We start from the raw sequence: 144179 nt of genomic DNA on the forward strand, positions 1-144179 counted from the left end.
ATTACCAATCATCCTTAAGACACCATTGATGAACTAAGTGACCATGTCCCAATGACTTTATTTAATTATGAGTATATCTTGATCAAGGCTTTGTGGTATATAGTTTCCATAATTTCTATCCCTTCTTAGCAAATTTGAGCCCTCAACCCAAGCCAAAGCAAGGTTAGCACTTCATAACTTGGGTGTTCTTTGTGAATCAAGTAAGCATTTGCTACTGTCTTTGCTAGTTCATAATAAGGGGGTGGAAGCAATACAACCCCTAGGGTGGTTTTATTTCATACCCTCACTCATAGACAAGGCCTATATAGCATTTATCATTACTCGTGTATAAGACAATACTTTCATAATAAGTATTCAAGTATGTGCAGACAACTATAACTTGTCTCACTTGCTTGATGGTGGATGAAGGGAATATTGTACATAATAACTACAAAAAGGCATCATAATAATAATAAAATTATCATGTATTATACATTTGCATCATTATTTAGAAAGAAAATTATGACTACTTTGAAAAGAGGTAATGCCCAAAACAGATGCACAATGACTAACTATTAGTATGAGCTTAACTCTAATTTATTTGTTTTAGTACTGAATATCCAATCTCAATAGTAGGATAATTTACCAGAAGTAATAGGCTAGATCCCAACTTGTATCATCTTTAAGCATTAAAAATCTACCTTAATATAGAATCAATCATGTGAGATAGTTTGATAAGTATCATGAAAAATCAAACTAGAGAAAGTGTTTCATAAGAAGCTATCATATATATCTCTATATCGAATCTTGTTTTGGTTGGAATAATAGTGCCATCTCAACTTCATGGGATTATTAAATGATATAGCCATGTATCATATTGTTTTGTATCATCAAAACAGTCACTAAAAATCAAAAACTAAATTATGCATGGAAAGAAGGAGGTAAAGTACACACGAAAAAAGTAACACAATGATTACACTACAAAAGATATAAGGACATGTAATTTTCGTTAATGAAAGGGATCCTTCTTATGTAGTACAATAGTTTATGTTTCAACCACATCCATTGGGGTGTTTAAGAATTGTTATACATTATTAATGTCAATTAATTCACATCTACGGTGATATCTATACCATTTGACATAGATTTGATGTGTCATATCATGATTATTGCCAAATTTATCATAGACCATTGGAATGTTATGACGATTGAGGAATGAGAAAAATTATTGCAAATTATAGAAGAAACTCTTTTAATAGTTTGTTTTCTCAAATATGAGTGAGTTCAATCGGCATGACTTTATGATTGATTAGTACTAAGTTTGAAAGACTTGTCATTTAGGTACTCAAATTAAGTGATACAATCAAGAAATCATGTCACATTTGAAGCCTTGTGTCACATTTTGCATAGAGTGTGCATCTCTTTAAAGGCATTATGTGCCCAACCCATTCCATGGTAGCACCTTTTTTAGTGTCTTTTTATTTTTTGAAAGAGCAACATTTAGGCTATGATATTTTAAGGTAGTTCAGTGTGAAGAGCTTTCTTATTCACCATGTAAGATGGTTTATGCCCAAATAACCTTTGCGTAATAAAAATTCCATAAGGTGGTATTCATGCTCTTTTTTTTACATGGGATGAGACCATTTATAATGTGTATATACTTCTAGTTATGTATGACAATAGTGATTAGTGCTAGATATAATGGTAAAAGTGGGCATGGGGAGTATAGTGCTCAAGTTCTACTCTACAAACACTAGTTTGAATCCTCCTCTCTCACACACACATGCATGCAATCACGCACGCACGCACACACACACACACACACACACACACACACACACACACACACAAACAAACACCATAAGGTGTGCTATTAAAAAAAGGAATGAACCTCTTTGGGGAAAAGAAAGAGTACAACGATAAAAGTGATAAAGTATTATGTTGACGGATTGTATATCATCAAGATGACATCACAAGGTGGTTCACCCTTAAGGTAGATTCATTCATACTTTTTGAATTACATTATAATGCAATGGGGAAACACATCCACATGCTCACATAGCCCCATGGTATTTAATGCATGCGAAAGTTGCAAGGTCATAGATGTTCTATGATGGAGTATCATAGAGTAGTTTATAAGAAAACAAAAATCCTATCTTTAAACAAAGAAACTTGGTAAGAAAGTATTGAGTCCAGTGTGTACCCATTGGACGGCAATGACTAAGTGCTAGTAGGGTTCCAAAGAGAGACAAACAAAAGGAAAGTTGAAAGTTGGATCAAAGTTTTGCAAAAAGTGAGCATGTGATCCATCCTTGAGGCTGCAAAGATTCTTTGCAATTATATGGTGGGGGGAAGTTTTGCAAAATGGGGAGATCGAGGTAACAATGTTGACTCAAAAAAAGCATAGCTTTCCTCTTCAATGATCCGTGTAGGCTTAGTAATATTAATGTCTTTCCAATACATATGGATGGCATATGCTACGGCGTCAAAGGCTTTATTAAGGGCATTGATTAGGATAAGAAAGAGATAATGATACGGAAGATATTCTACCACTTCAAAGGCTAATAAGGGCCTTGATGAGGATAAGGAAGAGATAATGATTGGATGACGTCGAGGGATTATGGACTATATAATAATTAAAAAAAAGTAGGGGTTGAAATTGAGCCAAGAATGGGCTAGGGGGTGGTGAGTGATGATGTGGTTAGGAAAAGAAAGGCCAAAGGCGTACAAATGTGGAAAAGTATGGAATGGATGGGCGAAAAGAAGATTGAAAAATGTGAGGGGGAAAAAAAAAATCATGAGAGAGAGAGAAAGATTGCTTAATGAATACTCCCTCCGTATGAGGGATTGCTCATGGCGTCATTGCCCACGCATTGTGTTATCACACCAAAATCTATTCAAGGGGGGGATTGCATCAGCCGAGCTCAGCGTGCTGGCTAGCTTCATGTGGAGAGAGAGGAAATGCCGCCTGTTGGGGGTGGGGTGAACAATGAAAAAGGCCCAACAAGACAAAACAAAAAGAGGAAAAGAAAATAAAAAAAAAAGAAGGCCCCCAAAAAAAATAAAAAAAAATCAATCATGGTGGGAATGAGGAGCGTGGAATCTCTCCCGCACCTCTGTTTACTATCAAAGAAAGACACACAAATCCGCCAACCTGAGAGAGGATCCCACGATGGGCCCACAAAAAAAAAACACACACACACACATTGCATCACCCTTACGTGTTGATAAACACCCCTATCGTCTTGCTTTCACAACACTCCCCTCCTAACAAGTTTGAACATAAAAGTTAGGCCCTTGTCTCCTTCAAAGCTTCACCACTTTTTTGTCAAAAATCAGAGATAATTTCTTTTCCTCTTTTTTCCTAAAGCTCTTTTTTTTTTTTCGCCTTTCAATAGACCAAAAATGAGTTACGTTCCATTTCAGCAAACCTCTCCATTATTCGGCGCCACGTCAGCAGAGGGGGGTAACCGAACTAGGACATGGAGGCGTGTCAGCTTTGGGTCATTGTGTGTGGTACACCGTGTAGTGGGCATTTGACGTGCAAACCAAGGTGAAGTCTTTGCATATAGCTTTAAGCACGAGGTATCTATTTCTCCAAAAAGCTATAGTATTATCAAACAAAATGTCTAATCAGGACCAGGTGGAGCATTTGACTCAGCCTTTCGTCTTTTGCTTTTAAAGACGTCCATTATCAAGACATCTCACAAGCACATGCTAGCTCTTCGTTGGAAAAGGTACGTTGCTAACATCATGATCAACATCTCCCCGTCTCTCTCTCTCTCTCTCTCTCTCTCTCTTTCTCAAAAGGTTCGTTGCTAGCATCACAACACACACAGTCTCTCTCTTAACATCCCCCCCTCTATATCTCTCTTTAACACCCCTCCCCCCCCTCTATATCTCTCTCTCTTAATACCCCCTCCCTCTAGATCGTCGTGATCAACACAACACACGTACCCCTCTCTCTCTCTCTTAGCACCCTCCCCCTCTCTCTTAACCCCCACACCCACCCAGCCACACACACACACACCCCCCCCTCTCTCTCTCTCAACCTCCTCTCTCTCTCTCTCTCTTTCCCCCCTCTCTCTTAGGTGATCACCGTATAATGTGCCCACCGAATACTAATCTTTTATCTTTTATATATCATTGTAGCAAAAATTAGCAACACACATTTTCGCCACATGTAGAGAGAGAGAGAGAGAGAGAGAGAGAGACGGATACGTTTCGAGCCCCGCATTGTAGCAAAAATTAGCAACACACATTTTCGCCACATGTAGAGAGAGAGAGAGAGAGAGAGAGAGAGACGGATACGTTTCGAGCCCCGACCTACCCTTTTGTGTGACCTCACACCCACCTAAGCACAGGATCCGACAGCCACACGTCTCCTTTGCCGTCCAAACAGGGAAATGTTAGGTGTGGAACCTTCAATATCCACCTCACCCTTTTTTGATCACAACGGTGTTGCCATCTTCAAAAGCATGGGCGCAAGCTCGTGCTTTGGCCATACGTCCCACCACGTCATGCATGACGAGGCTGATTCGTCTTGTTTTGCAGCATTGCTTTTTCAACCAGTTTAAGACCCCCCCTTCATGTCCCACTTGGACTATAGCAAACTGTACGTTCTGTGTACCACCCCACCCGGAAGGTCAATGAATGCACCCTTTCTTTACTCAAATGATGAAGTCCCGGGAAAGCCATTATTTATTTATTCACAAAACATACTTCATCTTCAGAGTGTCGGTTCTTTCCACTTGGCTTTCCTATTTGTTTTGGTGTTGTATTGAAATCCTAAAGATCCATTTAAACATTCCAACGGGAGAGATGATGAATTTTGAAGACAGAGGCAATAAGCTTAATTAAGACATGGTTTCCATGAAGTCTCTTGCTTTACAAAACAAGCTGCCTGTCCATCAAATATTTTTTCTAAATGGGGTGTGTCTGTGTGTGAGAGAGAGAAAAGAGAGAATGGCTTAGGCGATCGTAGGGGACGTTATATCTATACAACTTATTAGTCAATGGCTCAAAGCCACCTACCTACATTTGAAGCTCTTGCTATGTGAGTGTCATGTCATTTGTGGAGACCATGTAGCATAATTCTTGAAGTGCCATGTGGTGCCACATCATGAACCCCATTCTCTCCCTTTCATTTCTATACCTCATCCCTCTACAAAATGCTCTATAAGAAAAAACATGTATTTTTCCCAACCTAATGCCTTTGCCCTCCACACATTCCCATGCCAACTCTCTCTCTCTCTCTCTCTCTCTCTCTCTCTCACACACACACACACACACACACACACACACACACATGGAACTCTCTATCCTATAAGACTGACTTAGCAAAGCTAGAGGGCAAACCCATAGATTTAGCCTCAGTCGACTCCAAAAAGACATCCAAGTCTAGATGAAGAAAATGAAACAAAGCTATACATGAGGAACGGCTTAAGGACGAATACCAAGAAGTTAGTTATGAAGATATTGGCCAAGAAGAGGACTAGACACAAGTATCTTCATATTTCAAGAACTACAAGATTGAAAACAAGGTGTGTATAGCAACACCAAAAAGAGAGAGAGACCAAAAGAAACAAGGGGATAGACCTAAAGATGCCAAACAAATTGCAAGTCCCTCTTGAAGTCTACCAGCACACAATTCCACTGGTGGATGATGCAAGGCCAATCAAACAAAAGTCTTATACTTATAATGAAACCTATTCCATAACCATTAAGGAAGAAGTCACGAGAGACCTATTTCAGTAGAGCAGGTTTTATATATGAAATCGAGCACACTAATTGCATATCACCACTGGTGGATGATGCAAGGCCAATCAAACAAAAGTCTTACACTTATAATGAAACCTATTCCATAACCATTAAGGAAGAAGTCACGAGAGACCTATTTCAGTAGAGCAGGTTTTATATATGAAATCGAGCACACTAATTGCATATCACCAGTGTCATAGTACCAAAGAAGAAGAACAAGATCCATGTATGCATAAACTTAGAAAAGATAAAGGCAACCATGGTGAGAGACCGTTCTGTTGCCTTATACTGAACATGTACTTGAAAGGGTAGCATATAAAGAGGCTTAGATGGATTTTCAGTACATGATTCCATTGGTGGATGGTGCAAGGCCAATCAAACAAAAACCTTACACTTACAATGAAAACTATTCCATAACCATTAAGGAAGAACTCAAACTTGGCAGACTTATTTCAATAAGTTTCATATATGAAATTGAGCACATTGATTGGGTAGCACCAATGGTCGTAGTATCAAAGAAGAACAGAAAAATCTACGTATACATGAACTTAAAAAATGTAAATGTAGCTATGGTGAGGGATCATTACCCATTATCTTATACTGAACATGTGCTTGAAAGGGTAGCAAAAAAAGAGGCTTATAGCTTCTTAGATGGAATTTTAGGATACAACTAATTATCCATGATCTCAAAGACCAACATAAAATTGCATTCGCCCATAGGGGATGAGACATTCACATACAAAGTGATGCCATTTGAACTTACAAACATGCCAGCTATGTTTCAACGCATAATCTCCATCTCTTACAAGGATTTGATGCATAAATTCTTAGAGGTCTTCATGGATGACCTCTGTGTGAAATCAAAGTTAAGACCAAAGTATACTCTCATGCAGAACGTGTTCGAGAAGTGCCCGTACTATAGGCTTTGCCTAAAAGTATAAATTGATGGTTACACATGGTAGAATTATAGGTCATGTGGTGTCCAAAATGGGGATCACAATTGTCAAAGGAAACATCCAAGTTAGGGACTTAGAAATGCAAAAGTTGTCCAAAGGTTTATGGGGCACATAGGATATTATAGAAGATTCGTATTTATATATGCAGAAATTACTAGACCTCTATATGCCATGTTGGTATGTTTCATGTGGACGGATGAATGTGAGGAAGCATTCCACAAGCTAAAATAAGCTTAGATCTTAGATTCAATTTTGAGAGAACCAAGATGGAATATTATATTCCATGTGCACATTGACGCATCGGCTTATGCCATAGGATGCATATTAACTCAACTAGGAGAAAAGAACATGGATTTTTTAGTCTACTACCCAATAGACATTTGAATGGGCTAGGGAAGAACCATACGACCATAGAGAGAGAAGAATTTTCAATGGTTTATGCTTTGAAGAAGCTTTTCCATTAACAATTTGTATTTTATATTAACCATCAAGCCTTCCTCTATCTGGTGATGAACAAACCGTACACCACAAGGTAGATCATAAGGTGACTATTTCTTCTTCTCATGTTTGATTTTACCATCATCTTAGTGAGAAAAGATCAGCACATGTAAGGGTTGACCATATGTTGACAATCTTGAGTGGAGAACCACTAATGGGAGTTGAGGACGATCTTCTAGATGCTCCTTTATTTCAAATCACCCTAGTGGCAAGATGAAGCTATAACATTACTCAATTTTTGAGCCACAGATTCCCAAAGGAGGAATGTCCTTAAAAAGGAAGAGACAACTTGTGAAGGCATCAACACCTTTAACACTCATTTTGGGGCAGCTTTGTAAAAAGGAAAGAGATGATATCTTAAGACTGTACGTGTGTGAAGATGAGTACATTAATATTCTTCAACAAGCTCACACAGGTAAGTCACAAGAGGCCACTTTGGGAAGCAAAATCACTAGTTGAAATTTCCTCTATGCCAGGTTGTGGTGGTAGAAATTCTTGGAGATGCCCTAAAATATGTCAAAAGATGTGACGAGTGCCAAAGCTTTACAACACCCCAATAAAGAGAAACGATGCCTTTACAACCAATCATGTATTAGCTAAATTGTTGAGATATCGAGCTCGTCTAGTGAGGCGGTGGCCACTGATGACCCGCCTGGGGGATAGGCCCCACACTTACACCACTGGCATGGTTGGTGAGATCATGGGAGATATGCGGCCAGTGGGATGACAGGCTGTGTGACAGCCATTCTAGAGACTGGCATAGTTATAGCGCCAGCTCATTTAGTCGGGTTCACATTATAGAGAACCCGTGTATGTATTTGGTTGAGTACCTTTCATATTGTGTGTACTCTTATCTTGTATATGGTGTGTTGAGTGTTGAGTAGAGAAGAAGAAGATTTTCAGCCTCTCACCTTGTGTGTTCTCTATTAGGGTTTTGTAAGTGTGTGTGTGTGTGCTTGCAAGAGCTCAAGCTCTCTTCCCCCTTGCATCTTTTCATGGTATCAGAGCCTGGTTTGTGCTAAGGGCTGAGCTGCAAGCAAGAGAACCACTGGAAGCGAAAACGCATTTCGGGCTGAGATTTTCGGGCCGAAAACGCGTTTCGGGCGCGTCTGGACCTCCGTTTTTCAGAAAGCAGGCGATTTCGAGCACTACGGGTAAGTCATCGATTCTCTGCAGAACTCTGTTTTAAGAACTGCAGGAAGACAGATTGACTGTGCAGACACTGTGGGTGCTGCAAAGAGGTCTACATTTGCCATTAGGTGTATGTATGCACATTAAAGTCACTGGTTGTGACATTTGAGAGTACTACAGTACCGCTGTGCAGAAAATACAGCAGTTTGTGCAGAAAAACCAGAGTGCAGTTTCTGGTAAAATTGTGTGTTTGGCAAGATGTCTAATGATGGCATAACACAGATTGTGGCTGAGAAGCTGGATAAGAATAACTTCCATGCTTGGAGGTTCAGGTTAACGAATTTCCTGATGGGAAAAGGCTATTGGGACTACATAGAAGGTGAGCATGAAGAGGCACCGGAGATACCGGATATACATCCGACTACTGCAGATGTGAAAGAGTTTAAAGACTGGAACCAAGGAGCCAGGAAAGTAATGTATTGGCTTTCCATTAGTATACAGGACACCATGATTGGGCACATTCAGGATGCCAAGTCCCCCAATGAGGCGTGGGACACCTTGGTAAAGCTTTATGAAACAAATACCAAGGCACGTAAGATACAGTTGAAGAATGAACTTCATACTATGGAGAAAAAGAGCATGTCTGTGAATGACTATGCATTGAAGATAAAGGGTATTGTGGAATCCCTTGCATCTTTTGGTGTGTCAGTAGATGATGATGACAAGGTGGAAGTCTGTCTACGTGGTCTCGGGCCACAATACAAGGCATTTAAGACGTCTATTCAGACTCGGGAAAACATTCCCAACTTTACAGATTTGGTGTCTATGCTGGTTATCGAAGAGAAGAACTTGGGTGAAGACCAACAGTCTTCACAAAGCAAAAACAGTTCAGAGCAACAGGCCTTCTACACGAGTTCAGGAAGAGGACGAGGTAGAGGAGGCCGTGGACGTGGTCAAGGAGGTGGCCGAACAGGTAATCAAAATTATGGCCAGCAGCAGCAACAACAACAACAGTCCCAGAATCAACAACAACAACAACACGCAGGTGGAAGAGGCAAATTCAGAGGCAGGGGGAGTCAAAGAGGCCGTGGAAATTGGCAAAGGCAATATAATGATGCACGTGAATGTTATTATTGTGGTAAGCCTGGACATGTGCAGTCAGAATGTTATAAGAAGCAGGCTGACATGCAAAATGGGAAAGTACAGTAAAACAACTATGCATCCTCAAGCAGAAATAATGAGGATAATGAAAGGTTGTTTGTTATGCAGCATGTTGTGAATGCCATGTCTGAAAATGTTGATGCAGCACAAAAAGATAATGTATGGTATGTGGATTCAGGCGCTTCGAACCACATGACGAGTCATGGGGAGTGGTTCAAGGAGATGAAAAACCCAGAAAGACCAGGTTTTGTGGAAACAGGGGATGACACTGCTCATCCAATTGCCCACGTTGGAGATGTGCCATTGTCTATGCAGGATGGCAAAGTGAAGTACCTTGCAGATGTACTTCATGTACCAAACATAACAAAGAATCTGGTTTCAGTTGGCCAGATGATTGAGCAGGGTTTGCAGGTTCGGTTTAACCCTGATGGATGTTATGTTGAAGATTTTAAAGACAAGTGCAGGTTGGTTGCAAAAGGCAACAGAGTGGGCAGAATGTTTACGTTGGATGTAGACATGCCTGAGATGAGTGCTGCGATGTTTACAAATGGTTCAGGAATTGTTGCAGACACAGACATATGGCATAAAAGAATTGGACATGTGAATGTGCAGAGATTGAAGTCTATGCAGACAAAAGGAATTGTGACAGGGCTGCCAAAATTTAAAGTGGAAGGTATGCATAAAATCTGTGAAGCATGCCAATTTGGGAAGCAAACAAAGCATGTGTTTCCACGTAACAGATATGTGAGCAGAAATGCACTAGATGTTGTGCATTCAGATGTATGGGGTCCTACGAAGACCATATCTATGGGAGGCTGCAGGTATTATGTGACTTTCATTGATGACCACACAAGGAAATTGTGGGTATATTTCATGAAGGAGAAGAGTGAGGTGTTCACTCACTTTCAGAATTTCAGAGTTTTGGTTGAAAAGCAAACAAGGAAATATGTAAAGTGCCTAAGGTCAGATGGAGGGGGAGAGTACTTCTCCAATGAGTTCTCTGAATTTTTGACGAAGAATGGTATTCGGAGACAGTTTACATGCAGATACACTCCGCAGCAAAATGGAGTTGCTGAGCGGAAAAACAGGCACATTGCTGAGATTGCGCAAGCATTGATGGAAGAGAAGAATATGCCGCATTGCTATTGGGCTGAGGCTGTTTCTACAGCAGTATACATCATGAACAGGACTCCAACTGTAGCCATACATGATGTAACTCCAGAGGAGAGGTTTACTGGAGGGAAAACCAGATTTGTCTCATCTGAAAGTCTTTGGATGCATTGCATATGTGCATGTGCCAGATGAGTGAGAACCAAGCTAGATCCGAAAGCTGAAAAATGTGTGTTTATTGGATATTCCCTTGAGCAAAAGGGATACAGGTGCTATAACCCTGCTACACGTGAGTTGAGGGTAAGCAGGGATATTGTCTTTGATGAGATGAGCAGCTGGTATGCCGCTAAAAAAGAAGTTGTTGGGGCTGATGTGAGTGGAAGTGTGGTTGCACAGAATGCAGGTCAGCAATCACAGTCTTTGAGTGGACCAGGAGAGTCCTCATCTAGTGGGTCTATTGATAGACCATGGAGTGGCAGGCTGCGTCATAATACCAGTCGTGCAAATGTGATTAGTACATCACGTAAAGGAAAAGAGAAAGTGGTTGAGCCCCTTGGTATGCCTGACATTTCTGCAGGGCATTCTCATGTTGATGGAGAGTCTAGTGGCTCTCAGATATGAGCCTTGATGAGGAGCTTGGGATCCCAGCTATGAGAACACCTGGTGTAAAGAAGGCTATGGGAGCCATGAATGAAAAGCTGTGAAGATCAGGGAGAGTGAAGAACCCTGTGCAGAGATTTACATATGATGTTTATGTGGCACATCACTATGCATATATGGCAAAGGTTGTGCAGGTTGTAGAGCCCACATGCATTGATGAGGCTGTTGGAAATGTGTGTTGGGAGAAAGCTATGGATGAGGAGATGGATGCATTATATGGAAATGAAACGTGGGACTTAGTGCAATTGCCTAAAGGCAAGAAAGCCATTGGATGCAAGTGGGTGTACAAAGTTAAACATAACAGTGATGGAAGCATAAACAGGTACAAGGCTAGATTGGTAGCCAAAGGATATGCGCAGACATATGGGATTGATTATGAGGAAACTTTCAGTCCAGTTGCCAAGATGGCAACGGTGAGAGTTGTGATAGCAGTGGCTGCGTCAAAGCAATGGTCTTTACATCAGATGGATGTAAAGAATGCATTCTTGCATGGGGATTTGCAAGAAGAGGTGTATATGTTGCAGCCACCTGGATATGAGGATGTGGGTCACCCCGAGCATGTTTGCAGGTTGAAGAAAGCCTTGTATGGCTTAAAGCAAGCACCAAGAGCATGGTCTGACAAGATTTCTGAATATCTTGTCACTATTGGCTTTCATGTAGCCAATGCAGATTTCTCATTGTATGTGAGACATGGTGATAGAGGAGTTGTGCTTGTTGTCATCTATGTAGATGACTTGATCATTACGGGGGACCATGATGCAGAGATTTTTGGTGTAAAGATCCTGCTTAGACAGAAGTTCGAGATGAAGGATCTAGGGGAGCTCAGATATTTCTTGGGCATTGAGGTAATTAGGTCACCACATGGTATTGGATTACTGCAGAGACAGTATGGCTTGGACATGTTGTCCAAGTATGGTATGACAGGCTGTAAGCCTATTTCTGTGCCATTGGATCAGAATGGCAAGTTGAGTGCAGATTCAGGAGAGATCTTGGAGGATCCTACTATGTACAGACGCATAGTAGGAAGTTTGATCTACATGACGATCACCAGACCAGATTTGAGCGATGTTGTTGGGTTGGTGAGTCAGTTTATGAAGGTTCCACGGAAACCGCATTTGGATGCAGTGAGACGCATACTTAGGTATGTGAAGTCTACTTTGCATTGTGGACTATTCTATGAGACTGGGACAGAGATATGTGTACATGGGTACACAGATGTTGATTGGGCTGGTAGTATCTCAGATAGAAGATCTACCAGTGGATTCATGTTTTCTTTGGGGAGTGCTGCTGTGACTTGGAGCAGCAAGAAGCAGCCTACGGTTGCTCTATCGAGTACAGAGGCCGAGTACAGAGGAGCTGCTATGGCAGCATGTGAGGTAGCTTGGTTGAGAAAGCTACTTGCAGATTTGGGTCTATCAGTGGATAGACAAGTTGTCATTTTCTGTGACAACATTAGCAGTATACAGTTGGCCAGGAACCCAGTCTTTCATGCTCGTACGAAGCACATAGAGGTCCACTACCACTTCGTCAGAGAGAAGGTCTTGGCAGGAGACCTTGACCTTGTTTATGTCAGCACCACAGAGGATCAGGTAGCTGACATCTTCACCAAAGCATTGGGTACAGAGAAGCTCTGCAGATTCAGGGCTTTGCTTGGTGTACATGAGATGGAGTTGAGCTCGAGGGGGAGTGTTGAGATATCGAGCTCGTCTAGTGAGGCGGTGGCCATTGATGACCCGCCTGGGGGATAGGCCCCACACTTACACCACTGGCATGGTTGGTGAGATCATGGGAGATATGCGGCCAGTGGGATGACAGGCTGTGTGACAGCCATTCTAGAGACTGGCATAGTTATAGCGCCAGCTCATTTAGTCGGGTTCACATTATAGAGAACCCGTGCATGTATTTGGTTGAGTACCTTTCATATTGTGTGTACTCTTATCTTGTATATGCTGTGTTGAGTGTTGAGTAGAGAAGAAGAAGATTTTCAGCCTCTCACCTTGTGTGTTCTCTATTAGGGTTTTGTGAGTGTGTGTGTGTGCTTGCAAGAGCTCAAGCTAGCTCTCTTCCCCCCTGCATCTTTTCATAAATGGATTTCCTAAATGGGAAATGAATTTTATTGGAACTTTTAGTCCTATAAACTAAAAGCACACAAGTACAATATATTACCGTGGCTATGGATTTTGTAACAAAATGGGTCTTCGAAGGCAAAGGCCACAGTCAAGGCTACCACTAGGAGGGCTGCCAAATTCCTCTATGAGAATGTCCCAATGACATCACAAGGTTTAGATGTTCCCTTCTTGAACTCTTAAGTGACCAAGAGACTCATTTCTTAAATAACGTGGTGGAGATTTTGGAAGAATTTATGGTTATCCATCGTAAGTCTTCCCCATATTATACGTCAACAAATGGACAAGATAAGAGAACAAACAAGATTTTATGTGTTGTACTCTTGAAATCAGTTGAAGTGTTACGACCCTTACATGTGGGACCTACACGTGGAAACACATGGGACACCTACCCACTAAAACGCAGGATTTGCACGCCAATAATGTGCAGACATGGAGCATTGTGTGGGAAAACCAATGACAGCATTGTGTGGGAAAACCAATGACAGCATATTATTACACAATATTATTACACATCGCTGCTTATAATAATAAATGTGAAACGGGTAATGTTCGTGGGTGACGGTTGTAGGCCAAAGACCCAATGATGTGTAGTATGGGGGTAACAATAGCAGGGACACACAAGGTGCCTGAGTATGGCGTTGGGTGGTTAGTGACGTGTAACATTGGGGTACTAGCGGGGACACATGTTTAAACACCCAACCATTATATATACCGGTGTCCCCGGCATCTATTGTGTACCTTACCAACCATACACCATACTCATGCGTCCCCTGTGTCCCCACTGGTACCCCCATGCTACACGTCACTGGGTATTTGGTCTACAACCCATGAACATTACCTGTTCACACTTATTATTATAAGCAGCGATGATGTGCAATAGTATGCAGCCATTAGTTTTCCCACAACCCCTGCATGTCCAATGCATTACTGGCATGTAAATCCAATGGGTACGCGTCCCACGTGTTGCCACATGTAAGGGTCGTAACATGAAGCTTCTAAAACAGACTGGGAACAGAAACTTTCATCAACTTTATGGGTATATCAAACAACCATTTCACAAGACATCAATAGGAACTATGCCTTATAATTTGATCTTCGGACTAGGTGCAGTTTTCTTGGTGGAATTCATGATCCGAACATTGAGAGTATCCAAACAAGGGAGTGGACATACCTTGAGTTATCTAAGCAACTCATTGAACTTGAAAAAATGGACGAGGCTAGGTTACACTCTTAGGTGGGCATGCAGTAGACTTAAAAGAGGAGGAAAAGATGGATTGATTTGACATCAAAACCAAGAGGTTCAAGGTAGGGTACTTGGTCTTTCTCTATAACCTCAAGAAAAATAAAAGATAACTCAAACTAAGAGGAATGGGTTCTTTTAGGTTCTATGAAATGACAATGGGAGGAGAAGCCTACTTAGAAACACTGGATGGAGTCGAAATGGAAGAATCCTCACCGAGAGTAAACTCAAAAAGTTTTATGCACCTCTCTCCTATGAGGAGCAACTCAAAGCCATCCACCTAGCTAAGGAGGAAACAAGAAAGAGGAAGTCAAAAGGAAAAAACAAGCTCGATGAGAAGCCAAGACTAACGAGGAAAAAGCTAAACAATGGATGGGCATCCTACCTATCCACATGGATATAATAGACAATAATGATGGAGAACATGAAGTAAAGCCTGTAAGGTTTTCTTACTTCCTAACAAGTGAAAAAAACTATAACCAAACTTGGTCTGCTATAGATATAAAAGCGAGAAGAAACTTAATGTTTTATGAGACTTGGATCTCATTAGACAAACCAGTCCTTGAGCCTATAAAGGCATTAGTGTAAACTATTTTAGGACTGTATAATGAATGTGAAGGTGTTGTAAAGCTTGGTTTCCACATAAACTCTTATCTCATGGAAGGTAGTTTCTTTATCTTGACTATAGAAACTATGCCAGAAGAAATCATCCTTAGACGAGGGTGGATTGCCAAACATGATTGCAATGTTGACTCGAGAACAAGTGTTGAAAATGTGGTTCCAAACGTGGTGCTGAATATGTTAACATGTAGGTGTCAATGTATGGGAGTGTGTGAGCTTCAGGGAAACATTATCGAAGGTTAGAATGATGTGTGAAGTGTACATGGTGAAGAAGATTCTAGAAGCAAGTCAAAAAAGGTGAAATCTTGATGATGTAAGGGGTGATAAATGTCGTGGATGATGGAAATTGGAGGATATCTATCAAGTGGCTGAAATTGGTTGTATGAAGATCATATTAATCATAATACAAGTTGTGAGTTTATGATTAGTGCTAATTAGAATCATTAATCTTATAATTAGTGTGCTCCACATGCTCTAGTTATGCCTTTCTTCATTTTCAATCCACCATAGCTTCCCCTTGTAAGCTTCACACACCTCATAGCCCTCGTTCAAATTTCTTATTAAATATCAAAGCTAGGCACCACAACTTATGACCAGTGTTCAACATTAGGGATTTTATGCATCAGTAGTAGCAATTAAGTAGCTTATTAGTCTAATATCTGAACCTTATCAACTCAACAGAACTAGTGGTCTCTATTGAAGCAGAGAGATCTCCACATTGGCTTAAGAATATGTTAATACCTCTTAGGGGGATGTGAAAAACCTTAGGGAAGCCCATCACCTACGAGGAACCAAGCAAACTCGTGGTAAATTGGGAAAAATCATCGCTACAATCGGAGCACCAAAAATTCATTTGTCACACCTGCACTTCTTCATGACCATTCGAGCTAGTCTCGGGTTTTCGAGCATGTTGAACACGCCGGTGAGGTTGCTTTCCTAAATGGAAACCCACATAGAGATATCCATTCCTGTGTCTCTTCTTTCACGAGGCTTTTATTAAGGTTTCACATTAAGGGTGGTGGCCTAATTTTATCTTCATTTGCTGTTATTTCACTCTCCAAAACCAATTGGTTCAATTGTAGGTATAGCTATCTCAATTGTTTTTGGTGAAGAGAGATCAGTGGGCTTAATCATCATTGGCACATCAAATGTTGGCCAAATCACATCTCAAATATTTGTATGGGAGTAGACACTGCTAAGATACATTAATAAATCTTAGTAAGATCCTCCATTAGCCATGACAAGCCAAGTTCTAGTTGAAAAGTCTAACGAGAAAGCCTTTTACACATGGCAACATGTACTTGTTACTGCAAAAGGAGTTGTGGAGAGTTGTGAATGGTCATGAACCAATGGAAGGGAGTGATGCTGAGATAAAACTTTATGTTAAGAAGGATATAAAAACCATATCCACTATGTTGAGTCTAGGTGACAATATCATTTATCACATTAGCAACAAAAAGCATGCCAAAGAAGCCTGCTAAGAATTCAAAAATAAATCTTAAAATTCAATTCTATGAGCTTTATGTAGAGTTCAAGGACTTATTTGTGAAGCATGTAGGTAATATGAAGAGGATTATGATGCAGCTTGTAGGTATCAAGAAGACACTCGTGAATGAGAGGGATGCAATAGAGGAGTTAATCAAAAGCATGCCTCAAGAGTTCTCTTTGATGGTAACAACTCTTACTAATCTTTAACAAGTACAATATCAAATGTAACCATTGTGGAAGGATGGGACATTGAATGGCCCAATGTCCTCATCGAAACAAGCTATATGTGATGCATGTGGCAAGGTACGTCACCTTGGGAAGAATTGTTGGTCAAGGAGAAGCAATAATCAAATGTAATGGTGAAAGTGACTCTTGATGATACTAAAAAAGACTCTAGATATGATGATGTCTATGATTACGTTCTACATCTATGTTCATGTTATGTCTCATGTCATGTTGATGTAATCACCTCTGGCCACCGATGATGTAGGCAAAGTGATGTATATGTGTCTCCGTGAAAGAGGGGGGAGGTAATGTCATGTGATGTTATGTATTTACATTATTATCTTGGGATAAGATCCATTTGGGCACCAAGGGAGGGTGTTGAAAATGTGGTGGCAAACGTGGTGCCAGATATATTATCATGCATGTGTCAATGTATGGGAGTGTGCGAACCTTAGAGAAAAGGTTGTCAAAGGTTAGAATGATGTGTGAAGTGTAATTGGTGAAGAAGAGTCTAGAAGCATATCAAAAAAGGTAGAATGCTGATGATGTACGGGGCGATATATGTCATGTGGATGATATCTAACAAGTGGCTACAAATGGTTGTATGAAGCTAATTTTCATCAATGCAAGTCGTGAGTTTATGATTAGCATCATTAATCTTATAATTAGTGTGCTCTACATGCTCTAATTATGCCTTGCTTCATCTTCAATCCATAATATCTTCCTCTTATAACCTTCACACACTTTATAGCCGTCTCAAAATCCTTAAAATTTCTTACTACAAGGACCGCGACCATCAAAATTGAGTAACAAACCATGAATGTTCTTCTTACTGAAGGAGAACCAGGACAACTCTCCGTAGATATCCAAAAACTACTCACCTTATTACATGTCTGATAGAGCCAGTAAGTTCAATTGTCCAGAAACTCCAAGCTTCATTAAAACAACCATAACCCTTCCCAACTCTATCTAAGACAGGGGCCTACGAGCCAAATTCTGAACCTAAAGAGGTGAAGCCTAAACCAAAACTGAGGAACAACAAAAGAAACATTAAAAAAATCCGAGGACACTCCAATCCTTGCTACCTCCACTTCACCACCAATACCCAAAGGTAAATTTTGATAAGTATGGATACCAAAAGTCTCACTTATACTAACTACTATACCCTATACTTCTCCTAAAACCAACGTCAAGAGAACAAAATAGGTGTGGTTCCCAAAAGCCAGTATACTAAGCCTACAAACAACGAACCACATGTGACAAACTTGTATGGATCCCGAAGAAGAGACAAAAACACGGAAGTGAAGAATGATCTAAACACCCAAGGATGGATAACTATAGAAGGCTCCTTAAAAGCCCAAGGATACCACCAAGGACTTCATTTGGTTATGCCAAGGATAAAGCCAACACAAGTTTTCCAGCAACAACAAAGCACGGGAACTAGAGTACATTAAAAATAATCATCATACTGTGTCTAGTCGATGCCCTCCCCCAAATCTACAGAGAAGCTCACCTCGTGTGGAGAACCCAAAGTAGGTGTAGGCAAACCTATCCCTCCAAATGCGATGGTAGGGGTAGCTGTAGGGCTGGCGGTGTTCACCATGGTAGTAGGAGTGTCAGATTGGAATCCTCTTGGCCCCCGATGGAATTGGAGAAGTGGGGGGATTGTTGTGGGTGGCTGGCGAGGTGGAGTGATGGATGAAACGTGCCATTATCAATGACGGGGGCAAGGTGGAGGGGGGGAATACTGCTGCTCTTGAGGATGGGGTGCAACCGAATGACGCCACACCGCTGAGTGGAAGAAGGTGGAACGACAAGGGTAACAGAAGGCGCAGTGCGTTGATGAGATGAGGCAGGAAGATCCCTTTGTACCCGAGGTCGGATGCGGGATACCGGTGTGGCCGACTAATGAGGTTGGCAGGGTGGTGGAGAGGTAGGAGGCAGTTGGTAGAAGATAGGTGAGAAAGCATGCAAAGGGCCAAGTGCAGGAGGCGATTTCAGGCTTATTAAGCTGAGTCTGAAATAGACGACCACGGAGGTGGATAGATTCCTAAACGAGCTAATGGAAAGGAAATGGGCGGCCTATTCAAAAAAAGTGGAATGCCTCCATATAATGGATGGAGACAAAAGGTTGTGCGCAACAAAGTAAGTGGGCAATGGGTGTCCTACTAAAACCAAGTGGGTGACTGAGGCTGGTTGGAATGTGAAGTTGAATAAAGTGGATGCTCGTTGCTTGGGGCAATCCCAGGTATAGTGATCCTTAGATTTTGGTCAGTGCTTGCAAAGGGCAGTGCACCTTCAGGAAGGGAGCAGAGGACGGGGCCATTATGGGATTGGGGGGACCGAGTAGGATGGTTTATGGGGGTGGTTGCCATAGTGGCTGGTGCAAGAGGATTAGGAATGAGTGGTGGAAAGTAGGTTAGCAAAGGGGAAGTGTAGTAGTGTGGAAGGTTGGTGGAATGTAAATGGAGGCTGTGGCATAATGGGCCAGGTTGGGGGCTGTCAAGGTATAGGGTGAGGGGCTTGTTTTATGAAGTTGACAGAACCCCTTCAGATAGTCACAGCCTTTGCCTTCAGGTTCTCCCTTCTATTGAGTTATAGGGTGCGGGGCTTGTTGTTGATGAAGTTGATGGAACCCCTTGAGATAGTCACAGTCTTTGCCTTCATGTTCTCCCTTTTGGCAGAAGGAACAGTACCTCCTCTTGTTGGTCATGACCACTCCCGGCTAGTTTAGGTGTGAACATAGCTTACTCACGGGCACTTTTTCCTTGTGATTGAACATAGTTTTTTTCCCGTGTGAACAAACTTATGTGTGTTGGGAACTTTTCCCTAGGCTACTTCATGTACTCACATTGTACTTTCATATTTATTTCGAGTACATCTTTTCCAACACTCTTGAGCTTCACTCGTTTTCTCTCTTATTACAGCTGCGTGTGTGTGTGCCTGTGTGCAGGCTTCTCCCCCCATACCCAACATTGGTATTAGAGCATGTAAATTAGGGTTAGGGTTATGGTTAGGTTTTCCCCTCCTACCCTATGCTCCTTGCCTAGAGCTCGCCTGAAGCCACTGCCCATACAGGTCACTATCGTACTGTGCTGCCTTGTGTACATGCCCGTACTGCACCACCGACTACTGTTGCCCCGTACATTGTGCGTTGCGCCGACTGTACTTGCCCAACTGCCTTACACGTCGCCTCCTTACACGTGTATTGTTGTACCTGCCCACCGTCGCCGACTGTACTACTGTACTTGCTATCCTACGCATCTGCTATGCGGCACCCACAGAGCTCAAATGGGATGCCAAGGATGCTCAGCTGAGGCACATGCTTTGATTTCCCTTTCATGCAAAAGGCAGGTTATATCGCACATTCGTTCATGCACTTTTGCTAAGGGTGCATGGGATGTACTTGCTTCTTTGCATCAGGTTCACAATAAGGCTCGTGTTGCCTATCTTCACAAGAAGATTGAGTCTAAGCATATGGATGAGGGTGATTCAATGGACAAGTTCCTTACCCGCATCAAGGATTTGCGAGAGCAGCTCATCAACATTGATGAGGTCATTCCAGATGGTTCACTTGTATCTACAATGCTTCAGGGTTTGCCAGAATCCTATTAGGGTTCTGCTACTACTCTTCGTCTACTCATTGAGGGTAATCCAAACTTGTATACCTTGGATGAGTTGGTGACTCTCTTATTGTAGGAGGAGAAGTCTCGTTCTAATAGGATGCTTTCTGCTGATCAGGCATTTGGTGCCTTTGATCGAAACAAAGGTAAATCTGAGACTACATCTAAGGGTAAGCCTAAGGGAAAACCACATGCCCATTCAGTTTCTACCTCGTCTAAAGAGGGTGACACCAAGAAAAAGAAGAGATGCAACTATTGCAAAAAACCTTGCCATCTTATTGAGGAATGTGGAAAGCGCATTGAGAGTGAAAAGAAAAAGAGCAGCTGCTTCTGTGGACACTAAAGAAGAGGCTAACTTTCCTCATGAGGGTTAAGTAATAGTGGTTACATGCAGTTTGCCTGCTTCTTGTATGTCTATCTCAGCTAGAGATTGGTACTTTGATAGTCGTGCTTCTAAGCACATCACTTCTTGCAGATATCTATTTGCCAATTTGCAAGATTCACCTCTAGGTGGCATATTTATGTGCCAATGATTCCTCTTACTCCATCAAAGGCATTGGCAATGTGGAGCTAATAGCATGTAATGGGGATAGTTTTACTCTTTGTGACACTTATGTACTAGGCATTAAGAAGAATCTCATTTCTGTTTCAACCCTTGCATTATCTGGGTTTAAGGTTCGGTTGTCTGACCATTGTTGCTTAGTGTATGACAACAGAGATTCAGCTTCTCTTATGCTTTCTGGGACATTATGTAATGGCTTGTATACGCTTGACATGTATGACAGGAGTACTTATTCTCATGATACTATGCTTGCATCCACCTCCCATGTGTTGAGTGACACTAACTTATGGCATGCTCGGTTTGGTCACTTGAATTTCCCATCTCTTTTACGCTTGCAAAAGCAAGGTATTGTGCATGAGCTTCCTCCTGTGCAGGTTCCCTTCAAGCATGTATGTGAGGGATGCATCTTTGGAAAGATGCATAGGAATTCCTTTCCTACGATGGTGCTATGAGGACTGTCCATACATTACAGCTCATTCATAGTGATCTTTGTGGTCCCATGAGGAATCTATCTTTTGGAGGACACTTGTACCTCATCACGTTCATTGATGACTACACTCGGTTTTGTTGGGTGTATGGTTTAAAAATGAAGTCAGGTGCCTTTCCAGCTTTCAGAGACTTCTGTCCCATGGCTGAAAATGCTTGTGGACACAAGCTTGTCACATTGCATAGAGATCGAGAGGGGAATATTTATCAAATGAGTTCACAGCTTACATGCAGTTACATGGTATTTCCCATCAGTGTACTACCCTCTATACTCCTCAGCAAAATGGAGTTACAGAGAGATGTAATCGTACACTTATGGAGATGGCACGTTGCATGCTCAAGAGCAAGGATCTGCCCAGTAAATTTTAGCGTGAGGCGGTTATGTGTGGCAATTATGTGCTTAACTGTTGCCCCATTAAAGCCTTGAAATCTATGACTGCATATGAGACATGGAATGGCACGATTCCAGTGGTGACTCATATGTAAGTCTTTGGGTGTTTGACATATATGCATGTGCCCACACAACAAAGACATAAGCTTGATGCAAAGGCAACCAAGTGCATTTTCATTGGTTATAGTACTGAGAATAAGGGATACAAACTCTATGTGCCTAATACAGGCAATATCATTGTGTCAAGAGATGTTATCTTTGATGAATATGCATCTCAACCACTTGTCTCATGTACCTGACAGCCGTCTATTGGGCCGGAAGATGTGTTTGATACTTTGTTGCCTTTATTCAATTCCAATGTGGATAATGTAGAGCCAATTTTAGCTCATTTACAACCACCTATGCCTGCTGAAAAACAACAAAATCAGCACAGCTGAACTTGCCCCAAATTGATCCTGAAATGCCTCAAATTTTAGCTCATTTAGCTACCTATGCCTGCATTGAAGGATGACAATTGGGTGGCAACCATGTGTTCGGAGTTAGACTCCATTGACAAAAATGGTACTTGGGAGTTATGTGACTTGCCTCCAAGCAAGCATGCTATTGGCACAAAATGGGTTTTCAAGCTTAAGCATAAGCCTGATGGTTCAGTTGATCGAAATAAGGCTCGCTTGGTCACCAAGGGGTATGCCCAATGTGAGGGCATTGACTATGAGGAGACCTTTGCTTCCACTTCACGTATGACTACCATACGTACTGTTATTACATTGGCTGCCCACAACCAATGGCATGCACATCAGTTGGATGTCAAAACTGCCTTCTTGAATGGTGATTTGTAGAAGGAAGTTTATGTATCTCAGCCTCTTGGCTTTGTTCAAAAAGGTGCAGAAAGAAAAGTATGCCGTTTACATAAAGCACTATATGGTCTCAAACAGGCTCCTCGTGCTTGGTACCACAAAATTCGTACATAACTGCCAAAGGGTTTCAGAATAGTTCACCTGAAAGTCCACTTTATGTTCGCCACATTGAGAACAATATTCTCATCCTCATTCTTTATGTGGATGACATGCTCGTCACTCACACAGGCCCAGAAGAGGGTGATATTTCAGCTTTTAAGGCTGATTTGCAGCATGCATTTGATGTCACAGACTTCGGGCATTTACATTACTATTTGGGCATACAGTTTATACCTTTTGAGGGGGGTATCATGTTGTCTAAGTGCAGATATGTTGAACAACTCCTTGAGTGTTTTCACATGACAAATTGTAAACCTGTTTCTACTCCTATGGAACCAGGTTTAAAACTGTCACTTGAGCATGTTGGTGAGCCTTTTGATGTTGCCACCTATCAACAAGCTATGCGATGCCTTATCTATTTATGCTCTACTCATTTGGACATACAGTATGATGTTTCTCAATTGAGCAGATTCATGAATTGTTCGAGCACTATGCATTGGCAAGCGTGTAAGCGTGTCTTTCGCTATCTTAAAGGCACTGCCAACTTTGCCTTGATTTATGATAGTTCTTCTACACTAAGCTTGCTTGCATTTACAAACAATGATTGGGCAGGTTGCTATGACACAGGAGTGTCAACCAGTGGTAACTGTTTTCTTCTTGGTGACTCATGCATCTCATGGCTCAATAAGAAGCAGCCTATAGTGGCCACTTCTAGCTGTGAAGCTGAATACAGGGCAGCCTTTACAGCTATTGTGGAATGTGTTTGGCTACGACGTCTTTTAGCCGATCTTGGTCTTGGACAACGGTCCCCTACCACCATTTACACTGACAATCAAAGTGCTTTGGCACATACACAAAACCCGGTATTTCATGCCCACACAAAGCATATTGAAGGTTCACTATCATTATGTCAGGGAAAGGCTCCATGCAAGAGAGATTGACTTGGCTTATGTATCTACACATGCCAATATAGCAGATGGGTTTACAAAGCCTCTTTCGAGGGAAAAGTTTGAAGCTTTCTGCAAAGCTTTGAGCTTACAGCCTCTACCAAGGTAGTATGCTACATCCTGACTCCGTTCACACCATTCACTTGAGGGGGGTTTGTTGGCCATGCCCACTCCCGGCTAGTTCAGGTGTGAATACAACTTACTCATGAGCACTTTTTTCCTGTGACTAGACACAGGTTTTTTTCTCGTGTGAACACACTTATGTGTGTTGGGCACTTTGCCCTAGGCTACTTCATGTGCTCACATTGTAATTTCATATTTTTTATCGAGCACATCTTTTCCAGCACTCATGAGCTTCACTCGTTTTCTCCTCTTGCAACTGTGTGTGTGTGTCGCTATGCAGGCTTCTCCCTCCATACCCAACACCTCTTCGGGCATCCGTGGACGGTGTGTCCCAGTGACTAGCGTGTGACACACCACAACCCCTTCTTGGCTTCTTGTTGTGGCTTCTTGTTGTGTCTTCAGTTCCTCAATCTCCTTCCTGAGTTGAAGCAAGATACTTTCCTCACTTTAAGATTTTTGGCTCACTTCGAGTGCCTTCAGCTCCCACGTCAATGGTGTCGCGGTAGATGTACATAGCCCACATCATGCTCAAACATGAGTCGTGCATTTTCTAGATGGAATGCTACCTCCTAGAATTCTAACAAGGTAGTTGGTGGGGACCGACACTCCCAAATCTTCTACTGGTGGGTGGTCCTGGGCAAGGCCTATGTCACCCACACAAATGCACCATGAAGACGCCAGGGTAAGTCAGTAGGCGGGCCTCCAACAATGGTCCATGTCATAAGTTTTAGCACACTCTTCCTTGGTAACAGTTGCACCTTGCCTAGATGGTGGACAAGACGCTCACAGTTACCAAAACGGAAGGTGCAGAGGAAGTTCTTCAAGATGGCCTAGTCCTCAAAGTGATCAGTTGGAAACTAGCTGAACCACTTGTCTCCAGAGCCTTCTAGTTGAACCAAGAAGGCCTTAACTTTTGTACATAGGGATGAACCACCGAATGTGCTCATCTACATCTTAAGAGATAGATCCTCTGAAGGTAGGAAGCTTGACATTGCCTCGACCCAACAACGTGGAAAGGGGTTGGCTAGATCAGGAGGGTTGGATGTAAAGCTGCAAAAGATCATTCCTAAAACTATGTTTCATTTTTGTGTGTGGTCAGCACGATCATAGAATTATGCATTATTATGGTTGGGCATTAGATGGCTAGAATCTTTGGAGTTGCACAATTGTGTAGAGAGTTGAGTGAGCGAGCGATAAGGCAAGCAAGCTTTAGAAGGAACCCTCAACATTGGATCACACTTTCACACTAAGAGACATCAATTAGAAAGTGAAGCACACCCAGTTACATACATTCAAAGGGTTCATCCTATACCAGAGAAATTAAGAGGATAGAAAAAGGCTACCATTGTTGGCCTTATCTTCCTTTATGCAATTAGCTATACCTGTCGTGACACGGAGTGCCAATATACATGGACCACATGTTGGATGACATCTCATGAACTATCTATGGATCAGTTGCTACCCTTCTGCTACACATAATCACAAGTTGGTCCATTGAGTTCTTTGCTGTATGAATACAGGTAGTAATGTTGGTGGTTCATGATTTTCAAAATCCATAGCAAACAGCCTCATTGGATAGCTTTGCCAAGATAGCTACCAAAGGCATGCAACCATGAGAAAAAAGCTTGGGCTGAAGCTCTTCATGGTCCCTGGCTCTTCCATTTTTCAGATTGTGGATGGCTTTGGCCATGTCTTCAATGAAAAACAAAGATAAACCAGTGGTGTGATCATCTTATGTATATGCTATAATGTGGGCTTTTCTTAGTTCATCGGGTCTCTATATGCTACATCCTAGAAAACTTGACCAGAAACAAAGCTATCTAATATTCTACAAAATTCATGCAAATTAACTTCTAGTAGCATGTACTTGCGCAGGAGGTTTGTTGATGGATGAGACAGTATAAAGAATGGATTGCTAAGCAAACTCGTGAAGAGATTGGAAGAGGTGGTGAGATTTAGTATTCACGATTGGAAGTTTTTACATAGGCAGCATGAGGCAAAGAAACAAATGTGCTCTCTCAATGCTGCCAAATATCATGCATGAAATAGTTTCATTTGTATTAAAAAATGTGCCCTCAAAAGAGAGGTGTTTATTTGTATTTTCTGTCTTTTCGATCCCCAAAGCACACGGAGATTAGAAGGCAAATCACCTCCATGTTCTTCGTATCGGTACATTTTGTTATGATTATGCAGCGATGCTTCATATTTTGGCGATGCAGTTATGTGCGTAAGGACTAGGAAAAGGACATGGGAAATTTTTCCTCCAGAAGGGGGCTCCCCATTTTCTTGAGGATGAAAACATTCCACTTATCCTTTCCCAATCATCATGGTCTTGGGGAGCTAGCGATTGACTTGTGGGCTGCTCCACCTTTGACACACCATCTTAGGGGAAAGGATTCCAACTATGATGTGACTTGTGAGCTAGTCCAGCTTTGACACATCGGCTTGGGGGAAGAGTCTCCATCAGTGCTGAGTTGTTAACATCTCATAAAAATTCTGAAAAAGGACTCCTGATTTGATATCTCAGATTCTTTCTCTCAAGACCCAAGACCACGATTTGAGAGTTCAAATGACCTTTTGCAGAAGCTTGTATATACAGCATCATATCTCGATGCTTCTTGATATCCACAATGGCTTTTCTCACTCTGTTGATTGGCATGAAGATGGCAGTGTCAAAGAAGAAGCCTTTGATGAAAGATGGAGTGAAGAATTGTGTGATGGCCGAGCTGCTGGAAGAGGAAGGGGAGTTGTGCCAGTGGATGGCATCCCTGGAGAAGCCCGACCACTCCAGTTCCCAATGGTTCTTCCCACGCAACCACATCAAAAGTTCATCCCTTTCTTGCCACAATGGCATTGACAAAACCATGGCTCTCCTAACTAATGAAGTCCAGCGGTAATAACGTGTAATTTAAATTGCAAGCTAACCATGGGTATTTTATGGTATACACCAAGGAATGGAAAGGAAGGGTACTTTTCCATGAAAGAGACCAACAAGAACCCTTCCTGGAAAGGGGTCCTCCATTGTACATTCCTGGCCATCAAGGTGTACATTCTGGAGTTGACCACTTGAAGTTGCAAGGGGTTCCATGGCAGTAGCAGCACTCCTTGAGAACCTTGCCAGCACATTTTAGGCAGGACACGGGTTACAAAAAGAAAAATTCCATTCTTAAAATCGTATATAAAAGTTCCAAAAAAAACAAATCCCATATGCTCAGTAATAAAGTGCTCAAATCAAAGTTCTAAAAACATATTTCAAATGCTCAGTACTTTAGTGCTGAATCAAATTTTTATCCCTAGATTCCAAGGGCACGTTCCTTCGCTCTTGAATTTTCCGCAGAGAAATGTGCCAACTCTCCACCCATATCAAATTTTGGTTTTAATACTTGTATAATATTATTCAAGACCCATTCCTAGAATCATATATCAAAGTTCCAAAAACACATCTCATATGCTTAATACCAAAATGCTCCAATCAGAGTTCCAAAAATATATCTCATATGCTCAGTACCAAAGTACTCCAATCAAATTCCTATTTCTAAAATTATATATCACAGCACCAAACACAGATTGCATATATTCTTCCAATTTCAACACTATCAAGATCCCCCCCCCCCACCACATATGGGTAGAATCTAGGTCGTGGCTAAAGTGCTAATGGTAATTGGGAGCGGTGGTGGTAAAGAATGACGGTTTATGTATAAGGATAAAGAGTGATTGGCTCGAAGTCAGTGAGGATTTGGTAGGGACCACAAATTGCCACCATCTAGGTATTTGATTGAATACAAACAAGCCTTGGGTTATTCCCATCTAAGAGGTTATTTTATTGTCTTGGAAGAGATTATATTATCATCTTTTCAGGCTGAGTACAAGCATACAAGACCCAATCACGCAAGTGCATGTCTACACAAAAAAAAAAAAAAAGAAGAAAATAAAAAGGTGTTCAAGTCAAACATGATATGGGGCACGATGACTCGGGATAAATCACTCCTGCAAAGAGGTGGAGAAGAGGCGGAAGGCTACCTATGAGAAGAGCATCTTACCAACAAGTCGTGAATGTAAATAAGGCTCTACCGGAAGTCTCAAAACATGCTCCTAGCCTGTAAACTTGGACAGAAGTAGAATGGGATGAGCCTACATGTATGATCTGGAACCCAAAAACCTAGAGGATTGTTACATAACAAGAAGGCACACAGTAGCCTTATAATCTGAGCTTCTGACAAGATCGTACTCCTATGTCTCCTCTTCCATTTCGTATAATCCGGTGTTGCCTACCATGACCACTATGATTACACACTAATATTGTGTTTGCTGCTTGTGATAACATAAGGATCCATTTTTCAAATGGTGTAACTTGGAGGCCATGAGGGTATTGAATGATCTTTGATGGCAGGAGGTGCCCTGTGAAATGGACAATTGCTAGCCGCTTCAGTCTTCCAATAGCACCCAGGTCTCCTGTGTGTTTAAGGTCAAAGATCTGTCTTTACACAATGTGGGTAGAGGCTGTTCTTCCCTTGATTATATGAACATTATGAATTTACAGGAGCTGCCTGAGACAGCTTGCAAACCAAAGGTTTTCCTACCATGACGAATGGCAACACTGCCGCAAGTTACAACAGAGGATTTCTTAATTCTATCAATTCGACACATTCTACATGGCATGAAAAGAGTACACGAAATGTCAAAACCTTGGATACCAGAACATGCCTTTGATGCCCTCGGGATCTGCTTCAAAGCCCAGGTTCTTGTAGAAATCCACCACTGCCAGAGGGATGATACATCAGCTCATAAAAGTAAGTAAACTATAGAGTCTCTAATGACAGCAACAATGATTATAATCTAATAAGGGGGTATCATGTTTGACCACTAAAAGCCTTCTATTTTGGAGAAGGCATGGAGGAGAAGGGGCGGGCCCTAGGCTCCATGCATGGGGACAAGTGCATAGGTGCACATGCATTCCTGTGCGCGCTCGCATGCGTGCGAGTGTGTGTGTGTTTGATCAGCAAAGCCTTCGATTTTGGAGAAGGCAAGAAGACAAGGGGCCAGCCATGGGCCAAGCCCATGGGGACAGGCACGTGTGTCTGTGTGTGTGTGTGTGTGTGTGTGTGTTAAGACACACCTTGAGAATCAGCAAAAAGAGTGATGTTTCCTATGTTCCTCCTTAACAATGCGCGTACCATTTGCTCTACAAGTGCTTTTCCAAGGCCTTGCCCCTGATTTACCAAAACAAGCTTGGTCAAAGATTTTAAAAAACTGAAAAATTACGTTAAAATTGCATAGAAATCACCAGAGTAGAAAACATAAAATCCATGAAATGTCAAAATGTGTTTTAAGTGTTTTGATGAGACTGACTTGATAAAGCGGATCCACAAGAACGTCCCAAATTGTGGCATTGAACACATGATCAGAGGTCGCCCGAGCCATGCCAATAAGCTCCCGCTTTACCTCCATTGAGCTCCCATCTAATTTACAGAGCATAAAATGAAGTTACAATGTTCTAATAGAATTGGACTACATAAATAAAGGCAAAGAAAGTCTTTTGATGCACAAGCACTTGGATTATATATGATTAAAGCACTTAACAAGTAGAAGGCCACTACAAAAAGAAAGCCCAGTGTGATTCTTATGTATCATTAAGCTTTATTCAATGTCACACAATGGAAATCACTACACACAGCTTAGGCATTTGTAACAGGCATCCGCACCCCAACAAAGTGCACACCTCCATATGCTGCCAGCTTCTCCTTTATCCACCAATACCCTTGCAGATGCACTTTTTTTAGCAAGGGGACTGAATCCTAGCCAGCATTTCACATGCACAATCCCCAAGGCAAATATGCATGTGTCAGAACATTGAGAAAGTTACAGTTAAATTTGGTGGAGCGATGGCCATAGTAAGCCCTTTTACAAAGCGATGAAGATTCTAAGTGCAATTGAAATTGCAGATGCAAAAGGGAATGTAAGAGGATACAACATGTAGTGTATGTAGGCAGTCTATTTAGGCAACACTTACAAGGGCTGCACATAAACTCAATCTGCACAAAAACAAAGCTGGAGAACAATATTGTATTACTAATGTGATACAGTAGTGGCTAAGGCCCACACGTGTGATTCTATGGAGAAAGATTTGATGGCTGATCTGGAACTGCTAAGATGGAAGGTTGTATGCTAATAGACAGTAGGGTGCAATAGACATTAAGACAGATAACTAGTGAGAGAATGGGGCTATGTAAATAGCATGGTGAATAGTGTCATTCTACACAACTCTCCACAATCACCATGGTGGATGTTGACTGTATTGATACGATTGTTCCATGTACACCATGCCCATCTAAAACCATTTAGGTGCCAATTCAGACCCCACAACCTCAAGACATGGTGTCCAAGGTGGCCTCTACCCAAGGGTATGATCCACCATCTCATTGTCCCCAATCACACGAGGCGAGACACTCAGCAGGAAGAAAAAGACCTACAGCACCAACATCTAACAGGTGTGGGCGGGGAGTGATACAAGACCACGCAAACTCAAAGGGGTGCACAGGCTCCTAATACACTCTGGCCTCCAAAGGAAGCCTCCCAAAGAAGGCATAATCCACCAGTGTCCCACCCTCCTAAAGAAGGCATAATCCACTGGATCTCCCATCCTCCAGAGGGATTGTGCCATCTTCAGGGAGCCTCCTGATGAAGGCATAATCCTTGGTGTCACAGGAGAGGAGATAAGCATCTCCACCGTGTCGGAGAAGCTCTGGTATGAGTGCCAGCGGGTTGTCGAACGCTAAGTCAATGTGGAGGGGCGCAGGCCGGGTCAGAGCAGAGGGGGCTTCCTTTTCCTCACGAGGAGTGGTAGCAACGATGGACAGAGAATCAGCGGAGGTCAAGACAGCGGCTGTCAAGAGGTGGGGGGCTCCTCGAGAGGGATCTCCTGCTACCGGCTCTAAGGGAGGGTCCTGCGAGTGCGGTTCAGGAAACTCGGGAGAGGCAAAGAGGTAGAGTGGAAAGATCTGGGGCCTGAGTTGTCGCCGATGGAGCAGGTGGGGCCGGATCCTGAGGCAGCTTTGCGGGATCTCCGAAGATAAATTCTCATAACGATTTCCTCTCACTTGTGACAGCGCTGGCAATGTCTTTCTAGCCGTTGCTGTTGCCCCTTGCCACTCGCAAAAGCTTGCCAGTTGGTTTCCAGGCTTGGTCCTGCTCCATCAGCTGTGAGGGGACCCCTCCTCTGTGCTCAGGCTGGCACCTTGATGGCACCGGGAGCCCATAGGGCAGGCTGCTTTGGGGCTTGGTGGAGGGTGTGTGGGGGGGGGGGGGGACACTGTGGCTTTTGGCGAAGAGGGTGGGGCGGGGGACTCTACTTCAAGAGTCGCAACCACCTGAGGTCTGGGTACCTCACTAGGAGCGGAGCGGCGTCGTGGCCAAGCACAGGTAGCATGGCCCATCTGCCTGCAGATGAAACACCGACCCCAAAGCCCCCAGCACTCCAGACGCTGAAGGAACGTCTCTTCAAGGCAAGGAACTGCCACTACCTGGGGACAATTCTCTAGTGAAGCCAGGAGGACGAGGAGGGATGCAAACCCTGCAGCTCTGACTGTGACCAAGGTGACTGAAGGAGGGGACTCAATCACCTGCCTCAAGGTGCAGCCAAAATCGCTGCTAGTAGCTTCATGTAGTCCTTTGGAAACCTGGAGTAGCAAATAGTAAACAGGAAACCAATGACCCCTGCCAAGTCCATGCCAGGAGAGAAGCCGTGGTGCCATGGTGCTAAGAAAACCTGCGCCACCCGAACTGTGATCGGGCTCTGTGTCAAGACGCTCTCAGCTAGTGCTACTTCGATTCCTCATATATGCTTTGCCCAAGAACTGAACATCGATGATTCTCTCATGCTCTCCGCTAGTGCTGCCTCCAAGAGATTCCTTGTCTGCCCTCATGCTGGTCTATTACCCACAAACTTGCATATAAGGGTTGTGGACAAGAAACCAGAAACGAGAGATCCGCTTGCAAAAAAACGGCATTGGGGAGCGGACTGAGTCGGGGTGGGTGGAGCAGCTGCCATGGTGTCCTCTGAAGGGGAAGGGGCCAAAGCTAGTGTGCCAATGCGGATCTCAAAACAAGCGAGGCTCGGGAACAGCAGAAGAAGAAGGGGAAAAGTGCGGAGCGGAGGATGAAAGGCGGCAAGAAAGAAAAGAGGGTTGACATTAATGCCCTGCGCAATTTGGGAAGGGAGGGATGGGCAGGGAAGTGGATACTAAAAGGAGAAAAGGGAAGGAGGGCTATGCCAAGCGCGAGGAAGTAACCGAGGGGCTCGGGGAGGCAAAGAAGCATGCATGTGCACTGTGCGGAAGAGAGGTGGGGTACTGCTCAGGCTACTCCGGAGCTCCAGCTTCAGACTTGAATGTGGTGTTCACCTTTTGGTTTGCAGTGGGATCCAAAGGAGTCTGGATGGTCTAATGCTCACAAAACCTTCCATATAATTCCGTTTTTTCACTATACAGTTGAAAAAGGATGCCTTATTCAGCTGAAATATTATACTCTGAACCTCATTCATTTTTGAGCTACAGAGCCAAGAATGGGCACCTTATTCAGCCAAGATCTTCCAATTCGGCACCATCAAAGCAGCTAAATTGGGAGAATCATCGTGTCTCTACAGGTACGAGGACTTTCTTTCCGAAGACACTTTGGAGCTTTGGCAGAAGCTGGAAGCCAGTACTGGCCAACCAGTGGAAAGCTATCATCAGAGCTATCCCTGAATGCCCCACATGCAATTCCACCATTAAGACCAGCCAGAATTGCATTTAGGGATCCATAAAGTCCCAGATAGTATGTCAGAGAATCCCACAGCTCATGTCTCAACTAGGAGAGCCATTTGTCTTGATTGGGGCACGATCGCTTTCCTTTTAAATGGGGGCTCTCAGGTTTTCTATGAGAGGAACCTATGGATCATGCCATATATGTCAACAGTGCAAGAGCGCATATATGCCATATATGTCAACAGTGCAAGGGCGCATATTTCTCTCTTGGATCTGGTCCCAAAGTCACCATGCAAACTACATCATCCTGCAATAGACTTAGATTGGGAGATTGAGAGCTTGGCTGTATAGCACGCTTGGAGAACTCAATGTATAGGGCCAATGAAGGCACACAAACCCTCCATTTATAGTTATTATCAGGTGTATGAGTAGATACTTCCCATACCCTAGAATACATCTCAAGAAGGATACAGGGATGGGATACTCTAGGATTGCACAACCTAAATGGAGGCTTCATGCATATATGGGGCAAACAGCCCCTTCTGGTTAGATACAAGGCCAGATTTGGTAAGGAACTACCATATCCTTAATTGACTTCAGCCCATTTTTGTTAAATCCAAGGTGTGATGTGGTAAGTAGCATATTCCTGACTGACTCCAGCAACAAATATTGATTTTTATGGCAATTATCCGTAAGATTCTTATTATACACACACGGGCATGGAAAGGCCTCACTGAGCACAATTATAAGCAGCCACATGGGAGTCCAACAGGTTTCAGTCATGGAAACATGAAGCATCACCCCCACACATTATCTGTCAGATTGTATCCACCGGATTGCAACTAAAGAAAGAGGACATGCTTTATGACAAGAATCACTTCCCACAAGAGCTGTGGCATGGTAATCAACAAACTAACTTGAGTGGGTAGCAGACAAACTTTATATATTTTTTAGATTTCCTTAAAGAACTTCATAGCATAAATACAATCAGAGCCGTGGAGAATGGGATTCTGACCTGTTGTGGGCAGTTCTCTCAGCAAGTGTAAAGATGCCACCATAAAACTATTCTTTAGAGCTGCTTCCACTTTTGTTGGAGCCCTCCTTGGCCAACCCACCTACCCCAAATAGTAACAACATCATCCCCCATAACAGATCAACACAACAAAGCATGTTCCTATTTACTTTCAACCACATACTTTCACCATCCATGATAGTGAACCAAACAAAGCATGGTCCTATTTACTTTCAACCAGATACTTTCACCACCCATGATAGTCAACACAACAAGGCATGTTCCTGTTTACGTTCAAGCAGATACTTCATAATACGTCATGTCACATGTGTACTTATGGGATTTTCCTATCAACACACCTGCCCTTAAGAGAATACCGCAGAATTTCTCTGCACATTCTTGACTGAATCCCCCCTTCCCCAGTGGCTGCCACGTGGCCAATTTCCTCCTCGCACTAAATCCCCTTTTGGCCTTCACTTGAAACAGATAAATTAACACCTAGGGCCTGCTTTTTGGGCATTTCTCATCAAATTGGCCACCTCACTCATAGGCCTAGCCCTCTAGACTCCCGGGTAGCACAGTCCACCTCCTATGAGGTTATCAGACCTTCACCTTTGGACAGACAAATTAATGTATAGGGCCTCTCCCCATGGGCATTTCTCATCAAATTGGCCACCTCACCCACTGGCTTGCTCTTTAGACTCCCAGTTAACGCACCTGTCCATTGGAGAATTCCATAAATACACATGATGGGACATCAAATTTTTTTAATAGAGAGAAGATTTACTCACTTCAATCAAAAAATTACTCAATCTCCGAACCACCCGTGAAAGATGAACTTGCTATCCTTAAAAGAAACTTTAAACCATGTTGTGGAAGACGAACTTATGCCCCTTAAAAGAAACTAAGTCCTAGACAGTAAAAAGTGTTGGAGCTAGAACACATGCCATGTGCATCTGTGTCTACTTGAAACACCATACTAGATGTGAGTTGTTCTTTTTCCAGTTTGAGATACATGATTTGTTTTACTCGTTTCCAAATGCAACTTGGTATTTTTTCCTTTCTGAAAGAGGAAGGGATCATGGCACTTACAAAGGTGCAATGAAGGTGACAACTTGATAAGAGATTTTTCTACCACTAGTGCCCTAACATGATGTCTCCACAATGATAGTCGAGAGTTGCACAAGAAATGAATCGAGTTCAGTGATGTCGCCCCTAGCTTTTTTGGTGATATTTACACATACCCAAGCACCCATGAATGCCATCTCCACAGTGATATTTAAGAGTTGCACAAGACACGAATCAAGTACAGTGATACAGCCCCCATCTTTTTTGGTGATATTTACACACACCCAAGCACCCGTGAACGCACCCACCCCCACCCCTCCCCTGCCGATGTCTCCACTAGCTAGGTAGCAAAGAATCAAACCCAAGTCTGGCCCCTAGACTTTGAGGCTCTGACTTGTTATGTACCTACACGCTAATCTACAAATTAGGGAACTAATACAACAGGGTTAGGGGGGCCCAAGATTAGGGATTAACAGGCCAATACTTGCTTGGCTAGGGTTCCTAAATTGATAAAACAAGCTTAATGGCCTCTAGGGAGTTAGCTATTTATGGCGTAGTTATCACTATATAAGTGAGGCTTGGGTTATTATTGAGATATAGTTGTGCACAGGCTTAGTTCCGTACGTCGTACGGATTAGATCGTACGTACGATTCGTACCGTACGTGTCCGTACGATCAGGTACGATTTTGCCTTGTTTCTGCCTGTTGGAAGTAGCCGTTTTTCTGCCCGTTTTTTCTGACCGTTTTCTACCCGTTTTTTTGGCTGTTTTCCTTTCATCTCTCCTGTGTCCTTCTATAAAAGCCTCAAGGACCAAGCCTCTCCTCCATCTACTCCAAGCCTCTCCTCCACCACCCTCTATCTACTCCAAGCCTCAAGGACCAAGCCTCTCCTCCAAGCCTCTCCTCCACCCTCCTCCACCCTCCTCCAAGCTCCTTCCATCCCACTTGAGTCTCTACTCCAAGTTCTCTTCCTCCAAGCTCTTCCCATAGTTCATCTTCTCTACGCTCTCTCCTCTACTCCACGCTTTAGCCCATTGATGATGTATTGTAGTATGTAGTATCATGTATGTACGCATGTTGGCGGTCGCCCATGCCATGAGTTTTTTGGCCTATCCTTTTGTAGCAATTTTGTACTCTAATGGCATGATGACATTATGTTCATGGTTCTACTATTTTGTAACTTCTTGTCTACAATTTTTAAGTTTAGGAAGTTTTTTTTTTAACGTACTAATATCGTACCATACCTCAAAAAATTTTAAGGTACCAATTAGTACCGTATTTTATCGTACCGTACCGTATCGTACTTTCGTACTAACTAAGCCTGGTTGTGCACATGCACCACTAACGGTCTAGCTTGAACCAAGAGAGCATACTTGCTCATGCCACGCACATGTCGAGTACGTAGGTTGGCGTTTCGAAGGCCTATGGTAGGCTTCGGTGGTATGGGACGCTAGAGTTAGACACAGGCCTATGGGATTGTACAGGGAGCCATAGCCTTGGCTCGAGGGGGATCGATGGATGCCCATCATGGTTGAGAGGTGAGATAGCCTGTTACTTCATGATTTGGTTTCAGACTAACCCTGGGTTTCGGTTGTGTTTAGGAAGGACTTTACAGTTGGTATCAGAGCAGCCCTAACGCAGAGGCTATGTCTAGGCGTTGATGATGCCAGATTTCCTAGGTATGCCTCTCATCGTTTCTCTTTCTATCAAAGCGATGCTCTATGGAAGACGAATAAGGTTTTTTTTTTTTGGCGTCAAGGTTACATGCGTTTCGTGTGTTAGAGGAGATGAGGAAAAGTGGCCACTGCTGTTTTTTGTTCATGTAAGTGTGTTTGGCTAAGCGCTGTAGGCGGCTGAAGTTGGCGGGGCATGGGCTTGTGACGGCCAGCCTTAGCACAGCCAAGCCTGGCTACCCTAGGCGGCTAGGCTAGGCAGCAGCCAGACTGGTGCAGCCAGCCAGCTAGGCGGCCAAGGCCAGCAGGCGGCTCAGCCTTAGCAGTGCCCAGCGCATTTGTTCAGAGAGTAGCACAGTGGCGCAGAGGGGGGGGGGGGGGGGGGGGCAAGCAGGCAGGCAGCAGCCGGGAGGAAAAAGCATGTGCAGGTTGGTCATTCAAAAAATCTGGCGCACATGAAAAATAACAGGCCGGCGATTTTAGGAAAAGAGGCATCGTTTCTAGATGAGTTTTTTCATTTAAAATAAGCGATTGCTTTTTGCTTTAAAAAGTGTAGAAAGCTTAAGTCTCACTGTTTGAGTATAAAAGGGAGGGTTTTCTCAAGAGCTCTCCACATTCGAAACACAATCTCCTTGGTTATGAGGGCTGAAAGCACATAGTCAGCTTCTAAAAGAAGGATTTGTTCTTGTGATCCTGAACGAGCAGGATTTAGTGACACATCATCTGGACACATAAGCTTTCCTTGAGCAGCAGCAAATTATCCTAAGTTTGTCATGGCCAATGAAGTGCACAATGACCATGAGATGGACAAGAATGTCCAATCCGACAATGGCACTACCTCTTGCGTCCACTTTTAAGGTCAACATCCTATCCTCGCTTTGTGGAAAAGTCTACGGACTTCGTGTACATACTTGCTTAAGACTAGTAATAGAGACCATACCATTTTTAAATTTGGTCGGCCTAGTATCAAAACTAGTCACTTGTATATAAGTCATTTTTGACGCTAAGCAATACATAAACATTCTCTTGCAATAGAAGACTTGTGAGCTCTTCCCTTCTCTCTCCTTGTTTGAATGTATGCTATTGGATCTTCCTTGCTTGATGGATGCAAGCTTGATAGGTTTGTTTGTAGATTTCCTTCTTGCATTAGCTTCCTCTTCTTCCCCCGCCTTTCGCGAGAGAGAACCATCACGAAGACTTCTCTCTTTTTGCCTCCAACTAGGCATAGAGAGCTCTACCTTCACCCCATTGGCAAAGAAGTATTCCGGTGTGAACGGAGTGAGGACGCAACAGACGAGCGAGCACCCACATCGGGGAGTTGCAATACAGTCGACCGCTGCAGTGCATCAAACAACACTTCCTCAAAACCACCCAACCTTTGGTCCCAACAAACGACCAACACTTTGCCGAGTGTTTCCCTATTAAGAAGGCAAAACACCCTCAAATCCATCTCCAGTAAGAATCTCCGAGACGAAATGAGCCAACTAAACACAAACGTGAGTGAAGGAAATGCGAAACACCTAGAAACAAGAGCCACTACGGTCCTCCGAGCCAAGTTCACCAACTGGCTCTATAAATAGTGCCATAAACGTCATGGAAAGGCCACTAAACCGCCTTATCTTTGGACGAAGCTCCAATGAGGAGAAGCGGAGTAGGACCAACAACGTCAAGGTTCGGCTCCCTCAGGAAGTGATCAAACCATGTCAAATGTCACACTGTTATAGCAATCGAGACATGTCTTCGTTGTTGTACCATTAGGGACAAGTGTTTCTCAAAACACACTGTAGCCACCACACAAATTGCAACAGGAGTCCCACTTTCCACGCGAGCTTATTATTGAAGCGTCTTCCCATGGAACCAAGTTCCGATTCTTCTCCGTTCGCGACATGCACAAGTACTATTTGTGATATAGATGATCCATATTCATTTGAAGAGGCTCAAGAGAATAAGCATTGGATGGAAGCCATGCAATCAGAGATGGATGCTTGGGATTTGACACTGGAGGCAAGTTTGGCTGGTGATTATAACACTCCGCAATCACTAGCCAGACTTGCCTCCAATTGAACCGGTATGTTGTTCAGGTGGCAGCTCAACATGTGGCATACTTTGCACCATTTTATGCCTCTGGAACAAACATCAAACTCCCAAAATTTACATTCCCAAACTTGGCATGCCATAACTCTGCCTCTTGCATGGCAGAAGTTTAAGTGGTGGCCAAGCATGCATCCTGTCCATTCTTCTCATGTGTGTCCAAATGAAGCAAGCCTTGGTACAATGTGCCAGAACTGACTATAGCATAGTCTTCCTCTATGTCCCTCACTATACGTCAGTCATCCTCAAAGTTCACAGCATAGCCTCTTTGAGCAAAAGAGGAGACTGACGGCAAATTCTTCTTGATTCCAAGCACATACAATGCATCTCAAATGCATAAGTCTAAACCATCTGCAACTGTCTCACCAATGCCTCGTACTAGATATGAAGAATTGTTTACATATGTGACCTTCTTCCCTTCTAGGACAGCCCACAATGACATGAACAAACCCTTCTTTGATGTAATGTGTCTAGAAGCCCCACTATCAAAGTACCAAATGACTTGTTTCTCATTCACACTGAGAGACAAGTGCTCCGGTGATGCATCATAACTACATACCAAGAATGCCCAATCATCCTGTACAAAGAGCTAAATCCTCAGCCTTTGTTGCAAGCATACTTGAAGAGTCCACTAACAAACCTGATTCCTTTTTCTTCTCTTTAGCCTGTCTCTTCATGCACTCACTAATGTAGTGCCTTGGTTTCTTGTAGTAGAGACACTTTCCCTTCTTCTTGGGCTGATCTGCATCACTTTTGCCTTTGTTTGATGGCTGTCCAGAATCAGCCTTGGGCTGATAGCCGCTCTTTGCTTTTCCCTTGCCCTTATCATGGGCAACTAAAGCTTGATCACTGCCATGTGCCATGGAAGACTTTCTCTTCCACGTTGTTCCTCCTGTAATAGTAAACCAACCAACTCCTCAAACAATAGGGGTTGAGGGTTGCCCCTCAATGACAAGGTGAGAGAAGTGTGGAAGTTGAGGTCCAACTCTGACAATGAATTCAATGTCCTGGATACAAGTTCTTTTTCCGGTACGACTTCATCTATATTGAGCAATTGCTCTCTAAGATCTTGGATCTTAGATAGATGATCAGTCATACTGTGATGTTCTTGCATGTCCAAGTTTTCAAGCTCTTCCTTCAAAAAGGTAACTCTGGCCTCATTCTTGGCCTGGTACATGGTCTCCAAGACTTCCTATGCACGCTATGACGTTTTACATGACTGAATGTGCACGATAATTGATCTCTTCACTAATAAAGAGATCACTGCCATGGTCTGGGCATCACGTGTAGCCCACCTTTTTTACTCCGGAGTGGCAACTATAGTAGGTTGTGCAGCTTGTTAAGCACCTCACCCTGGAGTGGTAGGTGCTATGTCTGCAGGACAAGGTTCATACCAACTCACATAACCCCACAAGCTTTTAGCCGCAAGCAGATTTTTGACTAGAAAGCTCCAAAGTGAATAGTTTGCGCCATCCAACTTATCCTCCTGTGTGAGTACACCAAATACATCAGTTGCATTTTGTGTCATAATGACTGAATGCACAAACTGACAACCTCCAAAATACTGCTCTTGAAAGAGCAAACACTTCTGTAGGCAAATCCCAAAAGCACCAATGTGCTATAGCAGGCAACTCAACTGATCCTATGCAAATGAATTACCCACAAAATTCCTGCAAATTGACTATATACAACAAATCTATGCCAAAAACCTGTAAAGGGCCAACAATGGTGCTCCTAAACAGAAAAGCCCCAAATTTCTGTACGCAAATTGGGTTGTAGTGTGCGCTAATTGCACAAAAATCCAAAAACCCCAAATTTTTGTGTATCCTGCAGCTTTAATTTTGCAATTAAGCAAAACTTGTCAAAAAACCCCAAATTTTACAAATTACCTATGCATAATAGGTACAAATGCTTTATATTCAGGTACAACAGGTGCAACACCACAGGTAAGCAAGTGATGTACGGACTGGTCTGAATCAATTCGTACGAACAGATGCGGCAGAGCGAAGCGAACACACATTTGAAGTCGGATCTAAATCTAGGGTTGGTCGTACAACTGTACGGACTGTTCGTACAACTAAAACATTAGGGCTTTTTGAAAACGCTTGCAGAATCAGATTCAAGATGGTCTGATGAGTCCCCTGCATGAAGAGTTTGGTCAGATTTAGAGAAAAAACCCTAAAACGGGCTAAAAAACCCTAAACTATTGAAACCCTAAAGTGAGCAGATTCAGAAGCTCTGATCATAGTAACAAAAAAACCTGTTTCTAGCTTTCGAAACCTTGAAACCTCGAAACGGTTTTTAAAAACCTCGAAACCTCTCCGATACGGCAGTTTCGCCCAATTTCAGGTTTTTGTTTATTTTGTTCCTACCCTGATTTTTATGTGATTTTTTAATTTTTGTTTTTCTTCCACCTTTCTTCCCTCTTCTTCTCCTATCTCCCTCCTTCCCTTTTCCATCTTCTGCTACTTCTTTCACCTCTACTCCTCCTTCCTTCATTCTCTTCTTCTCTCCTCTTCTTCTTCCTTTCTCTTCTTCTCCCTTGCTCTTCTTTCCCCTTTTTATTCCTTCAGTGCCTTAAATCTTTCCCAATTTCTACCTTCTCTTCTTCAGTTTCTTAAGAGTCCTTGATTGTTCCTCCTATGGCATCTAATCAAGCAAGATTGCCATAATGTCTCACCAAAATAAGGATGGTTCCTCGAGATGTGTGAGAAGAGATCATTTTTTTATCATTACACTATGTTTTTAGATGGTTACTATAAGTTCTTTAGGTATTTATGCTTTATGAAATTATTGATTTTTCGAAACCTCACGGTTTCTGAGCCGAGGGACGAAACCTTTCAAAACAAAACCCCAAAAACCTCGAAACGTTTCTTGTGACTATGGCTCTGATACTAAATGTTGGCCATCTTGGATGCTAGAGTAAGGGTTTGGATAGCAATGAAGCACACACACACTCGCAAAAAGCAACACGACTGGGAGCAGGAGTGGGAGAAGTACTTGAAGTACTTGCATGTATATTAAGTGATGGGAAAATGAAGTGCAAGTACAAGATATAAAGTGTAGTATCCTTTCACACTAGATGTCCACGGGGAAAAACCCAATGGGAAAAAGTGCCCCTGGTAAGCCCATGTTCACACATAGCACTACTAATTTGTAAGATCTATATAAGACGCCTTCAGATACAACCTGCTGTTGGTACCAAGAAAACCTAGCACCACAACCTATGCTGCCCGCACCAACGCAACCACTAGCCTACTACCCATACCAAATGCTCCTCAACCCATGCATAATCCAATGGCTATTTATCAAAACCCTATGCCGAGAGGTGTGTCCAAACCGCCACCAATGCCATATCCACCTCGAGTATTATCACCCCAACTAGTTCCTCCCAAAACTGCACCCATACAACTATACTTGGTGACTTAGCTAGCGGACTTTGGGAGTCCAAAATAGGAGAGTAAGGAGTACAATTCATATGGATATCCAAAACAACCTCCATCCATTGATTATGCCTCCTTGTTCAAATCCATGGTGGAGGATAGTAGCCAAGGAATCATCCAAGGCAGCAACGAAGAAGCACAAAGCTCATGCTTCAACCTCAAAGCCAGCAACCCAAGAGCCTGAGGCGCAAGCCCCAAAGGCTCCAGTAGCCCCTAAAAAGGCAAAAGGATCGAAATCAGAGGTCCAAAACAAGAAAACCTCGAAGATCACGCAAAGGCAACGCATGAAAAGTTGTCCAAGACGACAACGTCATTACCATTGAAAGTGGTTCAAACAATAGCTCCGAAGCTGTCTCCCTAGTGGAGACAACGGGCTATCTTCTACCCAAACCAGCTCTTCCCAAAGAAAAGAAACCCATTGACTACGCAAACCTTCCAAAGAAACTCAAAGAGTACCCCAACGCCATATTGTTGGTGGAGTAAATGAAACAAGCCCAAGCACTTGTAAGGAAGGTGCAAGATGAACTAGAGCCAGTACTTGAGCAAGTGGTTGAGTGAGAGCCAGTGACCCCGCCTGAGCATATCCCATACCCTATTCCAAAGTCAATCATAGAACCAATAAGGGAACCTCAGAGCGTACCAAAGGCCATAGCCATGACAATCCATGAAGCCGCAAAAAGAGCCAATTCTGAAGCCTCTCCCTCTGGAACCAATCCAACCAAATTTTGCATTGCTAGATACAGTGAAGGAGGACTCAGTGGGAGGTTTAAGTTGGCCTTCCATCGATAATCATAGTCACCCTCATAGTCACCATAATATTTTCTTTATAGTGATAGATGACGACTTTCATTTCGACCCCATGAGAGGCACCGCCTCCTAAGGAAAGATCAATGCACATCCCCTACACATTGGCAGGTCCATGCCCACCTCCAAGTGAGTGACGGCTGTTGGACCAAGAGAGAGGCTTGTCCAGTTGCTCTATGTGTGCATTAAGGAAGCCAGACAACTCCACCCTCAGGCGTGACACTTGCGCCCCGTCATCCTCGGAATTGTTCGTCCCTTGCTGAGAAGCGCGAGCCAAGTCGGAAACAGAAGGTGCCATGGATATGTTGTCAAGACGAGTAGTCAATGCAGCAAGCTGCTCATCCATATGAACAACAAACTGCTCATCGATGCAGGTAGCTAACCGCTCCTCCAGGCAGGAAAACGCCGCCGTCAGTGCTTCTACAACCATGATGGGTAGCTAGAACTAGTGATCAAAAACCAACCTTGTGCACTTCTTGACTCTAGGGCTCTATCCTTTCCAAGCAGTCAACACACATGAGTGTAAAAAAATTTGGAAAAGCACTACGGTAGCCCTGAGCTCTCAAACTAGATAGAGATTGGATTTTTGTGGGCTCCCTCCTGACCCCTCTGCTCACATTTCAAACATCTGACTTTTGGGAAAGGGATTTTTTCAGGTTGTCTTCGATTCAGTTGAGAGCACATCAGCTGTGTTAATTGGCAAATTCGCTTCCTCTCAGTTCAAAGATCCTTTTGGGTCCAATCTCCTTGGGATTTGACCTTATGGAGGAACATACAAAATGTTTGTGTCTTTCTTTACTTCTCTTGTTTATCTCAGGTTCACCACCAGCTAATTTCAACCATTGGAGTAAGCATTTGGCATGATCATTGAGTTTCTTCCATTACCAAGCATGCCATCTTCAGCAGTCCAGGACATTAGAGCAAATGGGGTGCCTCATGTTAAGGAAGATGATTTTATGCTCCAGCATCTGCATGGCTCAGTATACAGACATAGGATTGCAGGGAGACCGAATCATGCAGCATTTGTAAACTATATGGGCACTCTGCCAGAGAGTGTCCCAAAAGAAAAAAGCATCCCACCTAAGCTAATAGTCAGGGTGCTCCTTGCCCTCCCAAAGGCAAGCATAGATAGGTTATTTTTAGGGATGGCAAGACCACAGGTGAATCACATCCGGTCCTTCCACAGCCTTCCTCCATTGATGCCCACCACGCACCTTCTGACAGACCAAGACCACCAGGATCTCCCACCTGAGGACCTTCATTGGCTCCTATCAGAGTGAGACCTTCATTGACTCCTAATGGAGCATGACCTTCATTGGCTCCTACTGGAGCACGAATCTCCTTTGTTCTTAATGGAGCAAGTCACTGTCAGACTCCTAGTAGAGCAGATCCTTTGAATCCCAGGACAAAGACTCTTCATCTAAGTTGGTGACTCACCCTCCCTTGGCTCAAGCTTCACTTTATTCTCCACGGGTTAAAATTCTATAGAGAAATTCATTCTCTCCCATCACAGATTTAGATGAGAATTTCCGTGACGAGGTTCCATCAAAATTGGCAAAGGGATAATCCCCAGGCACAGTGTAGTCTGACAACAGGTCACCTTCAGCTGGGCATGTCCAAGTTCTTCATTGAGTTCCTTACATTGCATGACCAGGTGTTGAGGCATCCACCACCAGGTCAGGTAAACAGTTCCACTCCTCTTCTCGCATATGAGCATTGTCAGTTGGAACAGTCCAGACCTCAAAAGCACTGCTGCAAACAATTGGTACTTTCTCAGCTTCATTCATGATCACTAGTGGCCCTATGGATATTATCTTCCTTCAAAAACATAAGCTAGATGACAGATAATGCAGCAAATCAAGCAAATTGCTTTCACACCACACCTTCTCGTCTGTTGCTCTTGGTACTAGAGGAGGTACCTGCAATTATGTTTCCGCTTCCTTTCTTCCTCTTGTGATTGGCCATGGTATCATTATCCTATCCACAGCACAATCAATTACGTTATCATTTGATGGTCGCAAAATTGTTTTTCTCAATGTTTATGCACCTAATCATAGGGATGAATGTATTTCCTTTAGGGAGGTAGTACATAGCTAGATCCCCCCAGGTGGACTCTTGGAAACTTGGTGGCGATTTTGCAATGGTGGAGAAGCCATCGGCAGACAAAAAGGGGGGTCATAGAAGGAGCTATGTACCCTCTCAAGCGAATCTTTTACTTTTACTTCAAAGGGTGGATTTTTGGCATGATGATGCCTTTGTCACAGACTCTTTTCTCCTATTCTCATTGTCAAATCGGAGACAATCAGGCCCCATCTATACACGGTTGGATAGATTTTATGTTGAGGATTGAGATCTGAACAGAGCTGGCACTATGCACATTGGATCAATCATTTAGCTGCACTCCAAAGGGAATGGCAGAATAGACCCTCAGATTCATGGGCCCTGGAGCGTGCTGAAGCAGCTAGGGCTTAGCTTCAAGGTTTGCTTGATAAGAGAGCTGAGGTTTCAATAATGCACAGGAGGCATTATGGACTCACATGAGAGGTAGATTCAACACACTTTTTCTACTACTACTGGTTCTCAACATGATAGAGATAGTGTTGAACAAGTTCGGGATTGTAGTGGGACTCCCATTCTGATCCACAGAGGGTTATGCAGATCACTACAGAGTATTACTCCTCTTTGCTCTCAGCAACACCAGGATCTTTGAAAACGCACTAGGCATGTGTCTTAGTATGGGAATCTCTTCCTTTGTTGCTGACTCTTCAAATGAGGCTGACTCTTGATGCACAATTCACGAGCACAAAGCTATGGAGTGCCTTGTTTGCCCTGAATAAGGCCAAGCGCCCAAGATCTTATGGTCTTACCCTGTCATTCTTCATACCATCAGACCTCTACAATGGGATCTGAGAAAATGAGTAGAGATTAGCAGTGAATACACTCACCAACATGAGTTCTTTTAGTATACAATACGAAATACCACGAGGTTTCATATTTGGACTAGATAGTGGAGACCCTCTAGAATGCCTCGTTGGGAGAGCTTTCAAGTGACATAGAAAATGCAAAGATGGGAGGAATTGAAATGAACCAGTGGAGACGGGTCTTTGAAGCAAGCCCTACCTGCCACACTGCTATATTGTTCTGCTGCGGACAACATTTCTTTCTTGCTTGGTAGAATGTCCCACTTTATCACTTGGGGATCTGTTGCATGGCTGCATTAGTCTAGACTGTAGGTTTTTTTATGAGAGCTCTGACTCTTCTCTAGCTCTCAAGATTCATGGTCATATTATTGAATTTTGCCATATGGCTGCAGTGGCAATTTCTGTTTTCAGGCCATGTCTTTGTTTATACTGATCCTAGTTGGGAGACAGTGGCCAGCATCACAGCTTGACACATTTGGGGAGCCACATGCACACAAAGGCCATCCGAAAAACTCAGATCCTACTTCTTAGACCTTTCTTGCAATCGATACAGTGCATACACTAATGGCACTTTGGTCAAAGATACAGGGCTCCTTCAGATCTACAATTGCCAAAAGCTTCCTTGATAAATGGAAAGATTTATTCTCTTCTGAGTCTTCCTCTAGCTTATTTTAGCGAGTTCAGCCACCTATATGGCTTGTTCATGCTAATCGTAGCGTATTCATTGCTTGTCCCTTGGCTCTTGTTGTTTCTAACATACCTAATAAAAACCTTTTGATGGGGAACAGAAAAAAAGACTAGCCTGCAAATTCAAGAAGAGTGTTGATTGTATATTACCTTCAAGCAAAGGACCTCAAGTTCATGAACATCCACAGCTTCACCAGATGAGAAGATTATCTTCTCACTTATGCCATCTGGCTGAACCTTCTCGATAATTACAACATTTTCATCATCAAATGGCACCTCAACAGCTATCTCTTCATCAATTGGCTCTGCAACTGCAGCGGGGGGCTGCTTGAGGAAGCTGCACAAATCTTTATAGCAATCTCTCCGTTACAATACATGTCACAATAAAACAAACTTTTAAACATCACGTGCATACAGCTTCCAACAGCACTCAAAATCAATTCTGCTCACATGTTCCTGGTCTTTGCAATCACAAAAGTGCACATTCTGCAACCGTTTTGCATTTGAATGGGGAAGAGCGAAGGGAACAGGGAATGGGCAATGGGGAGAAGATGAGGATGAGGATGGAAAACAGAGAAGGGGATACGGAATGGGCAATGGGCAATGGGCAATGGGGAGGAGGAGAGAATCAGGATGGGGAGGGGAATGGGAATGGGAATGGTATGGGGCTGGGGAAGTGGAAGCGGTAGCGGAAGGAGAAGGGGAAGGGGAAGGGGAAGGGGAAAGGGTGATGGTGATGGTGATGGTGAGGGGGGGTGAGAGGGATGGGGATGGACAATGGAGAGTAGGGAACGAAGAAAATGAAGACCCATTCCATTCAACATACTGGATACTATTGTACCATGTGAAAGTCCTTCTCTACAGCCTTTTATAAACTAGAAGACGATGTCATTTGAATGTCAAGATAAGGATCATCATGTTACAATTCAACAAAAGATAAGAAGAAGTTGATGAGAGCTTACAGACCCTGATCTTAAGGAGTCCCAAAAGTGTACCACCACTTGAGAGGCCCGTCTCCGCGAACCTATAAGTTCAACCTTACAATCCTTAGCCAAAAGATTCAGTCCAGTACAACAAGAAGCATTTGGAAAGCCTTAGCTTTCATTGTTTCCATGTCCTTGTCACTGTTCCTTAATTGTGATTTTGTATTTTTTTCTCCATTCCATTTTTTGGAAAATTAGAACTATAGCCAGAGTGGGCTGTTCATGTGGCGTGTTTCTAGATATTAAAAGTGATTTGAAGTGCAAATTTATTCATGGTTGAAATTTTCCTTCACAGTCATGCATGTTTTTCACTTCATTGTTCAGAAATGACCACCAACATCAGACTCCTTGGATGGGGCTACTTTAACCTTACACATGACTAAGCCAAGCAAGCTACAAGATCATTGGTTCAGACACCAATCACTAGGTTAGTGCCTCCTTTTCTTTTAAAAAAAGGAGACTTCTATTAGGTAGAACATAGCATACAAGGCCATAGTCCATTGTAGAGGAGGATACAAAAAACTGATGGCAGAGCCAATCAGGTACTGGAAATCAATGCTGCACACTCATTATCTGTTGTACTCCGGTTCCAGCTCATTGTACTTTTATAAGGAGTGGCCATGTTTGAGCAGTCCAAGGGCCCAACAACCAGATTTTTGTTGGAGAAGGAGCAGGCGGAAGCATGAACTGAACAAGAGAGAAAGTAGAGAGAGCTTGTGGACAAGATCACCTTTTATAATAGCAAACAGCTTTACAATGGCAACAGCCAACAAAAGTGTTGAACAATGTGCAAGGGATTGGATGGATGAATAAGTGATGAGAGAGGCCCTTTATATAGGGAGGCCAAAAGCTGGCCGACTTGCCCAAGACCCATAAATCATGTGAAAAATAGATAAAAGCCCATAAAATAGACATTGCCCAAATACGCTGAAATGCACAAATTCTAACACCCCCTCTGCAGCTCATAGTGTGCAAGAGTCTGAAGAAGATAAGTTGATGAAGATGCAACCATGGACCCTCCAGCACCACGAATACTGGAATCACCTCGGAGAGAGCACCGGCCAACTTGTTTCCTCGAAACAAAATGACACCACGAACAGCAAGGAACTTTGCTTGGCTACGAATTCCCACACAAGTGTGCAGTGAACTCCAAGAATAGATAATGAGTTGTTGGACACACCACGCCCATAATCCCCAACAGTGGATGGAAAACACATCACGTCCCAGAAGCCTCGAACAATGAACTCGGAGATCCAATTCATAATTTCTGCTACACCAAAGATAACCATGTCTTACCAGATGTCTAATGCTTGGAACTCCAAATCACGGTTCCCATGCACCAGTAAGTGGAGCTGCAATCAACCCCCTCTCCCGCCCATGAGCCTCCTCTGGCTGGAAGCACATGGGGAGAACTACTAGAGAAGTACACCATCTTGGTCCTCCCGAGCCGAAAGCACCCTGGGAGCCCTAGATGTGTTACTAGAGGAATCTATATCACTGTCGTTTGTCATGTCTTTGCCTTTTTTCTGAGATGAAGACTGGCCCTTGGTCTTGTCCTTCTTCTTGGACAAACAATTCTTGGACAAATGTCCTCTCTTCCCACAAGAGAAATAGTGACTTTGACCTTTCTTTTGAACTATGGAAAGTGCCTCATCAGAACTTTTGAGAGACACCTTCATCTTACCATGTGAGACTAGGACGGACTCTTCCTCCAAGAGTAGGGAGCTAAGATCATCAAAATCCAACTTAGTGGTTGTGACCTCGCACCTCAAAGCTCGAGAAACCACATCATACTCCGAGGGAAGCTTGGTGAGGATAAGTGCAGCTAGCTGAGTAGAGGACAAAGCAGCACCCATTGCCAGTAACTGGTCATGGATAACCTTATCCTTCATGAGGAACGACTGCATAGAACTGCTTGCAAGAAATAACAAACCGTAGAGTTGCCCTTGCAAAGTAACTGCGCTCATTGACGAATCTCGAGCAAAGAGATCCTCCAATCTAGACCATACTTGAGAGCACTGGTGAGAGTTTGTGCGGCCGGTGCGACCTCCTGTGTGATGGTCCGCACAAGCGTTGAATGCGCCTTCGAATTGCGATTCTCCGAGTCTTGTAATTCCGCAAGGAATTAATCCTCTTGATCCTGAGTCTACCTCCAAGAGTTCGAAGGATGCTCGGGCTTCTTATGGAGTGGTACGGAAAGTACTGAAGATACACATCGGATGAGTACGGGTACAGAATGCAACTATGCTAAGCGGGTGATACCACGTTGGAGAATGCTCAGGTGGAAGCATAAACTGAACAAGAGAGAGAGTAGAGAGAGCTTGTGGACAAGATCACCTTTTATAATAGCAAACAGCTTTACAATGGCAATAGTCAGCAGACATGTTGAGCCATGTGCAAGGGATTGGATGGATGAACAAGTGATGAGAGAGGCCCTTTATATAGGGAGGCAAGAAGCTGGACGACTGCATGATACAGCTGGCCGATTGGCCCAAGACCCATAAATCATGTGAAAAATAGATAAAAGCCCATAAAATAGGCACTGCCCAATTACACTGAGATGCAGAAATTCTAACAGTTTTCACATCCAATGCCCCCATGGGTGGCCAAAATGGTCATGATCGCTTTGAGGAGGCACCGGATACAGCACATGTTGTTGGACACTCTGGGGACATATTCAAAACTTGGGGTTCCAACCCCAAACACTGTCAGTTGTGGGGGGCATTCAGGGTTTAGAGAGCCTTGGATAGGTTTTAAAAGCCTGCCTAACGCATGGGCATTTTATGAGGAATATTGGTTATCGGGGTTACTCCTACGGGCCAACTTTGCGCTCTGGAGCGTAACCAACTTGCCAACAAGGCCACCCACGGGGTCTAGATAAGGGCATTGTATTCCCTCAGTCTTCCATCAAGTCTTTGAGAGATCTCTTTCCTGAAGCAGTATCAAGCCTCCCTCATATTTTCTGTACGCCATCTTAGCTCCTGTCTCAAGAGCACATGCCTAAAGGAAGGTGCCATCTGTTGTAAGATGTTCAGCAGTAATCAAAAGTTTTGTTCTCCTCATCTCTTATGCAAGATATGCATTAATCTTGTGAAAGTTCCTCTTTGTGTGAGTGTGAATGGTGTTACACTAAGCTTTGTGTTTTCTTGCATTAGGAACATTGTGATTCCAAACTAAGCCATGCACATTGCACACTTATTGGCAGGAAGGGGGTAGCTACCTCTCTGAGTACTTCACATCTAGTCTCACCAGTCTTGGAGGATCCTGTATTCTATCCCAAATGGAGCGTAAGGGGTGAGGTGGTATTTGATCAGAACTGAAAAAGACTGCATACGAAAAATGTCCTCTATGCAAGGAGCTTTCCAAAGCTATTATGCAGCAAAGGTCCTAAGACCTCCCAATCCATGTCCAAACTGAGTGATAGGAGCCCGTGACTCCAGAACCAAATGTAGAGGCATAGTCAAAACAAAGCCTGTTAATAAAGATAGCATAACCTGAGGGTGTCCCCATAGAAAACCTTGCAATCAGCCTTCACAAGCCAGACCAACATACACAAATCAAGATCTACAGAGATAAGCCCGTCCTCAAAAAAATTCTGAACCATACGATCCTCGAATGATCAAAGAAATGGCTGAATCAATTACAATATTCCTATGCGTGGGAAAAAAAATCAGATAGGGTCTTCACATTCACGTGCACCCACTGTACTTGGACGGTATGGTGACATGACAATGCCCCTAAGAGACCTGCAATGGGCCACTCTCTATGAGGCTCTTGAATGCCCTTGAAAGCCATCCAGGTACTGAACCAGGCTGAACCTTTATCCCAACTAGACCATCAAAAACCACCAGCCCCCAAACACAGTCCATGCTCATCCTGGATGGAATTGTTCCACATGATTTTCTGCCTACCAAGTTCTCCCTGGGTAGCAAGAAGGGCTTGTCTCAAATGACATCTCAAGGCCAAAAGTGAAGCAGCTGGCATGCTGTGTGAAAATCAAAATTTCAGATGGGGTCTTCACTATCATGTGCACCCACTGCACTTGGACGGTATGGTGACATAACATTACCAGAAAGTGCAAGTTTTTGGGTTAGTGATGTGAACTGTGCATTTTGTGAGCCCTAATTGCTATCCATAGGAAGTCCAAGCAGTCTCATGCATAAAGGCTGAGAGCATGTGATTAATGCTAGCGAAGAGGGTGATACTATCCCTATTGTATCTCATATACAAATTAAAAAAGTAATGAAAAGAGTGCTTCTGTGTACTTGATCTTTGTACGGGATCATGTTGAAGAAACTAATGTACATGTAAACACTCTTAGTAATGATAGGCTGAAATTTTAATTGTTTTACTGAAGAGTTACCAAATGAGTTGCCACCCGTACGTCCGGAAGCTCATCGCATTGATCTTGTGCCAGGCAGCTTACCGTCTAATAGGCCAATCTATCTTGTGAGTGCATCATCCCAAAGAGAGAAGATCATCAAGCACACAAATAAGCTTCTTGAGAAGGGTTTGGTTCAACCGAGCTCTTAGCCATATTGTTCACCCGTTCTCTTGGTTCAAAAGAAAGATGGATCTTTTCGTATGTGTATGAATTACAAAGACTTGAACAAGCTTACCATCAAGTTCCAATTCCACACATAGACGATATCCTTGATAAATTGGATGGATCGGCATATTTTAGCCGAATTGACCTCAAGAATGGGTACCATCAAGTGCGTGAGGTACCCGAGGATGGACAACATTATGAGTATCTTGTTATGTCTTTTGGTCTTACAAATGCTCCGGCTACATTCAATATATAAGAAAGAACGATAGTTCGCATTTTCCGTGGTACAAAAAATTTACGATTGTCTTCTTTGATGAATCCTAGTCTTCTTAAAGACCAAAGAAGAGCATAGAGCTCATTTGGCCATTGTTTTAAAAAACTCCGTAAGCATAAACTCTTTATAAATGCAAAGAAGAGTGAGTTCTTCTTGTCAGAGATACACATCGTGGACATGTTGTATCCAAAGATGGAGTATGGATGGATCCCACAAAGATTGACGCATTTCAGAATTGGCCTGAATTGAGATCGGTACATGAGATCCATAGTTTTCTTGGGCTATGCTCTTACTACCACAAGTTTATTCCGCACTTCGCATGGATTTCTTCTCCCTTGCATGACTTGGCAAAGAAGAAAGCTATATTTAAATGGACTAATGTTAAGAGAGGTGCATCCCTCAACTTGAAAAATGTGACACATGGTCCAATGTTGATCATTTCGGTTTCGACCCTATGTCTAACCCTTTGGCTGACATGTTGAGCTTCCCAGTGACAGTTTGCTTCCCAAGCCTTAGGAAGAAATACCTTCCTCTTTTCCCGGTGATTGGTGGTGCCATCGGAGGAGTGATGGAATCCCCCCCACTGCTGCCTCGGCCCTCGCCCAAGCCACCGGGATTCCATCCCTTCGCATCTGTGTTGCCTCGCCGGATTCAATGCGTCATGTTATATCTATCCCATGCGTCCGGGGAGACCCCATCCTTCAACGAGTGGAGTATTCAGGCCTTCCAGGCCAATGTTTCATTTGCAAGCAAATGGTCCATCTAGCCAGAGCTTGCCTTCGGCGTCAGTCCAGGAGAGCACCCCAAGTGTTCCCCCCCTCTCCACCCCCCCCCCCAATTTCCCATTCAGATCCTCACCAGGGGGTAGAGACAGAGGCAAGTTCTCACGCAGCAGAGCACCAGGTCCCGGTCACAGACAACACAACTGCCGGAGAGTGGCAGACGGTTGGCCCACGCCCTGGCCGTCAACCAACCACCAAGGTTGAGCATTGTCGCCATGCACGCCAGGCTGGCAGAGCACAGGAGGATTCGGTTCTGTCAAAGAACCGTTTTGAGCATTGATCACAGCACCCACCCGTTGGCGACGGGCCCCCCTCCAATCACAAAGCGAGCCCCTCTGACCCCTCCGGTTTGGCGACAAATTCCCCGTCAAGATCCCTCCCCCGACTCTTAGTGCCCAGTGAGGCCAGTAGACCCCTCCAAGCCCCCGGTGAGCCTCTCCCAGCAACCTTCCTCTCCAATGGATCTCTCCTAGCAACGCCCCTCTCAAGCCTCTCCCCTCCCCTCCCCACCCCCCCCAACCCGTGTCCTTTGGCAAATCTTCAATAGGGTTTTGTGTGAAGGCATTCCCCCCTCTTGGACCACAAACATCATTGTCCCCATCCATATGGCAAGAGAACCACCACCCCCCCCCCCCACCCCCGTGCCATGAGGCAGTTCCCTCCGAGAGAGGCCAGCCATGGAGAGGACTACCTACCCTCACCAGTGTTCTTCCTCTTTTGGAGATTCTGAGCATGTACTTCAGCCTTCTGGCTGGTTTTTCTAAAACTAATGGAAGGATCTATTTCCCTACTAATGGAAGGATCTATTTCCCAGGAAAAAAAAGAACAGGGCACTGCCCACCCTCTCCTACACTCTTTGGGTTATACATTGATGAGATCTCAGAATTCATTGATCAATTGGGTGGTAGGGGCTCACAGCTAGCACCAACGAGATGATACCCATCCTCTTATATGCAGATGACCAAGTCCTCATTTTGGACTCAGCTCAGGGAATGCAGCGACATCTGGATGCATTGTAGGCTTTTTGTGATGAGAGGGACCCCACAGTAAATCTTGGGAAGACCAAGATTTTTCTTTCTAACACCTCCTATCCGTTTGCAGCCAAAGACACTCTTTCACATACAAAGGAGATGAGGTTGAGTTGGTCAAATCATATGTATATCTCAGGATACTTTCACTGCCAAGCATATCTGACATTGGTATAAAGCAAGGCCTTTATGACAAATGTTTAAGGGCAAAAAATTAATCTCCTGCAGAAAGACATGTTAGTGTTGTGTTTTGAGCAGTTGATGGAAGTCTTGCATTCAGGCAACACAGCAGACATAGAGGCACAATGTTGATATCAATTTGAAGAGAAGCAGCTCTCCCACAGACAAGATGGCTGCCCTAACTTAACTCCTTCCTCCTCTATATACATTCAGATAGACTGGTTACCTATGCCTGGTTAATTACTTCAGAGTATTACAGGATCCTAAAACTTGAGCGATAATCTTGAGCAATCTTGTAACAGCAAGCTGTGAACCTTCACTAGCCATCCTGTCAAGGATATATTGCAATTGTTGGAAAAAAAAAAAGCTTGACTTACCTTTCTCATAAGACCCAAAAGTAGCTCTTAGAATCGTGTGATCTCCAGTTTTACGTATGCTTAAACTCATTTGTATGTCTGCAATGCCTCAATATCAAAACCATAAGCTCACAGTACAATTCGAATCAGCATACAGCGTTGCGAAATGTGAGCTACCATATCACAAATCCACACAAAAACACCTGCCAACTGAGGTAGAGAATCCACACAAAGATGTGTAGAATAAACACAGACTGCACTTTGTTGAAGATGAACGTAAGGCTGAAATCTGCATATGACAAAGAACGAGCACTTATGTTTGGCCATTATTGCCAAAAAAGCTGTGAATGATAAACCCAAAAAGTGTAAATGTAAATATAAAAAGTCAATCAGATAGAGCATACATGTGGCACATTTGCTTAACAAGGTAGCAGCCATAGCAAAAAGTTTAAATGTAAATACATAGAAAGTCAATCAGATAGAGCATACATGTGGCACATTTTCTTAACAAGATAGCAGCCATAACAAAGCAGCAGCCACAACCTGTTCTTGTTGATGTGCACCACCTGATGGCAGCTTAAGCATCTATTCTTCTTGCAATGGCTATCAAATCTTCTCAACTCTTTTATGAGACACCGCGACCAAAAATTTGTTTTTCAATGCGACTTTTCTTTATTTCCATAAGTTGAATCGCACCTATTGGAGATGACAACAAATCCTAGCATTTAATCCTCCCTCTAGCATGTAAAATTACTCATTCATGATGTACGCACTTGATTCCAATAACTGGCCCAGGCCCCCCTTTGCAGAGTGTTTGCTTTACTGATGTGAAAGCACAAAGGGTTACGAGGCACAGTAATCAACAACAATTACCTCCCTGTAGGTCAACCAACTGAAGAGGAGAGAGTAAGGAATCAGCATCCATAAGTACAACCTGAAGCTTGGAGGTCCCCGTTCATGGCCTGTGCCCCTCCCCTTAGCCGAGCCTTTCGAAAAGGCCAGCCCTCCCTCCTTTGCAGCACTCGCCCTCTGCTCACCATCCTTCACTCTCCTCCCTCTCACTTCCCCCCTTCTCCTTTTTCTCCGTGCCCTACCTAGGGCTGCTCCCGCTTTTCCCTCTCCTCACGTTCGCTCCAGCCCACCCACCGCCACCTCTAAGTTGCCCGCCCCCCCCCCCCCCCCCCCCCCCCCCCGGGCGGCATCTCTGCCCTGTCACCTCCACTACGGCCCAGCCCTTTGCTGCCACCTCCACCCAGCCTTCGCCCTCTTCCCCCTGCTCCACCCCTCCCTCGTTCTTCCCTCCCCTCCTCATCCACCCTGTTTGTCGCCTCCCCCTTTCCCTTTACCAATTCCTTTCTCCCTCCTCCAACCCATGTTGGGTGTTGGACTCACACACTCACACACACAAACCTGCACATTAGGGTTAGGTGCAGGATGGAGAAGCTCACACACAGAAATAAGAGAGAGAGAGAGGGAGAGCCAAAAGTGTGGTATCCACAAAATGCAAGTCAACCCTGTTCACACATAGCACTACCATAAGTGAGTATATGCCTACAACCCACCCACCCCTCATTTCCCTGTCTTCTGTGTTCTCAACAGCAGCAGACTGCCCTGTGGACAGATTCGTGACATCTTGCAAGCCGCCCACGTCAGGAAGCAAGGGCACATAGTAGATATCCTCTTCCTCGGCAAAAGTTACATCAAAACGAGTTTGTCTTGCCCTCCTTGGCTGCAAAGGTCCTGGCTCCCAACCCGTTAACAATGCGAGGCTGCCAAGTTTACCTCGCCCCATTGATGGCACATAACCTCTCATCAGGAATGAACCCTTTTGCTGGCATCACAGGGTTCCCGGTTTTAGTCTGTTTCCCGGGTCGTCCCAAGGAGCACCATCCCCTCTTGCCAGCGACTAGGCGCTCTTTGCGACCAGTTTGTGAGTCCCCCCCACTGCAACACTGTTGCGAGCGCAGCAGAGTTTCCCTCACAAGTGCCCATGTTCCCTACCATCTGCTCTCTATTGTTCCACCAACACATGGTAGCAACAATCTACAAGAGAGCACGTTAGAACAAGAGAACACTACATAGGGTATGTGATCTTGTAGTCTGGTTCCTCCCTCCTGCTTCTTGCTTCCATATTTAAGCATAAAAGCTTACCAATTGCAAGTAGAGTCGATGACAGTGGAAGTCTTCGCGATGGAAGTGCTTGGAGTGTTGAAATCTTAGATTTGTCGCAATTCTTCACGACAAAAGTCTTCAAGAGGATGAAGGGAACCCTAGGAAAGCTTCCCCTATGGTTCAACTTGAGAAAGGAGGCCTGAAATTAGGGTTTTCAACAAAAAGACCAAAAATTACAGCAAGAAAGAGAACTGTTTTGCCGAATTTCAGTCATTGGGAGTTTGTAGGAGAGTGATTAACACCCGGAAACACTCTTGGATGCTTGGGAAACACCTTAGCAAGCTTGGATATGGAGTTGGGAAGGAGAAAGTGCAAAAAATACAGCCCAAAAGCCCTCATGAAGGAGGCACCTTCTTCTAGAGAGAGAGGGAAGAGTGAGGTGGTGGGTTGTCCACTCTAGGTGGCAGGCAGGTGCTTTGTGGAGCAAGCTAGAAAGGACGCATAGCTGGTTACTCCCTTTGTACAAAGGGGATAAGGTCTGGGCGGTGGACATTGGGTTTTGTCCACCTCGGGACGTCAGTGTGTGTGAACATCAGGCTGGTCATAATTTATAAGTGAGTTTTGGTCGCCCAAAACTTAATGAAGTGTGTACACACTCACTTATAAATTAGTGCTAACTCCTAAGGCTAGGTTTATGACCAATACTTACCACCCTATCACATGCCACATAACCATGTTAGCACACAGTTTCACACACACGGTTCACGGACGAGCGTCCCCTTACCCGGAACTACACATTGATCAAGCAAATATGAAAACATGAAAACAGCATATGTAATTTCAATTCCAAACAAGCACATAAAGATGCTATGCAATGCAACATTGGTATGTACAATCCCTGTTCATGAGACTAGACGTGCTCCAGGCAAGTATACGAGGTACCTAACCCAATGGAACACCAATCCACCAGGCATTTCCGAGCATGTATACAGAGGCACAAGTCCCAACGGAAAGCCAAGTCCATAGTATCACATGAGTGGCATCAATCCCCGGCATATACAACTGCCATGGACACTTCTCTTTAACATCCAATTGCCTTCTATGCTTGTCAACAGCCTTTTTATGCTTGTCTTGTGACCTTGCAATGGCTGTCCGCACCTGAGCAAAAGCCATATCCAAGTCTCTTACATACTCATCAGCTGCTACAAATATCTCATCCTTTGTCCAAAGGATGGGTGGCAAAACCACCTTACCATAAACAATCTCAAACGGGGCTTTTCCTGTAGATGCATGCACCATGTTGTTGTATGCAAATTCGACAAGTGCTAAGTACTTCTCCCAAGAAGACTTCTAATCCGCCACATAACATTTCAAGAGATCCAACACGGCGGAATTTGCAGCCTCACTTTGTCCATCCGTTTGAGGGTGATAAGCTGATGAGAAGTCCAATTTAGTGCCCATGTTATCAAATAAGGCCCACCAAAAGCGACTTGTAGTCCTGGGATCTCTATCCCCCACAATGGATTTCGGCATTCCATGATGCTTGAATACTTGTGCAAGATATATTTTAACAATATGCTCAAATTTGATGGTCTTTTTGACCGGCAAGAAGTGAGCTTGCTTGCTAAACCTGTCCACAATTGTCCAAATTGCCTCATTACCTTGTTGGGTTTATGGCAAGTCCATAATGAAATCCATTGTAATACTTTTCCATGGCTGCGTGGGAATAGGCAATGGCTGAAGCAAACCTGGTGCCTTTTACCTATCAAATTTCACCTTTTGACAGGTGATACATGCACGTACATGTACCTCTATGTCCTTCCGCATACCTGGCCAAAAGGAATACCGCTCAATCATGTGCGTAGTCGACATTATGCCTCTATGACCAGCACATGGAGGAGCATGGCACTCATCCAAAACCTTTTGCCTCATGTTAGACACCACACATAGACAATTATCTTTCATGAGATAATCCTCTTTGATCACATAAGAGGCATGTGCATGACCAACCATCAAATCAGTCCAAATAGAGACAAGTCTCCATGAGGCAACCGAGATAGCTGCTACATACGGCTTTCGTGACAATGCATGTGCTACTACATTCTTCTTTCCTGGGGTGTGCAAGATCTGAAAATGAAACATAAGAGAGAAAATTGGCCATCCTCATATGCTTCTTTGACAATTTAGTTTGGGTAAGAAAATACCTCAAACTCTGGTGATCTGTTTTCACAGTGAAATTAGCCCCAAGAAGGTAATGTTTCCATATAGTAAGTGCATGAATTACAGCCAAGAGCTCTTTCTCATAAACGCCAAGAGATAGCTCTGCATCATGCAATCTACGGCTCTCATAAGCCACAGCATGTCCCTCTTGATTTAGGACAGCTCCTATGCAATTCCCAGATGCATCACATTCCACACTAAAAGGCTTTTGCAAATCCCAAATGATAACACTAGACCATGAGTAGTTGCATCTTTCAATTTGAGGAATGCATCCCTCTCTACAATAGTCCATCTGAATGTGGCCTTCTTCTTTGTCAAATCATGCAAAAGAGAAGCAATCTATATGTGTGTGCATGTTCATGTGCATATATATATACATATATATGTGTGTGTGTGTGTGTGTGTGTGTGTGTGTGTTTTTCTCTTATCTTGCTGCAGGTGTAGCAGTTTCACTCTCAAGACTGCTTGTGGATCAGTCCAGTCATAGCTGACACGTGGCACTACCACGTGGCACACTGTAGCACAGGTGGCAGACAGCTGATATGTGGCTGGTAGCTGACACGTGGCTGAATGCAGGCGATGACAGTCTCGCTGGACTACAGGCACTCACACATGGCTGAGGTTAGGCGCTGACGTGGCTGATGCAGGCAGGCACTGATGTGGTTGGCTGCAGGTGCTGCCATGTAGGCGGTTGGCGGTATGAGCACCCACATAGGCGGGTATGTGCTCTCAAGCGAAAGAGAGAGGCGAAGAGAAGGCGACGGGCAGCAAAAATGCGAAGAGAAAAAGCAGCGTGGAATTCAAAAACACATTCGCCATGTATTTTTTTTAAATAAAAATGAAAGAAGGGAAAAAGCCTTCGAAGAGTTTATTTTTTTTCAAGAAAGGAGAGAAAAGCACTTGTAGTAAGTTTTTTTCTCTAAGGGCTAAAAGCTATGCTTTTCACCCCAAAATTTGTATAAAAAGGGGGCCAAGGCTCTTGTATCCCACAACACAAACTGGGTGAAAGTTTGAGAAGATCTCCTCCACGTGAAGCAAGGAGGCATCTTCTGTTACGACCCCGTGTTTTTCCCTCTAGACAACAAGCAGGTGGGCACAGGCACAGGCACGGGATGGATAGTGTGAACAAGCATCAGTTGGATATGAAAAGGAAACTCATATGTGTGGCCAGCCTAAGTGTGAAAGGGGACAAAAGAGAGTTTTTGAGTTTATAAGGTTTTTAAACCTTTGATAACTTAAAACACTATTATTATTTGAGGCATGCGTTTTTAATGTTGCTTTTGGCGTTTCTGAGAAAAGCGAATCACCTCTTTTTAAAAAGGGCGAAGGGTGGCGCATGCCGCATTCCCTTGAGCAGGTCACCGTGTGGAGCTGACGTGTTGTCGCCGTGTGGGCTACAGGGAGTGCTGACGCTCATCACAAAACTGAGGACCTGGGAGAGAGAGTGCTGAAAGCTTGTAAACTCCATTCTCTACTCCGCCTTCCCACACTACTTGGCCTGTTGCCTTGTCCCGGAGAGTAACAAAACGCTCATTAAACTCCACCCGTACGCCAGTCTTGCAAACTTGGTGCATTGACAACAGATGAAAACCAAGTGACGGAACATATATCAAGCTGTGCTTGAGTCGCACCATTGGAAGCAAGGGTGGGAGGGGTGGCATTGGCTGGTGTAACAAGCCAATCCCAAAGATCCACGCCACGCAAGGCCGATTTCACCTTCACCTTCCATAGGGTGTAGTTGGAACCATCCAACTTTGCAGACTCAGCAAACATATGAAGAGAAGTTGGTGCAGCCATCACAAAAGCTTGGGCTCAATCTCAAAAAATGCACAAACTTTGAAGAAGAAGTATCCTCCACAGGTACCAAGAGTGCCACCAAAGCCTGCAACACCATAGACCCCCTCTGCAAAGGAGCAAGCCCACTGTAGAGGAAAATGCAGCACAAAAGGCTGCTGTCCTGAAGAAAAACAGGCCGCCTATGTCCAATCTCCACGTGGAAAGAAAACGCTGATCAGAAAATACCTGATGGCTGCAATTGGTGAAGCCAATTTGAAGAGAAGTGACCAGCAGGTGCTGTCCAGAAAACGCAGCAGCAAAGGGCTGCAAATCTGAGAGAAAACGCAGAGGAGAGGATGCTGAAAACAGTGCTAAAACTGGGGCAGCAAAGAGGTTGCTAAACCGGGAGCGATGATACCATGAAAGAGTGCTCAGAGCGGAAGCAAAGTGGCACTAGAATGTGTTGAACAGAGAGTGCAAGAGAGAGAGAGAGATATGGAGAGAACTATGCTGAATATACTGAAGCAAAACAGCCGCAAGCAAGAGACACTACAAGTCTCATAAGTGATGGAGCAAAATATGTACAAGACTGAAATGAGAAATGAGAAATGAGAGGCCGACTGGAGTTGCAAAATAGGCCGACTGGAGCTAGTGGACAAGGCCGACTGGAAAATGCCAGAAAGGCTGGGAAAAATACCAGAAAAATACTAGAAAAAGGGGTGGCTAGCCCACAAGCAAGGGCCATGCAAAAGGGACCAAATGGGCACCATAAAAGAGCAAAATCTGGGGATGAATGTGCTAACAATTGGTACTTCCAAGGAAATCCTCTTCATGGGCGATACCCTGTTATAAAGAGAAGCCAAATGCTGCCATATACCTAGTGTCATATGCTTTATATGATTGATTATCTGCGGTGTGCAGTTGAGGAAGAAAAATGAACGGACCCTGGCATTGACATGATCCCACACGGTGCCTGTGTCTCCCAGTCCTTACGAATCGACGGTAACTCTCCTTCCTCTACCTCCGGCCGTGGAACCCCAACAACGATGAAATCAGCAAGGACATATGACTCCAGTACAGATTCCATTATAACCTTCCATATGCCGTAGTTGTTCCCGGCCAACTGACGGTCCACCGGGAACGTGGGGAGTGTCGGGATGTTCACATGTCTCTTAGCCATCTCAAGCAGATCTGCCATTGCGGGGATGTAACTGAAAAGGGTGGGTGGGTGGCAAGAAAGAACTTAACCTGCAAGTGGCTGTCCAGCAAATCAGCCCGCCTTCCTCTTGCTTCTCCTCTTCTCGAACAGTCCACCAATCAGCAACGCAACAGTCCCCCTCTTGCTCACACAAATCCCAAGAACTATCAAGAGCCTGCCACCACAAGGTTGCCTCCCAAGCCACAGAAAAATGTAAAAAATGCGGGAAAAACGTTGCTAATGACGTCTTGCTAGAGTTCTGTTCGACGGAGGATAGTACGGTGGACCTCTTCACGAAGTCGCTATCTCAGGCTTTGCTCAGGCGGCACTCCAGCTCCTTGTGGTTGGTTTCACAGCCAGGACCTGAGAGGGGGTGTTAGAAGTCATCTCCTGTCTTGACTGATACACCAGGGCCTTTGTTGTGGGTGTGCCGGCCCTTATTAGGTGTTTTGTCATTTTTCCCCACTCTCTGTATTTTTCCCTATTTTTTTCCATTTTTCTGTGGGTTGGGTGGCAATCCTGAGCTGGCAGAGGATCTATCTTCTGGCCGACTGTACGTGCAAGTATCCGACTTTAGTTCTGTGCTGGCCGGCTCAGGACAGCTGGCCGACTGGTATATGTGGCTGGTCCTAGAGATTCAAAGCCTGTCGGCTGTCTCTGACTCTCTGTTGCAAGCCGACTGCTGATTGGAGCCTATATAAAATGGCCCCACAGCCCTTGTCTTTCCGAGATTTGGTCATCATCTCTGCTACATATTCTGACATGGTATCAGAGCCCTAGTGTCATGTGCACAGTGTGTATCTACCGTGTGCTACACGCATGCAAGACTAGTTTCAAGGCTTGGGGAAGCTTGGAACTAGGCAGGCTGATTGACGAGCTGAGTTAGGGATATACTAACGGGCGGGCTCCCAAGTATGGACGGGCGGGCTCCCAAGTGTGGATGCCCGATGACCAGCCAAGAGCCTATAAAAGGGTGGCCAAGGTTAGTTATTGTATTATAGAGAGTCTCGCGAGTTTGTGAGAGCTCTATGGTCTTGGAGCCTGGATCTAGTGCAGACGTGCACCTGCTTTGTGCAGCCGAGGCCGGCAACAGTCTCAAGGCCTGCGGGGGCAGCTTCGTGGCGGTATGGGATGTCGTGAGGAGGAGATTGGTCGGTACATCAACCTAGTTAGCCCAGCTCATGGCTCGGTGGGGACAGCCAAGACTGTGGACTCGCCCACGGCTGTCATGGTTGGGAGGTGAGTCATGCCTGCACCCCCTTGCTTGTTTGTTTGTTCGTTTGTTTGCAGGATTCGAGTTTCGAACCAAGATCGATCACGAGGGGATCCGTGGGGATTTGACAGTGGTATCAGAGCATACCTCGTGAACGAGCAAGTCGGTAGGTAGAGAAGATGAGGTCGAAGAACGGTATGTGTTAAAAAGCTTGCTGTTTTTTCTGTGCATATTGCAGATTTCAGAAATGGTATGTGTTTTTTCTTCATCAAAGACACCCATGTTGATAGGAGGTGGTAGTCTAAGTAGGGTTGATTGCTTTGCAAAGAAGAGGCATGTTTGTGTGTGCAGTCATACGCATGAACTGCAGGGAGAGAAACAGAAAAAAACGCATGTTTGCTTTTCGTTGTTTTTTTCGTTGAACGAGAGAGAGAGCGAGAGAAGTGCTGGATCACTTATAAGCGGGCAGTTTTGTGCGCTGGCGGGAGACGCTGGTTGGCTATCGACGGCTGGCAGGCAGGCGCATGTACCTGTGTAGCCAGGTGGCCAGGCAGCCAGGCCTACGCAGCCTAAGCGCAGGTATCTCGGCCAGGCCAGGCCATGCACAGCAGGCGCCCAGGCCACGCGCAGCAGGTTGGCGCCCAGGCCACGTGGCCTTGTGGCCAGGCATACTCGGGCGGTGGCAGGCGTAGGCTGGCGTGAAGTGCAGCTGCCGACGGCAGGCAGGGTGGCACCGGCACGATGACTCGCGCAGGCAGCCGACGGGGACGTCAATAGCATGCGCCGGCTCCTAATCTAGGAGCCGCCAGTTAATCTTGGAGAAAAAAAAAACAAAGGTGAAAGTACACGTTTTCTTGGGCTTTCTCTTTTTGGAGTTTAATTTTTTTTCCAAAGTTTTAAAAGAACCCCTCTCTAAGGTTTCAAAGGTGTTTTTTTTTTAAAAAAGAACCTAGAATATATATATATATATATATTTATTGAAGAAAAAAAAACACAAAAGCAAAGCAAAAGCTAAGCCTAGCTTTTGGAGATTTTTTGGCTTTTGGGAAACCTTTATAAACCTCTCAAGTGGGCTTCTTGCCACACATCTCTCAAGTTCTCAAGTTTTCAAGCTCTCAAGCTCTCAAGTTCGCTTGCACTTTTGTTGTGCAAAGATCGAATTTTCTCTCCACGTACCCTCTTCACGATGTCGACCCAAGAATCAGAGTTGGAGCCCCTTGTGGAACGCGAAGGCTTGCCGGCTACGAAAGGTACCGATGCCAATCTTTTTGACGATTTTGTGTCAAAATTAGATTTCCAAGAGTTCAAAGTAGCTCTCGAAGCTTCTTCGACGGAACGTCAGGCACAAATCGCAGCCCAGATGCAAGCTTTGCAGAACTCCATCGCTCTATTGACCACTATCCTCTCTACTTTCTCGGGTATGGATACTTTGGCTTCAGCTTTTGGCCCCAACATTACTCCGGAACCGTTTGGGGGCGAGCAAAAGCAGCGAACCAAGGAGATCGTGGACACATGGCTACATAAGTGGCAAGTTCACTTTCAGTTTCATCCATATGATGATGGAAAGAAGATCCAATTAGTAGTAGGTTTCCTGTCCGGCAAAGCTTTGCTTTGGTGGAAGGAACTTAACCCTAAGCCAACGACTTGGGCACAATTTGAAGAAATCTTCAAGAAAGAATTCTTCAAGAAAGAGGATGACTATGATGTTGTTGCCCGGTTTTTAGCTTTGACCATGACCTCGCAGCACCTCACTTATGAGGTCTACCTCCAGAAGTTTCGTGGCTTGCAGATGAAAGCTACAAAGATGGATCCCACTACTCTTTTGGGGTTTTTCGTAGCTGGTTTACCCGACTCGTACCGATTACAAGTTAAAAATAACAAATGTAAAACATTGGACGATGCCATTTATTCAGCTCGTATCTATGATGATACGATGGTCTCTTCCAAGTCAAAACCCGTTACCGAGCAGGGGAACAAGCACAAAAGAAAGTTCTCCGCACCTATGGCTAACACGACTAAAGGAAAGTCTTCGGACCAAGCTTCGAAGAATTCAAGTTCGTCGACACCAGCGAAGAAGAAACGACTCCTAAGCGAATTCACATTCTTTTAGACCCTGGCAGTTCGCATAATTTTGTTAACTACAAACTTGTGCAGAAATTGAGTCTTAATACGACACTCAGCGACCATACCTATGAGGTACGCCTACCCGCGGGAAGGCAAGTTTGGGATCGCAAGGTGGAGATGCTTCCAATCCAGATTCAGGACTACAAAGATACTCTGGAATGCTATGTTATGCATCTGGAAAATGTAGACTTGTTATTAGGGATTGAGTGGTTTAAGACTCTTGACGTCCAGATAGATTGGTCTAGTCATATTTTTTCTTTTCACCATAGGGACACCAAGTATAGTATTTTAGGTGATTGTATTCATCCCTCTCAGGGACCTCTTGTAAATACAATTGATTTTGGAAATATAATGAATTCTTCTTTGTATACCGCTTTCCATTGTGTATTGATTCCACTTTCTTCTTTTCTCATCCCTTCCATGGATGTGAATGAATTAAGTGTGTTTGAAAGCAAAGAATTACAGAAGTTTCTACATTCATTTCAAGATGTATTTCCTAAGGATCTGCCATCGGGTTTACCACCTGAACGGGCAGTAGATCATCGTATTGACTTGATCCCTGGTGCTCATCCTGTGAGTATTCCACCTTATAGGATGAGCCAAGCCGAAGAAGATGAGTTGGCTAAACAACTTGAAGATTATTTGAGGATGGGCCAGATCCGTCCAAGTAAATCACCTTGGGGTGCACCTGTGTTGCTTAGGAGAAAGAAGGACAATACCTGGAGAATGTGTATTGCACCATGGTGTCGCGGAACTCGAAATTCGAGGAGTGACTAGCAATCTCGAAGATGCATTAGAAAACTAGAAACTTGGAGTAGGCATCTTCCTCTTCCTACAATCATTCAAACATCAATTCAACTTATTTGTTTTCTAGAAACTTGGAGTAGGCATCTTCCTCTTCCTACAATCATTCAAACATCAATTCAACTTATTTGTTTTAGTAGGATGTTTTTACTAGTTAGCATTATGTTAGGTAAAACGTTTATTACAAAACAGTCCTTAAATGGCAATTCCTAGGAGCTAAACTCGCTCTGATACCAATTGTAAGGTTCCTCCCTTCTAAAATGGGAGAAACACTTAAGATAGTCCACTAAGTCTTATCTTGGGAAGAATTTCCTATTCATCGATACCTTGACCCTGTAGAGATTCAAGGATATGATTCATAGGTATGACCTAGCTCTATCCCACACAGGGGGAGCGTGATTTTGTAAACATCAAATCACCCATAGGGCAATTGATCATAAATTGGGCAACTATTAGACTTGATTTCTAAAGACAACGCTTTTTTCCTCATCTTATGCAAGGCACAGCCGCTGGCCTAGTCTTCTAGAATAGAGTTGCCTAAGAACCTAATTATCTAGCGTGGGGCTTTCACTTAATCTGTTGGAAAGCTACCCGACTAATTGGGTCCACCCGTCCGTAGGATGGGGCCGTCGGGCCATTCCATCCTCCCACTTTCCACCCTACTCACGCATCAATTTGTTTTCTAATTAATCCTACCACACTGTTTGACATAAATAAACATATTCCTTAATTAAGGCCCTTTTCACACAAGGTTTGTTAAAACAGCCTTTTTACACAATGCAATCATGCCAAAGACAAGATATATTTATATAAAAAGTTTATACATGAGTCAATTCCATATAAGCCAAACTGGCTCTCTTATTCTTTTCCTTTATTTTGCCGATGATCTAGAATTCGGCCTTCCAGCCTCTACATGCTGGGCAAAACCCTACGGGACCATACACCTCATCGTCGGCTGCTGGTGAGGACTCAAGCCGGCCTGTCGCCCTCTCAAGCTCCATCACTCGATCCTCCCGCCCCTCAGAGGGATGTCTGCACACTAGGGTGGGCTTATTTACCGCACTAGCCCGGGCCCTCAAAACTAGGCAGCCTCATAATCTCTCGCCTCAATCGGCGATCCTTATTCTCCCAATGGTATGAGGGATACCTTGGGCCATTCCCGGGCTTTACTAACGACGCCGCCCGGCTACACAAGCACGGAACGGAGTTAGCGTTGAAGCCAAAAAAAATCTTGAATTCTAAAGATAACAACTTCAATGCAATTTATTAAATATAGCATTCACAATTCGTGAAGATAACAATTTCAACGCAATTTATCGAATACAGCATCACATAATTCGTAACTTCATACAATTTTTATGTCATCATTTTAAAAGGGAAAGATACCATTCATTAACACTAATTTAAGAAAAATCTCTTCTTTTAAAAATTAACCAAGCTAACCTGGCCACGAGGTTAGTCTATTCACACGGCGGGGGGGGAAGAGTTAAGGACACTGCCTCCTAGTTGGCCTATCTGAAAAGAGGCAAATGAGGGGGTGTGAGAGAGGTGGCTGCAAGGGGCGGCTGTACTACAACAAGTACAGCAAGTACACTGCACAGGGACAGACGGCGGCACGAACAACAGCACAACAGGGCATACGCTGCATTGAAATGCGTGCTGCCTGTGGAGCACCCGAGGGTTTATATAGCTGAGGGGTATGGGTACGAGCGCTGCGCAAAGCAAGGACGAAAGGACGGTGTACCTTCAAAGGCTATGGATCAGTGGCCTGCATGGGTCTAGGGGAAAGGTACGGTGTCGGTTGTCCGAGAAAGGAGTCTGGTAATGACCACTTAAGTGTGGATACGCTGCAGGTGCAGGCTTTCCCGGACCAGATGGTGGATAGCTTGCCAGTTGATGGCAGCAGTTGGTAGAAACTTTCCAGGACAGATGTTGGTAGTTCTTGTGTTCGTCAGTCAAAGGAAACTTTACCGGTAACCTATGCTCTAATGTCTCGTAGCATTCGGGACAAAAAAACTCTTGTAGATGAGGAAGTTCTTTCCACGGGAACCTCTTGGAAAGCCAGGCAGGTGGCAGTTGATTACTTGCAGAAGGAGGTGGATGTTGCACATTCTCCAGGCTTTGTGGTTCCGGATTCAGAAGGGGTGGTTGACAGGTTTCAAAAGGCCTTGCATGGTCTTCAGCAGGTTTCCAAGACTTTGTCAAAATACGCAACGGAAATGATAACCAAACTTGAGACCACAAGAGCAAGTAGAGTGCAGAAAATAGACAGCACAAGAAAGACAGAGAGAGAGGCGTGTAAACTCTTCTCTATACACAAGATCCCGAGAAAAACTGAATGAGTACAAAGTGGGGATCATGGGGCCTATTTATATGGCCCCATGGATGCAGTCGGCCAGCGCATGAAGTGCCACCAGCCCTCCACGACTGGGCAAAGCCAGTCGGCTAGCAGAAAAACACCACGACCTCCTCTGATCAAGTCGGCCAGTCTTCTGGAACACATGAGTGCAGTCGGCCAGCATCAGAGGCTCCTGCCAGCATGTGGCATCCACCCACACCAAGGAAAAATGAGGAAAAAATACGGGGAGTGAGGAAAAATGACAAAACACCTATACAGAGCGGGCACACCCACAACAGAGGCCCTGGTGTCTGATTAAGACAGGAGATGACTTCTAACACCCCCTCTCAGCTCCTGGCTGTGAAATCAACCCAAGGGAGCTGGAGTGCCGCCTGAGCGTAGCCTGAGGTAGAGACTTCGTGAAGAGGTCCGCCGCATTGTCCTCCGTCGAACAATAAAGGAGCAAGATGTCACCAGCTAAGATCTTCTCACGTACAAAGTGATACTGTATCTCTATGTGCTTGGCACGGGCATGGAAGACCGGGTTCCGAGCAATAGCTATACAACTCTGGTTATCGCACTGGATGACTGTGGGCTCCTTCTGTGGAAACCCAATCTCGCCTAGCAGCCTCCGCAACCACACAACCTCGCAAGCACCACCACAAGCAGCCCGGTACTCTGCCTCTATCGAAGATAGGGCAATAGTTGGCTGCCGCTTACTGCTCCAAGAAACTGCTCCTGAGCCAAGGGTAAAACTGTATCTTGAAGTAGATCTCCTTGTGTCTGGATCTCCTCCCCAATCTGAGTCACTCCAACCTTGGAGTCTGACTCCATCCCCTCTTGTGTAAAAGAGTCCTAGATCCTTCGTACTCTGCAGATACCGCAAGATCCGCAATCCTGCGTCCCAATGAGACTTCAATGGTATGATAATCGTAACCATGCCGCATTCTCGAAAGAGATACAGGTTAGGATCTGCAACCGATCTCTGAAATCCAGTCCGAACAAAGAAGGAATCCATCTTCTGATTCCAAGCCCTAGGAGCCTGCTTAAGACCATACAAGGCCTTACGTAACCTGTCAACCTTCCCTTTTGATCCTGGAACAACAAAGCCTGGAGGCTGCTCAACATACACCTCCTCCTGCAGGTTACCATTAAGGAACCCAGATTTGACATCCATTTGATACACGGGCCACCTTTGAGAAGAAGCAAGGGCAAGAATGGTCCGAATCGTGGACATCCGTGCTGTCGGTGCAAAGGTATCCTCGTAGTCGATGCCAGGCCGCTGAGCATAACCTTTAGCCACAAGTCTAGCTTTGTGTTTGTCCACCAACCCATCTGACGCATATTTGGTCTTAAAGACCCATTTGACACCAATGACTGACCGTTTCGACGGCCTCGGTACCAACTCCCATGTGTTGTTCCTCTTGATAGCATCAAGTTCCACCTGCATGGCTTTCCTCCAAGTATCCTATGAAAGGGCTTCCTTGACGGAAGGGGGCTCCTTGTCCCGCATAATACGAGACATCAGAGCATAGTTTACCTGAAGAAGCTCCGCTGTATTGCTTTTGTCTCGAACTCTGTGTGACCTTCGAGGGCCATCCTCTATGGTCCACTCGGAGGGTAACTCCGTGACACCTGACTCCTGAAGGGTGGTGTCCAACAACCACCTGGGTACTCGAACAAATCGTGGAGCCTCCTGCCGTTACGGGGGATCTACTCCAACTGCAGGCTCAACCTCTTGTGTTGACTGAGGGTGATCAACTCGAGCAATGGTCTGGGAATCATCATCAGACTCCTCTGGATCTCCAAGAAGTGGCGGCTCCTCAACAGTGGATACTGAAACATGCTCATCAAAGACCACATCCCGGCTTACAACAATCTCATTCTTGTCTGGATCATACAATCTGTATCCCTTGGAAAGAGAATTATACCCCACAAATATAAGCTTGCGGGACTTGGGATCAAGCTTCCCCCTCTGCTTCTTCGGAATATGAACATACGCATCACTCCCAAAAACACGAAAGTGCGAGACATCAGGTTTCCTGCCAAAGTATGCCTCAAATAGAGTCATGTTAGGTACTGAAGTCGTCGGAGATCGGTTGAGGGTATGGACAGCCATTGCCACAACCTCTCCCCAAAGTGGGCAAGGAAGATCACGATGCTCCAGCATGGTCCTCGCCATCTCCACCACAGTCTTGTTCTTGCGTTCTACAACTCCATTCTCCGAAGGTGATCCTGTATTGGCCAGTTCCCTCTTGATGCCATGGTCTGCACAAAATCTGAGAAATACCGTCGAGGAGAATTCACCTCCTTTGTCAGCTCGGAGAGTCTTTACTTGCAATCCAGACTCTTTCTCCACCATCACGTGCCAATCCTTGAACCGTGCAAAAGCTTGGTCCTTCTGTGAAAGAAAGTAGACCCACGTGAATCTGGTACAGCCATCAACAAGCAACATAAAATAGAGAGATCCTCCCAATGATGGTGTCTACTGAGGTCCACACAAGTCAGTGTGAATCAACTCCAACGGTTTCGAAGCCCTCCTGGAAGCCTACTTCAGAAAGGATTCCCTGTGCTGCTTACCACGTATGCAATGTCACAATTGTGACTTAGTTCATTATACACAGTCTCCTCATGGTTACAGATACTAAAGTGACATGATTACAGAGGACCCCTACACTCGGATGGTCACGACTATTCGCTCTAGAGACATGCCTCTTCATCAAGAGCCACACTCCTTCGACGACTGGTCACACCCCTTCACTCTAAGGTTGCAACTCTTCACCCAATGGTTGCAGCTATTCGTCCAAAGGATGTGTCTCTTCACCTAGAGTCATGACTATTGGTCATGGGATGTGTCTTTTCATTCGTGTCTCTTGGACTCCTATATAAGGAGCCTGTTGTATCACAGTTTCAATCAATGAATCAAACATCTGTGTTCAAGTCTCTCAAGTTTACTTTCAGTTTCAGTCTTAAATACACAGATAAGTGAATGAAATACTAAGTAATAACAGTAATCCTCACTATGGTATCAGAGCGAAATTTTTTCCCGGGCCTACGGTTGTGAGCCTCTCACCTCTCCGCTCTACTTCCCTACCCAGCGTTGTATGGAAGCAGAGGAAAGATGGAACCTACATCTACGAGTATGAGGTAACCTAAACCTTCTTTCTCAATTCACATATAGAAGACAGATGCACAGATGTGTGTGTGGCGTACCCGGTGAGTGTGCAGAGATTTCCTGCTGGTAGCCCTTCGTGTGCCTCTTCATCGGGTTGTGCCCTTTTGTGCATGGGTTCGCATCCCTTCACACGAACGGTCATCAAATCAGCCCGGCAGGTACCCCTTCACCTTGGCGGCACTCCTTCCCCAAGAGATGGCACCTCTTCGCTATTCCCCATGGCTGCGCACCTCTTGGCCGCCTGTGCATAAGCGCTCGTCATGCAAATCAGCCAGCGCAGGTCCTTTTACGCGCAGCCCTTCGTGGGTTTAATAAACGGCGACCTTCCCAGCCGGCCAGCCCATTAATTAACTTGGGCGGCCCTTTTTATTAACTTACGTGCCCTTTCGATAAGTCAAAAAAAAAAAGGCGAATATGGGGCCAGCGCAACGAAATTGTCCGCCGGCCAGCCCATTCGCTCCTCTCTCACGCTGTTCCAGGAAAGGTTCTGCCACGCCAGGGAATTCTCTGCACTCTGGCACACATTCCCCTTCTCAACGAGGCGTCCAATGGAACCCAACAGCAATCAGCCAGAGCTTTACATCTCGTACATAGATGAGGTCCCGGAAGCCATATTGCCCGAAAATCCTCGCCCAGCCCCGCAAATAATTATTATACCCAATACACCCACACCGGAGCCTGCCCCATTACCCGAACCTGTTGCAGAGCCTGTTCCAGCACCCGAACCCGCACCCGTTCCGGCCCTCGAACCTGTTCCGGCTCCAGTTCATGTACCAAGTCCCCTGGACTATTTATTATACGTCAGTCACCGCCACGCCACTCAGTTACAGGCATGGGTGATCTAGCATATTTACTTGACGTGTCCAGCACACCATCTTGCTCATTACGAGTTTATTTTGGGACGGTACCCACATCTTGCATATTCCCTGGACGAGTGCCGTGTGGATGCAGTAAACCGGATCATCTCGCTTCAGCCCTTGGTTCGAGTATACAGCAAGCTCATTGTGCCAGATTACACTCCATTACCCCCTGCAGAGACACCTCCTGTCGACGAGGTGGAAGACTACGAGCCTTCGGAGTTAGGCTCCAATTTCTTAGCCGAATTGGGAGACGATTCACTGTCACTCTCTCCTCCAGCAGTACCACATATTTCACCAGCTTCTCCGTGCTACTCACTCTAGCAGCTCCAACATGCCATCTATCTCAGAGGAGGAGGGCCAACAACAAGACGAGCAAATGCAGGCCATTACATCATTACGCGAGCAGATGGAGACACTTCAGCAGACTTTTTCAACAAGTCTCTCTACCATCAGCAGACGACCCGACCAGTTGCAGCGGCCCCATCTAGCGCGCACACCAGCCAGTGATCCACAACCATCTTCTTCAGAGACTTCGGTAGCAGAAAATGAAGATGAACCAGATCCAGCTGCCGAGGTAAACAATGCAGAACTCCAACTTCTTTATAAAATATTTACTATTGCACAAAAAAAGAAACTCGATGTCAAACTACCTGCCCCTTATAATGGTCGCCGCGACAAGCGCGTGCTTGACCAATGGATATTCAAAATGGAGGTATATTTGACCAATACCGATTTGGTCGAAAGCAAGAAGGTGGCTTTAGCCAGTTCACTACTCAAGAATACAGCACTTCTATGGTGGCAACGACGTGTTGCAGATGGTAAGCACACTCCTACTTGGGATAAATTCCGGCGCGCCCTCCGCAAGGCCTTTGAACCTGCCAGTGCGGACTAGCATGCCCGGTCTGCTCTCCGCTGCCTGAGGCAAACAGGATCCTCAGCCGCGTATATCACAGAGTTCCAACGTTTAACTCTGGAAATTGAGAGCCTCAGCCCCGTTGACAAGCTACACAGCTTCATCGATGGGCTTGAACCCAACTTACAGGAAGATGTGCAGAAGTTTAACCCTCTCACCATAGATGCTGCCATTGCCTATGTAGAGCGCCTTGGAGATCTACGACGACAACCCAGGACATCCTTCTTTGGCAATCGGTCCTCGAACAGTGCTCGTTTCTCCCAGCACAATCGCAGAGGAAATTTACCTCAACCTGAGTCTCAATATTCCCAATCCTCTCGTCAGCAATCTACTCGGCAACAACCCTTTCGGCCTAGATTTTCAGGTCAGGCAGCAGCCTCACAAACAGGATCCTCTTCCAACAACAACAATCGGAATCGAGGACGCAACTGGCAAGGTCGCCGACCCAACAATCGCCGCAATTTTCGCCGCGATACCTCAGTAGGTCAGCAAGCCTCTACATCGGCACCTTCAACCTCTCAAGACAACCCTCCAGGTCTTTGCACAATTTGCAATGGACCACACAGGTGGTATGTGTGCCCAAAGCGTAATTCTCGCCAGAATTCCAACATGGAATGTTTCCCAGAAGGTGAACATGGACATCTTCATCCTTCTGCGCCAGAAAAAGGCAAGCAGGTGGTTCATGCAGTGCGAGTTTCTAAAGTTGTCAGTGCTTTAATGTTAAATGCCCACAACCATACTTCAGTGCCTGTTAACCTTTCCAATCAAGTTTTAAGCTTATTGGGATTTATTGGCCAGCATCCTATCAATGTTCTTGTTGATAGTGGATGCTCAACTAATTTTGTGGGAACTACTCTCGTCAGCAAGTTGCGATTACCTACTCAGCAAAGTGCGGAAGTTTTCCAAGTGGAACTTGCAGATGGTTCTTTCTTGCATTGCAGTAAACGGATTCAGCAGTTGCATTTTCAGATTCAGGATTATCAGGATCAGCTGAATTTCTCTATTATGTCTTTGTCACACTATGACATGATCCTTGGACAGTCTTGGTTATATGAGTATGATCCTTTGATCAGCTTTCGAGATCATTCCATTCGACTTTATCATAATCATCGAGAAATGGAATTACGAGGTCTGTTTAATTCTAAGCCGATTACTGTGGTTTCTGCTATGTAAGTCAAACGCTTAGTGCGTAAACGCGACAGCACTTCTGCCTTAGTTATGTTGCGAGAAGCAGAAGACAATACAGTTGACCAATCGGAATCCTCGCCATCAGATATTTCTTATTTACAACAGCCCTTCTTTCAACCTTATAAGGATTTATTTCCTGACGAGCTGCCAACGACATTGCCTCCTCGACGTTCTGTAGATCATACGATTGATCTAATTCCTGGACAACCACCGCCAGTTCGAGCTCCTTATTGGGTTTCTTATTCAGAATCTCAAGAAATTCAGAGACAATTGGCAGAGTTGTTGGATAAAGGTCATATACGTCCAAGCAAAAGTCCTTTTGGTGCAGAAATGAATATGGTTGCCGCATATACAATTGCAGATGATTTACTTTATTACTTAGATCGCATTTGTGTTCCTCACAATGCATCTTTGCGGAAACTCCTTATTCAAGAGCATCATGAAGTACCCTTTGCAGCTCATCCTGGAATTAACAAGACATATCGTCTGTTATCAGCAACATACTTTTGGCCTCAGATGCAACAGGATGTTATTAAGTTTGTTAAAGCTTGTCACTCTTGTCAAATTATAAAAGCTTCACGATAACTTCCTCAAGGATTGCTTTAGCCTTTCCCAGTTCCTCAGGAAAGATGGGAAAGCATAAGCATGGATTTCATCACTACTTTGCCGCGTTCGCAGAAAGGCAATGCTCAAATTTTAGTAGTGGTTGATCGGTTTTCCAAAATGGCACATTTTATTCCTTGCAACAAGACAATTTCTGCTCCAGATCTTGCAGCGTTGTTTGTACAGCATATTTTCAGAATTCATGGATTGCCAAGATCTATTGTTTCTGACAGAGATCCGAAGTTTACTGGACATTTTTGGACTTCCTTATTCAAATCTCTTGGTACGAATCTCTTGTTCAGTTCTGCTTATCATCCTCAGACAGACGGACAGACAGAAAGAGTAAATCAAATTTTGGAAGAAATGCTTAGACATTATATTCAGACAAGATTAGCTTCTTGGGAAGAATATTTGCCTCTTGTGGAGTTTGCTTATAATAATTCTCCGCATTCAGTCACTGGAATGACTCCTTTTCAAGCAGCATATGGTCACACTCCGCTTGTGCCTACAAACTTTGTTCTTCAACACAAGGTGGCATTAGCAGATCAGTTGATTCAAGAAATGCAAGATATTCTTGTGCAAGTTCGAGACAGACTGGTTCATGTTCAGCAGAAGTATCAGAAGTATGCGAATAAGCACAGAAGGCATACTGAGTTTCAAGAAGGTGACTTGGTTTTGCTTTATGTTGCACCGCATCGATATAAGACAGTAAAGTCGGTCTTTCCGAAGTTGCGACCGCGTTTCTATGGTCCATTTAAAGTTATAAAGAAGATTTCAGTTGACAGTTATAAGTTGGATCTTCCACCATCTTGGGGAAAAATTCATCCGACATTTCACATCTCTTGGCTCAAGGAATATATACAAGGAGATTCATCTATTCTGGAGTTATCTTCTTATGTTCCTGAGATTGAAGATGATCACATTATTCTTGTTCCTGAGAAGATTCTTGACGTTCGTCAGAAAGAAACAAGACGGAAGATTACTACAGAATTTCTTGTTAAGTGGATGGACTTGGATGAGTCAGATTCTACTTGGCAGACAGATGAAGAAATGCAACAATATCCTCAACTCCTCCAAGAATTCTTTGGCAGACGACCGACTCTCATTTAATCACATGGGTTTTATTTTAAATGGGAGGGAATGTCACGATTGTGACTTAGTTCATTATACACAGTCTCCTCATGGTTACAGATACTGAAGTGACATGATTACAGAGGACCCCTATACTCGGATGGTCACGACTATTCGCTCTAGAGACATGCCTCTTCATCAAGAGCCACACTCCTTCGACGACTGGTCACACCCCTTCGCTCTAAGGTTGCAACTCTTCACCCAATGGTTGCAGCTATTCGTCCAAAGGATGTGTCTCTTCACCTAGAGTCATGACTATTGGTCATGGGATGTGTCTTTTCATTCGTGTCTCTGGGACTCCTATATAAGGAGCCTGTTGTATCACAGTTTCAATCAATGAATCAAACATCTGTGTTCAAGTCTCTCAAGTTTACTTTCAGTTTCAATCTTAAATAGACAAATAAGTGGATGAAATACTAAGTAATAACAGTAATCCTCACAGATGCAAGAACTGCAACATCCTTGCCTACTGCCAACATCAGGCAAGCCAACCACCATCTGGTCTCGGAAAGCTCGCCGTAGTGCATCCACATTTAAGTGGCCAAAACGAAAGTGCCACAAATCTCCGACCTAAGAACCTGTCAACGAGGAGAGTGCAGAGAGCTTGTAGATACCATTCTCCACACCGCCTTCCCAAACAACCTGGCCAGTCTCACGGTCCCGTAGAGCAACTGAATGCTCCTCAAATTCCACCAAAAAGCCAGTCTTGCATACTTCATGCACTGACAGAAGATGAAAACCCAGAGCAGGGACATAAAGAACGGGAAGCATGCTTGTCCCCCTTGTCGTCCGGCCATCCGGCCCTCACTGTGTATCGGAATAGTGGAGTTGTCGCCAATAAAAATGCGACCTAACTGCCGTTTCAGATCCAAAAAAAAGTCACAGGATGGAGTCATGTGCCTCGAAGCACTACTATCAAGAATCCACTCCCGGGTATCCTTCGCAGTGAAGCTAACTGCCTCCTCGCTCGAAGACGAAGAAGCATCTGAGTCCATCATCTCTAAGTGCACAAATGTAGGAGTCTTTGCAGCTAAGGCTGAAGAATCAGTACTCTTCCCAGTCCGCTTAGGACACTTCCTCCAATAGTGGCCTTTCTCGCCACAATCATTGCAGGATCGTTCGGCCTTTAGCTTCTCTCGTTCTGATCGGGCTTCTTCTCATAAGACTTCTCTGGTGAAGCCTTCCCTTTGCCCTTGTTGTTATTCCGGCCTTTCGACCGTTGGCCAGTTAAGGCCTCCGAACCTCCGCTGTGAGGAGGGTTCGTGAAACGTTCCTCCTGGTCCAAGACCATTGGCACAAGCTCCTCCCAAGTAATGGTGCTGAGCCCTCCACTCGTAATCAAAGAGGAGTAGAAAGCAGCATACTGAGCATGCAAGTGGGACAGCAAAGTAATGGCCATGTCTTCCGATGATATCTCCTTCCCAACTTGGAGGACTTCCTGCTGAAGGGCCTGTAGCTTGTTAATGTGCTCCCACATCGTCGATGACTTTGCAGGGTTCATAACCCGCATCTGCACTTCCAAGGAGATCCTCTTCATGGGTGATACCCTGTTATAAAGAGAAGCCAAGTGCTGCCATATGCCTCTGGCCAGCGTCATGTGCTTTACGTGATTGATCACTTGTGGTGTGCAATTGAGGAAAATAAATGACTAGACCCTAGCGTTGACACGATCCTACATCTGTGCCTGTGCCTCTTGGTCCTTCTTCATCGACAGTAACTCCCCTTCCTCTGCTTCCGGCTGTGGAACCCCCATGACGATGAAATCAGCAAGGTCATATGAGTCCAGCACAAACTCCATCATAACCTTCCAGATGCCGTAATTGTTCCCGTCCAACTGACGGTCCACTGGGAACGTGGAGAGAGTCGTGATCTTCACGTGCTTCTCAGCCATCTCTAACAAATCTGCCATCGCGGGGATGTAACTGAAACAAGGTGGGTGGGTGGGAAAAAAAAAACTAAACCTGCAAGTGGCTGTCCAGCACCTTAGCCCGCCTTCCTCTTGCAACTTCTCTTCCCGAACAGTCCAAAACAGTCCACCAATCAGCAACTTAACTATCCCCCTCTTGCTCAAAAAAACTCCCAAGATCTATCAAGAGCCTAGGGCTCTGATACCATGTCAAAATATGCAGCGGAAATGATAACCAAACTTGAGACCACAAGAGCAAGTAGAGTGCAGAAAATAGACAGCACAAGAAAGACAAAGAGATAGGCGTGTAAACTTTTCTCTATACGCAAGATCCCAAGAAAAACTGAATGAATACAAAGTGGGGATCATGGGGCCTATTTATATGGCCCCATGGATGCAGTCGGCCAGCGCATGAAGTGCCACCAGCCCTCCACGACTGGGCAAAGCCAGTCGGCCAGCAGAAAAACACCACGACCTCCTCTATTCAAGTCGGCCAGTCTTCAGGAACACATGAGTGCAGTCGGCCAGCATCAGAGGCTCCTGCCAGCATGTGGCATCCACCCACACCAAGGAAAAATGGGGAAAAAATACGGGGAGTGAGGAAAAATGATAAAGCACCTATATAGGGCAGGCACACCCACAACAGAGGCCCTGGTGTCTGATTAAGACAGGAGATTATTTCTAACAGACTTGACATCCCACCGTAACAGGCATTGATCCTTGTGAGCAGTATGATGCCTCTGTGACTCGGAAGCAGGATGGTTCATTGATTTGGTTGTTGGATACCAGATTGGACGGGAGCTTCCTGATGAAGCTGTTGAGCTCGTGTTTGCAGATGACTCTTTGGGAGGCAGGATTTCGTATCTTCTGGTTTCTGCAGCGTGCGAAGGATCATGGACTCTTTTACACAGGAGGGGGATTGATGGATGGAGTCCGACTCCACGGTTGGAGTGACTCGAATTGGGGAGGAGATCCAAACACGAGGAGATCTACTTCAAGCCCAGGAGCAATTTTATGGAGCAGTAAGAGGCAGTCATCTTTTGCCTAGTCTTCGACAGAGGCAAAGTACCGACTGCTTGTGAGATGGTGAGGTTGCAGAGGTTGCATGGCAGGAATGGGCTTCCACTGGAGGCACCCACGGTCATCCAGAGGCACTTTGTTCGTGAACATTTCGTTGCTGATGACATCTTGCTAGAGTTCTGTTCGACGCAGGACAGTACGGTGGACCTCTTCCTGAAGTCGCTATCTCAGGTGTGACATGTGGTGGTCTTCGACCGTAGTAATCACAACCTTAGTCTAACTAAACTGCACTTAATGATGTTTAAGAGATAGACAAATATGTGTCAATGCAATGCAGCTATATTAGATGATGAATGCGGTTACAATGAGATCCAAATGGATCTATGCTGCTGAATATGCTGATATGCTGAAAATACTATTGTCCCACTATCTTTCCCTTGTCTCCTGGGAAGGAAATGCTGAAGGGATGCTTTGGAACAGATGCGATGCTGATCTGATGATGAAACACAGATGCTCTCCTATTACCTGGGAAGGAAACGCTGAGGAGATAGATGCGTTTGCTGAGTATGATGGACTGAATGCTGATGCGTTGCTGAATATGCTGCTCCCAAGGCTTCCTGGAGGAGAAACGCTGGAGAACACCTTGCTGAATGCTGCTGAACTGAGATGCGTTGATCTATATGCTGAGATGAGAGGCTGAAAACGCTGGAGTCAGATGATATATCCACTAAATACTGATGCGCCTCTATTTATATGAGTGAGGGCTGCTGGTCGGCCAGCCTGGCTCCAGTCGACCAGATGCAAAAAGCCCACGACTGACATAAAAGTGCACAAACGCTGGTCGGCTGATGTACACATGCTGTCGGCTGATGTAAACAAGCTGTCGGCTGCCTCCACAAGCCCTAAATGCTGGTCTATATGGCTAATGTGATGCTACCATGCTGAATCCAACTCATACCATGTGGTACATGCTGAAAACATTCATTTAAATGACCATAAAATGCCTGATGATGTCTATGATGCTAAAATGATGCCATGTCACTGTACACCTGAATGGTGTGCACGTGACATTCCCCGCTGCTAAACTGTTGCTGGGTGGTATACCTGGCAACCTTCGACTCCTCTGGGGATCCTTCTCCTCCGAACCACTGCCCCCTTCTGTCTTCTGCTGCCGGGACTGAGGTCGTCTGCAGGAGTGAAATCCTTTGAGCCAAGACTTTCTGTATTGCGGGAACTGAATGGCAAATGCTGCTAAACTGCTTGGAAATACCTGAGTCACCCCTGACCTGCCTGTGGAAACCTTTCACCTACCATCTCCGTCGTTCCTGAAGCTCTGAACCTCCTGAGGCGATGTTGGAGCAAACTTCCGTCTTCTGTGGAAAACCCCCTGCTGCTGCCAGTTGAAGCCCAAAACTTATGTCCTCCTTTGATGATGGATGTCATTCTTTCCCAGAGAGTTCATGGGCAACATGTATGCCTTGCAGATGCAAGACTAACTGCGATGATGATGTCTATGCAAGCCATGTGCAACCCTATATGCTGTGCAAGAATGCAGATGGATGGGTTACTAATGCATACCTAAGGGAAAATCCCTAAGGGTGGCCTGCAAGATTTTGAGAACTGGGTTTAACTGTGCGGAAGCGATTAACATGATGTCTGACTGAATGACTGATGGAATGAACATGCTCTAAGGCTGGTTACCCTGTAACGCTCTGATACCAATGTGACATGTGGTGACCCACTACTCTCACATAGCAGGACAGATCACACAACTAGGGGTGTGATTACCTATACATCACATCTCTCCATCTACCATCCAGAGAATGAATGGAATAGAAAGCAAGAGCCTCTTCCTCCTCTTACTTTGGAAATCCCAACACCATGTCCCAAAAAACCCCCCATACAATTGATACTTATCTAAAAATGCTTTAGTGAACTGTACATCACATGTCTCCATATGCCATCTAGACTGAATGGAATAAAAGGCAACAACTTCTTCCTCTTTTGGCTTCAAGAATCCCAAGATTTGAAGGGGCACACATGTCCTAGAAAAAACCCCAATGACAAGTGATGATACTCATCTAAAAATGTACTAGTGATCTATTGGTTAGGTATAGCTGCATAAAAACTCTATGAAATCCATTTCTTCCCTAATACAATGGTCAAAGAGCCTACATTGAATGCTCTCTAGATAAGCTTTTCATATACTTTTTTGACCACAAAATGATGATGATAAGGTGATATTTTTGGTACCTTCATAGTTTAATTTTCCTAAGCTTGTGCTAAGTGGTATCCCTAACCATCAATTGGTAGGTATCAGAGTAGCTTAAAGAGGAATCTTTCCAAAGCTATCTGTACTAGGTCTTAGAACACTTGCCTCTGCAATGCAGCTATTGAAACCGGCCTCTGATAGAAAACCAGAGTGCGGTAAAAGCTAACACCCGTCCACTTGTAGTCTAGATGAAAAACCAAACACAGATTGGAGCTAGAGTGCCCAAATCTGAATACACAACGACACCTGTTGGCCCCAAAGCTTGGCGCCCCTTGCGGTATTTCTTTATTCCATTAAAATAATATGTATGGCTGAGTACAACACAAAAACCAGCCAAGAGTTTACACCTGTAGTCCAATCTGACTGCCCACAAATCCTTCTCAGCACAGAGGATCTATGCACACAGATCTGTGTCCTCAAGCAACACACTGTGCCTCCCTCTGATCAGCCAAGTTCACAAAGCAGGCCAGCCATGGGCATACATCTGGCATAACTCATAAGCATGATACATATTCTCAGCTCAACATACATCTGCTGTTCAATCCCTGTCTTAATCTCTTGTCAATCTGCTATTCTCCTCCTCTCACAAGGAGCCAGATAATACATACCTGTAGCAGACATCAAGCAATAGAAAGAGAGATGGATGAACAGAGTCAAGGCTTACCAAGTTCAGCTCGTGAAACAACTCTGGAGGAGGCAACAGCACCAATCTGTGCCTGCAGGCACTTGAACCCACAATCCTGCTTCACACATGTGCTTGCACTTGCCTGTATCTTCCTCCTGATGCTCACTCCTATGCTGTCCTTGAAAGTACAGATCTGAAAATCAGCACTGTACTTGATTGTACCGCCTCGGGATGCGTGCCAGGCGTTGTACTTGCAAAAACAGCCTGCTGTCCACTTCTGTACCTGTCTGAATCAGCATGTACAGGTCTGTCCAGCACCTGTAAACACTTCTGCAGCAACTGTACCGTCTGTACCTTGCTGCCCGTACACTGTACGGCAGCCGTACCAAGTGTACCTGCTGAAAAACAAGCTGTGCAGCCTGCACAGGCCTTCTGCGCAGCCCCTAACAGCAACAGCTTGTGCGCCGCCAGCAACAGGAGAGAGAAAGAGAGAGAGAGAGAGAGTCCTGCTCTGGCCGTACAGTGCTGTACGGCTGGTTCTCTCAGAAAATCAGCAACAGTTCTGATCTTCAGCAGCCGCCTCCCCTTTCTTCAGCTTCTCCACGCATAGAATACATGCTTTTGCTCCACGACTCCCAAAAGGGAAGAGAGAGAGAGAGAGAAGAGAGAGAAACTCTCCAAAAGTGGCTCCTCCCCCAAAAATAATAATAATCCCTAGGGCCCAACTTGAATAAGTTCCCTAGGGCCACTAAGGCCTAGGGGCAACTTTTATAAACATTAAAAGTTAATGTTTTAATGTTCCCCCTTCACACCTAGGGTTGTCCACACATCTTTGAACACTGTCCGGGCACCCCCCATGTGAATCATAAAATATTCTGACCCTGCAACCACCATGCCCACACTTGTCCTGCTCCATTTTCACAGGGCCATGACATACCCCCCTCTTGAAAGATGGCAAGCGTCCTCGATTGCATTCTGGTGATGCATCAAAATATCCAAAGTGAAATATACAATATGGCAAGATCAGCGTCCCAATCTCTCTGAGCCATACACATGTATCAATATTCACTGCAAACCAATGGCATAGTAATAGTCCAAGTTGTATACCACTGTGAACCATACATATCCACAAAAATTTCCATGTGACTAGTACACATATATCATAGAAGTCCCATAAACAGATGTACTGTCAGCCTCAGTACCTTCGGATGAGATAAAATCTGCACCAAGCGACCTCTAGATGTCATCTGAGCCTGTCTGTATCAAGGGAGTGGAGGTGCTACCCCCCTCTTGAGCATCAGGTAATGCTCCAGACCCATGCTCTGCTGAACCTGAATGAGCCACAATAAGAGTCGGCTCTAACTCAAAGGCATCGAGATAAAGCTGCAAAACCTGAGGTGAATCTGTTAAGTCACCTTCCTCCATCCACTTCGCATCCATCGGTGAATAGTTCTTGAACTTCACAAGATAGCGACGGGAAACTTTACCTCGTACCTTCCTTTCTTTATGTGCCAGTATCTGCTCTGGAATCAGAACCTCATCAAGTTCCTCAACTTCCGGCTGAGCCTCATCTGATACATCCTCAGGCACATCCCCACGGAAAGGTCTAAGAAGACTCACGTGAAAAGCATTGTGAATCCTCCAGTGATCTGGTAACTTCAAACGATAGGTTACCTCACCAATCTTTTCCAAAACCTGAAAAGGCCCATAATATCGCATACTCAACTTAGGGAATAAGCGCTCTTTACCCTTCATCTTCTTGAGTCTAGCCTTTTCAAAACGCAAAAGAACCCAATCACCCAATGCAAACTGTAAATCACGTCTGTGACGGTCTGCGGCTTTCTTTTGCTTCTGCTGAGTTTTCTGGAGGGCCAACTTAACTCTCCGATAAGCTTCATCCAAGCTCTCCACATACTGATCAGCCTCAAAAATCTTATCCTTTGTATGCAAAATGGGTGGTATCTTCTTCCCTCCTTCTACAATCTCAAAAGGCGCCTTGCCTGTCGAGCTATGTACAGTGTTGTTATATGCAAACTCCACCAAAGGAAGATACTTTTCCCATTGTTGCTTGTGCTCTGACACATAACACTTTAGAAGATCCAACACTGTAGAGTTAGCCTCTTCTGACTGACCATCTGTCTGTGGATGAAATGACGATGAAAACTTGAGAGTTGTACCCATGTTGTCAAACAACCCTCTCCAAAACAAACTCGTCATCCGTGGATCACGGTCACTAATGATAGACGTAGGCAAGCCATGATACTTGAAGATGTTCGCCATGAACAACTTCACCATATGATCCACTTTAATTGTCTTCCTCACGGGAATGAAATGAGCCTGCTTACTGAACCTGCATATGATTGTCCAGATACCATCATTTCCCGTTTGTGTCCGTGGAAGATCAAATACAAAATCCATGGCAATGCTCTCCCAAGGTCTATCCGGAATAGGTAAAGGCTGTAATAACCCTGGTGTCTTCTGACGGTCAAACTTTACCTTCTGACATACGATGCATTGCCTCACAAAGGCGTCAACATCTCTCCTCAAGGTTGGCCAATAAAAGAAAGTCTCCACTGCTTTGACCGTGGCGTCAATACCTCTATGACCTGCATACGGTGGAGCATGACTTTCAATCATAACCTTGAGTCGCAATGGCCTGGTAACACACAGTCTGCCATGCATCAATAAAAACCCATCTCTGAGAGTGTAATGCTCATGCCGCTGACCCTCAGACATCTGATCATACAACCTTTCAAAATCCTCATCATGGGCATACTGCTCTTTCATTTCATCAAGCTCATGATGATAAGCAAGTGAAACAGCAGAAACCTGTGGCTTGCGTGACAAAGCATCTGCCACTACATTCTTTTTGCCTTCCACATGCACAATCTGGAAGTGAAACATTGACAAAAAGTTTGCCCAACGCATATGCTTCTCTGAAAGCTTAGTCTGCGTGAGGAAATATCGCAAAGTCTGATGATCTGTCTGCACAGTGAAATCAGCCCCAAGCAAATAGTGTTTCCATGTAGAAAGAGCGTGAATTACAGCCAACATCTCTTTCTCATACACCTGTAAATGCTTCTCGGCATCTTGCAAAACTCTACTCTCATAGGCTATCACGTGTCCTTCTTGCATGAGAACTGCACCAATGCTACTTCCACATGCATCACACTGGACAACAAAAGCCTTTCGGAGGTCCGGTAACACCAATACTGGGTCCGAAGTAAGCTTTTCTTTGAGCTTTTTGAATGCTGTAATTTCCCGATCAGCCCATCTAAACGGAGTTGCTTTCTTCGTCAAAGCATGAAGAGGCGAAGCAATTTCAGCAAAGTGCCGTATGTAACGCCTGTAATAGGAACACAATCCTAGAAAGCTGCGTACATCATGCACGGTCCTCAAAGCTGGCCAATTTAGTATTGCTTCCACCTTTGCTGGATCCATACGGACTCCATGACCAGACACAATATGCCCCAAGAAATGTATCTCCTGCAAGAAAAACTCACTCTTCTTGCCATTAACCACCAACCTATGGTTTCTGAGTTCTGCAAACACAATGGCCAAATGCCTTCTATGCTCTTCCTCAGTTTGTGAATGCACAATCATATCATCAAAGAATGTGCCCACAAACTCTCTATGAGGCCTGAAAATCCTGTCCATCATTCTGTTAAATGTGGCAGGCGCATTCGTCAAACCAAAGGGCATAACCAAGAACTCATACAACCCAAATGTGGTTCGGAATGCTGTCTTATGCACATCCTCGGGTCTAATGCGTATCTGATGATACCCGCTTTTCAAGTCAATACGACTAAAAACTGTGGAGCCCTGTAAGCGGTCCAAGATGTCATCGATCCTCGGTATGGGGAATCGATTCTTGATGGTATTCTTATTCAGCGCCCTGTAATCTATACACATGCGCCAAGAACCATCCTTCTTCTGCACTAAGAGCACAGGTGAGCAAAAGGGTGATGAGCTAGGCTGAATCAATCCCTTATTCAATAGCTCCTGCACCTGACTCATAATCTCTTCTTGTTGGGCTGCACTAACACGATACGGCGGTCTATTCGGTGGAGTACTACCAGGAATCAGATCTATGGCATGATCTTCTAGCCTCTCAGGAGGTAATTCTCCTGGCAATGACTCGGAAAAACAGTCTTGAAACTCACTTAAGAAATCAGCCCTGTCTTTATCTAACATTGACAAATTAGACTTAGACTCATCATCATCCTGTGCATCCTTTACATAAATCAAGTACGCAGAAAGATGCTTTTTCATTACTGATGAAATCGCCGAAGCGGATACAATAGGAACAGATTCCCCTTTGAGTTTTACATCCAATACATGCTCTTTCCCTCTATGAGTCAGAGTAATTTTCCTATTGTAAGTATCCACCACCGCATGTACCCTGTGGCACCATGGCATCCCCAACAAAACATCACAGCCATCCAAAGGCATGATGAAGAACTCCTCGCTGTCCACATAACCCTGCAAATGAAGCCGAAGCTTCCCAATGATAGGAGTAACGGGTTCTGCATACCCTGGACAAGCCATATTTGCCTCATGTAACGGCCCCATCTCCTCTGCGCGAATCCCCAATCGGCCAGCCAAATCTGGTGAAATGAAGTTGGCTCTAGCACCTGTGTCAAAGAAGATCAAAGCATTCTGATCTCTCACTTTGCCCCATGCCCTGCACAACTCTGTAGCTTCACCACTTAGCTGCTCACCCACAAGATCAGGAACTAAACCTGCAGAAGGCTTTGGTTTCTTTGGCTTGGGCTCTCCTTTATTGTCAGGGTCCTTCTTGGACGTTCTCTTGGGACAATTGAATGACATATGCCCCTCTTCAGTACAGTAAAAACACTTTTGAGCATCTCTCAAAGCCTGTCTTTCCTCAGAAGTCCTTTTGGGCATTGGCAACTTCTTATACTTTGTCTCTGTAGACCCTTTAGCATCACGAGAAGCATGCCCAAATTTTTCAGCTTTCTTGCCCAATTTCTTACTGCCTTTAAATCCAGATGAACCACCTGTGAGTAACGCATTGGCTGTCATAGCATTTTCAATCATCTGTGACATGTTCGTTACTCTTGTCTTTATACAGTAATCGCGTACCTCCTTGGGCAGCCCACAACAATACTTCTCTACCTGCTCAGATAATGGCACGGCACGATAAGAAGTCACTGGGAGTAGAGCTTCCCAAAACTTCTTGTTATAGTCTTCCAAACTATCACACTTTGAAGCATCCAGCTTGTGCCATGCTGTCATAACATCCACCTCAAATGTAGATGTGAGCCATACGGAAGAGAAAACCTGTTTGAATTGGACCCATGTGGTGGGTGCTATGCCCTGCAAAAGAAGAGTAGACCACCACTGCAAAGCATTGCCCTTGAGAAAAGTGGCAGCTTTCCTCACCTTCGAGGACTCTGTGTAATTCCCACCAGAAAAAGCAGCATCAAACTGCTGTAAAAAGGTAAGTGCCTTCAATTTATCCTTGGCCCCACTAAAAGTGTCAAACTTCACTGCAGCTCCCCCTTCCTTGTAATCCTTTGCCTTTCCCATAGGCGTTAGATTATCATATGGAAGTGGTTTCGTGAGATTGCTGCCCCCAACATTCATACCCATCATTGGGTCAACATTTCCCATTCCAACACCAGGCATACCATACATCCCAGCCATGTTTCCATACATTCCATGCTGCATACCTGGCTGCATGCCACCAAACATATTGCCTTGCATTCCAGGTTGCATGCTTCCAAACACATTTCCTTGCATACCGGACTGCATACCACCATACATATTCCCTTGCATGCCAGGCTGAAAATTGGCTCCAAAAGGCCCATACATACCCATGCCTCCCTGAGGATAACCCCCAGTCATGGATTGAAACACTGAGCCACCACCAAAGTACCCTGGATGCATGTTCTGCTGAGGAATAGGTGGCTGTCCATAGAAGGAACTCTGTGGGTTTGCACCAAAAGCATGCTGCATGTTCGGAAACTGTGCAGGAGATGGATCCTGTGGAGTGGTACCACTATGACCATGAGAAAGATTCTTCGAACGAACCTTCTTCTTCTTTTTCTGGGGCTCTGTGCGGGGCTCTGAGCGAGATCTCATAAATTCAGCAAATCTCTCGCTCTGTGTGAGCTGCATAAAAGTATCCATAACACCAGCCAAGCGATCTTTGAACCGAGCATCATCATCCTCTTTACTATGCACATCTTCTGGCTGTGTTACATCCTCATAAGGCTCAACATCTGCAGCCTGTTCTCCTGCAAAAATATCCTCAGATACATCTCTTTCAGGAGAAGTCTCTTGCTCTTCTTCTTCTTGATAGAAGTACTCTTCCTCTGTATCAGACATGGTTGCTGAATTTTCAGCGATGGCTTTCTCCAAAACAACCACGAGCTCACCCCCTTCAGAAAGTTGATGATTGGTCCCGGCAACGGAACCTTGAAACCGGCCTCTGATAGAAAACCAGAGTGCGGTAAAAGCTAACACCCGTCCACTTGTAGTCTAGATGAAAAACCAAACACAGATTGGAGCTAGAGTGCCCAAATCTGAATACACAACGACACCTGTTGGCCCCAAAGCTTGGCGCCCCTTGCGGTATTTCTTTATTCCATTAAAATAATATGTATGGCTGAGTACAACACAAAAACCAGCCAAGAGTTTACACCTGTAGTCCAATCTGACTGCCCACAAATCCTTCTCAGCACAGAGGATCTATGCACACAGATCTGTGTCCTCAAGCAACACACTGTGCCTCCCTCTGATCAGCCAAGTTCACAAAGCAGGCCAGCCATGGGCATACATCTGGCATAACTCATAAGCATGATACATATTCTCAGCTCAACATACATGTGCTGTTCAATCCCTGTCTTAATCTCTTGTCAATCTGCTATTCTCCTCCTCTCACAAGGAGCCAGATAATACATACCTGTAGCAGACATCAAGCAATAGAAAGAGAGATGGATGAACAGAGTCAAGGCTTACCAAGTTCAGCTCGTGAAACAACTCTGGAGGAGGCAACAGCACCAATCTGTGCCTGCAGGCACTTGAACCCACAATCCTGCTTCACACATGTGCTTGCACTTGCCTGTATCTTCCTCCTGATGCTCACTCCTATGCTGTCCTTGAAAGTACAGATCTGAAAATCAGCACTGTACTTGATTGTACCGCCTCGGGATGCATGCCAGGCGTTGTACTTGCAAAAACAGCCTGCTGTCCACTTCTGTACCTGTCTGAATCAGCATGTACAGGTCTGTCCAGCACCTGTAAACACTTCTGCAGCAACTGTACCGTCTGTACCTTGCTGCCCGTACACTGTACGGCAGCCATACCAAGTGTACCTGCTGAAAAACAAGCTGTGCAGCCTGCACAGGCCTTCTGCGCAGCCCCTAACAGCAACAGCTTGTGCGCCGCCAGCAACAGGAGAGAGAAAGAGAGAGAGAGAGAGAGTCCTGCTCTGGCCGTACAGTGCTGTACGGCTGGTTCTCTCAGAAAATCAGCAACAGTTCTGATCTTCAGCAGCCGCCTCCCCTTTCTTCAGCTTCTCCACGCATAGAATACATGCTTTTGCTCCACGACTCCCAAAAGGGAAGAGAGAGAGAGAGAAGAGAGAGAAACTCTCCAAAAGTGGCTCCTCCCCCAAAAATAATAATAATCCCTAGGGCCCAACTTGAATAAGTTCCCTAGGGCCACTAAGGCCTAGGGGCAACTTTTATAAACATTAAAAGTTAATGTTTTAATGTTCCCCCTTCACACCTAGGGTTGTCCACACATCTTTGAACACTGTCCGGGCACCCCCCATGTGAATCATAAAATATTCTGACCCTGCAACCACCATGCCCACACTTGTCCTGCTCCATTTTCACAGGGCCATGACAGCTATATTAGATGATGAATGCGGTTACAATGAGATCCAAATGGATCTATGCTGCTGAATATACTGATATGCTGAAAATACTATTGTCCCACTATCTTTCCCTTGTCTCCTGGGAAGGAAATGCTGAAGGGATGCTTTGGAACAGATGCAATGCTGATCTGATGATGAAACGCAGATGCTCTCTTGTTACCTGGGAAGGAAACGCTGAGGAGATAGATGCGTTTGCTGAGTATGATGGACTGAATGCTGATGCGTTGCTGAATATGCTGCTCCCAAAGATGCGTTGATCTATATGCTGAGATGAGAGGCTGAAAACGCTGGAGTCAGATGATATATCCACTAAATACTGATGCGCCTCTATTTATATGAGTGAGGGCTGCTGGTCGGCCAGCCTGGCTGCAGTCGGCCAAATGCAAAAAGCCCACGACTGACATAAAAGTGCACAAACGCTGGTCGGCTGATGTACACATGCTGTCGGCTGATGTAAACAGGCTGTCGGCTGCCTCCACAAGCCCTAAATGCTGGTCTATATGGCTAATGTGATGCTACCATGCTGAATCCAACTCATACCATGTGGTACATGCTGAAAACATTCATTTAAATGACCATAAAATGCCTAATGATGTCTATGATGCTAAAATGATGCCATGTCACTGTACACCTGAATGGTGTGCACGTGACATCAGGATTTGCTTAGGTAGCACTCCAGCTCCTTGTGGTTGGTTTCAGGGCCAGGAGCTGAGAGGGGGTGTTAGAAGTCATCTCCTGTCTTTACCAGACACCAGGGCCTCTATTGTGGGTGTGCCCGCCCTTTGTAGGTGTTTTCTCATTTTTCCTCACTCCCCGTATTTTTCCATTTTTATGTGGCTTGGGAGGCAGCCCTATGGTGGCAGGAGGACATTTGTCTTGGCCAACTGCATCTGTGAGTTGATTGGTGCTGGCCAACTGTACTTGCAGAAGTCGTGGACCTTTTCCATGTTGGCCGACTCAGCACACCTAGCCGACTGGGTGATTTTGCTAGTCGTGGTGGACATGGTCCTATCGGCTGTCCTAGAGTAGGCCGACTGCTGATTGGGGGCCATATTAAATGGCCCCACAGCCCTTGCCACTTATTGTCTTGTAGTGTGTTGTATTTGGGATCTTCTTGTGTATATAGAGCAAAGTTCCACCCCTATCTCTCTACTTCTCTTTTGCTGTTTATTTTCTGCACTGCTCTTGCTCTAGTGTTTGTAGATTTTGTCATCATCTCCGCTGCGTATTCTGACAGTTGCCTTGTCTCAAAGAGCAACAAAATGCTCATCAAACTCCACCCGTACGCCAGTCTTGCAAACCTGATGCACTGACAACAGATGAAAACCAAGTGATGCAGCATACAACACCTGGGAGGAATGCTTCCCCCCTTTGCCATCGAGAACTATCTCCAACCTGCCCTCACTGTGAACTGGGATAGTGGATGTATCCCCAGTAAGAATGTGACCAAAATAAACCGAGTGATGCAACATACAACACCTAGGAGGAATGCTTCCCCCCTCTACCATCAGGAACTATCTCCAGCCTGCCCTCACTGTGAACTGGGATAGTGGATGTATCCCCAGTAAGAATGTGACCAAAATACCTGGAGAGATCTCTAGAGCCGAACGGGAAGGAGTCATGTGCCTGGAAGCACCATTGTCTAGAATCCACTCCCAAGTATCCGTAGCGAAGAGTCCTCCAACCTCCTCCCTGCATGAAGAAAATGAAACACTGGTGTCCATAACCTCCATGTGCACAAAAGCTGGAGTCCTCACGGTTGCTGCAGAGGATTCTGCACCCTTCTCGGTGATCCGCTTGGGACACTGCCTCCAATAGTGGCCTTTCTCGCCACAATCATAACAGGTCCTCTCTACCTTTAGTTTCTCGCGGTCTGAGTCGGACATCTTCTCAGAAGACTTCTCCGATGAAGCCTTTGTCACCAATTGGCCAACCATTTGGTCCATCTCCAGTTTTTGTGTCTCATTCACTTGAGGCCAGGCCAGTGTCTCATGTGAAGAGGCCAGTATTCTGCTGACATGAACGGGAGCCACACTGGTGCCACCCGTTGTGTTAGCAGGATGGTGTCGTATGGACGGGAGCCACACTGGTGCCACCCGTGTATGACCTGGACTGTGTTCGACCCATGGGATTGTCACGCCATGGAAGAGCCAGTTTCGTGCCGTGTTTTGCCTATGGGACTGTCACTCCATAGGGAGACTCGTGCCTGGAACTCTGTCTTACCTATGGGACTGTCACTCCATAGGAAGACCAGGTTTTTATGTTTTGCGTCGTGCCATTTTTGTGCCGACAAATATTTTGTACTTGTTTCATGAACGCGAGATATGTCCATGATACTATTTGCACATGCACTCATGTTTTGCATGTTTGAAACTGTTTTCGCATGACTTGTATTTTTGTGTTTGCTTGCTTGACGTGTCACTTACTGAGCGGGGACGCCTGCCAGTGAGTCGTGAAGTCTGCTCTGTCTTCTGACGAGTTTTGGTGCATGTGAATAGGTGGTAAGTGTATTGCCCATGTTGGTTTAATATTTTATGTTCACACACTTAAAAGTGGGCACCCACTTAGGGGCCAAGGTGGGGAGCCCCACTTAAGTGTGTGTGTGGGGGTGGGTGCATGGTCACCTACCCACACTGGCCACCCACATGCAAGCGTGGGGAGCCAGCCAACACCATAGTTTAAACTCCACTCTAATTTTTATTAAAAAGGAGCCATCACCCTTCGTGGAGAACAACAGCCGCGACCACCCTTGAAACATACGATTGGTGCACCTCCATCACCCTCGCTCCATCTCTGCTGACGGCTGCGCTAATCCTGCAACAACAGGCGGCTGTACTCTCTGCACTGCAAGCAAGCGCAGGCTGCGTGACTCGGCTTCCTCAGGCGGCTCCTCCTACAGGCGGTGTTAGGTGTTCTTTTGAAAGGCATTTTGGGCTTGTGTACATATGGATGCATGGCGTGTGTGAAGAGTTTTGCTTGGGGATGCCTTGCTAGGTGTACAGGGTGGATGGAATTGTGTTGGGCTTGTTGCAGGCCTGTCCGGAACGTGGTCTACTAAAGGTCAGCTCGGGACGATGTCAGCTGTTTGGCAGCTCTGAATGTGTGGGCGTCCCAAGAAATGAGTAGGCTTTCGGAAGCTGCAATCAAGTGTGTGGAGAGCGTGGGGAGCAATAATCATTGAAAGGGCCAATGCTACCTTGTATATGGTGAAATGGGGGAGAGAGACCGGCTACATGTGGATAATAATGGCTCAAAATTATTGGTGTGAAAAGGTATTTGGGGTGTAGGCAAAATAAAAAAAATATTAACGTGGCCAAAAAACCAAGGACCACGTGCAACTTTATGCTGCTGCCAGCGGTTCTCTCTGGAAAGCTGGCGAAGATGTGAGAAGACGAAGTGATGAGAGCGTGGAGAAAGTAGCCGATGGTGGATAAAAGAGACGCCGTGTGTAGTGAGGGTCGCTTTGCAGAGAGCCGCTCTGGGCGTGTGCAGCCACAAGCGTGCAGAAAGGGAGCCAGGGGCGCAGCCGCAAGCATGTGTAGAGGCCGCCTTGTGGTGGTAACGCGGCGTGAAGGCAAGGGACCCGTCAGAGTGGCTGACAGCGCAAGGCTGGAGCGACGTGGTTTAGCTGGTGTGAGCAACGAAGGGCGAAGCCGAAGGAGCCAGTGGGTTGACGGTGGCCGGAGGGCGCCAAGTGTCCGCCAAAGAGTCGTGTGGGCTGGTGCACTAGCTGGAGGCGCTCTGGGTGGAATTGCTGCAGAGAGGCGAGACGAGGTGAGAAGCCGCTTTGTACGTGAAGAGCCTGTCTGGGGATGGTGCAGACACCAGAGGCGAGGAGAGGTGGCGAAGGAACTTGAGGCCGGGTAGATGAAGTGGTCACGGAGTGGCTGTGCAGAGTGTGGGTTAGCGCAGTTGCCGCCTTGTGTGAGGCCACTAGGTGGCTACGGTGACTGGGGCAGCGGGACAGGCCGGTGAAAAAGATAGGGAGAGCGACCAAGAGAAAAGGAAGCGAGGTGCTCTTGCTGGGAGGTCGCCAAAAAGTGAGGTGGGCGACTGGAGGAAGCTGGGCTGCCTGTACAAGCTGGTGAAGAGGCGAAGAGACTGCTGCTGGGGTGCTGAGGCGGAGACGTGTATGGGTGAGCCCGCCATGTAGTTGTGGAAACGCCTGGCTGGTGATACGGCGGAACCAGAGAATAAAGGAATGGCCGCTTCGAAAAAGTTAAGCTGCAGAGCCTGGTGAAATGCGAAGGTGGCCGACTGGAAGGTCAGACAGCAGGTAAAGAACAGTGGCCGGGTTTTTTTCCTTTGGTGTGCGCAGAGGTGGCTGGTAGGCCACCGTTGAGGCCTTGGATGAGTTGCTGGTGGTCAGTTGAGAAGGGTAGCTGCAGGCGGAGACAGCGGGTCTTTCAGAGAGGCAAGCCGAGTGGAGCCAACTCATTTGTAAAAAAGGGATCTTCTTTTTGCAATATTTGAGGATAAGTATGCGGGTTTTCATTATCTTGTGGAATACAAGGTTTTTGAGGTATTTCTGTGTGGTGTTTTGAGAGATTTCTGTTTCCAACATTGTGCTGGTGGTGCCCCTTGTGTTTGTTGTGTCTTCCAAGGCTTTGGGTAGGTAGCTATAGAGGCATTTCTTCTTTTCCCAGCCTCCCGACAGTTTTCTGGTGCCCCCACTGAGGATCTTTCTTCAGGTTCCTTCAGCTTACAGGTTGCTACCATGGCGTTTGCTTATCCTCAGTTTCATGGTGATAAGAATGAGGATGTAGAGGATTTCCTGGAGCAAATGGAGGTGGCATGTATTACCAACCATGTGGATAATCCGGATTAAATTTTAAGGCTCTTCCAGATCTTTTTGAAGGGCACAGCGGGTACATGGCTTCGAGGGTTTGAAGCAAAAAGAATGATTGGTAGCCCATCTGGAATGATGATGGTGGAAAACCTGAGAGAAGCCCTTACAAAGGAGTTTCAGAGAAGAGAAGATCCTAATGACGTTTGGCAGGAGCTCTAGCAGCTGAAGCAAGGTGAAAGCCAGAGTGTGGCAAGTTATGTTACAATTTTCAGTGAGCTATGGACAAGATGGTGTTTAGCTCTTGAAACAGAAGTTCCCCCCATGTTTGTGAAGAAGAAGCAATTCATAGCAGGTTTGAAGCAAAGTTTGTTGGTAAAAGTGGACTTGAAGCAACCTTCTACTTATGAAGAGGCGGTGAGGATTGCGGAAGAGAAAGAATGGAAGCTGAAGAAAATGGCGGATTATGGGATGATCAAGGAAGACGAAGTGGTCAAGAATGGTTGTCTTGATGTGAATATGGTCCAGGTTGATTTTGTGCAACAAACACCTACTATGTACCAACAAATTGGCAGGGGAATGTACCAGGTAAATCCTAAGGTAGTCGCCAAGGATTTTGGGCAGTTTAATGAGAGCACTGTGAAGTCTATAGCGGTGGATGTTATGCCAGCTTATGGTTATGAGAATTACCAGATTTCTGATAATGTTTCCACTAGTCAGGGTGTGTTAAGTGATGTTATTTATGCTTCTAAAGTTCAAGCAGAGAAAATTCTTGCAGAGAATAAGGTTTTGCCAATCATAGGCTGTTTGATGTTGATGGGCTGAAAGGAAATGGGTATATGGTGGACACACCACATGTTGATGCTCAGCATATGGATGAGTGGTTTGGTTATAGTCTGAGTCTGGCAGTTTGTCCAGAGGGAGAGTTGGAAGCCAATGATGCAGGTTGCAAATTGGATGATCATGAGATAGGAGTTGATGATCACATGTTTGTTATTTCGGTATATGATTATGAGTGGGATTCAGATGTGTCAGAGGGGAGTAGAGGTGAGAAATGGATGTTTCCATCACAAAACTGCGTGAGCTGGTATGGAGGAGGAAGTGCAGCAGTATATATTGATGAAGCCATATATGAAGAACTCAGGGGGTTGCTGAAAGTGGAAGACCATGATAGGATGCATCAATGGTTATTTGACAGAGGAAAATACTTGAAGGATTGGAAGGTAGATCCTCCGAGATTTCTTTTTGATCCTGGTGGATAGCTACTGGACTTTATGCTTTTTGCTGCTGAGCATAAATGCTCTAGCAGGCTAGGTGGTTGGCAAAGTATGTTAGGTGTTTTTCTGAAAGGCATTTTGGGCTTGTGTACATATGGATGCATGGCGTGTGTGAAGAGTTTTGCTCGGGGATGCCTTGCTAGGTGTACATGGTGGATGGATTTGTGTTGGGCTTGTTGCAGGCCTGTCCAGAACGTGGTCTACTGAAGGTCAGCTCGGGATGATGTCAGCTGTTTGGCAGCTCTGAATGTGTGGGCGTCCCAAGAAATGAGTGGGCTTTCGGAAGCTGCATTCAAGTGTGTGGAGAGCGTGCGGAGCAATAATCATTGAAAGGGCCAATGCTACCTTGTATATGGTGAAATGGGGGAGAGAGACCGGCTACATGTGGATAATAATGGCTCAAAATTATTGGTGTGAAAAGGTATTTGGGGTGTAGGCAAAATAAAAAAAATATTAATGTGGCCAAAGACCAAGGACCACATGCAACTTTATGCTACTGCCAGCGGTTCTCTCTGGAAAGCTGGCAAAGATGTGAGAAGACAAAGTGATGAGAGCGTGGAGAAAGTAGCCGACGGTGGATAAAAGAGACGCCGTGTGTAGTGAGGGTCGCTTTGCAGAGAGCCGCTCTGGGCGCGTGCAGCCCCCACAGGCGTGCAGAGAAGGGAGCCAGGGGCGCAGCCGCAAGCATGTGTAGAGGCCGCCTTGTGGTGGTAACGCGGCGTGAAGGCAAGGGACCCGTCAGAGTGGCTGACAGCGCAAGGCTGGAGCGACGTGGTTTAGCTGGTGTGAGCAACGAAGGGCGAAGCCGAAGGAGCCAGTGGGTTGACGGTGGCCGGAGGGTGCAAAGGGTCCGCCAAAGAGTCGTGTGGGCTGGTGCACTAGCTGGAGGCGCTCTGGGTGGAATTGCTGCAGAGAGGCGAGACGAGGTGAGAAGCCGCTTTGTACGTGAAGAGCCTGTCTGGGGATGGTGCAGACACCAGAGGCGAGGAGAGGTGGCGAAGGAACTTGAGGCCGGGTAGATGAAGTGGTCACGGAGTGGCTGTGCAGAGTGTGGGTTAGCGCAATTGCCGCCTTGTGTGAGGCCACTAGGTGGCTACGGTGACTGGGGCAGCGGGACAGGCCGGTGAAAAAGATAGGGAGAGCGGCCAAGAGAAAAGGAAGCGAGGTGCTCTTGCTGGGAGGTCGCCAAAAAGTGAGGTGGGCGACTGGAGGAAGCTGGGCTGCCTGTACAAGCTGGTGAAGAGGCGAAGAGACTGCTGCTGGGGTGCTGAGGCGGAGACGTGTATGGGTGAGCCCGCCATGTAGTTGTGGAAACGCCTGGCTGGTGATACGGCGGAACCAGAGAATAAAGGAATGGCCGCTTTGAAAAAGTTAAGCTGCAGAGCCTAGTGAAATGCGAAGGTGGCCGACTGGAAGGTCAGACAGCAGGTAAAGAACAGTGGCCGGGTTTTTTTCCTTTGGTGTGCGCAGAGGTGGCTGGTAGGCCACCGTTGAGGCCTTGGATGAGTTGCTGGTGGTCAGTTGAGAAGGGTAGCTGCATGCGGAGACAGCGGGTCTTTCAGAGAGGCAAGCCGAGTGGAGCCAGCTCATTTGTAAAAAAGGGATCTTCTTTTTGCATTATTTGAGGATAAGTGTGCGGGTTTTCATTATCTTGTGGAATACAGGGTTTTTGAGGTATTTCTGTGTGGTGTTTTGAGAGATTTCTGTTTCCAGCATTGTGCTGGTGGTGCCCCTTGTGTTTGTTGTGTCTTCCAAGGCTGCTGGGTAGGTAGTTATAGAGGCATTTCTTCTTTTCCCAGCCTCCCGACAGCAGCAGCATACCTGCAAAACCTCAGTGTGCTGCCTTTGGCGGCTGCTCCTACAGGCGGTAGCATACCTGCACGCTGCGCTACCCGTTTCTCTTGCAGGCAGTCATGGGTCACCCCCAGCAAGCGTTGCACCTCAACTTCAGTAAGCTACGCCTGTTCTACAGTAGGCGGCTGTGCAGGCTGCAGCCAAGTGCCTGTGTACAGCAACCAAGCGCTCCTTTCATCCTTACAGACGGCTGTGTGCCACCCTCCAGCAAGCAGCTGGCGCCCCATCTCCAACAAGCGATGCTTTGCATACAGCCAGGCGACTCCTCCTATGCCTCCTCCTCCACAAGAAGGTGGTTGTGTCCCGCACAACAGGTGGTTGCACTTCCTTTCCATAGGCGGCGTCTTCCTTCTTCAACTGGCTACATCTGGTGTCCCACATAAGTAGCTACAGATACCTCGGGTATTGGTCCTCCAACTACTATCCACAAGTAAGTGAATTTCAGATTTAAGTAAAGTATTTTGTGATAAATCTGATAAGGGATTCCCGACTCCCTTTACGGCCAACACCCGTTCGGTGCCGGGTAGTCCAAGCTATTGGAGAACCTCAGTCCAAAGGTGCTGAGATCGGGAGAGCCAGGCGTTAGTACGAGAGCGCCTGTTTGTGCGTGGTCTTGGAACACCAGTTGGGCGCTCTCCGCAGAGTCCAGTGAAAGCATAGGACCGTAGAGATTGGACCACGCTAGTGGTCGTTCTGCTTCGAGTATCTACTTCGAGCCTATTTGTTTGGTACTGTATTCATCTTGTACATGGACATCATCTGGTTCTTGGAACCCATGGAGCATTGTATTCGTTAAATACTCCCAATAAATATATCATATATTGAGGGGGAGGTCGGCCCGTTCCAGCCCCAGTGCTGGTGTCCATTTATCTCATTTTATTTCATTTCAATTTCAAGTTGTATTAAGTTGTCCATTTCAAATTGTGGTTTTAAAGTTGTGCTATTATGCGTGTGGGTGTCCAACGGAGTCTATTCCCACTTGACGGGATCGGTTTCATTGGAATCAGAGCACGGTTGTTTCCCTCTTCCAAGTGGGGAAACGAACCTGTGTACTGGACACCTTGCTTTTAGCACACTTAACACAATGGACAGCCAAGGCAACCGTTTGGAAGTGCCTAATTCGAGGGGTCCATCTAGTGCCTCTCGTGGCTCTGATGCTCTGCGAGGAAGGCACAAGCCCCTTGAAAGGGTTAATGATAGTGAATCAAAGGAACAACTGTCTCGAGGAAAGACAGTCATGCTTGAACAAGAGCCTGATGCAATGAGGGCTGAAATGGAACATATGAGAAAGCTCTTGCAGGCACAATAGCAAGAGTTAAAATTTTTGCATGAAGATCCCCATGTACAAAGTGCCATTGAAGCTAGGAAAGCTGATGCAATGGAAGATGTAACTTTTGAGTCCATGGCACGGAAAGTGGGAAAGAAGCCAAGGGAGTTGGCACTTGTCTACCTCCTCCACAAAGGTGATATCAAAGAGGGGGACGACGGAGAGCTGAAATTCAGAAATCCACCTCGCTTGAAGCATGGAGATCCCGCATCTCAAAGGCTGAAGTTATTTATGCAAAAGGAAGAGGTGACAGTCACCTCTCGACATGCATCTTCTCCACAAGGCACAAAACCTGACAGGTATACGTATGCTAGTGCTCACGGAGGGCATGAAGGTCACATGCATTCAAGACATGTATCCCATGGTGGTCTGCTTCTAGAAGAATTTTGCCTTCTGAGTTGTCTCATGGAGAGACAAAGCCTTATGCAGGTAAGTCACATGCATGTGAGTTTCAAGTTCGTGGAGCACATGCCACTGTCCCTCATGAAACTTCTATGACGGCCCATGGAGCCCATGCAGATAGGGCTGCTCCGTTGGATAAGGGGAAAAGAAAAAGAGAAGACCATGAGCCTCATGCCAGAAAGCTCAAGGAATTCAAGCGATGAGGACTTTACTGAAAAGTCTAAAGTACGCCATGCTAGCATGTTTTTGAAAGGGACTGCTGCTCATTGGTGGATCACTGAAAAGATCACCAAGGATCCTATTAGCACCTGGAAGGAATTTAAAGACAGATTCTACTCAGTTCTTGCCACCAAATGTGGAGCAAACTCTCACTCAAAAGTGGGACAGGCTGGAGCAAAGAGATAATGAAAGCGTGCAACAGTATGTTAACAAGTTTTGGAAAGTGTTGCTGGAAGTAACTCCCTTTATGCAAATCACTGAGGATGAAAGAAAGAGGAAGTTTCGTTCTGGACTGCAACCAGCATATCGTTCGGGCATTGAATTGCACTCGAAACATACTTTGCAACAGCTCACAGCTTCTGCTCTTGCTACGGAGCAATTGGTGCTCAAGATTAAACAAGATCAAGGAGGTTCAAAGGGGAAAGACAAGGCTGTCCCAAATCTGCAAAAGGGTGGACAGCCACCTAAAAAGAACTTCCGAGAATCCCACAAGGGTGGTAAAGCTGAAAATAACACATCTAAAGATCAGGGCCCAAGGAAGAACAAATTCGGCTTAACCCCGGAGCAAAGAGAGCAATATGCCAAGGATGGAAAATGCTTTTCTTGTGGTAGCAAAGACCATATGTTTCGACAATGTCTAGATCGCAAACCAAAGCACGAGGACAAGCAGACCAAGGCTAATGTACATGCAGTTCCTGATGTGCAAGGAAATACAAGTCATGATGCAAAAGAGCGTATGGTATGCAAGGCTTGGGGGCAAATCAAGGATCAGCCTGCCTTATTCATGTAGTTTAGCTTAGTCTAAGGTTGTGATTACTACGATCAATCCCCTGCATGTCACACCTCATTCTTTGAATGCACAATAATGTCATCAAAGAAAGTAGCTACAAACTTTCTATGTGCTCGAAAGATTCTTTCCATCATTCGGTTGAAAGTAGCCAAGGTATTTGTAAGACCAAAAGACATCACCAAATACTCATAGAGTCCAAAAGTAGTCCTAAATGCAGTCTTGTGAATGTCCTCTGGAACAATCCTGACTTGATGGTAACCACTCTTCAAGTCGATCCTGCTAAAGATAGTGGCGTCATCCAATCTATCTAGGATATCGTCAATCCTAGGAATAGGAAACATGTTCTTTACAGTGATCTTGTTAAGAGCCCTATAATCAATGCACATACGCTAAGAACCATCCTTCCAAACCAATAAGACTCGGAAGCAAAAAGGTGATGAGCCCTATTGTCATGTGCATGCTTGCCCATGTACATTCTTAGGGCTAATCCAGAAGGGGCAGCCAAGAAAAACATCATTAGAGCCAAGACATGGAGCACAGAGTGCTATTGGCGGTGTGGACTTGGAAATAGATGGAAGGCATGGAAGGATGTCATGTCAGCTGCGTTAGATGCAAAGGAGGACAGTCGGCTGTAGATGGTCTGTCGGCTGTACCTGATCAAAGACGTCGACGGTACTGCAAGAGGCTGTCGGCTGCAAGCGCTACATGGAATATGAGTTAGACCAGTCGAACAAGCGTAAAAGGATTTAATGAATTGTGGACTGGCCGACCAGCAGTCGGCCAGTTTGCCAAGTCTTCATGAAGGCCTATAAATAGGCAAGGGTGCTCCTCAATGAGTCATTCAACTCATTATGAGTTGGGTCCTTAGGGTCCAAGTATAGGACAAGATTTTGGGTGATGTTCACCTTTTGTAAGGTAGCCTAGGGCTGCAGAGTTAGGTACCCTTTTGTACCATAGGAATATACTGAATTTCCAGCACATCTCTCTCTCTCTACTCTCCCTTCTGTCTACGTTTTTGCATCAGCAAGTTTCCAATGGTGTTTAGGACTGAAAGAAGACCCCAGAGCTTCCGCATGTTACATTCGTATCAGAGCATCAGGCTCAGCAAAGCTAAACACTGATTCAGTCCCATATGATGGTGTACAGGTCCAAGGTACAGGAAAGTACACGGATACGAAGCCCAAGGCAAGGAACACAGAATCAGGAAGAGCTCCCAAGAGGTTTGTTCACAAAGCCAGAGGGGATAGCAATCCTGTGAGCCAGGTAAGTTCTCGGGCAATGGTCCCAAGGGAGGATTATCCTCCAAGGGGTGATGTGAGAGTGCCAGACTCATTTCTCAGGAATGAAGACCAAGACACTGTTCAGAGTCAGGGCAAGAATGGATTGGGGACTTGAGGGGACAGATGCATAGATTTTATTCAGAGTCAGAGTGGTTTTGGAGACCAGGCTGGGGTTTCAGAGAAAAGGGTTGCCAGAGATGGATGACAGAGGAACTCCCGAAACAGAATGGGATGATGACAGTCATCCAAGGAAAAAGTTGGAATCCCGTCATCAAGTTTAGCAGAGAGGGATGTCATGTGCATGCTTGCCCATGTACATTCTCAGGGCTAATCCAGAAGGGGCAGCCAAGAAAAGCATCATTAGAGCCAGGACATGGAGCACAAAGTGCTATTGGCGGTGTGGACTTGGAAATAGATGGAAGGCATGGAAGGATGTCCTGTCAATTGCGTTAGATGCGAAGGAGGATAGTCGGCTCTGCAAATGGTCTGTCGGCTGTACCTAATCAAAGACGTTGGCTGTACTGCAGGAGGCTGTCGGCTGCAGGCGCTACATGGAGTATGGGTTAGACCAGTCAGACAAGCGTTAAAAGGATTTAATGAATTGTGGACTAGCCGACCGGCAGTCGGCCAGTTTGCCAAGTCTTTATGAAGGCCTATAAATAGGCAAGGGTGCTCCTCAATGAGTCATTCAACTCATTATGAGTTGGGTCCTTAGGGTTCAAGTATAGGACAAGATTTTGGGTGATGTTCACCTTTTGTATGAAGGCAGCCTAGGGTTGCAGAGTTAGGTACCTTTTTGTACCATAGGAATATACTGAATTTCCAACATCTCTCTCTCTCTCTCTCTCTCTCTCTCTCTCTCTCTCTCTCTCTCTCTCTCCCTTCTGTCTACGTTTTTGCATCAACATGTTTCCCGTGGTGTTTTTAGGGCTGAAAGAAGACCCCCAGAGCTTCCGCGTGTTACACCTATAGGCCTAATCAAACCCCTTTTCAATAGCTCGGTCACTTGCTTCATAATCTCCTCTTGTTCACTTGATAAGGAGGTCTGTTAGGAGGTGAGCTTCCTAGCATGATATCAATCTGATGATCTTCCAGTCTCTTTGGAGGTAGCTCTCCTGGAAGAGTATCTGCAAAACAATCTTCATACTTCTTTAGAAAATCTTTCCTTTCATGATCAAGAGTTGGGAGTGACTGATCACTCTGACATTCCTTTGGATCTCTTACATATATCAAGTACGAGGAAATAGATTGCTTTAGGAACTTGTACATGACTAATGAGTGGAACGGAATTCCCCTCAACTCCTACATCAAAAGTTACGTTCTTGCCCTTATAAGGAAACCTAATCTTGTTTCCAACCCAATCAATGGCCCGGTCTATCTTCTTATGCAAGGGCATACCCAAAATTACATCACAATGTCCAACTTTGCCAACAACAAAGTTTTCATGATCCACATAGTCTCCAATCTGTAAGCGAAGCTTTTCCAAGATAGGAGTCACCTCGGCTGACATTCCCTCAAAGGCGGCACCTGCAGTAATATGAGTTCTAAACCTATCCGGAGGGAGGTTCATGGCTTTAACCGCTCGAGGATAAGTGTAGAGGTGGGTAGCACCACTGTCGAAATGGATAAGCACGGGTTGCTTTGCCACTTTGCCTCAAGCTTGCCATTTCTCTAGTGGTATATCATCCTAATATTGGAGTTCCTTTGGCAATGTGTTATTTTGGGGTGGTTTGGCTTCTTGATTTGGTCTATTAGAACATTTTGCAGCCATATGTCCCTTCTTCCCACATTAGAAACATTTACCCTCTTTGACATAATCTTCAAGTTGCTTGCGGAATAGCTTCTTTTGGTAAAGTGGAGGCTTATCCTCATTCTTGTTCTTCTTTTCTTGTAGCTCACTCCTTGCTTGAGATCCTCCTTTGAACTTCTTCTTTTTTGGAATGAATCTCGATTCTCGTTCTTTGCTTTGCTCACCATCCAAGGCATATGTAGAGCTTTAGCTTGCAAGGCTTTGTCTTGAGCTTCTGCCAAAGTTTTAGGTTTCGCCATATAAACAGCATGCATAATTTTGGTTGCAATCCATTGACGAACTTACACATTTCCATCAGTGATGGGATGGGGGTACAAGAGGTAAACTTTAATGAGACGGTTGAAAAATTATTAAGGTAAGTTGACACACTCTCGCCGACCTTTTGCTTTACCTCATCCATTCCTTCTGCACATCTGCCTCGAAGTTTGCAGGAAGGAACTTCTTGTTGAACATGGTTTTGAATTCGGTCCATGATGTAGGCTCTATCTCATCTTGTACCACTTTTAGTCACCAATTCAAGGTGGCATCTTTTAAATGTATACGGACCATGCGGAGTTTGTACTTTTTAGAGAAGTCCTCGCCACCAAAGGCGGCGTTAAACTATTTGATGAAAGATAAGGCTTTCTGGGTGTCTCTAGCTAAAAATGTGGTGCCCGTGACAGATATAACCTTTAAACCACACCTGGATCTACCTTCCTTGACTATCAGTGTAGCCATAAGTTGGGATATCAAGATCTCCAAGCCACCGTCACTCCAAGCCCACTCCCATGACTTGGTCTAGGAAGCAGTATTCCCAAATCCATAGTCTTACACAATCAGCAGCAACAAAGCGTGAATCGATATACCAAGCACAACCACACAAGCCAACGAGCCAATGAGCAAACCTTTTCGCTCTAAGTAGGTTACGGTCCTCACAAAGCACCTCAATTCGCTAAAACCTCCCTCCTGAGAGAATAATGAATACCTCTCTCAGCCAAAATCCAAAATGAGAAGACTTTTTAAGGCCTGAATAAAGAAAAATACTAGTAGAAAGTTATCTATTTAGTGAAGGCTAACATTGCTAGTCTGGTGAGTGTAATTAGACCGAAATCAGAAACAATGAAACTACTCACTAAGAGGATTTTGGATTGTGCAGTTTCTGTGGGTAGTTCTTCTCTTGATTGTTTGAGAAGACTATCCAACAGTTTATATGTACTCTTTTCTTATTATTAATATAAATACATCTTCACTATTTTATTTTATTTTTTTTAAAAAAAAACTAATAGAAAAAGCCTCGTTGAAGCCATCTCATAAGGTATGGCTTCAATGATGTCGCACACTCAATTTTAGGTCTCCATGTCCTACTGTTCCCAAATCCTTTGAAAGAAAGTCAGCCAAGAACATTTGGAGCCCTGACCTCATTGGTCCAAATAAGAGGCTGCAGATGCCTTTCCTCAAGGGTGCTTGGCCGGTTACTGAAGGACAAACCTAGAATGATGGCATGCATATAGTGGACTGGCTACAAACCTGGCAGATTAGGGTGAAGGTCTGTGAAGGACAGCTTCAATATAAACTATGGTCGCCACCGGGGACGGTCTGGCCCCTGCATCCACCCATCCATACGTGGGTGTGCATTGTTGCATCTGCCCCCCATGGCTCTCCCCACTGAGCAGTTTACAAGGTAAAGCATGTCTAAATCCACAGTACCTAATCCTTCCTTGTGAAGGGGGGAATTAAGAGTATCCCTGAAAACCTTGCCTATACCATCAAATGGGGTCGATCTTCCATGCGGCAGGTTGATGCAACTATGTGATGAAGCAAGCCCTCACATCCTGTCTTGCACTCAAGCTGGCACATTGGGGGAGAGTGCCACACAGCTCACATGTTTGCTTCAGACAGTAATTATTCTGCTAAATGTGCCTGAAGCTAATAAAATGCTACAAATTAAATGTGCATGAGCTATACATACACGCAGAGTGGCCGAAGGTGGGCACGAGACGTGAGAGTCGCCGCCATAGTCTGAAGCGCACGGTCACACCAAAGCACACAGTCAATAAATCGCTTAGTGTGCGTGTGTCACAACTGAATGAAATTTGCTTTTGATTTGATTGCCACCCTTGCATCATTTCATTTCATAAAACCACGCCTCATAAGAATCGTCGCCGGTTCGTTTCCATCCACACGATATTTGAACTGCCCATGTGGGACAACAAGCTATCTTTCCCCATTGGCCGAAAAATATATTTATGGACATACAATCTCACACAGACTAAGCCTTACCATTGTTTACACACCTCCTAGGTGAATGTTCACATGAGCCAACCTAGCACCCTCCCAACCGTCCTCCCACCTAGCAAAAAAGATAAATATCTAGCTTGATTCTATGTGCATGTCTATTTGACCATCCGCAAGCCTCAAATGACAATTGAGGATAATTAGTCACTTTGCCTTTGCTACCCAACAAAGGGCCCACATGTCGGGTCTACTTTTTTGCCACCGAAGCTTCAAATAAACAAAAAGTTAAAATGAGGCTCTAACTCAACACACATGTATGCACATGTATGGTCAAGCAGCTCTAACCAAAGTGATAGAGTGTTGAACGGGTAGGAAGGCATGCAAACATAAATTGAATACCATGCAGTCGGTAGGGTGTTATTGGGATGCATGCATGTGCTATTTTTGCGCATGCATGCATTCTCCTTCCACATCGAGGATGCTCAGCCAGAAAAGGCACCCAAGCAACCTTGCAATTCAAACTGGTGGACAATTCGAATGATACAAAAAGACAATGCCTCACGTGCTTTACACATTCAATGGAAAAAGGGAGAGAAGTGGGGAAAAGGAGGAGATCTCCTTATAGCCATAATTGATAGTGATGTGTGTGAACACACTAGGACCAGCCGGGCTAATTTTTCCCTCGTTATATGAGGGTTTTTTCCCCGTGCTAGTATACACCTATCTTGGGATATATCTTTGTACATCACATATTCATTATCTATCTATCATCTCATTGTGTGCTCCCTTGAGCTTCTCCACTGTGTGTGTATGTGCACGAGCGCGTATTCCTACAACCCTGTTTCTAACATTTGGTATCAGAGCGTACGCTCCTCGCTCCTATTATTGTTGCCTACCCTTCACCTCGAGTCGCCTATCTTCTTCAATCGGATCAAGGAGCCTTTCTGGGAGAAGAAAGAAGACCGTGAAGTGTGTAGCGCCTTGTACTATAGTTTTACGGTTAGATTTTCATTTCAGGTGCATTTTGGGGGCCATTCGTGTGGTTTTCAGTTTTTTGTAGATATATTCAGGGACCAAATTTGCATTGTTCTTCATCAAATTTTGGAGTAGTATTATCAGACATACTACAGACAGGTGTGCAGATACACATGAAAGCATCATTAAACTAGACACTAACCACATCGGTTCTTGTCTACGAGCTACACTTCAGCGACATTGATCTCTTCATCTTACAAATAAAATTTCTACTCACTTTACCCTACATTTCTTTCATACATCTTGTAGGTCTCCATTGTCAGTGGCGTTATTAGTAGCCACACTAGTTGTATCAAAGGATCACTCAGCACTTGTAGGTTGCACGATTACTTACTTGGATATTATCAAAAAATGGTAGACAATGATGTATTTTGGATGTTATTGTTGAGGATAAGCTTGACGAGACCAACTATTCATTATGGTCCTTTATGATGAGTGGTAGCCAAAGGGCTATAGAATGTTGTAGTTGGTACTAAGAAACATCCTAGTTCCTCTGATGAACATGATATAGAAGACACATCTGCAGACATGGACTTAGTTTCACATGCATACCTTATACGTAGGGAACAAACAAAGTGGGATGGAAGAGATGCGTAGGCACATGCGTTACTTGCTTTGTCAGTTTCAAGGAGGAGTATCATTTCTCACATTCGATCATACAAGACTGGTAAATATGCTTGGGATGCACTTGCGTCATTATACCAGGTATGTAATGAAGCACATGTTGTTTATCTACGCAAGCAATTAGAGTCAGATAATATGAATGAGGGAGACTCTATAGACAGTTTCCTTACAAAAATCAAGGATTTTAACAAGCAGTGGCCAGCGTTGATGAAGTATATCCAGATAGTTCATTGGTACCTACTGTTTTAAATACATTGCCGGACTCGTATTAAAGTTTTTCTTCTAAGGCAATCCAAATGCCTTGAAGTTTAAGGAGTTGATTTATGTGCTCTTACAAGAAGACCAATCTAGGCAAAAACAAATTTATCATGTGTACAGGAGATCAGGCTTTTACTACCAGTCAATAAAGAGTCAAAGATAAGTCCTTTCCAAGTAGTTACAAGCCAAAATCAGAGCCATTGAGTGAGCCTGTGGACAAGAAAGGCAACAAACCAAAGAAAAAGGAAAAATGCAACTATTGCAGGAAACCTGGTCCATACATTAATGAGTGCAGGAAATGTTGGGAGAAGGAGAAAAGAAAAGACTCAAGTATGGCTGTTAGCTAATGCGTCAGAAAACAAAGAATCTGTAAAATATGCACATGATGATTGGGCTTTCATTGTACAATGTAGTTTTGACCCTTCACATAAGGATGTATGCATGGTTGTTTAATAGATGTACATGTCTAGTATTTTGATAGTGGTGGTAGTAAGCACATTATTTCTCATCGCAGTTTGTTCTCATCACTTGAATCCACAAGGACACACTGTTACATGTGCAAACAACTCCTTATGTCATGTAAAAGGAGTTAGTAAAATTGTTCTCGTTACTGCAAATGGTGGAACAATCATACTCTCAGATGTATTATATGTACCAGCAGGGATCAAGAAGAACTTGTTATCCGTCTCTTCCATTACTAAGGCTGGCTTAGTGGTTCAGTTTTGTGGATGACAGATGTATTCTTCATGATTGTAGTGATGGCAATCAAGAAGAACTTGTTATCTGTCTTTGGCATTACTAAGGCTAGTTTAGTGGTTCAGTTTGTGGATGACACGTATATTGTTCATGATTGCAGAGTGATGGTAATTGTTGCTTCTGGTACTATGTCTCATGACCTTTATAGGCTAGATGCATATGAAAGACAAAAGCATGTTGTATGTACAGTCTCTACCACACAGGTAATGGGTGATGCTAAGCTATCGCATGCATGCTTTAGTTAAGTGAACTTTGGTAGTTTGCTGCATTTGCATAAGCATGACATGGTGTCTGAGATGTCACATCTTGAAGCCCCTATAAAACATGTTTGTAAGGGCTGTATTCTTACAAAAATACAATGAGCATCATTTTCCAAAGATGGTTCAACTAGAGCTTTCCACAAATTGCAACTTATACACAGTGATGTATGTGGTCCTGAGGTCACCAACTACGTTATTCTAGACATACCTGGGTATATTCATTGAAACAGAAATCAGAGGTTTTTATGTGCTATGGTTGAAAATGTTTATACATGTAAGATATTGTGCCTTATCCACCTTAGCAAAACGGTGTAGCTGAATGCAAAAACAGGTCTCTCATAGAGATGGCACATTATATGGTCAAAAGTCAAGAGTTACCTTATGGTTTCTGGCTACAAGCAATCATGTGTGCAACATATGTTTTGAACAGGTGTCCAACAAACGCTTTGCATACAAGTACGCTTTTTGAAGCTTGGAATGGTAGAAAGTCTTATGTGGCTCACTTACGCTTTTTGGGTTGTCTTGCTATGTACTTATGCCTAAGGAAATTCGCAGCATCTTGATGATAAGGATGTTAAATGTATTTTTATGGGGTATAGCTTGGAAAGTCTCTATCATCCTACTACCAAGAGGATTCTTGTGAGTAGAGATGATATATTTTGTGGAAGATGCAATTCAACCCTTGATTTCGTGTAAAAAATAGTAAAATGTATGTTTGCATGATATATTCGACACTCTCCTTCCATTATTCAATGCATGACACATTGATGTAAAGCATTTGGGTACTCAAAGGAATGCTTAAAAAATCAACCCACACAGGTTAAAACTCAACATGTTTTTCAATCCACAGATCAGCCTATTAATGAGGCAAATATGGATGATACAATTGATGAGGAAAGAAGGAAAATTGAGGAGTCAAAAAGTATGCCAAAATGGCTGGTGCAAACACTACATGATAACAAATTGGCCGCTCCTTTGCCTAGCAGAACACATGTAGGTTCTCATCACGCATCTCATGTTGACACAAGTCATATTCTTATTTTCAATTTATGTAATGAAGAGGAACCTTTCTCCTTTGATGAAGCAAAGGAATCAAAACAATGGATGAGTGCTATGTAATCTGAATATGATGCTTTACTAAAAAATGGTACTTGGGAGTTGGCTGATTTGCTTGGCAAAAAGGCCATTGACATGAAATGGGTTTACAAGCTTAGACGTAAAGCTTTCAGTAGCATTGAGTGATATAAAGCAAGGCTTGTAAAGGGTTATGTGCAAGAAAAAGGCATTGACTATGGTGAGACCTTTGCACCCACATGTCATATGACTACCATTTGGAGAATCATTGCATTAGCACATGAAGGTTGGAATGTCAGTTGGACATCAAAACTACTTTTTTAAATGGAGATTTGCATAAGGAGGTCTATGTACCTCAACCTCGTGGTTTTGTTCAGAAAGGTCAAGAAATCAAAAGTATGTAAATTGAAAAGGCTTTATATGGTCTTAAGCAAGCTCCTAGGGTATGGTATGAGAAGATACATGCATACTTTGTTGCACAAAGTTTTTACAACGGTCCTACTAACAATACCCTCTACATTAAGAGGACTAAAGATGAATTTTTGGTCATCGTGCTATACGTTGATGACATGTTCATAGGCCCTGATGGTGATCATATTTCAGCTTTTTACAGCTAATTTACAGAGGTCTTTTGAAATGTCAGATCTTGGCCCATTTCACTATTGGCATTAAGTTTTGACAGTGTAATGATGGCATTATTATGATATAAACACAATACATAGAGGCATTGTTGAAGAGGTTCAATCTTGGAGATAGCAAACCTGTTACTACACCTATGGAACTTGGTTTGCAAGTTAGTCTTGAAGATACATGTGACCCTTTTGATGCTAGCCTATATTATCAACAAGAAGCTATTGGATGCCTTATCTTCTTATGTAAACACCAACCTTAACATTCAATAGATAATTGCTTGAGATTTCTACATAGCCTAGGCATAAAGCATTGACAATCTATCAAACAGGCGTTCCATTAACTAAAGAGCACCAAGTACTTTGGGTTATTTTATCCCAAGGGGGTAAATCACAGCTACATGCATTTATAGGCTCAAACTGGTCTTGATGTTATGACACAAGTGTTCATGAGTGGTTTTTGCTTTCGCCTTGGTTATTCATGTATATCATGGCATAATAAAAAGCAACCCACTATGGCTACTTTTAGTTGTGAAGCTGAGTATAGGGTAGCATTTATAGCAGTTAAGTGTGTTTGGCTCAAATGCCTTATTACAAATTTGGGTAGTGGCGAGTCCGTAGCCACTACCATCTTTATTGACAATCAGAGCGCTATGGCAATTGCGAGGAATCCAGTTTTTCATGCTCACGCAAAGCACATTGAGGTGCATTATCATGGCTACACTTATTGTACTCATCTTTTGTAATCGTGAAAAGCACTTAATGTAAAAGAGACATGGGATGACCGAGCTTACGGCTTGTGTAATGTCGGTCATAAGGAATAGTTGTACATAGAACTAGGAAGACTAGTTTTGGGCCCTTAATTGTAAATGGGTGGCCGGCCATTATAAACTATGAGCTCTTCTATATAAGACATTTGATGAAATATGAAAAGGGACAATCCCATTAGTCTCATTTGAGTCTTGCCTCTCTCTCTCTCTCTCTCTCTCTCTCTCTCTCTCTCTCTCATGAGCTTGTGGTTGTGGTTGTATGGCTTGTTTTATTGTTGGTGTGTGCTTGTAGGGATGGTGATGCTCTAGCTTCTCTCCTTCTCTCCCCTCTTTGCTCTCTACTAAGTCCCCTCTTTGCATGCATGCGGCATGAGGTGAAGGTTGAGCTTTCCATATCTCCCTCCTTCTTACTCTCTACCTAGCTATTGAATCTCTACTTGGGTGACACAAGTAGAGGTGGAGTGAGCCCCTAGCGGCTTCACATCGAGGAGTTAACCCTCATTCGGGTTAGCTAAGTGCACCTCTCCAGACTCAACCCTTGCATGTTGTTTCTCTTCTTTTCTCTCTCTCTCTCTCTCTCTCTCTCTCTCTCTCTCTCTCTCTCTCTCGTGTGCAAGGTAGTATGTTAGGATTAACATCTTTGGCACTATTGCTGGGGAGAGGCATTTAGCTTAGGGTCCTCAACTTTGTTCACTTGTTGCTAGAGTCCTTATTTGGCCCGGTTGTAGTGCAAATCCACCGGTCGGTTACTTGAGTTTGAGCTTGTTTTTGTTTGTTGATCGTGATTCCATGGAGCAATGGAGGTCGATCAAGCATGGGAGCATTGAGATCTTTATCGAGCGCAAGAGAAGCAAGTAAGTGCTCAAACATTGACCTTGACATTCATGCAAATCTCTGATTTTTTTCTTTTTTATCAAGTTTGCATTGTAGCTTAATTAACAAATTAATCTTAATTAGTTATGTTTCATTAAGCATTGTAGGCATTAATAGATAGCTTGAGACTAGCTCTAGCTCTCTATTAAATAAAAAACTCAAAAAAATTAGTGGAAAGATACCTGAAATTGTAAGAATTTGAGGGAAATACAAGGCAGAAATCACATTTTGCAAGCAATTCTGAGAAGCGAACGGCTGTTCCTTTCATAGGCCACAAGGCCGTTCCATTCTCTCTGGCCAAATCTAGGTAGATCTCTAGCATGGAATGTGGCAGCTAGCATTAAAAATAGAATAATTTCATTAAGTGGGCATAAAGAGAATTCAATTGCATTCAGCCAAGTAGGTACAACTGCATTGTCAAGGAATATAGTGGGTGGCTGTCAGACCTGTAGCCTTAAATTCCCTTAAATCCCTTGAAAAAATCTATGAATCTAACCGTGCCGCCATGGCCATTCCATATTTTCCACTGTAGTTCCTTTTGTGCCACTGTCGTTCCTTCCCAAAGGGTACGCTTGTTCCAAAGTCTTCATTTCATTCGCCACATCTGTGTCACTTGTGCCACATCTGTGCCGTTCTCTTTTTCCCCAGCTTCAGAAAGCATACGGCCGTTCCACTTGTGCCACACCTATACCACTTATCTTGTCTAAAGCATATGCATGTACCACTTATTTTGTCTGAAGCATACGCTTGTGGCAAACTTGCCACACCCGTACCATTCACTTGCCATGCCCGTACCATCTTCATCTCAAAGCGCATGCCTGTTCCTTCTTGAAGCTACACCTGTGTCCTTCAAAAAGTGAATGCCCGTGCCATCTGCTCCCTGAGAAGCATACGCTTGTTCCCTTCAGCTCTAGAAAGCATACGCCCGTACCATTTAAAAAAAAGGACTTTCACAGGGGGGTTCTGCACAATAGTTCCACATTTCCATGCACCTACGCTCGGGCAAATTGGTGCAAAACAACCCTCTTTTTGATAACGTGAACTCTCATGAATCTCCCTCGCTCATAAGGTTAGACCCATTGGTCATTACCATGCAGAGCCAAACGGTGCTTGTTTTTTACAGCATCAGTGAGAGCAAAGACCATTCCAGCACGGGATGAGAAACTCCTGACCTCGAGACAGGAGAGCCCAAACCTCAATGCATGGACATGCCACCTGTCTAAGAGTAAGCTCCTACGTCTCCCACACATTCACAGGGAATCCTTGCATCGAGGCTCCGCAATTTATCCTGGGAAACACACAGTCGGAAGAGCCGCAAAATCCAGGGCAAGAGGTATGGACCATCCACAAGAAAGTGAGCCCATGCCGTCTCTAGTTCCTAGAGCAAAAATTGGATAGAGCGAAAGCCATCAGACTGAACCACCAATTCGAAGAGCCGTGCCTATCTCAGGAGTGGCCAATTCTTACAGGGCCAAAGACTTGTACAAAACTTAGGGCCAGGTCCGTCTTTTCAAAAGGACCAAAAACATCATACCAGCGAGAAAGGGTCTACCCTATCCCCTCACATTAGCTCAACAATACCCACCACAGGGAGCATACCCTGGGTACCACATGGGACCATAAGGGGCACAATCTAACCCACCTATAAGACTAGGGACCCAAATGGTTTATTATCCTTCTGGCCCTACTCCTCCTCAACCAACACTTGCTCCAGCCATGGTAGGGCTAACCCCATAAATGTTTAGATTAGCCATGGAAATAGGGAGGGGTCTGGCTGTGCGGGCATCACACCCCCAGCGCAACCTGCACCTGGACCCAGATTAGAGCTGAACAAAATCACAAACATCTCAAAGCCGATTACTAAATTTGATGAGACAGGAGACCCCATCCCACATTTGGAGATGTTTAACCAAATTTGTGATGCCTTTGGCCGCATAGAAGATCAAGTTAAGGCGAGTGCCTTTGGCCTCAACCTAGACGGTGAAGTAGGCCAATGGTTTAGGTCCTTGAAAGCTAAGGACAAGGCCACCAGTGGACCCACTTCTCAACAAGGAATGTGCTTGTTGCCTGATTAAACAGGCAGCCCCCTACCAACTCATTGTAGGACAACTCTATAGGCAGGGGAAAATAAGATTCTTAGACGACGTGTCCGTGAGAAGACGAATATGTCTTCCTTCTAGAACATGCTCACTTGGCTTATGTTGGTGGGAACTTTATAGTAGATATCACTGTACGCAAAGTCCTCACAGCTGGGTTATGGTGGCCCACCTTAATGGTGGATGCAGTAGAATATGTCAAGCAGTGTGATAAGTGCCAGCGTGCGATAATTCCCTGCTTTAAGGACAGCATGCCCCTGAACCCTGTTGTGTCCTTGCAACCATTTGAAAAATGAGGCATTGACTTCATTAGACCCATTAGTCCAACAACTAGATACACTCAATGCCCCATTTGAAAAATGAGGCATTGACTTCATTAGACCCATTAGTCCAACAACCAGATACACTCAAGCCAGATATATAATTGCTACGGACTATTGCACTAAGCTTGGGCTACCCATAAAGTGATGCGCGATCGACTACCAAAAGTTCCTTTATGAATCAATCTCATCACATGCTTTGGTTGCCCCCTAGAGATTGTGAGCGATAATGGAATGCATTTCATTAATGAGGTAATCCAATTCCTCTTACCAGAGTTCCTTTTTGTTACTCACAAAAAGTCCTCTGCCTATTACCCCCAAGCGAATGGCCAAGCTGAGAGCATGAACAAAGTTTTATATGCCATTCTAACTAAAACTATGGAGGCCAACCACAATGATTAGGAACAAAAATTACTGGCAACACTTTAGGCTTATAGAATGTCCTACAAGGCAACTACCAATGCCACCTCCTTCAGTTTAACCTGTGGTACTGAAGCGGTCATGCCAATGGAGTTCTTGGTTCCCAACTTATGCATTACAGTACAAGAGAAGCTCAGAGAAAACGTCTAGGCTGTTGCCCTTGAAAAGATTGATGAAACACGCCTTCTAGCTGTGTACAGCATGGTTGTCGAAAAGCTAAGGCATAAACAATGGTTCGACAATAAGATAAAAGACAAACAAATGAATGAGGGCGGCATGGCCCTTACAAAGACCCAAATTGATTTCTAGAGATACATGGAGGTCTCGGAGGAAGGACACCCTTTGTGAGATGGGGAACAGTTGGATGTAGTAGAACCTGCATAAGCACCACCGACACCCTTTGCTCCTTCCTCCAGCGCCATAGATCGCAAGGTGTATGTGCTCATTGATATGGCTGCAAAGCTGCCCCTACTCACCCTCCCCCCATAGAACCCCTTCCAACTCCCTGACCTCCACTACAGGAGTGTCTTGCTCCAGCACAATGTTTTTTTGGAGACGAGTCCATCTCCCATCAAACCTATGAAAAGATGCAGGGGGGAAGAGAGCTTGAGCTCTTGCAAGCACACACACACATTCACAAAACCCTAATAGAGAACACACAAGGTGAGAGGTTGAAAATCTTCTTCTTCTCTACTCAACACTCAACACACCATATACAAGAATGAGAGTACACACAATATGAAAGGTACTCAACCAAATACATACACGGGTTCTCTATAGTGTGAACCCGACTAAATGAGCTGGCGCTATAACTATGCCAGTCTCTAGAATGGCTGTCACACAGCCTGTCATCCCACTGGCCGCATATCACCCAAGATATCACCAACGGAGAACTCATTGGAGAAGTACTCTCCCCCTCCATCTGACCTTAGGCACTTTACATATTTCCCTGTTTGCTTTTCAACCAAAACTCTGAAATTCTGAAAGTGAGTGAACACCTCACTCTTCTCCTTCATGAAATATACCCACACTTTCCTTGTGTGGTCATCAATGAAAGTCACATAATACCTGGCAGCCTCCCATAGATATGGTCTTCGTAGGACCCCATACATCTGAATGCACAACATCTAGTGCATTTCTGCTCACATATCTGTTACGTGGAAACACATGCTTTGTTTGCTTCCCAAATTAGCATGCTTCACATATTTTCTGCATACCTTCCACTTTAAATTTTGGCAGCCCTGTCACAATTCCTTTTGTCTGCATAGACTTCAATCTCTGCACATTTACATGTCCAATTCTTTTATGCCATATGTCTGTGTCTGCAACAACTCCTGAACCATTTGCAAACATCGCAGCACTCATTTTAGGCATGTCTACATTCAATGTAAACATTCTGCCCACTCTGTTGCCTTTTGCAACCAACCTGCACTTGTCTTTGAAATCTTCAACATAACACCCATCAGGGTTAAACCGAACCTGCAAACCCTGCTCAATCATCTGGCCAACTGAAACCAAATTCTTTGTTATGTTCGGAACGTGAAGTACATCTGCAAGGTACTTCACTTTGCCATCCTGCATAAACAATGGCACATCTCCAACATGGGCAATTGGATGAGCAGTGTCATCCCCTGTTTCCACAAAACCTGGTCTTTCCAGGTTTTTCATCTCCTTGAACCACTCTCCATGACTCGTCATGTGGTTCGAAGCACCTGAATCCACATACCATACATTATCTTTTTGTGCTGCATCAACATTTTAAGACATGGCATTCACGACATGCTGCATAACAAACAACCTTTCATTATCCTCATTATTTCTGCTTGAGGATGCATAGTTGTTTTGCTGCACTTTCCCATTTTGCATGTGCGCTTTTGCCGCACAGGTCGTAGCTGGGGACTTGCCAAACACCGTATGCGAGCCACGAAAGGCTGCAAGCATACAACCAGGAAGGCAAGCTCAAAACAGAATGCAAAAGGTGTGTCACTCACCGCTTAACTGTCGCCTTGAAGGATTCCCGCGTCGCAGCCGTGAAGAAGGAGCCGCCGTCTCGCCGCTCTACTGCCTCTCCGCTGTCGTGCCGCTACACAGTGCTCGATCGCTCTCTCACTCTCTCTCTCTCTCTCTCTCACACACGCAGGAGAAGGAAACCAAAGAGATAAGGCAAGAGCACTCTTGTATTCACAACACATGAGAATGAGGATTTTAGGGTTACATTTGACTCTTATAGGTGACTTGGCCATTCACACTTGGGCGCCCATACATGGCCGGCCGACCCTAACCCTTATCCTACTGATATTCAAGGTGCGCCTCTCATCGGCGATCACCCAATCCCTTCATCCTTAACATATGGTGCCGACAAGCCCGGCCCATGACTCAGAATATTTAAATTAATGACGTAAAACATAGTACGTCTCAATGTCCGTCATAGGTTAACATGCCCCCCTTCCTGATGTAGATTCCGTCCTCGGAAGCTATGGTATGGTAAGCTCGAGAGGGTTGTTGTGGTAGACCGTCTGCAAAACAGGGAAGTAGAGTGAAGGTATGCTAGAATTCAAAAGATATAAAGTGTATAAATTCAAGCATGTTAGACCACAATGGATGTTGCTATGAGAACTTAGTTTAAGGGTCACATGAATGAGCTAGTGTAGCAAATTAACAGGAGTTTAAAATTATTGAAAGTAAATCAAGAGTAAGCAAGGTGTCAAAGGTTAATCAAGGTTTATAACTGGCCTAAGTCAAGGAAAATAACCAAGCTTAATAAATAAACACATGACCACACTGTGTCTACTCTAAGAACAAGTTAATACCACAAGCCTAGACCTTCCTAAGGCAAAAGTAACATCGATCCTGGTATCATGTTTAACACAAGGCATTATCCAGGAATCTATTAGCTCACTTTAGGCAAGGCTACCCCCTACCAACCAAGGCATCGGTCTGGAGTAGAATACTCCTTGCCTACCAAGTATCAATAAGGCGATAGGCCAACATTAAAGCACATCATAGACTTGCATTGTCATTTATTGTAGGCTTTTATTTTGTAAATTTAAATTTCTTTTGATCTTCGCTCCTGAACTAAAATGTGTTCTTACATCCTTTCGACAAGGGGTAAAAGCTATGTCCTAGAGGTCAACACACACACAGCCAGGTGTCAAACATTAAGATGGTTTGATCCTAGACCTAAGACAATCGTATTCCAAGGTTAACTAAAGACTACATGCATTTCAAGAATATATCCAATAAGGTTAAACTCATTAATGATTCACACTAGCACGTCAGGCAACTTCAAAAACTAAGTAGTACATTGACAATTTCCATGTGGTCATGCATTATAGTTCATGCAATTAATTGAACAGAAAAAACGAAAGAGAGTGGGCATGGAAGAATTACACCTGAAATTGGAGATCTCCTTGATTTGACGAGACAGCTTGCAATTTGATGTAGATATATTTTGATGAACGTTGCGGCAGTCTCACGACTTGGAAGCGAACCCACCTCAAACTTTTTAACCTGTACAATCAACTAACAAGCACTATACCTCGAGAGGCACATCAGTGTGAAAATTTCAAGACTCGTTTAAGGAATCTAAACTAGAAAAAACTTGAAAACACTAATCTACCTGCCAGTCACCACACTACTACTGAGGATACGGTAAGAGGATGTTGTAGAGTCTTGGCTCTAGCCCTAAGGCTAAGCCTCTATCCGCATCATCCAAACAAATAAAGTCAACCTCAGTAGTGCCATGAGTTTCATCCGTCCATTCATCATTGTCAGATATTTCCTTTTCATTTTCCCATCCACATAAACTCATCAAGAATGTAACCATGCGAGGATAGTCATCTTGTGGAAAAGGAAAGCATTGGGCTATCGGGGATATGTCCTCTATACGGAGTAGGGGTCAGTCATGGTCAATAGGCGAATTAGCCATTCTAATTCCTCAACATTTTCCTCTCTGGCTAGTACATCTATATGATCCCATTCAGTTTCAATTACAGGATCACACATGTGGAATATTTGAGAAAGATACAAATGATACCTCTCACCAAAGGTAGGAGTGGATGAAGTGTATGATGATCGTGTATCTGCCATATCTGCAAACACAGATATAGCATCAGTAGGTTTGTGACAGGTCAATCTAGTTCTTGATTGTATACGGATATTTATCCTCTTTTTGTGCTCTTGCTCTTTTTACTATTTTTTGTTTTTCTTTTCTTTGTTTTTTTTTATAAAAATGTATGAAGCTATATATATACATCCCCTTGAATTTGGCAATTACATGGTCAGGGGAGAAGGTTAAGGAGGAAGCATTAGAATGTCGAGCGTGAGTACATGCTCCCCCTTTCCTTGGGTAGATCATATTATTTGCAATGATGTTGCAGCCTCTTGGAACCAATTTGTCCAGCGGGTCATAGGTTGTGATGGGGGCAAATAGCTTTTTATGACCCTTGTGGCCACATCCAATTGCAGAGATGGTAGTGTACGCTCCCATTGACGAATGGAGGAAATGGTTTCCGACGATACTATTACAAGGGGAGACGTAGACTCATCGGTTTTTTGTTGGGTGTTGACAAGAGTAGGTGTAGAGCATGAAGAAACTTCTATATCAATGTGTGTTTGGCATGAAGAGCTAGAAGCTTCATGTGACTCCTCCCTTCCTAAGCTAGGTGGTATTGATCGATATCGTTTGGGAATCCAAACTAGCTCTGGAAGAAGTGGTGCGGAGCACTCTGTTACCTTTTCCTTACCATGGTCTTGAATTGTCATTGGGGTGGCAACAATTGGTTTGCAAGGTTTTATAGGTGGGATTCAGCTTATGTTTAGGGACCCAAATCTGGTCATTTCCCTCGAAGTACCCTTGGGCTACTAATAATTTTTTAGGGATCCATCGCGATGTTACATTGCCCTTTCTCGGGTGGGTAGCTGCTTTCCTTTTACGAGGCTTCTTGGTGGCTGAACGAGATTGAGCAAGGGAAGTAGCTGTTAACGAAGCTTTGGGGACCCATTTGTATGTACTCTTTGGCACAGTAAGCGAAGCTTTAGGGACCACCTTGCCTGTTTCCACTCTTGGCGTTGAAGCGTTAGAGGGGTGGCCAACAATCGAAGATGGTTTTGCCACTGGACTTTGTGATTTTTCGTTATCTAATATTTGAGTGGATGACTTAGGTGCGGGATTTTGAGCGGTCAGACCTAGTGTTGGTTCTTGCGTTGTGACTTGTCTGGTTGCCCAATCGATATTACACTTGGTGGCCATCATCCATTTGTGCCCTAAGTTTACAGTCCCTTCCATGGTACCAGCAGGCATAACCAAAAAGCTTTGAATTATGGTCCCCTTGTCATAAGCCACCGGAGTGTGTAGAATTCCTGAGACAGGGGTTTTCTTCTTATTGATTCCTTGAACTTGGATAGCGCTCTTGGATAAAGGTGGTTTTCCAAGTTGACACCACACACCATATGATAGCAAATTGTGTTGAGCTCCTGTATCCAATAATGCATTATACAGCACCTCCCCGTAAGGACTCTGTAACTCAATTGGGTATCTTAGAGGTGGGTCAGATTCTAGTGAATCTTCGTCTGCCTCCTCGAAAAATGCTTGTGTAATCCCCAAGTTGGCTTCTCGTTGTCGCCTAGCACGCTGTTGACGTTCTTTGGCTTCGACTCTCGGTTGTATCTTTTAAGCTCAGCTTGTTCTTTAGCTGCCTTCTTTTGATGGATTGCATATAACTCCTCTTGGCTTAGGGGGTCATAGTATCTTTTGAATTTACTCCCATTAAGGAATCCAATGGTTTCAACTCCGTCGAGAGTCTCCACTCTGATGGTACCTTGCGGGGTAATTTTACATACTCTATACGGTCCCTTACCAGCATATTTGAGCTTCTTCTTTTTGTTTCGCACTCCATACATTAGGACTTTATCCCCAACCTTGATGTCCTTGTCCTTTAGGTGGCGATCAAACCATTTTTTCCTTCTATCCTTCTCCACAAGGGCATTGTATACAGCCAATTGTCTTTCTTCGTTTAGTCGCTCAAGGATATACAGACGCTCTGCTAAGGGATTACCATCCCAACCCTCTTGAGTAGCAACACGAAGACTAGGAATGACAAATTCCCACGGCATGACTGCTTCTTGGCCATATACCATTTTGAATGGTGTGCAGTTAATAGCCACTTTGTACGCAGTACGATAGGCCCATAAAGCTGTCGTAAGCTTTAGATCCCAATCCGTGCGATGAGCTTCAACTGTCTTTGTCAAAACAGAGATTAATGTCTTGTTTGTACTCTCGGCTTGGCCATTCGCTTGCGGATAATAGGGAGTAGATTTATGATGGGATATCATGAAATTTGTTGTGAGCTCCTTACTCACTCATTTATAAAATGCGTACCATTGTCGCTCACAAGTTCAAAAGGACAACCGAAGCGTGTGATTATATTTTCAAAGAGGAACTTAGCTATTGTCCTCTCATCTGCCTTACGTGTCGCTTTCGCTTCAGCCCATTTGGTCATATAGTCAGTGGCCACAATAATATAGCGAGATTGTGTGTTTCGGGCCGCTGGGCTAATCGGACCTACAAAGTCTAAACCCCACTTTTCAAATGGTTGGTTTACTTTGATTGGATGTAGGGGCATCTGATCTTTTCGTTGGGGTTTCTTGTATCGTTGGCATTCATCGCAACCCTTCACAAAGAGTGATGCATCTTGGAACATAGTGGGCCACCAATACCCTAATTGTAAGATCTTTCGCACAGTTAAGTCTCCTGAGAAGTGACCACCGGCTACGCCCATATGTGCCTCTTGCAAAATGTATAGATACTCATCCTCTCGAGCACAACGCCTAAGAACGTCATCCTTTCCTCTTTTATAAAGAGTCCCGGCTATCAGGCAATAGGGTTCGCATTCTTTGATCAGCTTTCGAGCTAGATCTTTACGAAGCTCCTTGGGTGGAAAGCCATTAACCAAAAAGTTAACAATCTTCTCACTCCATTCAGGCATTGTCTCCACCATGAACAGGGAAGTGTCAGGTAAGTCATCATCAATCCCTGTAGGAGCCTCACAATTGGGTATGCGAGACAAATGATCAGCCATAACATGTTTCTTGCCAGGTCTCACAACAACCGTGAAATCAAACTCAAGAAGAATCAATAGCCATCGTGTGATTCTTCCTGTGGAGCATGGTTTGTTTACCAGATACAACAATGCTTGATGATCCACATAGAAAACAAAAACTTGGTGGCAAGGAGGTAATAACGAAATTTCCTTACTGCATATATCATTGCCAACCCTTCTCGCTCCGTAGTGGTGTAGTTCATCTCAGCATCGTTCAACTGGCGACTGGCAAAGCTAATGGGGTAGTCTAGCTTGTGTTCTCCAGGTTGAGTTAACACACACCCAATAGCAAAGTTTGATGCATCAATATGCACATGGAAGAGTAAATCCCAGTTAGGCATTCTCAAGATTGGAGCACTCGCCAAGGCCTTCTTTAATAGCTCATAGGCACGATCACATTCTTCGGTCCAAATAAACTCGATGAGAAGCTTATACAATGGTCGAGCTATCTCGGCGAAGCATAGAATAAATCTTTGATAATAACCAACGTGGCCCATAAAGCGTTGGACTCCCTTGTAGTTGGTGGGTGGGGGCAATTCCAGAATGACCTTGATTTTACTCTCGTCAGTGGAAATCCCATTTTTGGACACTATATGCCCTAAGATAACTCCGTGTTTAACCCAGAATTGGCATTTGAAAGGATTCAAGGAGATGCGATATAATCTACACCTTTCAAATATTTTTTGTAAACACATCAAGTGCTCGTCCCAAGAGGAATGAACACAAAGATCATCTAAGAAAGCTTCACAGAAGTCCCTTAGATATTCCTTAAAGGCCGTGCTTATTAATCGTTGGAATGTTGCAGGTGCATTGGTCAAGCCAAAAGCCATGACGCGAAAGGCAAACACTCCAAACTCCGTGATAAATGCTGTTTTAGCTTGGTCCTCGACTGCAATTGTGATCTGATTGTAACCCGAGTACCCATCTAAAAAGCTATATGCCTCCTTGCCTGCCACTCTTTCAAGCACATGTTCAGAATATGGCAAGGGGTAATGATCCCTTCTGGTGGCTGCATTAACCTTTTTGAGGTCAACGTAGACTCTGAGTTTCCCATTCTTTTTTGGTACGATGACTATCGGAGAAACCCATTCTGAGTGCTCAATTGGGTATATGAATCCACATTTTACCAGCTTTTCAATTTCCTCTTGTACAATCTTTGCGTACTTAGGATTCATTGGGTAGGGACGTTGCTGGACTGGTTTAGCAGTGCTAATCATTGGAATCGTGTGTTGCACCACCGAGGGTGGAACACCCTTCATATCATGATATGTCCAAGCAAATATGTCCTTGAATTCTTTGAGAAGCTTCGTAAGTGCAGCTTCTTCCGCCTTAGTGAGGTCTTGAGCAATAAAAACTGGTTTAGACTCCTCACCCGGATCTGCTAAGTCTATCTCCTTAACTACCGCAGGGCCATCGTAGACACCGCTACTTCCATTGGTAGGCGTTCGTTGGGCTTTTGTGTAGACCACTTTACGTTCCCCTGTAGTGAATGATTTGAAATGCTCGGGGGCGGGGTGTAAGTCTACTGGTTCTTGTTGTGCCAGGCTTTTTTCTTTCAATTTCGCTTCCTTTTGCTGCTGAGCCAACTCTTGGTTTTGTCGGCTTCTTGCAGTACGACTTAGTTTTGGCTTCTCTTCGATTTCTAATTGGGCGACGTCATGAGGTTGCGGAATACACCACATGACACTTTGGAGGTATTGTCCCCAATTATCCGCTATCTTTCGATGAGCGTCAATGGCTCCTACATAACTAAGCCATTCTGCAGTGGATCTCTCCTTATTTATTGCAGTTCGTACAGTAGCTCGATAGCGTTGGCGCTTATGTCTCGTTTTCTTCTTACCAAGTTTTTGATTTTTGTTTCTATTAGATTCGGACTCACTTGGTCGATCTTCACTTTCGGATGAACTGCAGGAGGCCACTGTCCTAGGCCTTGAGCACCTTGCTTCCACATTTGGGTGAATATTTGATTCATTTTCCCCATCAGGCTCAGGGTCGGTTTCTTCTTGAGATTCATACTCAGAGTTGCATTGGTCAGAGTCTTCTCTACTTTCAGTGTCAGTGGAGTTTGCCACTTCCTCGCCATCAGGAGTCAAGTGCATAACACTTATCATGTTTATTGGCACTAATGGTGGCATATCTTGCCCCTCAGGTGTTACCCAACTTGTGCCTCTATTTCCCCATGTGTCTATGGTTGCCGCTAGGTGTACCCAATCCACGTTATCTGACTCAGTCATACCCGGTAGGACATCCATGTAAGGAGAATCCTTCCCATCATCAGTCTCTTTTTTGCATGTATAGCAATACCTTAATGGGGCGGAGTGAATAGTGGTATCCGATCGATTATCAATGATAACCTTGCTTCCTAAAGGATGTGCACGACCATTCTCAAGATCAACTCGAATGACAGAGTCCTAGAATTGTAGGTAGACATGGTTTTTCGACTAGTCATGCACCATTTGTGCTTCCCTCATGAAAGGACGTCCTAAGATCATTTGATATGACATAGGATGCTTGGAGAAATCCATTACAATGTGAAGGTATGTCGTACCTTGTATCCCAGAACCTTGATCTTAAGGTCCCTTAACATTCCGATAGGTTTAGCAATAGTTCCGTTTGCCATCTTAACCACTATGTTTGTGACTTCGAGGTGAGGTCTCCCCATAGATTCCCAACAGTTTTTAGTCACAATGCTCACTCCAGCACCACCATCAAGGATTCCCTTTAGAGTTAATCCCTTGGTAGTAATGGGGAGGGTGGCATTAGATTCATCACCTTCAAAGTACTGTCCCAACTTGTTCACAGGTATTTCAACGACCGAATCTTCATTTGGGTTGGGTTGTAGATCCCAATGTTCCCCTTCATCTTGAAGCGTGTCGGGTCTATCCATATTTGCAAATTGTGGTAGCCCCGCCTTTAGTTCTCCATTGAGAAATGCCCGAAGAGCTAAGAATAGCTCAGGATCTCCGTATAATTTGGATATAATCGTGGTTCTGATTTCAGAGGACATGAAATCCATTAGCTTGGACACATTCAACGGTACTTTTCGAGACATTGCCCCTTGACTAGGGACTGGTGAAGATGGAATCACTTCCTCTTCAATGGGGTCAGGCATTCCCTCACTAAACATTCTTTCAAGCAAAAAGGGTGTTTGCCCACTTTCTGATGTCCTATCCTCACTTTCTTCCCGAATGATACTAGGTATAGCTAACGGTTTATGGTTCCTGTGAGGCTGAACTTGCGTAGGAAACACTGTGTCTGGAATTTTGATTTTTCTCGGGTTTGGCTCCAGTTCTCTTTGTGTTTCTTCCACCAAACCCCTTAAGTGTTGCACTTGTTCAATCTCCTCAACTGGGTTTGGGTAAGTTCCAATCTTTTTCTTGAGGGTTTTTGGCCCACGTGGCTTGTCTTTGGGAGTCTCAGTCAGTTTGGGTGGTCGAGAGTGCATTAACTGACTTGGTGGTGGGGCCGAGGAAGTTTCCTTCTGTTTTCCCTTATTTATGTACTCGCTTGATTCTCCTTCATTGAGCTCCCATGTGGGTTCCTCCCTTAAGGTAGTGGCTTTGGTCCCCATGGTTTCTATTGAATCAGAATCATCTTCAGGATCATTCATATACACGGGGTCATCTCCTGTCCCTATGTTAGTCTTTGAACTAGGCTTGGAGCTCGTGGCATTAAGCAATCTCTTTCGTCGTGTTTTCTTTTTCTTTGCCTGAGCGATTGATGCAGTATCCCTATCTTCAAGAATGTAGTTTTGATTTTGAAGCATTGACCGTGTAACTACATTCGCGGGTACAACGGGTGTGGTTCCTCGTGCTTGGTTGGTGACCTCAACCAAATTCAATGGCGTAATCTTGGGTGCATTAGGATTATGTGGACATTGAGCAATCAAATGATCTATGCCACAACGATTACATGTAAGTACCGGCATTCCCGATGTGCTCCCTTGATTTGGTTGCATATGAGTAGCGATCTTCTGTAGCCTATTAGGGCACTCTGCTACACGATATGGTCCACCACACTCGTAGCATTGAAGAGGTGGTCTCCTCGCCAAGGTATTAAGGTTTTGCCCTCTTGTGGCGAGAGCAACCGCTTGATATACAGGCTTGACTTGCCCGAAATGATCCTCCATGTAGTACTGGGGAATCATTTCAAACGTATCAATCCCATATGGAGCAGTGGGGTCTATCTCCTCTTCATAATCCCCACACGCACTATGTGACTCACAACCCATCTGGTTTATTGGGGTAATCCTTGGATGTGGAGGTTGTGGTCCTAGCACTGGCGGTGGTAACGGCACAGACTGGACTACATTCGGATTCCTTGGAACTATGTGCTGTGACGGTTGCTCGATAGGTTGTGCAGGCATTAGTGCGGGTGCTTGAGGTGTGTTTGACCAGGCTAGTGGTGCCTGATTTGCCAACATTCGCTTAAGTGCTAGGCAATCTTTAGATTGATGGCCATACTTACCACATGCATTGCAATTCCCATTGAATTTGACTCTGAATGTGGGACATTCACTCGTGCTATGTGGTCCTAAGCACACCGAACACCATTGTTGCTCTCTCCTTGGGTACATATGGCTATTCTGAGGAGCTCGATTACCCCTAAAGTATTCTTGGAGAGCCTTAGTAAGGTCGGTCACAGACATTTCAGATATCTTGGGCTCCTTGGCAATAGGTTTTACCGTCATTGGCTCGTGCCCAGATACTTGCGAACTAACGGATTTTGTTTCTGAAGACACCTTTTTACCTGCAATCATCAAGTTGTCTTCTAACTGGATTGCATTGGCAGTGACTGCTTCCCACGTTGTAAGACCTCTAATGACTAGGCCATTGTAAATGTCCTCGTGGCGCAATCCTCGGATGAATCTATCGAGGAGTTGGTTGTTATTGAAGCGTTCATCGGGAGTGCAGCGAGAATTTAGATGCTTCAATCGACTTATAAAGTCTCTCACTGACTCCCCTTCCTCGCGTTCAGCTTTTTGAAGTTGAGATGCTACCCCCCACCAAAGCACACCCTCGTGTATGTATTCTTTCAAGAACAATCTCTTGAGAGTGGGGTAGTGAGTGCGCTCTTCAACCCTTAAGGTTCGATACCAATCTCCGGCCTTCTCACTCAAGGTTAAGCCTAAGGCTTTACACTTATGCAACTCATTGTGCTCTTCCAAGGAATCACACACGTGTTCAAAGAATTCAATGTGCTTCCTAACATCCTCGTTACCACTGAAGTTTTGAGTGAGCTTAGCCACTTGTACTGCCTTGCTTCTAGGTTCTCTCTCAGGCATACCCCGCATGTTTTCCGCAATGGATCGTCCGATCGTCTGAGCAAATGCTGCGAGATCACCTAAGTGAGCAGGCATAGTTGGTGGAGGCACTTCTGGGATAGCCTGGTTGATAGGAGTTGGCGTTGGTCTGAGTATGTTGGCAAATGACGTAGGATATGATATGTGACTAGGCCTAGCTCCTCTTGGATAAGGGTGGTGATAAGGCGGTCGTGGAGCATACGCCATTGGCATACTAAGAGGCGTAGGAGCTACATGAGCATGAGTAGCGATAGGTACATATGGTTGATAAGCACTGGCATGCACTGCTGCTGTAGGTACTATTCCACTAGGTAGCGGTGTTGTACTAACTATAGCGGTAACAGGTGCACTTTTAGCTATGCTCATCATTGGGGTAGGCATTGCGGATTTCCTAATGGAAAGTTGAGCCAAGGTTGGAAAGCTAAAGTTACTACTCGTGGGCTCAACCTGCATTGAGACTCCAGGCGAAACAACATACGAAGGGTCTATGGGACTCACCGAGGGAGTCTCCAATTGTGATAGGGTTGGTTGTTTGGCCTTGCCCGTATCCAAAAACCTCATAGGGCCAGTGGAAACTAGGTCCACTCCCCTATTTTGCCTCTCAATTTGGATAATTCTATGAATAACCTCACATATCATTTGCTGTTGCTCTTCTAGATTAGTGGCGCTATAGATGTAGATCGTAGGACTTCTAATACATGGTATGTGTAACCCGTGTATAGGTCCGTTAGAGTCTCTGTGTGTAGATCATATTCCCAATTTTCATTGAGAAATATCCCATCTAGACTTGGTACGCCAAACGGTTCTCTTGAAGTGGATGCAATGTCACTTCTTAAGGGTTGGCTTCTAGGGACCTCTACTTTAGGAAGAGCATCGGAATGTGGTAGCTCAGTAGGGCCCTCATTAAACGAAGTGGGTAGAATATCCACATGGACACTCTTTGGGAGGGTAGGGTCCACATGAGATGTGAATGGCGAATCCACTACCCCTCCTTCTTCATTAACTTCGCTTGTCGCATGCTCAGAGCGTGTAGCTCTACTAAGGGTCTCTATTAGACGATTAAACATGCTAGATCTGGGTTGTGGGGCCCACACTGGCATGTTTTGGCTTATCTCCTCAGGGTTCTTGGTAGGGTTCCCTTCCATGGCTTCTGAGTCAGAGGATGAGTCACTATCCACTATTTGTGGATCTTGGGTTGCACTCCCTTCGAAGGCCAAGATGCCAACGTGGAGGGATGGTGTGAGCCTGCGTAGACTGAAACGCTTTCTAGTGGTTCAGGCTCTAGCACCCGACCAGAACGTAGATGCATGTGACGTGGGTACCCTACGTGCGTTGGTAATTACCCTTGAAACTCACACAAGTGGTTTCTTAGGTGTTTCGCACCCCGTTTTTACTTGTTTTTAGATTGTTTTTAACTCGTTTTTGACCCCCTTACTTATGGTTGAACCTGGACTAGGGCGTGTGATAGCTCGAAACGAGCGTATCGTTCAAAGGGTCCTATTGTGCTTTACAGCACCGTGTTCGCCTATCTAGAGCTCCTGTAGTCCTCAAAAGAGTCCGTTTCCTTTGGGGGGAAGGGGCGAAAGCCTATTTGCTTGTGGAGGAAAGGGTGAGGGCTTTATCCCACATGCTCACTTTACTCCTTGGGGAGTGGGCTACATATAGGGCACAACTTCCCATAAGCTCTCACTTGAAAGAAAGCTATGGAGGCTCACTCTCCTATATATATATATATTAAAAGACCGAGACCCAGGCTGGGGTCGTGGGTCGATTGGGGTTCTTTCTTTTCAAAATTTTTTTCTCCAATTGAAAAATCTTTCCTCTCCACACGTTTGGTTTTTTCTTTTAAAAAAATTTAATTTTTTTATTTTTTATTTTTTTTGATTTTTTTTAAAATTAATTTTTTCTTTTTCTTTTTCTTTTTTGGTTTGGGATAAGTTTTCTAGGGTTTCTATCTAGGGTTTAGCCTTGGCCGCGGTGCAGCTCGCACACAGCACAGGTCTGCTGCATGGGGATTCAGAAATTCCCCCTTACTCGCAGAAAACCAGATAACATAATGCACGCCCACACGCGGAGCGGGAAAAATAACAAAAAGAAACAGAAATGCAGAAGACAAATTGCAGAAACAGATTGCAAAAAAACGGAAACAACTCAACAACAAACACACAGTCGCTTTCCTGCAGTGTAAATTAAACTTCACGCAGCAACCCGAGCTGCAAACTGGAGCTTGGTGCAGGGCAACTCCCCGGCAGCGGCGCCAAAAATGTGCGCTTTTGCCGCACAGGTCGTAGCTGGGGACTTGCCGAACACCGTATGCGAGCCACAAATGGCTGCAAGCATACAACCAGGAAGGTAAGCTCAAAACAGAATGCAAAAGGTGTGTCACTCACCGCTTAACTGTCGCCTTGAAGGATTCCCGTGTCGCAGCCGTGAAGAAGGAGCCGCCGTCGCCGCTCTCCGCCTCTCCGCCGCCGTGCCCCTACACAGTGCTCGATCGCTCTCTCACACTCTCTCTCTCTCTCTCTCACACACGCAGGAGAAGGAAACCAAAGAGATAAGGCAAGAGCACTCTTGTATTCACAACACATGAGAATGAGGATTTTAGGGTTACATTTGACTCTTATAGGTGACTTGGCCGTTCACACTTGGGCGCCCAATCATGGCCGGCCGACCCTAACCCTTATCCTACTGATATTCAAGGTGCGCCTCTCATTGGCGATCACCCAATCTCTTCATCCTTAACATATGGTGCCGACAAGCCCGGCCCATGACTCAGAATATTTAAATTAATGACGTAAAACATAGTACGTCTCAATGTCCATCATAGGTTAACATTGCATGTCAGCCTGCTTCTTATAACATTCTGCCTGCACATGTCCAGGCTTACCACAATAATAGCATTCACGTGCATCATTATATTGCCTTTGCCAATTTCCACGGCCTCTTTGACTCCCCCTGCCTCTGAATTTGCCTCTTCCACCTGCGTGTTGTTGTTGTTGTTGATTCTGGGACTGTTGTTGCTGCTGCTGCTGCTGTTGGCCATAATTCTGATTACCTATTCGGCCACCTCCTTGACTGCATCCACGGCCTCCTCTACCTCGTCCTCTTCCTGAACTCGTGTAGAAGGCCTGTTGCTCTGAACTGTTTTTGCTTTGTGAAGACTGTTGGTCTTCACCCAAGTTCTTCTCTTCGATAATCAGCATAGACACCAAATCTGTAAAGTTGGGAATGTTTTCCCGAGTCTGAATGGACGTCTTGAACGCCTTGTATTGTGGCTCGAGACCACGTAGATAGACTTTCACCTTGTCATCATCATCTACTGACACACCAATAGATGCAAGGGATTCCACAATACCCTTTATCTTCAGCGCATAGTCATTCACAGACATGCTCTTTTTCTCCACAGTATGAAGTTCATTCTTCAACTGTATCTTGCGTGTCTTGGTATTTGTTTCATAGAGCTTTACCAAGGTGTTCCACGCCTCCTTGGGGGACTTGGCATCCTGAATGTGCCCAATCATGGTGTCCTGTATACTAATGGATAGCCAATACATAACCTTCCTGGCTCCTTGGTTCCAGTCTTTAAACTCTTTCACATCTGCAGCAGCAGTCGGCCGGTATCTCTGGTGCCTCTTCATGCTCACCTTCTATGTAGTCCCGATAGCCTTTTCCCATCAGGAAATTCGTCAACCTGAACCTCCAAGCATGGAAGTTATTCTTATCAAGCTTCTTAGCCACAATCTGAGTTATCTCATCATTTGACATCTTGCTAAACACACAAGTTTACTAGAACCTGCACTCTGGTTTTTCTGCACAAACTGCTGTATTTTCTGCACAGCGGTATTGTAGTACTCTCAAATGTCACAACTAGGGACTTCAATGTGCATACATACACCCAATGGCAACTGTAGACCTCTTTGCAGCACCCACAGTGTCTGCACAGTCAATCTGTCTTCCTGCAGTTCTTAAAACAGAGTTCTGCAGAGAATGGATGACTTACCCGCAGTGCTCGAAATCGCCTGCTTTCTGAAAAACGGAGGTCCAGACGCGCCCAAAACGCGTTTTCGGCCACAAAAATTTGGTCCGATAGGACAATATAGTTGCCCTATAGCTTTACTCCTGCGAAGAAAGCTCCTCAATCAGAGATCGTTGTTTGCCGGTGCCTCCCATAGAGCTCCCGACAAGGGTGTAGTCACCAATGCAAATAGGGAAGAGTAGTTGAAGCTCTTACCCTCGTACCGCTTCCTGTGGTTCTCTTGCTTGCAGCTCAGCCCTTAGCACGAACCAAGCTCCGATACCATGAAAAGATGTAGGGGGGAAGAGAGCTTGAGCTCTTGCAAGCACACACACACACTTACAAAACCCTAATAGAGAACACACAAGGTGAGAGGCTGAAAATCTTCTTCTTCTCTACTCAACACTCAACACACCATATACAAGAATGAGAGTACACACAATATGAAAGGTACTCAACCAAATACATACACGGGTTCTCTATAGTGTGAACCCGACTAAATGAGCTGGCGCTATAACTATGCCAGTCTCTAGAATGGCTGTCACACAGCCTGTCATCCCACTGGCCGCATATCACCCAAGATCTCACCAACCATGCCAGTGGTGTAAGTGTGGGGCCTATCCCCCAGGCGGGTCATCAGTGTCCACCGCCTCACTAGACGAGCTCGATATCTCAACAACCTATACCTATATCCTCACAAAGCTCCCCCTTGCAAGCATTGCCCTCATTCCCCATTTCGTCTTCTAGGGGCTCATCTCTTTCACCCACTCCCACACCTTCTATGAGATGCCTCTCCACCCTCTCCAAGCCACTATGATCAATTGGTGTCATCTACCCAGATTCGGCCAACCAGCAGACCCAGCTGATCTTATCGACCTATGCATCCTTGAAGGCCTATGTCCATACCCCTACTTCTCCCAAAGGATGGCCGACGCTTTGCAACATCTCCATAGTAGGGGTTGGCACATGGTCAATGCCACATACTACTCCCTCCGCAGTGATGAACTTCCTCCATACTTTGCGGCTAGGCTACTCATCCTCTACCACAGGTGCCATGTATAGTCATGGAAGCCACGACCGGGTATCTGCCAATTTGATGACTCACACATGGCCTTCCCCATGGACTTCAAACCCAAGGAAGCTACAGAGGCGGAGGCATTTTTCAAATCCCATAGCTCGACAGATGCTGCAGACGAAGCTCATGACCATGACGAACACGATGATAGCCAGGGAGAACTCCCACCTCCAACCCCACCACCCTCATCTCCCCACATGACCCTCCACACCTCCCCCCCCTAGCTCTTCTCAACCAAGCACTAGCACCTAAGCACCACCACCCCCCACCCCCATCTAGTTCCTCCACACTACCATTCTTCCCTCCCCAATCCTCTTTCCCCATTCATTTTCCTATGCCACCTCCGTCGCCAACCCCACCCTCACCGCCCTCTTTGACTTTGAATTTGGGAATGTACATTGCATTTTGAGATCTCCCTTCCACCTTAGCACAACCCCCACCACTCCTTGATGCCAACCTCACCACGTGAGATTCTTCATTGACTACCCCTCCACCCTCGTCACTCACAAACTCATCATCCCTCCTCCCCAACCCTGGAAGAAGGTGAAATTCCACCGCCACCCCACCACTTGAGCACGAGGAGGTTGACCCTCTGCTTAATCCACTTAATTGGTGGGACCCCCTCACCCAATTAGAGTTCGAGGAGGCGAGACAAATCTTGCTTGTTCGATAGCTCTAGGCCACACTAATCACCCATGCCACGGATTGCATGGACATCAACGTCCTGCGTCCATACATTAAGGCCAAGCATCGAACATGGCGGCAAGAGCACCCCCTCGACAGTGGGGAGGATACCATTGGCCACCCCCCATTGCTCGCCCCATCACTTTTGAACTCATGGGTGAGTAGCTGGCTTAGAGGCGCCCTTTTCTACTAAATCCATTCATTTGGGAGACATACTACAAGGTGCTGAGACCCCTCCGCATCAACCCAAAGTACCTGCCAATCAAAAGACAGTGGGTGTGGAACCTCTTCCATGCGGAGCAACAAAAGAACCCAAAGCTGCAGTTCAACTTTCCGTGGTTCGCTCCTCCGATGGCGCACCAGAAGCCCTGCACTGAAGTTGCAGTTTAACTTTCCATGGTTCGCTCCTCCGACGGCACACCAGCCCTGCATTAAAGCTCCTATGATCAAGCGCTTCCACGAGTTTATCCCGCCGATATGATCAAGTCCCAGACCTAGCTGTTGTGATAACAACAATCAGATTCTTCAACATGATCATCATGCTGATCGAGGCCTTTCCTAACTGGGACCACTACCATGAAGGTGCACAGGGCTTGCCCTTTGACATCAACAAAGGGCCAACGCTCAAAAATATTTTCAAATACTATGAGCGCATCATGTGGATGCCCGCTTGGCACCTCTAGACGTTTGAAGACATCATGGAGATATCATTTTGGACTAGCTATAGAGTCTTCCATCGAGCACCCCTTACTGCTCATACTAGAATATAATGAAGAAAGCAAATATAAATATGGAATAAATATCCCACCAAACAGTATAGCTCTGGGCTATACCATATATGGGACATGAGTTCAAATCTTGACTCACCCCTCCCCTCCACTCCAAAGAAGGGTGGAATAAAGAAGGTGTTGGGTAAAATCATGGCAATATATATTTTTTAAATAAAACAAATAATAAATTGTTACATATCCAAGCATACATATTATATGAATGTGTGTGTGTATGTAGGGGGGGGGGTTGTTGTGTTGTGGGTGTGGGTGTGGGTGTGTGTGTGTGTGTGTGTGTGAGAGAGAGAGAGAGAGAGAGAGAGAGAGAGAGAGAGAGAGAGAGAGAGAGAGAGAGAGAGAGAATAAGTTCATGGATCCAGTGTCAATGTATGGTGAATCAAACCACTAAACTAATTTCATGATGGTAGTATTTACAGTCAGAACAAAGCATATGCTACATAATGCCATTCTACTTTTTATATTACTCCTTTTCCATATGTCTTGGTTTTCCACAATAATAACACTCCATGCTATTTCAACTTTGATTTCTTTGCCATCCACCTCTGCCTCTTTGGGCCCCCTGCCTCTAGGGTGGCCTCTTCCATGTGTTTGTGCATTCGAATCCTATTGTAACTGCCTATGATTCTTGTTTGTGCAGTAGATTCATGTTGTTATTGCCCATGATTTTTGTTTCTAAAATGCCCCCTACCTCTAAGGTGGCCTCTCCCATGTGTTTGTGCATTCGAATCCTATTGTAACTGTCCATGATTCTTGTTTGTGTAGTAGATTCATGTTGTTACTGCCCATGATTTTTGTTTCTAAAATGGCATACACCTTGGCCTCTAGATGACGATTTTATCTCTACCTCTACACTTGTGTCCATGTAGAAGTCCTACTCCATATTTTTAAAATATTATTTACTCCACAACATTCATCTCCCCAGTGTGATAAGAAGGGCTATTTCTCTATATTTCCAAAAGATGATTTACGCACAACATTCATATCCTCAGTGATAAGAAGGCTTACTCCTATAAGTTTCTAGAAGATGATTTACTAACGACATTTATCTCCTCAGTGAGATAAGAAGGGCTATGAGATCCTCGAATTTTGGAAAGTTTTCTCAAGCTCAGATAGATGTTTAAAAAACTAATCATACTCTGCCAAGCTTATTCAATGTGACTGACACCAATTCCACATCACATCAAATGGAGCCAAGGGCATCTGCAAACCCTTTAACTTTTAATGATTAATCATTTATAGTGATCTTATTTCTCTACCCATTACATAGCTCTTACGTTAATAACATCTTTCTTGCCTTTGGTACTTATGCTATATACCTTAACCAAGGTATCCCATGCATTCTTAGGTGTCACTAAATCTTGTATATGGCCAATCATAGCATATGACATGCTAACAGACAGTCAATACATCACTTTGTTAGCTCTCTCTCATGCCACAACTTAAAGGCATGTGCCTATTGGAGGAGTGGCATTTTCTTCCGGTGGAAACTCTAGCTCCTTCTCGTTAAACTCCTAGTATCATTTGTCTATAAGGAAGTTTCTCATCCTAAACTTTCATGCTTGGGAGTTATTCTTATCCATCTTCTCACTCACAATATGTGATAGACTGTTAGACATTATTACCTACACACTAACTTACTTATTAATGCTTGTAGAAATTTTTAGCCTTATAGTAAACCTGTAATCTCCAACATAGTCATAAAAAATATGGTACTCTCAACTTGTTATACTATAATTGTATATGGTCAATCCACAAAAACATACATCCACCAACAATGTGCAAATCTCATAATCTCTACATAGAGTGTCCTACAACCAAATTTATGTCGCAACTTTGCACCGAACTAGAAATTATGCATACACACTCAAAATTGACACTTTCACATAGTGCCTACTATTAAGAACTTGCAGAGCTATATGAGACCCCAAATGACCCCTCCGAATCCAAATTTTAGAATTAGTAAGGTCCTATAGACTTTCTCGCACACAATGTAATTCCCATTTTCCTCACCAACGGTATAAAAATTATGATTCCATGTATGAAAATATTATTTCTCTACCTTTGGACTTTCTCTCTCTAAAAAATTATGTTATAGTCTATGCTTTTCACCTGGTACAGTAATGTGCATAATCTTAACTTCTAAGGTTCTAAGGTTTAATGATATAAATTAAATGTTACACACACTTTTTAAATATGCAACTAAGAATCTTCAAAATTATCCATCTCTAAGGTTTTTATTATGCTAGGAGATATTTCTCTGTCTAGATTATTACAACAAGTACCTTCTTGTAAGAGGTATCTTACAGATTTGTGACTGGGATGGAAAGTGCACCAATTGGACATCAAAACAATATTCTTGAATTTTAACTTACATGTGAGTCAACCCACTGGATTTGACCAACCTAGCCAAGAATAGAAGATCTACAAGCTTAAGAAAGATCTTTATGGTATGAAATAAGCTCTCAAAAGCTTGGTATTAAACAATTCAAGCCTATTTGATTGGATAAGGTTATCAGAATAGTCTTATAGAAAACACTTTATACGATTCTCATTGTTATCCTCTATAAGGATGACATGTTGTTGGCTAGCACTAATGAGAATTTGATCACATCCTTTAAGGCTAACCTTGCCTCAAATTTTCAGAATATGGTCATTAATCAATCAAATTACATCAATGCACTACTCAAAAGTTCCAATATGGAAAGTTGCAAACCAATCTCTACACTAATGGAACTTGGTGAAAAGCTTAATTTGTAGGATACTGAAGAACCATTCGACATAACCATTATGATCAAGTTGTTGGGATGCCTTATATATTTGTCAAGAGGCATCACAAAGAATCTACCTTCTACTGGGTGGTCTACAATGTTAAACACAATTTTACACACTCCCAAAACAATTGACCATTTGATTTCCAATTTGTTTGATCTTGGCATAGGGAGGTCCATTCTCATAAGATATCAAGTTGTGGTTGGTGCCACAATCTAGAATACCTAGTTTGCAAATAAAAAATTTACCTTTCAACAAGTGTAACCATGATAAATGAGTGGGTCTTACATCCCAATTCTCTTCTTTCTCAATTTCAACCAGTCTAGTAATGTGGTTAGGTAAACACCCCCTCCCCTGTTGGTTAGGTTTTCCCATCTAAACCAAAGTCTTTAATGGATATTTCTATTATGGGCTTTCTGACATCAAGCTCCTAGTTCCATATAGGCATAACCTTTTCCATTATCATCATAGAACTGTGCACGTAAACTTTGGGCAATGTATCCATGGTAGCACAAGGATGTGAAGCTAGTTCTCATCCTCCTTGGGTTCGACGACACCAGTTGCATCAAAGTTTCGTTTAATAGTGGGTGTTTACTTGTTGGATGATAGCTCTAGTTTTGAAGATTGAGCCCTTCATGATGTTATCATTATTTTGCAAGAAGATATGGTCAGTTTCCTAGTCATGGATCATCTTAATTGTCTCATAAAAGGCCTACCTAAGATCACACCCTAAGTGGTTGATTTCTAGAAGTCTATGATTGCAAATATGTGATCAAAAGTCAATCCCCATGAGGTTAATCAGTTCACTCTTACCACTCCCATGGGTAAAGTGAGGTTACCATCAACTAATTTGATCTTTAAAGTGGTTGTTGTGAGTGCTGGCGATCCCCTTTTTCCCCATTGTTTTTTGATAGAAATACGCATCTGTCCATTCCCTTACTCCTAAACAAAGAACGAGGTCTCTTGATAAGAACTCATCTAATGTTATGGTGATTGAATGGACAAAATTGTAGACATCCCTAATGTGTCCTTTCTCTCTTGGTCCTTTTGAAGATATGTGCTCTCATTTAGGTAATTGCCCCTTTTGAGCCTTGAGGTATGAGGAAAGTTGAATCCAAAATTGGTTGGGGTTTTTTTGAAAACTCAAGACTACCTTCGTTAGAACTTCCTACTATCATTTCTAGGGCATTGGGTATGCTCTAGAATCTCTAGGAATCACCTTTTGATTCTCCTCCATGTTCTTAAGCATCACAACACAACAGCCATGTCCTTCAACACTCATTTTATCTGATCTCTTACTTACTAAAGGTTGTGCTATGGGGGGTTTTAGATGGTGTACTAGATTTCTGAGACCTTTTTGTGCCAGATATATTATCATCAAAGTCCAGAGCATCTATGTAGCACTCATTAAGGGTTGTCCACCTTTCAAAATAAAGGTAATTGTGCAAGTTTTTATCTTTCAAGCCCTCTCGAAACAACGAAATCAATCATGGTTGACTTGATTTCTCATCAATTGAGTAGCAAGATAATGATAATATCCTATATGTCAAATGTATGGTTGTATAGTGATTCACTCTCTTGTGACTCGAGATTGTTTAGCTAGTGTACGTGACTCCATTTGGGTCAAGTATTTGAGAAACCTACCCTAAAAGCAATCTTTAAGGCAACATAAGTGGCCTTATAGGGAGGGCCAAGCATTTGGAACCATCGTCTGGATGCTCCATTTAGAGTCAGTCCAAAAGCTAAGGTCTAATAAGCTTGTCTCATTGACACCTACTCCCTTGCACATTTGATGAAAGACCTCTAAATGATCCAAAGCATCCTATGTATTATCGTACTTGCCATCGTACTTGTTCATGAGTCTTTGAACTTGTTGGGCATCAAATCAAAATTTTTGCGAGGTTCTTTAGGGAACAACAGATATCATTTCCATCAAACCTATTCCCATAACTTCGACAAAGGCCAACATCTCTAAAGATATTCCCACTGGCCTGAGAGGAGCCATTAAGGATCCTTGTGGAACTAGAGGTGTCGATACTACTAGAGGTATGAATGGAATACCAAGTGGTGGTCTTGGTTGAGGCATGAAAATCATACTTGGTGGTAAAGGGACAACCATTCTACTTCTTGGAATAATTGTGGTATTATAGGTCTCTCTCGAGTCCAATCTCAGGGTGAGTGCCCAACAATTCTAAAAGGTTTGATCCTTCTAAATGGGGTCTTGATGTGATGCAACCTTTGCTAGGTTTCTCAAGAAGTCCAAAGGTTCATTATGTAGTTGAGATGTATGAGGTAGTACCAAACTAAATAAAATAGTCGTATGCTATGGTAATATTGTGTGAATATTTAGCACTTCCACATGAGAGTAATCTTGAACCAAGGGTGGATAGCTTGAGACAATAGGATTAAGCTTTTCCAATAGATTTTTCTCAAAAGATTCTATAGTTGCCAATTTGCCCATCAACACTAAAGGGGATCCTCTTTCTAAGAAAGTGTTTGCATGGTCAAAAGAGGTTTCTCCTGTGAGAACTTAGGGTAGTAGATGTTTCCAAAATGTCCATGTACACTCTACACCCTTCCCTATTTGTGAATCTCCAAACCTTAGGGTTCAACTACTTTTGCTTGGTTTACTCCTTTGGGTTGCACGATCTCATAGATCTCATGGTGGCCGTCAACATATCCCACTTCATGTGTGATTGGATTGATAATCTATTTAAGGATGCTAATACACCACCCATTACATTAAGGTTCCATGAGATTCTTCCGATCCAGTAGGAGGGAGAATATCTATGTTACAGGTCATTGTTTTCCCACTTGAGAGTGGGGTTCACTATAACAGAATGAGGGTGTACTGGCGAAAACAATATCACTTTTATAACTAGAAGGGTAGGGAGATGTCAGGCCCATTTTGCTACTAAAAAAGTTGCTATTTTTACTGCAATGGGTTCTCTGCTATAACAAAAATAGTAGTGAAATGTCGCTACTCAGTAGCAGCGACATTTTGTTGCTATATTACGTGATTAAAAAAGGTGGGACAGATTGGGGAGTCTGCACAAGACTCCCTAGTCTGCCCTAGCTCTTTTTAAAAAAAAATATAGACACAATAAAACTAACCCAACTTCATGTCCTACTTATTGTCATGGACACACATAATGTAAAACTTTACAAATATAAAAAAAAGCACAATTACAATTCATTGTTTGTATGCATGTCATAATTCTATTACAATACTTGGTGAAATTACATAAGTGTATGAGTCCAAAAAGGTTATATACAAAATAAGCGTAATGAAAATCTATGGAGCTAGGGGCTACATTGAGGGGGTCTACATTCCATGCATTTCGATTATTATTATTCCTTGCAGCTCCACCCCCTTCTCTCACATTTCTATTGCTTCTTGGTTGGACATTTGCACCACCGTTTGTAGTAACACCGTTTGTAGTAACATGATCCTAAAACATAATAAAACTAACATAAGTGAAAATCAATTTTGCAAAAACAAAGAGGTTATGGTTTTAGCAATGTACTTACTTGCCATGCTTGCCAAGCATGTCCCCTTCAATAATAACAATCGATCCTTTGTCTTGCACCCTTTCAAATAGAGCTTCCAAACCCCGTTGTAATGCATAATCATATTCATCTTACATAGGGGGTGTTCCACTGCTTCAAGCTATATACAAACAAATGAACATTATAATTATGTTATTATTTAAGATAACCTTGTTTAATTAAAAGATAAGATACAGTTTGAGACTAATATATACTTACAAAGATTGTTGGATATCTACTCCTCCTTCACGTGTAACATCGCGTCTCAAGTTATTTTCCATCTATCCAAGAAGAAACATAAATACTAAAAACTCTTATGCATGCTTTGGAAGCTACTGGCATACATAAGCTATTGGCATGCATTGGAAGTACTCGGTATGCATTGGAAGCTACCCGCATGCCTAGGTAGCTACCGGCATGCATTGGTAGCACTCATCATGCATTGGAAGCTACCGGCATGTGGCTTATTCACAAGTATCATGCATGTGGCTTATTCATAAACCTCATGCATAAAGCTTATGTATAAACCTCATGCATGAGGCTTATGCATATGGCTAATGCATAAGTCTCATGCATGAGGCTAATGCATAAGTCTCAAGAATGCATTGGAAGCTACCGGCATGCCTAGGTAGCTACTGTCGTGCATTGGTAGCACTGGCATGCATTGGAAGCACCTGGCATGCCTAGGTAGCTACCGGCATGCATTGGTAGCACACCCGACATGCATTGGTAGCACACCCGACATGCATTGGAAGCTACCGGTATGCCTAGGAAGTATCTGGCATGCATCGAAAGCTACTTGCATGCCTAGGAAGCACCCGACATGCATTGGAAGCTATCAACATGCCTAGGTAGCTACCGGCATGCATTGGCTTATTCACAAGTCTCATGCATGTGGCTTATTCATAAGCCTCATGTATAAAGCTTATGCATAAGCCTCATGTATGAGGCTTATGCATATGGGCTTCTGCATATGGCTAATGCATACGTCTCATGCATGAGGCTAAGGCATATGGCCATCTCTTGAGAGAAGCATAGCTCTCAAAGGGCTATGTATAGAGCATGGAAAAAATAATGTAAACCCTAATCTTCAAACCCCTAAAACTTACAAATCCTATAACATATAAAAGCATAAGAGAAGAAACATACAAGAAAGAGATCTCTTACCTTGTGAGGGTTGTATGTGTTGAAAACCTACAAAATCAAACCAAACTAAGGAAAAAAAAGTATTAAAACCTAATCTTAAAATCCCTAAAACTTACAAACCCTATAAACATGTAAAAGCATAAAAGAAGAAACATACAAGGAAGATATCTCTTACCTTGTGAGGCTTGTATGTGTTGAAAACCTACAAAATCAAACCAAATTAAGAAAAAAAAGTATAAATAACAAACCCTACTTTTAAAAGCCCTAAAACTTACAAACCCTATAAACATACAAGAAAGAGATCTCTTGTGAGGCTTGTAATGTGTTGAAAACCTATAAAATCAAACCACGTTAAGGAAAAAAAAGTATTAAGAAAAATCAAGATCTCTTACCATAGGAGGCTTTAATGGAGAGCTCATAATTAGGGAAAAAAAGAAGGAAAAATACTCTTAATGGTTAAGCTTTAATAAGAAGGGAAAAAGAAGAAAAGAAAAACTTAAAAGAGAGGAAAGAGAAGGGAAATACTCACAAGAAAGCTTTCATGGAAAGCTTGTTTGCATAGGAGATAAAGGAAAAGAGTAGACATACCTTGCTTGAGCTTGAGGAGGATAAGGTAGGAGAGGTAGAAGTGATAGATTAGACATAAACTTGAAAAAAAACTTAGAGTACCAAGTTTATTGCAGTCAAAAGATAAAAACTATGCGACAAAAAAAGAAGCGACAAAAAGCGGGATATTTTTGCATTATAGCAGCATTTCTTCGTTGCTAAGAACGCTGCTTAACATCGTTTTTTCACTATTGAGCAGCGAATTTTTCCTACAAACAACGCTCTACTGAGCAGCGAGAAAATATTGCTCAACAGCATTAAAACCCCCGAAACGCTGTCAAAAAATGCTGCTGTACTCTTGATGTATTGTAGTGGTTGTTTCTCTAGAAGAAAGGGGTAGGTAAGGTCGAGGGGAATGGGAGTGTGGCTTCGTGTTCCACCTCATAGAGGTTTAGTTTGTTGTTTCTTCCCTTTGTGCCTGTGTTTCTCTCTAAGTGTCTCTTTTGTTTTTTTATTTTTGCTTATATATATATATATATATATATAATTTTTTGTTCAAATATGCACCAAAATACTTATGCATTTAGTCTTAGGGGATAATGGGGCATATGTTCTAAACTTGATCAAAGATTATTTGTATTCACTGGCTTAGTAGAATGTCATTTACTAGAGAATGTCTACTTTTGCAAGTGGTCAACACAATGCTAATTAGCCCACCTTGTATTAAGGAAAGCTAGAATCATGAGAGAGAGAATAGTGGAGTGTGAGAGATTCAAGGAGGAATATGTAGGAGAGAATCATGGAGAGGTTTGTGGATTTGGATTAGTTAGCTAATCTTAATTAGCTCATTATAATCAATTTTATACTCCCCTATTTAAAGAGGCAAACTAATGCAAGATACACTCTCATTTTTCCACATTACCTTGTCATTATGCTAATCTCATGTGTGTACCCTAATCACTCTTGTGATTAGCACTAATCTCTTATAATTGTGCTTAATTATGTTTCTCCTTGACCATTATGTTCCACCATGAATGTAAACTTGGTATCAGAGCATTGGTTCATCATTTCTCTACTTGCATTAGCCACTTAATCACTTTTTAATCACCATCATTAAGTTTAATCTCACTTTTATCTCTTTAGGCCAATTTTTCCCTTTACTCACAATTGATCAATAGTCGGTTTCTCCCTCCATATCTAATTATTTAGCAAGCACAACTTGGAGCCTCTAGAGCACTCATAGGGGTACCCACACCTCAAATTTTTTAGCCTAGTTCATCACGAAATGGCACCGAGAGCTCAAAGATGAGTCGCTAGAAAAAATGGACAAAATCGTCGATTTCTCATCCATCACTCGAATCGATCTGATTTCTCTTAGGGTGGGTTGGACAAGGTAACAAGAAAGCTCCTCAAAAAGTTTGAGCTCATTTGATCAAGTCTATAATCTTCAGGAGCATTTTATCAATCAAGTGCAAAGGAGTGACTAGTTCTAGAAATTAGGTGAATAATCCTTGATTAATTCACTTAATCTTACGTTCAAGGTGGTAAAATCCAAGTAAACCCACTTCAAAAGGATTTACGTTCATTTCAAATCTAACTTGCTCAAATCATCACTCCAAGCATGCTTTGCTTTTTGCACAGATAATAGTGACTTAACTTCACTAACGAGGGCCTAAACAAATCAAATCTCAATCATTTGGTGTAATTGGTGATGCAATATTGCCATTGGGGATCTGCTTATAGCTTCACATCATATTTTCCTCTTGATTTGGTGCATCAACCATTCATTCCAAGTTTATCTATTCATTGTTTTTTATCTTTGCTTGGGGGGTTTATTAGATATTTATTATAGTACTATAATCTTAAGGGGTTCACCTAAAAATATGTAAGTATACCACATGAGTTTAAATGAAGTGTTTTTTAATTCAAAATTTTAAGGTAAATTTATAAAAATACATTTATAGAAGGGGTTTAATTTTAAAATTGATTTTAAAAAATAAAGCCCTAAGTCCTTAAAAAAGGGGTCATTTTATTCATAAAAAATTCACAGGTAAGGGGTTTTTTAAATACCCCTTGAACGTACATGATACATAGGGTTTCTTAGTA

General features: G+C 44.3%; 1 protein-coding gene and 1 pseudogene across 2 annotated transcripts; one reads left to right on the forward strand and one right to left on the reverse strand.

The window, feature by feature from the left end:
* Positions 1–28525: 28525 nt before the first annotated feature.
* On the reverse strand, positions 28526–105921 carry LOC147637447 (histone acetyltransferase TAP1-like). 2 transcript variants are annotated; one of them, XM_086799235.1, is made up of 9 exons: positions 105719–105921; positions 54842–54927; positions 54660–54737; positions 47453–47510; positions 46637–46823; positions 33803–33902; positions 29396–29505; positions 29221–29256; positions 28526–28804 (listed from the first exon to the last, which is right to left on the reverse strand). In XM_086799235.1, exons 1-9 carry the CDS (start codon positions 105763–105765, stop codon positions 28562–28564), a joined length of 945 nt encoding a protein of 314 aa, XP_086655361.1. In that variant the 5' UTR covers positions 105766–105921; the 3' UTR covers positions 28526–28561. The 2 variants fall into 2 exon arrangements, with proteins under 2 accessions (XP_086655361.1, XP_086655362.1); XM_086799236.1 differs by having other exon boundaries at positions 29163–29256; positions 105719–105916.
* Positions 72131–72848, forward strand: LOC147637448 (uncharacterized; annotated as a pseudogene).
* Positions 105922–144179: the final 38258 nt, after the last annotated feature.

Source organism: Cibotium barometz, chromosome 6 (assembly GCF_041138505.1).
Source record: "Cibotium barometz isolate CiBa-2024 chromosome 6, ASM4113850v1, whole genome shotgun sequence".
NCBI lineage: Eukaryota > Viridiplantae > Streptophyta > Polypodiopsida > Cyatheales > Cibotiaceae > Cibotium > Cibotium barometz.

Excerpts from the sequence above, each read along its gene's own strand:
- LOC147637447 (XM_086799235.1), bottom strand. The coding sequence starts at position 105,765 with ATGGCGGCGACTCTCACGTCTCGTGCCCACCTTCGGCCACTCTGCGT. Across the intron at positions 46,824-47,452 it reads TGGGACTCCTTAAGATCAGG|CTTCCTCAAGCAGCCCCCCG; the intron begins GTCTGTAAGCTC and ends AGATTTGTGCAG. Across the intron at positions 29,257-29,395 it reads TTGTGGATCCGCTTTATCAA|GGGCAAGGCCTTGGAAAAGC; the intron begins GTCAGTCTCATC and ends TTGGTAAATCAG.